This window comes from Salmo trutta, chromosome 30 (genome assembly GCF_901001165.1).
Source record: "Salmo trutta chromosome 30, fSalTru1.1, whole genome shotgun sequence".
Classification (NCBI taxonomy): domain Eukaryota; kingdom Metazoa; phylum Chordata; class Actinopteri; order Salmoniformes; family Salmonidae; genus Salmo; species Salmo trutta.
The window spans coordinates 33,297,117-33,423,601 of NC_042986.1; the positions used below are offsets into that span (position 1 = coordinate 33,297,117).

At 43.6% G+C, this 126,485-nt stretch overlaps 3 protein-coding genes and 4 non-coding genes across 9 annotated transcripts; 4 read left to right on the forward strand and 3 right to left on the reverse strand.

Annotated features, from left to right (window-relative positions):
- Window positions 1-7,539: 7,539 nt before the first annotated feature.
- LOC115168528 (deoxynucleoside triphosphate triphosphohydrolase SAMHD1) lies at window positions 7,540-31,146 on the reverse strand. 2 transcript variants are annotated; one of them, XM_029723903.1, is made up of 16 exons: window positions 30,883-31,146; window positions 26,165-26,231; window positions 25,878-25,950; window positions 24,490-24,650; window positions 20,350-20,465; window positions 20,183-20,253; window positions 19,924-20,079; window positions 18,034-18,134; window positions 14,883-14,991; window positions 14,521-14,612; window positions 14,242-14,357; window positions 13,833-13,972; window positions 13,580-13,675; window positions 12,551-12,655; window positions 12,323-12,460; window positions 7,540-9,419 (listed from the first exon to the last, which is right to left on the reverse strand). In XM_029723903.1, the coding sequence occupies exons 2-16, from the start codon at window positions 26,221-26,223 to the stop codon at window positions 9,267-9,269; spliced, it is 1,686 nt and encodes a 561-aa protein (XP_029579763.1). In that variant the 5' UTR covers window positions 26,224-26,231; window positions 30,883-31,146; the 3' UTR covers window positions 7,540-9,266. The 2 variants fall into 2 exon arrangements, with proteins under 2 accessions (XP_029579763.1, XP_029579762.1); XM_029723902.1 differs by lacking the exon at window positions 30,883-31,146 and adding an exon at window positions 26,580-26,896.
- A 6,830-nt stretch (window positions 31,147-37,976) lies between these two features.
- Window positions 37,977-111,256, reverse strand: LOC115168530 (NUAK family SNF1-like kinase 1). Its single transcript, XM_029723904.1, has 7 exons — window positions 110,590-111,256; window positions 84,698-84,818; window positions 84,398-84,549; window positions 71,654-71,719; window positions 40,504-40,623; window positions 40,233-40,365; window positions 37,977-40,115 (listed from the first exon to the last, which is right to left on the reverse strand). Exons 1-7 carry the CDS (start codon window positions 110,941-110,943, stop codon window positions 38,872-38,874), a joined length of 2,190 nt encoding a protein of 729 aa, XP_029579764.1. The 5' UTR covers window positions 110,944-111,256; the 3' UTR covers window positions 37,977-38,871.
- Window positions 63,141-63,211, forward strand: trnag-gcc (transfer RNA glycine (anticodon GCC)). Its single transcript has one exon. It is a non-coding gene; the product is annotated as a tRNA-Gly (tRNA).
- Window positions 63,593-63,663, forward strand: trnag-gcc (transfer RNA glycine (anticodon GCC)). Its single transcript has one exon. It is a non-coding gene; the product is annotated as a tRNA-Gly (tRNA).
- On the forward strand, window positions 64,645-64,715 carry trnag-gcc (transfer RNA glycine (anticodon GCC)). Its single transcript has one exon. It is a non-coding gene; the product is annotated as a tRNA-Gly (tRNA).
- trnag-gcc (transfer RNA glycine (anticodon GCC)) lies at window positions 71,395-71,465 on the forward strand. Its single transcript has one exon. It is a non-coding gene; the product is annotated as a tRNA-Gly (tRNA).
- Window positions 111,257-111,645: 389 nt separating the features above from the next.
- On the reverse strand, window positions 111,646-117,487 carry LOC115168531 (kelch repeat and BTB domain-containing protein 12). 2 transcript variants are annotated; one of them, XM_029723907.1, is made up of 10 exons: window positions 117,333-117,487; window positions 116,860-117,066; window positions 116,589-116,770; window positions 116,386-116,518; window positions 115,732-115,965; window positions 115,295-115,644; window positions 114,874-115,147; window positions 114,649-114,709; window positions 112,324-112,521; window positions 111,646-112,252 (listed from the first exon to the last, which is right to left on the reverse strand). In XM_029723907.1, exons 2-10 carry the CDS (start codon window positions 117,028-117,030, stop codon window positions 111,996-111,998), a joined length of 1,860 nt encoding a protein of 619 aa, XP_029579767.1. In that variant the 5' UTR covers window positions 117,031-117,066; window positions 117,333-117,487; the 3' UTR covers window positions 111,646-111,995. The 2 variants fall into 2 exon arrangements, with proteins under 2 accessions (XP_029579767.1, XP_029579765.1); XM_029723905.1 differs by having other exon boundaries at window positions 114,559-114,709.
- Window positions 117,488-126,485: the final 8,998 nt, after the last annotated feature.

A 126,485-nucleotide genomic window follows, 5' to 3' on the forward strand; every position in this document is an offset into this window, starting at 1 on the left:
TTTCTGGGTAAGTCTCTAAGAGCTTTGCACACCTGGATTGTACAATATTATTCTTTAAAATATTCTTCAAGCTCTGTCAAGTTGGTTGTTGACCATTCCTAGACAGCTAAGTCTTGCCACAGATTTTCAAGATGATTTAAGTCAAAACTGTAACTAGGCCACTCAGGAACAATGTTGTCTTGGTAAGCAACTCGAGTGTACATTTGGCCTTGTGAAATGAAAAGAAAAAGCCATATCTCTGTCCAGTGTCTGTGTTCTTTCGCCCATCTTAATCTTTTCTTTTTTTTGGCCAGTCTGAGAAATTGCTTTATCTTTGCAACTTTGCCGAGAAGGCCAGCATCCCGGAGTCACCTCTTCTCTGCTGATGTTGAGACTGGTGTTTTGCGGGTACTATTTAATGAAGCTGCCAGTTGAGGACTTGTGAGGCGTCTGTTTTTCAAACTAGACACTGTAATATACTTGTCCTCTTGCTCAGTTGTGCATCGGGGCCTCCCACTCCTCTTTCTATTCTGGTTAGAGACAGTTTGCGCTGTTCTGTGAAGGGAGTAGTACACAGCGTTGTACGAGTTCTTCAGTTTCTTGGCAATTTCTCGCATGGAATAGCCTTCATTTGTCAGAATAACAATAGACTGACGAGTTTCAGAAGAAAGGTCTTTGTTTCTGGCCTTTTTGAGCCTGTAATCGAACCCACAAATGCTGATGCTCCAGATACTCAACTAGTATAAAGAAGGCCAGTTTTATTGCTTCTTTAATCAGACAACAGTTTTCCGCTGCGCTAACATAATTGCAAAAGGGTTTTCTAATGATCAATTAGCCTTTTAAAATTATAAACTCGGATTAGCTAACACAATGTGCCATTGGAACACAGGAGTGATGGTTGCTGATAAAGGGCCTCTGTACACCTATGTAGATATTCCATAAAAAAACGGCAGTTTCCAGCTACAATAGTCATTTACAACATTAACTATGTCTACACTGTATTTCTGATCAATTTGATGTTATTTTAATGGACAAAAAAATGTGTTTTTCTTTCAAAAACAAGGACATTTCTAAGTGACCCCAAGCGTTTGACCGGTAGTGTATATCTTTCAACTATGCTGTGATGTTGAACGTACAATTTCAATCTATCTAATCGAATAGAATCCACAGATTGCAAGTTGAATATAAATAATTTTACTAAGAGTATTAGTATATTAGGAATTGACTGACCCGGTCTCTCCATATCTCCCAACAGTACTATTTCTAGGGTCAATATAAGATCAATGTTTTGTATTTTCAGCCATTCCTGAACCTGAGACTAGACATAGGCTACCTGAGGGCAATAACAAAATAAATGGTATATTGATTCTGTATCCTCACAACAAAATCTGCAGAGCTTCGATGATTTTATGCCCCAAATATTCAACATTTTGTTGGTGGCAATAATTCTATATAGGTGCCCTTTTGCGAGGCATTGGAAAACATCCCTGGTCTTTGTGATTGAGTCTGTGCTAAACTTTCACTGCTCGACTGAGGGACAGATAATGTGTGGGGTACAGAGATGAGGTAGTCATTCAGAAATCATATTAAACACTATTACTGCACACAGAGTGAGTCCATGCAGCTTATTATGTGACTTGTTAAGCACATTTTTACTCCTGAACTCATTTAGGCTTGCCATAACCAAATATTTATTGACACCAGACATTTCAGCTTTTCATTTCAAATTAATTTGTAAACATTCCGAAAAACATAATTCCACTTTCACATTATGGTGTGTGTGTGAAGTGTGTAGGCAAGTGACACAAAATCTTCATTGAATCAATTGAAAAATCAGGCTGTTCCACAACAAAATGTGAAAAAAGTCAAGGGGTGTGAATACTTTCTGAAGGTACTATAAGTATAGGTTAAGTTACCTGAAACGACTAGCTAGCTAATTAAGCTAATTCACTAGCTCGAAAAGATGTTTGTTGTCTACGAACTGTAAGTACGGTATTGATTAATATAGTAATGAAAAGTACTATTCTTGTGTGATATTTCACACAGTCGTTATTGAAAAGAGACTTACAACACCGTACAACTGGCGACTGAAGTCAGCATGCATGTACCCAGCCCGCCACAAGGAGTCGCTAGAGCGCGATGAGACAAGGACATCTCGGCCAGCCAAACCCTCCCCTAACCCGGACGATATTGGGCCAATTGTGTGCCACCTCATGGGTCTCCCAGTTGCGGCTGGCTGCGACACAGCCTGAGCTCGAACCCAGGTCTGTAGTAGTGCAGTGCCTTAGATCGCTACGCCACTCGGGAGGGCCCTAATAAACATATTTTTTACATAGAATTAAGCATAATAATTATGGCTCTAGATTGCAGGAAAAAGCTTTTTCAGGTGTTTGAAAAATGCAAAATTTTCGGGTATGGACCACCCCCCAGCCATCTTCAAATACTTTGTGCCCCTCACATTTCCACCATGGCTATATTTTCTATAAAATACTAAATTGCCAGTGTGATGAATTAATATGAGGAGCTATGGTCATTGTATTTCAATGCTTTCCTATTTTGAATACCTATTCCTTTTACATAATTATATGGCTTGTACTTAAGATTTAAATAGGATGAAATGAGTTAATCAGAGAGACACACACACACACACACCATAGTTCTGACTCCTCAGGACCAGCTGAGATAGAGTAATTTGCAGGTACGTATGCTTATCCCCCTTTCATCCCCTCCTCCTCCCCTCACTCCCCCTCTTCTCCCTCAGACGTTGAAGTCATTACTTGACAGGTTGTTTTCTTGAACCCAAAGGAAAACACCCCCCCCCCCCCCCCCCCCCCGGACAATGCTGAGAGGATTCCCACATGACTGCCTCGGCACGGTGCCACCGACCCCCGCAGACGCAGACACACACACACACACACACACACACACACACACACATACCAACCAAACAATTTAGCTCTGTGCAAAAGCTTTTCCAGATGTGCCCTCATCAGAGTATATCAGAGTGGAGCTGGAGCGGAGCGTGGAGTGGAGCATGAAGTGGAGCGCGGAGTGGAGCAGGAGCGGAGCAGGAGCGTGAAGTGGAACATGGGGTGGAGCATGGAGCGGAGCAGGAGTGTGAAGTGGAACATGGGGTGGAGCAGGAGCGTGGAGTATGGAGCGGAGCTGGAGTGTGCCCCATTTGACTGGCGCGTGGAGCAAGATTCCCAAAGGCTGGAGTGTCGGTCTTCTCACCCGCTTCATTTTCGTTCCAGTAGTGCTCCAATACCATTCACTTCACGAGTGCATGCATTTGTAGTCTACTTGTGTGCTGCTATAGCCCTTTGCTTTAGCTACTGTCATGGAGTTTGCAAAATATTTTCATAAAGAAACTGATAGAACACACAGGTGCTAAATCAAGGTGATTTACAAAAACGAGGACCAAGAGCAAGAGAGGGAGTGTGGTGATATAGTGTCCACAACTAAATAGTCATTGTGTAATCTGAAAAGACACATATCCTGAAGGCATGACAGTGTACTTCAGTGGAGGCTGCTCATAATAATGTCTGTAACGGAGCAAATGGAATGAACATCAAACACCTGCACACCATGTGTTTGATGTACTTGATACCATTCCACCAGTACCACTCGTCATTACCACGAGCCCGTTCTCCCCACCAACCTCCTGTGGTCTACTTCCTACCTGCACACGCTAACAAAAAGGAACAAGGTGGGAAGATAACTGTGTCACAGTAGCAAAGTATTTATAAACAAAAAATCTGATCTCTTAAACGTTTCCTTCATTTTTGTTCTATTATCTATAGATTAATTGATTTTGGCCCAATAGGCCTGGCATATTTCCATGGTCAAGAAGCTTTCTGTTTTGATTGGGTTATTTTGCCTAAAAACCTTTAGAGCTACCTATAGATTTTTTTTATTTAACAACTCTGCATCTCTGCCCAGCCTGGCAAGAGTGGCCAAAGGGTGTTTTGCATCCCCCATGGCTCTGCAAGTGTGGAGAGGGTATTCTCTGCTGCTGGCCTTCTCTCCAGGCACCATCACATGAGCCTGAAGCCACAGACTAGCCAAACTACTGTTTCTAAAAAGGGACTAATAAGTCATTTTTTGTTTAATTTGTATTTAATTGTAAGTAAGTCACAACCTATATGCACAATTTATATATATAATGATTTAACACAACAAAATGTTGTTTAAATGCTGAGCTCTTTATGTCCCTACCAGCCTATTGTGTCGCCTTCGCAAATGCTTCACAGTGTATTTCTTTGTAGGCTATAGCTTAAATAATTCATTTATGAGTGAATTTGGAGCGGCAGTTTTTTTCCTGTGAGCACGGAGCGGTTTTTAGCAGAGCGGTTGGAAAGGACGTGAGGCGCTGGAGCGGTGCTCCATGAGGGATGAGCGGGTTTCCAACAGCTCAACTCCGCTCACATGCTCTGGCCCTCATCCGTTCTATTACAGAGAGATGCCACCAAGGACAAACACACACACACACACACACACCGAAGACAGGATGTCATAAATGCTAGCCAAATGGGACATGATTACCAGAGGATCATCAGACAGGCCAGAGGGAGGGAGGTGTAAGCATCCCCTTTCTCTGGTTAATTTACTGTAAAACTCCTAATCCTCAATACACAACTCTAAAATTCATTTGATGACTATGGATCTCTCTCTCTCGTCCCCCCGTCCCCCCCTCTCCAGTGACAGACAAGATTCTACCCCAGTTATCCCAAACAGCTGTATAAATCTGGACCCACCACCCCACTACCCCCTGGGTCCTGGAGATCTAGAACCTGGATCAGTCACTCAGATTATAAAAGACTGTTCAAATTGTCTAAAGTGGCCCAGCTCCACCTCTCCTATTTTAAGGCCCCATCAACCTTGGAGATACAATGTACATGTTGGATTTGTTCCTAGCAACACACTCCTTGGCTTGCTCTTTTGAGAGTTTGGAGGGTTTTGTGTTGCTCTTGTGGTTGCTGTTTGTGTCAAATGCATTAGTGTTGCTCCATGAGTGTTGCTCCATGATTCATTGAGATAGAGTCATTGATACACAAGGCATGGTGGAGTTGCTCTTTCAGATCGGAGGACACAGGGCAGGAAAGGATGCTAGGAAGCCAGGAAACCGACACTTTAGCATATCAGGACATTTAGCCAACTTGTCTTTCATTTATCTTCTTTTTAAACAGAGGTGACTTAAGCGTTTCTCACTATCACTCTAACAGTCTCTCCATTAACAGGTTTTCACTCCTCTCCCCATTTCACTCCCTCTCTCCTTCCCTCCTCTCCCTCTCTCCTTCCCTCCTGCCTCTATCACTGGAGCGCTAAATGAGCAACAAATATCTAATCCACCTAGAATTGACACCTCACATCAAGGGAAAGAGGGGATAAGGAGGGAGGTAAAGAAAGGACTAATAAAGCATTTACTGCCCCCCCTAAGCTCAGCCTCCACCCTCGCTCCCCATCCTCCCTCTCCCTCCTCCTCTCCTCTCCCAGCAAAAGCCCTCACGCCTCAGCAGGTGTGGAGAGAGAAATGGAGAGAATGAGTGAAAAAAGAGTAAGATGAAAAGAAAGAGAAAGAAAGAGAGCACCTGTTTTGAGTCCCAGTCCTTTGCCATACATGCTGGCCTGGACTTGCACTGCCGCACTTTAAACAGAAACAACCTCCCACCACCATCAGTCTCTCAGCTTCTAGATGTCCATTTGAGTCATACAAGAGACGCTCTTATCTAGAGCAACTTAAAGTAGTAAGGGTATACATTATCATGCGGGAATCAAACCCACAACCCTGGCGTTGCAAGCGCCATGCTCTACCAACTGAGCTACAACGGACTACCAAGCAGCATTGGGGTCAATTCCATTTCAACGTCTATTCACTCAATTCAAAGTGTAATTTATGTTCAATTTTTTTTATTTATTTTTTCTAAATTGGAATTCAGTTCCAAAAGTCTATTAGGTCTCGTCTCCAAATCAATTGCGCTTTACCCTCATAGGTTGACAGATAGGGATGAGGTGTTTAACCAGATAAGGACTGAATGCTTTGTGGAGTTACTCTTATATTCTTCTCCTTCTTCTATATATATTATTCTCCACAACTATACTCCTATTTCTCTCTCTCTCTTTCTCTCTGTATCACATACACAACCATCACTGCTCCAGTCAGATCCCCCACCGCCCCTCATTAACGTCCTGGCAGGGGGTGGGGGCATCAAAGTAGCAGGGTCCCTGCAGACTCCCTGAGCAATCCTACCATGGGGGGTCTGGAGCCGCACCGTCTCACCCCCCAATGAGAGGCCATGACACACACACACACAGTAGCTATGACCCCATAGGACCAGCTGGGATAGAGTCATGTGCAGGAATACATAACCCCCATTCCTTCCAGTGTCGGCTGGGCTAGCTTTTTGCCAACATTGGCCCATTTGTGTCAGGTCTTGAGGAGATCAGCTCCCCATATCTTCACCCCCAGTGTGTGTTTGTGAGTGTAAATCACTAATGTCTAATATTGGTTTATGTGAGTTTCAGAATGTACAGGGGATCAATGACAAACACATAGAAAGCAGCCTCTCACACAAGTATGCAGGTAATACAATCACATTTTTAAATCCATCATCACAATTGATGGGTATTGACAAGCACAGTTAGAGGCCTATGGAATGGGAGGATTGTGTTTGTGTTGGAAAAGCAAGGAGGGGTCTACAAATACCAATCCAATCTGCCAGAGAGGCAAGTGCAGCAGGAGGGTAACAGAGGGGTAGAGGAGGAGGGGGTGGAGGGAAGGCACCTTGCAACAGCTGGTCTCAATTATCCATGGAGGGGCTGGGGGGGTGTGTGAGACAGGGGGATACGGGGGCCGAGTCCGTGTGTGAGACAGGGGGATGGGGGGGGCGCTGAGACCACTGGCGCCAGAAGGGGAGCAACAGGTCAGGGAGGATGAAGATTATAAAAATACTATAGCAGGCAGTTGGCCTTGTGGTGGTGTGAGGGAGGGAGGGGTGGGTATACCTCGGCTGGCTCTGAGAATCAGTGCCACAGGATGTGCAATGGAAGAGTATGTGCGTGTAGCAGGGCAGCTTTTTACTTCCACTTCCTGTAATATAACTTTCCTGTCCAAACAACAGAAGTTCATTCCTCTGTGACTACGACCAGAAATAGAATAGTAATTTCCACAGCAGACTCGGGCCAGGACAGTTTGACAATCCTTTCCTGCAAAATTCTTAGACTGACTGGTATTACTGTCTGTCTAAGTGTGTGTATGTTTCAGTGTGTGTATCCCTTTGTCAGTGAGCCATGTATTGTATACATACTTAGATATGTGGTTGTTGCCAGAGCCGTTTCTGCTTTACAGAAAATCCCCTCTATGGAAAGGGGACGTCTGTATCGCCCTCTAGTGGAGAAAGATGTGAAACACTGGATGACGTTCAAAGACACAGAACTGATCACGTCAGCTTTGAGTTCACCCCTCGAATGGTTAAATTGAGGATATAGTGAGGGAACGCTGATCTCAGACCTGTGCCAAAATACATCTACACAGAGCTCTAAGAAAACAGAAGTCAGATAGCCAGGCAGAGAAAAGAGTTGTATTTCACAGCTTTTGACAGTTGCACTCTGTATCATAAAATCCCTCAAACGGTGAGACTGTCTCTACAATTTGTCTTTCATTATATAATATATAAATATATTATATTAAAAAAAATTACACAAAGCACATAATTAAATGAACAAACATACCATCAATAACCAACACCTGTGGACTGATCTTGATGCAGACTGTACGGTAAACGTTGTGTTTATATTGTTTAAATGAACATAACCAGACTCACACATGATACCAGTCAGTAGACAGGTAGGTAGGTAACATGGATCTAAACGATGTGATAACGCAGCACTTAGAAAAACACCACACTAATCAGAAACAGTCCCTTTTCAAAATCAAAACCAATGTCAGAGAATCAAAACCAAAATCAAAAAAAGTTTCAGATCTGAATCACACACCGCATGCATTGTGTATATATAACTGACAACACTACCCACGCTGCACTGCACACTGTGACCCATCTCTGTTTGTCAGTTAAAGTGACCAACTTGTGGGAAAATAATCAAGCTATACGGTAGACAGATCTCTGATCTGTATGTGCTTTAGTCAAACCCTACCTCAGCAAACATACTGTACGTATGTCAACGACCAGGTTAACTATGGTGGGTGCCTATATATAAACTAAAACCTTGTAGAAACCATGCTTATAAGACAATGTCCTGAAAGACAAACAATGGTGAAACAATACCATGGAATAATTACACATTCAGCTACAATGTAAAACAAACATGATTGTCCAAAAAGGGTTTGAGAACAACTTTCATCAGGTTGGATGAATATGTAACAGTTGCTGCTAGGCTATCTGAAACATGCCTGTATGATAGTGGCACATCAAGATGCATAGCCAGGGAAAAGTGAGGAACCTGGCGCAACTACTTTCACACTCACATGCTCCCACACTTCTCGTACAATGTAATACCACAATGACTCCGATAATGGCACAAGGCAAAATAACCACACTTAAAAACCTATAACATATGCTTCAAATAAAAACGAGATAAAAAGCGAATAAAATAAAGACTATATGATATAATCCCTAACAGACCTGAGAGAACAGAACCCTGAGCCAAAGGACTTCTTCTGGATGTTGCCCAAGGACACTGATCTCCAACTCCCTAATTTTCTCTGGTTCATATAGAGTCAATGAACTAAGCAGACCAGACCCAGCTGCTATCCCAAAAACTATACTTTGGTATTTGTTTCATTAGACCATTGTTGATATACTCCCAAAATGTTTTGCATTTCAGCAATCAAGTTCTCAAGATATACTGCATAACTTTCAAAATACAGAAATACAGCAGGTATGATGCTTAGTTTTGAAAGTTAGATATCTTTAACTTGATTGCTGAAATGCAAAACAATTGGTGCTGTATCAACAATGGACTAATGACAAAAAAAATAGCATTTTGGGTGGAGTTTTCCTTTAAGACTAGAACAATGACACTTTTTCAACGGTAAATGGCCTGAGCAAGACATCATTTATCCACCATCTTTGGTCCCCAACCCCTAGCCCTAGGGAGCACCAGGGCATGCAACGGTTTGTTCCAACCCAGCATCAACACGACTGATTCAGCTACTCAATCATTATAACCTAGAATAGCTGAATCAGGTGTGTTAGTGCTGGGTTGGAACAAAACCATGCATACCCTGTAGCTCTCCAGAACCAGGATTGGTGACAACTGCCATCCTCCTAAAAGAGTCTGGCTTTTGCCTTCGCTTGTCCAATGTTGACTGCAGCACTGCTTCTTCCTCCCTGGATATCCGCTCCTTCATGGTTCTCATCATCATTGTGGGCCCAGCTTCGCTTCAGAGGGGTGAGCTCCGGTGCAATCGAATCTCCGTCCTAAACAAACGTGAAAACAAAACAGATACCAGAGTCAATTTTAAAATGTGGAAAAAAATATGATCATTAGAAAGCAAATGACGGATTCCTCTTTAAATCTCTATTTCTCCAAAGCTCAGTTGTCCTGAGTCTTCACAACACTGCCAGGAGAGGGAGGGACACACTCAAGTTTTTTAATACTATATCTCTTGACACATTGATGAAAATAGTCATGGCCTCTAAACCTTCAAGCTTCATATTGGACCCTATTCCAACTAAACTACTGAAAGGGCTGCTTCCTGTGCTTGGCCCTCCTATGTTGAACATAATAAACGGCTCTCTATCCACCGGATGTGTACCAAACTCACTAAAAGTGGCAGTAAAGCCTCTCTTGAAAAAGCCAAACCTTGACCCAGAAAATATGAAATACTAATCGGCCTATATCGAATCTCCAATTCCCCTCAATTAAATAAATAAATCTGTTGCGCAGCAACTCACTGCCTTCCTGAACACTAACAACGTATACGAAACGCTTCAGTCTGGTTTTAGACCCCATCATAACACTGACTGCACTCGAAGGTGGTAAATTACCTTTTAATGGCGTCAGACCAAGGCACTGCATATGTCCTCGTGCTCCTAGACCTTAGTGCTGCTTTTGATACCATCGATCACCACATACTTTTGTAGAGACTGGAAACCCAAATTGGTCTACACGGTCAAGTTCTGGCCTGGTTTAGATCTTATCTGTCGGAAAGATATCAGTTTGTCTCTGTGGATGGTTTGTCGTCAGACGAATCAACTAAGTTTCGGTGTTCCTCAAGGTTCCATTTTAGTGATGTCATTCGGAAACAATGTTAACTTTCACTGCTATGCGGACTTGACACAGCTGTACATTTTCGATAAAACATGGAGAAGCCCCAAAATTGCCCTCCATGGAAGCCTGTGTTTCAGACATTAGGAAGTTTTTTATTTTTACTTAATTTTTTACTTTTAAATTCAGACAAAAAAAAGAGATGTTAGTTCTATGTCCCAAGAAACAAAGAGATCTTCTGTTGGATCTGACAATTCATCTCAAATATAACTGTAAAGGACCTCGGCGTTACTCTGGACCCTGATCTCTTTTTTGATGAACATATCAAGACTGTTTCAAGGACAGCTTTTTTCCATCTAAGTAACATTGCAAAAATCAGAAACTTTATCCAAAAATGCAGACAAATGAACCCATGCTTTTGTCACTTCTAGATTAGACAACTGCAATGCTCTACTCTCCGGCTAAAGCACTAAACAAACTTTAGTTAGTGCTAAACACGGCTGCTAGAATCTTGACTAGAACCAAAAAATGTGATCACATTACTCTAGTACTAGCCTCTCTACACTGGCTTCCTGTTAAGGCTAGGGCTGATTTCAAGGTTTTACTGCTAACCTACAAAGCATTACATGGGCTTGCTCCTATCCATCGCTCCGATTTGGTCCTGCCGTACATACCTACACGTACGCTACGGTCACAAGACGCAGGCCTCCTAATTGTCCCTAGAATTTCTAAGCAAACAGCTGGAGGCAGGGCTTTCTCCTATAGAGCTCCATTTTTATGGAATGGTCTACCTATCCTTGTGAGAAACGCAGACTCAGTCTCAACCTTTAAGTCTTTATTGAAGACTCATCTCTTCAGTAGGTCCTATGATTGAGTGTAGTCTGGCCCAGGGGTGTGAAGGTGAACAGAAAGGCACTGGAGCGACGAACCACCCTTGCTGTTTCTGCCTGGCCGGTTCCCCTCTCTCCACTGGGATTCTCTGCCTCTAACCCTATTACGGGGCTGAGTCACTGGCTTACTGGCGCTCTTCCATGCCATCCCTTGAGTGGGTTGAGTCTCTAACGTGATCTTCCTGTCCGGTTTGGCTCCCCCCTCGGGTTCGTGCCGTGTGGGAGATCTTTGTGGGCTATACTTGGCCTTGTCTCAGGGTAGTAAGTTGGTGGTTGAAGACCTCTAGTGGTGTGGGGGCTGTGCTTTGGCAAAGTGGGTGGGGTTATATCCTGCCTGGTTGGCCCTGTCCGGGGGTATAATTGGACGGGGCCACAGGGTCTCCCAACCCCGCCTGTCTCAGCCTCCAGTAATTATGCTGCAATAGTGTGTGTCAGGGGGCTAGGGTCAATATGTTATATCTGGAGTATTTCTCCTGTCTTATCCGGTGTCCTGTATGCTACCTCTAATTCTCTCTGTCTGTCTCTTTCTCTTTTCTCGGAGGACCTGTGCCCTAGGACCATACCTCAGGACTACCTGGCCTGATGACTCCTTGCTGTCCGCAGTCCACCTGGTCGTGCTGCTGCTCCAGTTTCAACTGTTCTGCCTGCGGCTATGGAACCATGTCCTGTTCACCGGATATGCAACCTTGTCCCGGAACCTGCTGTTTTCGACTCTTTCTCTACCGCACCTGCTGTCTAACTCTGAATGATCGGCTCGGAAAAGCCAACTGACATTTACTCATGGAGGTGCTGACCTGTCGCACCCTCTACAACCACTGTGATTATTATTATTATTATTATTATTATTATTATTAGACCCTGCTGGTCATCTATGAATCCAGCACAGCCACAAGAGAACTGGCCACCCCTAGGAGCCTGGTTCCTCTCTAGGTTTCTTCCTAGGTTCATGCCTTTCTAGGGAGTTATTCCTAGCCACCGTGCTTCTATATCTGCGTTGCTTGCTGTTTGGGGTTTTAGGCTGGGTTTCTGTACAGCACTTTGTGACATAAAGTCCTTTTTACATCAGCCGATAAAAGCATTTTTTTAATTGATTATGTGTGGTGCAGGTAAGCTGGTCATAGCTAGCTGGCTTAGCCTTGCACTCGAATGCCATCTTCCCCACACAACGCTAACAGTTTGAGATAAAGAGATCCATACAGTAAATGAAAGACAGGCCTCCTGACCTGAGGCTTGGAGAATTTGTTGTCCATGCACCACTTGACAAAGTTCATCTTAGCTGCCTCCACAGTCTTCTCATCTCTCTTCTTAAAGTAGACCCTGATCAGCTGCTCATGAAACCGATCTGACAGCATCTGAGACACCTACAGGGGAGAATAATCATGTCAAATAATGTTTTCAAGATCCAAAAAGACTATTTCTAAAAAGATTTGAGTGTGCATTTTAGTATTGACCTGGTCCCTGCTGATCTGGGTGGTTTTGGTTGGGGTATTCTTACAGTAGAAACGCATGTTGTTGATGGGGTTCTTCTCCTTCATACCCCAGTCCATGTTGATGATCTGATGAAGAGAAAGAAAGAGGGACAGAAAGAGATAGATAAAGAGGCAAAGAGAGTAGTGCTGAGCGATTAGTGCTTTTCTAGGTCGGTTCGGTTATTAAAAAAAGTGTCACGGTTTTCGATATCAATCATTTTTATAAAACATTAAATGCATTATGAAATAATGACAAAAAATTCTCTCTCTCTCTCTCTCTCCCCCCCTCTCCCTCTCCCTCTCCCCCCCCCCTCTCCCTCTCCCTCTCCCCAACCCCCCCCCTCCACCTGGTACAGTCAGAAGAGGACTGGCCACCCCTCAGAGCCTGGTTCCTCTCTAGGTTTCTTCTTTTCTAGGGAGTTTTTCCTAGCCACTGTGCTTCTACATCAGCATTGCTTGCTCTTTAGAGTTTTAGGCTGGGTATCTGTAAAACACTTTGTGACAACTGCTGATGTCAAAAGGGCTTTATAAAAATAAATGTTATTGATTGACATACTTCCAATAAAGCAAACAGTAATAAAGGGTTATCTATAGACGGGCATGTTATGTGACATGTTTTGTCTTTGATCAGTTCCCTGATTGAGGTAAAAACACTGGACACTCACATTGACTACAAAGTCCCCTGGGGGGGCAGGGGAGAGAAGGAGGAGACGGAGAGAGAGACAAGGAGTGTGGGAAGAGAAGAGGTTAATCATGCAAACCAAACCCAGGCGGTGATTATGGACGTGACAGAGAACCGGTCTGACCAACCCAGCCTGTTAGGGCAGTCATGACACCGAGAATAAAAACCTGACAACCAAAGAGGTTTGAACCATATAATGAGAGAGTAGACAAGACCAGAGCCATTCTACATATTATATTTCTATGTGGTTGAACTGACCAGTGAGTTTAGTGTAGGCCTCCATGTCATATATTGCTGTGGAGATCCTGGAGGATCTTTCTGACACTCACATTGACTACAAAGTCCCCTGGCTCTAGAGTGACGCCCTGGAGGTCGCTCTCAGGCCTGCACGTCGCCAATTCACTTGCCCATTTCAGGAGCTGTTCCTGGGCGAGAGAAGAGGAGGATGAGAGGCACATAATATGGATCTTCTAAAAAAGCTCACCTAGAAAGCCATGGGAGGATATTCACCCTCCATCCCTCAGACATGCACACACACACACACACACACACACACACACACACACACACACACACACACACCTGTGAGACCTCCACACGTTTCTTGGCTTGGGTCTGTCCCACATTCTTGTAGAGGTTTCTGCAGGTGATGTCCTGGAGGATCTTTCTGGCCTCGGCCAGCTCAGAGGATGACGAGTACAGGATCTGCTCAAACACATGGTCTACATGGGGGGGGAGGGGGCAGGGGAGAGAAGGAGGAGACAGAGAGAGAGACAAGGAGTGTGGGAAGAGAAGAGGTTAATCATGCAAACCAAACCCAGGCGGTGATTATGGACGTGACAGAGAACCGGTCTGACCAACCCAGCCTGTTAGGGCAGTCATGACACCGAGAATAAAAACCTGACAACCAAAGAGGTTTGAACCATATAATGAGAGAGTAGACAAGACCAGAGCCATTCTACATATTATATTTCTATGTGGTTGAACTGACCAGTGAGTTTAGTGTAGGCCTCCATGTCATATATTGCTGTGGAGATGGTGAACATATTTCCCTCTGAACCTTGAATCTGGATGTAGGGTTCTGCCTTGATGAAGGCCTCTGTGATCCTGAATCAAGACAGACATCCACACACGCACTTAAATCAAACATGTCATTTTGAACCCATAACATACAGCAGAAAAACACCTGAATGTATGACTATATAAGAGATTGTAAGTCAGCTAGATATTTAACAGTAGAATGAATAGCTGTTGATGTGAGAGCACTTACATTGTCTCTATTATGTGTCCCACTTTGTGCTGGTAGGCTTTTCTGTGGAGGTAGTTGCGTGTGTGGAACATGTCGTACAGATTACCCACTTCCTGAATGCGGACAACACACATGGATATCACCGGTAACGTAAGTGACCTTGTCCGAGCCAGAGCGGCCCATAGGCTCCTGCCCCATCTCCTGATTCTGTAGCGTGAGGCAGCTTGATGTACAAGTACACCCCCTAGACAGGACACTAGTCTATAGCTGGGCCTAGTCTATATCACCACTAAACTAGGCTAATACCTCATTACTTCAAGTTGAATGAAAACATAACAATGAAAGGAATGAATGAGAGGTGAAATCTAGGGCCAAGCCTTCACCTTTTCTCTAGTGCAGATCTGCTTCTTCCCATCTACCTCACACACACGAGCAAACTTGAGGAAGCGATGGTAGTCAAAGTTATTTTGGATGCCCAGGTGGTAGCAGTCCCTATGGGGAGGGAAAGAGAGAGTGTTGGTTTGGTCTTCAGTCTGGGTTATCCTTTTCTTTATGTATCCATTTTGTTTAAATGTGTTTAAACTGCTGTCCTGTTGTAATACTCCTGACGTAATTGTTTGTATGTTCCTGTTGTCATTTAAGTAAAAAATAAAATAATAATAGCTCACTAAACAAAATGTACATTTTTATTAATTTCCTCTGCTCTAAAATAAAACATAATTGAAACAGAAAGAGAGGGAGAGAGAGATTGATGGAAAGTTGCCCAAAGTACACTTTCTTCCAATTATAAATTGGGTGGTTGGAGCCCTGAATGCGGACAATCTGGACCCTCTCTTTCTAAAATTATCCGCCAAAATGATTGCAATCCCTATTACTAGCCTGTTCAACCTCTCTTTCGTATCGTCTGAGATCCCCAAAGATTGGATAGCTGCTGCGCTTATCCCCCTCTTCAAAAGGGGAGACACTCTAGACCCAAACTGTTATAGACCTATATCCATCCTGCCCTGCCTTTCTAAAATCTTCAAAAACCTAGTTAACAAACAGATGAACGACCATTTCGAATCCCACCGTACCTTCTCTGCTATGCAATCTGGTTTCCGAGCTGGTCACAGGTGCACCTCAGCCACGCTCAAGGTCCTAAACGATATCATAACCGCCATCGATAAAAGACAGTACTGTGCAGTCGTCTTCATCGACCTGGACAAGGCTTTCGACTGTCAATCACCGCATTCTTATCGGCAGACTCAATAGACTTGGTTTCTCAAATGACTGCCTCCCCTGTTTCACCAGCTACTTCTCAGACAGAGTTCAGTGTGTCAAATCACAGGGCCTGTTGTCCGGACCTCAGGCAGTCTCTATGGGGGTGCCACAGGATTCAATTCTCAGGCCGACTCTTTTCTCTGTATATATCAATGAGATATATAAATAATCGCTCTTGCTGCAGGTGATTATTTTATCCACCTCTACGCAGACGACACCATTCTGTATACATCTGGACCTTCTTTGGACACTGTGTTAGCAAACCTCCAAACGGGTTTCAATGCCATACAACACTCCTTCCGTGGCCTACAACTGCTCTTAAATGCTAGTAAAACTAAATGCATGCTCTTCAACCGATTGCTGCCTGCACCCGCCCGCCCGACTAGCATCACTACTCTGAACGGTTCTGACTTAGAATATGTGGACAACTACAAATACCTAGGTGCGGGTTAGACTGTAAACTCTCTTCCCAGACTCACATTAAACATCTCCAATCTAAAATTAAATCTAGAATCGGCTTCCTATTCGCAACAAAGCCTCCTTCAAGCATGCTGCCAAACATACCCTCGTAAAACTGACTATCCTACCAATTCTTGACTTTGGTGATATCATTTACAAAATAGCCTCCAACACTCTACTCTGCAAACTGGATGTAGTCTATCACAGTGCCATTCGTTTTGTCACCAAAGCCCCATATACTACCCACCACTGCGACCTGAATGTTCTCGTTGGCTGGCCCTCGCTTCATATCCATCGCCAAACCCACTGGCTCCAGGTCATCTATAAGTCTTTGCTAGGTAAAGCCCCGCCTCATCTCAGCCCACTGGTCACCATTGCAACACCCACCCGTAGCACGCGCTCTAGCAGGTATATTTCACTGGTCACCCCCAAAGCCAACACTTCCTTTGACCGCCTTTCCTTCCAGTTTTCTGCTGCCAATGACTGGAACAAATTGCAAAAATCACTGAAGCTGGAGACTTATATCCTCTAACTTCAAGCATCAGCTGTCAGAGCAGCTTACCGATCACTGTACCTGTACACAGCCCATCTGTAAATAGCACACCCAACTACCTCATCCCCATATTGTTATTTATCTTCCTGCTCTTTCGCACCCCAGTATCTCTACTTGCACATCATCATCTGCACATCTATCACTCCAGTGTTAACGCTAAATTGTAATGATTTCACCTCTATGGACTATTTATTGCCTTACCTCCCTACTCTTCTACATTTGCACACACTGTACATAGAAAACATCTATTGTGTTATTGACTGTACGTTTGTTTATGTGCAACTCTGTTGTTTTTGTCGCACTGCTTTGCTTTATCTTGGCCAGGTCACAGTTGAGAACTTGTTAAACTGACCTACCTGGTTAAATAAAAGGTAAACACATTTTTTTTAGACATTGAGCCTGTAATCAAACCCACAAATGCTGATGCTCCAGAAACTCAACTAGTCTAAAAAAGCAATAAAACTGGCCTTCTTTAATCAGCACCACAGTTTTCAGCTGTGTTAACAATTGCAAAAGGGTTTTCTAATGATCAATTAGCCTTTTAAAATGATAAACTTGGATTAGCTAGCACAATGTCCAATGGAACACAGGAGTGATGGTTGCTGATAATGGGCCTCTGTACGCCTATGTAGATATTCCATTAAATATTAGCCGTTTCCAGCTACAATAGTCATTTACAACATTAACAATGTCTACACTGTATTTCTGATCAATTTGATATTATTTTAATGGACATTTTTATTTGCTTTTCTTTAAAAAAAATGACATTTCTAAGTGACCCCAAACTTTTGAACGGTAGTGTACACCAGTGGTCCTATGTATTGTTAGATCTCTAATAGAGCCCCACAGTGGAGGGGTCATATCACCCATAAAACCTAGTGGTCAAACAAGGAAATGGTTCCAATCATTTTTCCTCATAGGGGATTTTAGAAACACTTAAAATGAGGGCTGTGTTTCTTGTAGGCTTACCCTGGTGTGATGTTTTGATAACCATGTAAATCTCTTGGATGAGGTGACTTATCAACAGTTAGCTCTAAATACAGGCAAATATATTGATACAAGTCACCCTGTCCTAGAGAGATTTACAGTTATCAGAACGAAACACAGCCCTTATTTTAAGTGTTTATAAAATCCCCTATGGGAAAAATTATTGGCCGCTAGGTTTTATGGGTATTACGACACATACCGTGGTACTCTATATAGCTTACTCCAGTAACTGATGACGGTTTATAAGAGAGATCAACTCCAACTGGGGGACTCACCTAGCGAAGTAGTCCCACTTGTCCACATCGATGCCGCTGATTTTGTTGGCTACAATCTCATAGAGGAAAGACTTATCCTCCGGGCGACCCTTATAAGGCCACTGTGGAAAGACAACAGACTCAGAATTAGACTAATCCTTTGAAATCTGAGCATGTACAGTAACTCCAAATTAGTTCAAGGGATACTTAACCAGAGTTTTTATTGTATTTATTTAACCAAGTAGGCCAGTTGAGAACAAGTTCTCATTTACAGCTGCGACCTGGCCAAGATAAAGCAAAGCAGTGCGACAAAAAACAACAGAGTTACACATGGAATAAACAAACATACAGTCAATAATACAATAGAAAAATCTATATACAGTGTGTGCAAATGTAAGATTAGGGAGGTAAGGCAATAAATAGGCCATAGTGGCAAAATAATGACAATTTAGCATTAACACTGGAGTGATAGATGTGCAGATGATAAGGTGCAAGTAGAGATACTGGGGTGCAAAAATATATAACAATATGTGGACGAGGTAGTTGGTTGGGCTATTTACAGATGGGCTGTGTACAGGTGCAATGATCGGTTGATCAATGATCAGCTGCTCTGACAGCTGATGTTTAAAGTTAGTGAGAGAGATAAGTCCAGCTTCAGTGATTTTTGCAATTCGTTCCAGTCATTGATGTTTGGTCCAGTTTATTTGTGCGCCTTTTTCACATTTCGTTCCATATTCCTATTATATTTGTGTGTATGCGGTTGATATCTTTTTGCTTCCATCCTTTTGCTATTACTTAGGTGTTAGTTTGTGGGACTAATTAGTCCCAGAGAAGGGATTTATGTGGGAGTTAATGTAATGTAACTAGGTGCAGCGGATATGCTGAGGAAGTAATAAGGACAACACTTACATTGACCGGATGGAGAGGTGTGGGCACGCAGTTTATTTGTCATCTCTGAGTAGGATATCATGCCAAAGACTACATTCAGCTAATGTACACGAGTACATTAGCTGAGACCATAAATACATTTGTGCCATCTGACATACTAATGTCAGGAGGAAACAGGAAGGAGGATGGTAGCAAACTGACCAACATGTGAAACAGTTATGCAATAAACGTATTATTTTTTGTATGACACAAGGGGTCCCGTCACCATTATAATCTAAACCGGAGCGGATGTGGGCGTTATTGGGCGTGAACAAGCAAAGAACTCAGACTGAAAGATAATGGTGGCAGAAGGACTAAGGGGAGTAATTGCATTAACATAGGGGATGTACCTATATGCTGTATGTGTATAAAAGCAGAGCCGGCGCTGAGGGAAGTCAGTTGTTCCGCGGACCAGCTCGGCTTTGCTACTTTGTATTAAAGCCTATATTGAATTCACAAGTTCTTGTAAGAGTGTTATATTCTTGAGAAAATTTTCCACGACACTAACTAGCTATCTGACAGACTCAGGGTTCCTGACTCACCCCCTGTCTGAGAGGGGCAGGGTTCCTGACTCACCCCCTGTCTGAGAGGGGCAGGGTTCCTGACTCACCACCTGTCTGAGAGGGGCAGGGTTCCTGACTCACCACCTGTCTGAGAGGGGCAGGGTTCCTGACTCACCCCCTGTCTGAGAGGGGCAGGGTTCCTGACTCACCCCCTGTCTGAGAGGGGCAGGGTTCCTGACTCACCCCCTGTCTGAGAGGGGCAGGGTTCCTGACTCACCCCCTGTCTGAGAGGGGCAGGGTTCCTGACTCACCCCCTGTCTGAGAGGGGCAGGGTTCCTGACTCACCCCCTGTCTGAGAGGGGCAGGGTTCCTGACTCACCCCCTGTCTGAGAGGGGCAGGGTTCCTGACTCACCCCCTGTCTGAGAGGGGCATGGTTCCTGACTCACCCCCTGTCTGAGAGGGGCAGGGTTCTTGACTCACCCCCTGTCTGGGGGGGACAGTGTTCTGTGGTCCCGCGATCTGTTCCTTGATGAAGACCAGGTCATCAGGTAGGACCAGGCCATGATCCTTCATCACCGGCTCTAAGGCATTCACAGACACCAGGTGGTCAAACATCGCAAGGGACGCCTCCTCGTGCTGTAACACACACATAAATATACATGTGACACAGACATTCCCACACAGGAAGATGAGGAGAGAATGCTATGACAAGAGGAGGTTATTCAGACTGTAGTCTTACCTTCCACTTGGACTTTGGACACATTTTGGGGATGAACATCCTATCAAACATATGAGAGAAAGGACCATGACCTGGAAAGAAATCACATTGAACAGAATAAGATTGGAAACGAGGGAGGGAGGGAGGGAGGGAGGGAGGGAGGGAGGGAGGGAGGGAGGGAGACTCACCCAGGTCGTGACAGAGCCCAGCAATCTGGACACACAGGATGTCTCTACTGGAGATGAGGAGCTCAGGTTGTCTCTCATTCAACACCTGGACCAGCTGACCTGCTAGGTAGCCCACCCTGAAAACACCATAACCACAACACAACCAATTAATAATGAACTCCTGGACCAGCCGACCTGCTAGGTAGCCCACCCTGAAAACACCATAACCACAACACAACCAATTAATAATGAACTCCTGGACCAGCCGACCTGCTAGGTAGCCCACCCTGAAAACACCATAACCACAACACAACCAATTAATAATGAACTCCTGGACCAGCCGACCTGCTAGGTAGCCCACCCTGAAAACACAACCACAACACAACCAATGAATAATCATTGTACAACCCATTAAACCTGCCAGGCTACCACAGGGGTGGGAAGGGGCTCGGCTTAGGGAAGGGGCTCGGCTTAGGGAAGGGGCTCGGCTTAGGGAAGGGGCTCGGGTCTGAAAAGCAACTAGGCCAGTTTCTGTTGTCTTTTAAATGCAGGATAGGGCCTCTGAAACCACATAGGCTGAATCCCAATTCTCCACGCTTTTCCAGAAGTGTGCACTTGCACACTTCCCACTATGGATTTAAAAGCATATGATTGGTGTAAGCATAGGCTATACACTTTGGGAGAAGGGTGGAACCTAAGCTTCCCTTAAAGTAAATTGACTATATAAGTACTCCAGTGGCGGTCGGTGCCGTTTAAGATGAGGGAGGATGCAGTTTTTTAATGAGCATTACCTTATTTCTATTACAGCATATTGGATGACTATCATTCATATTTCATTCACCCAGCTCAGTGTAACATCGATAAGTTTAGGCTACTACATGATACTCAAATTGTCCCTGTACTGTTAGGGATTTCTGCCCTGTTCATACAAGAGACCACCGGAAACTTATTTGATCAGAGGTTAGTTTGTTTAATAAGGATTGCAACCCAGAGCATACACTAATAGTAATTTGCAAGTAACACACTCAGTTCAAAATATGGTGTTTCCCCTTTTTATCCCTTACTGAGTTTCACCCCGCCCAGGGTGATGTCCCTTAACTTTAATACCATATAAGCTCATAATTTGCAGTTAGTTTTCCAATCCTTCTACTTCCTATTGAGATCATGTGCTACCAGAAGAAAGACTAGAACAGAGTATGAACAGGAAATGAAAATATAGTTTCAACAAACAGGCATATGACTTGTGTACAGGTGACCTCTTCATGCACTTACAAAGTGTCTACCACTGATTCTTAATCTCAAGCAAAACATTCATCATTGTACTTTTGTAATTACAGGTGTTCCTATAATGTACAGATATTACAAAATCCTTTCAATACCCATCGTGGAGGTTGCTACAACCTAGCCTATGAATTAAAGTTTATATTGTAGATGCACAGGTCAAGAGAAACATTTGAGTGACAGACAGTGGCACAATCAATACCGCCTTGCACACTCTTGCCTCCATCAGTGTGTTAAATCGGAGGGCCTGTTGTCCGGACCACTGGCAGTCTATGGGGGTACCACAGGGTTCAATTCTCAGGCCGACTCTTTTCTCTGTATATATCAATGATGTCGCTCTTGCTGCTGGTGATTCCCTGATCCAGCTCTATGCAGACGACACCATTCTGTATACTTTTGGTCCTTCTTTGGACACTGTTAACTAAACTCCAAACGAGCTTCAATGCCATACAACACTCCTTCCGTGGCCTACAACTGCTCTTAAACGCTAGTAAAACCAAATGCATGCTTTTCAACCATTCGCTGCCTGCACCCGCCCGCCCGACCAGCATCACTACTCTGGACAGTTCTGACCTAGAATATGTGGACAACTACCTAGGTGTCTGGCTAGACTGTAAACTCTCCTTCCAGACTCATATTAAACATCGCCAATCCAAAATCAAATCGGCTTTCTATTTCGCAACAAAGCCTCCTTCACTCACACCGCCAAACTTACCCTAGTAAAACTGACTATCCTACTGATCCTCGACTTCGGCGGTGTCATCTACAAAATAGCTTCCAATACTCTACTCAGCAAACTGGATGCAGTCTATCACAGTGCCATACGTTTTGTTACCAAAGCCCCTTATACCACCCACCACTGCGACCTGTATGCTCTAGTCGGTTGGCCCTCGCTACATATTCATCGCCAGACCCACTGGCTCCAGGTCATCTATAAGTCTTTGCTAGGTAAAGCTCCGCCTTAGCTCACTGGTCACGATAACAACACCCACCCGCAGCACGCGCTCCAGCAGGTATATCTCACTGGTCATCCCCAAAGCCAACACCACTTGCCTTTCCTTCCAGTTCTCTGCTGCCAGTGACTGGAACTAATTGCTTTGTCATTATTGCGTATTGTGTGTAGATTGAAAAAAAGAACTATCCATTTTAGAATAAGGCTGTAATGTAACAAAATGTGGAAAAAGTCAACGGGTCTGAATACTTTCTGAATGCATGTATAAGGTCCCTCAGTCGAGCAGTGTATTTCAAAACAGATTCAACCACAAAGACCAGGGAGGTTTTCCAATGCCTCACCAAGGGCACCTACTTGTAGATGAGTAAAACAGTCACTACACCCAGTTACTACAAAGATACAGGCGTCCTTCCTAACTCAGTTGCCGGAGAGGAAGGAAAGTGCTAAGGGAATTCACCATGAGGTCAATGGTGACTTTAAAACAGTTAGAGTTTAATGGCTGTGATAGAAAACTGAGGATGGATCCACAATACTAACCTAATTGATGGAGTGAAAAGAAGGAAGCCTGAATACAAATACTACAAAGCATCCTGCTTGCAGTAAGGCACTAAAGTAAAACAGCCAAAAATGTGGCAAAGAAATGTACTTTGTCCTGAATACAAAGCATTATGTTTGGGGCAAATACATATTTTCAAGCATGGTGGTGGCTGCATCATGTTATGGGTATTTGTCATTGCAAGGACTAGGGAGGTTTTTTTAATGATAAAAATAAACTGAATATAGCTAAGCACAGGCAAATTCTAGAGGAAAACCTGGTTCAGTCTGCTTTCTACAGACACAAATTCACCTTTCAGCAGGACAATAACCTAAAACACAAGGCCAAATATACCTTACACTGGAGTTTCTTACCAAGACGACATTGAATGTCCCCGAGTGGCCTAGTTACAGTTCTGACTTAAAAATCAGCATGAAATTCTAATGGCAAGACTTGAAAATGGCTGTCCAGCAATGATCAATAACCAACTTGACAGAGTCCAAAGAATAAAAATAAATTCTGTGCAAATATTGTACAATCCAGGTGTGGAAAGCTCTTAGAAACAGAAAGACTCACAGCTGTAAATTGCCACCAAAGGTGATTAACATGTATTGAATCTAGGGATTGAATACTTGTGATCAAGATGTGTTCATTTTATTTTTTCCAAATGTTCACATTTTTCTTCCACTTTGACATTAGAGTATTTTGTGTAAAATATTCACAAAAAAATGACAATCCATTTGAATCCCACTTTGTAAACAACAAAATGTGGAAAAAGTGAATGGGTGTGAATACTTTCTGAAGCCACTGTATATTCTGAAATCTGGCCACGGACCACACTTTGAGAACTCCTGCCCTATGGAGTGCTCAAGCACACATAATACTACCCTATGGCAGGGGTGGGCAACATACAGCCCGCAGACCAGATCCCATTCAATCCAGCCCAGGGGAGGTTTGAGTTAAAAATACGTTTTCTTTTTGCTTAAGGGAGGGGTTATTAATTTTGGGTAAAAAAATAAATAAAAAAACCCAGGCCACTCTTGAACATCTAAAACGAGATAGAAAGCATGTATGGCCCGCAAATTGCCTTTGACTAAGAAATCGGTCCGGGAAATAAAATCTGTGCGGCCCAACGTGGCCCTCAAGACGAAATGATTGCCCAACCCTGCCCTATGGAGTACTCAAGCACCCACAATCATACCCCATGGAGTACTCAAGCACCCACAATCATACCCTATGGAGTACTCAAGCACCCACAATCATACCCTATGGAGTACTCAAGCACCCACAATCATACCCTATGGAGTACTCAAGCACCCACAATCATACCCTATGGAGTACTCAAGCACCCACAATCATACCCTATGGAGTACTCAAGCACCCACAATCATACCCTATGGAGTGTTCGAAGCGGTTGTGGGAGGCCCCAGGGAAGACAAAGTAGGCTCCTCCCAGCTGCTTGATGTGGCGGAGCCTCTGGAACTGAGGGGTGTCCATGATACGGACCAGCAGAGGATGCATCTCTACATGGCCATGGATGGGGTCATTAACCACCTACAGGAGACAATAAAACACGTTATTGCTGATACTCTTACTGACTATACTAATAGACTTCCTCTTTTTCTCTCTCTGGAATAGATGACGGTACATATCTTGAGAGCCTGACAATACAGGAAATGCTGATGTCTTATATAAGGGCAGCAGTAGCCTAGTGGTTAGAGCATTGGGCCAGTAACCAAAAGGTTGCTAAAAATCTGTCGTTCTGCCCCTGAACAAGGCAGTTAACCCACTGTTCCCCAGTAGGCCGTCATTGTAAATAAGAATTTGTTCTTAACTGACTTGCCTTGTTAAATTAAAAACTCTTAGTCATGGCTGGTCCCACCCCTCCCCGGCAGATCAGTACACTATCTTGTTTTCTTCCTGTGTCTATGTGTATCGGGTCATTGCGCACAAACAAGTGATAACATTATAACGTACTCCTCTCTGTTCAAGCCAGCCTCTGTTCATCTCATATCTCCACACAGCTGTGCCCTTGAAAGATATGAGAAGAACAGGATGACTGAGACACTGCGGTCACTCTCAGAGGGTATTTGTCTTATGCCGTGTGACCAAGTTGAACAGAAGCCCAGAAAGTTGGAAACAATAACAGGTTGTCCTTGACGATATAACAGGTGTCCTTGACGATATAACAGGTGTCCTTGACGATATAACAGGTTGTCCTTGACGATATAACAGGTTGTCCTTGACGATATAACAGGTTGTCCTTGACGATATAACAGGTTGTCCTTGACGATATAACAGGTTGTCCTTGACGATATAACAGGTTGTCCTTGACGATATAACAGGTTGTCCTTGACGATATAACAGGTTGTCCTTGACGATATAACAGGTTGTCCTTGACGATATAACAGGTTGTCCTTGACGATATAACAGGTTGTCCTTGACGATATAACAGGTTGTCCTTGACGATATAACAGGTTGTCCTTGACGATATAACAGGTTGTCCTTGACGATATAACAGGTTGTCCTTGACGATATAACAGGTGTCCTTGACGATATTCCCAGACCAGCTGCAGGAAGAAGAGAGGGGGGAACCCATCCTTTCTCAAGCACAGTTATGAAATTCTCTTGACCAATGTTAAGAATAATTGTTATCTATTAATATTAAACGAAGCAGGTAAATACGTAATTTCACACATCCGTCTCCCTCATTTTGTCTTTCTTTCCCTCTCTTTAGCCTTTGAGGAGGATAACAGAGGTTAGTTGTGCAGTCTGTGTTACCTTGATGGTCTCTGCTGCCAGCTGCCACAGCTTCCTCAGACTGTGCAGGATCTGCAGCCGGGTGCCTAGAGGCCTGAGGAGGAGAGAGAGAGAGAGAGAGAGAGAGAGAGAGTGTTCAACTTCATAATCAGAAAAGCACAAACAACAACACCACAACCCGAGGCATTGACTGAAAAACATGTCACAAATCAACCAAGGTTATTAGAGGGCACGGTGCACATTTGATTGCCATGCCACTGAAGATTTGCATACCACCACCACCACACCCAACATAATACCACACCTACCCTACACCCATTTTATCCAGAAGTGTCTCTGTGAGGTATCGTAACCCCACTCCTGTCATCTTTTGCTCTGTGTGGGGAAAAACAAAACAAAAATAACAGGTCATCTTTCCTGTGTGTGTCAGTCATTAACGATGTGTAAATATGCACAATGAGAATAAAATGTCACAGCTCAATTGCATGGCATTAAACCAGAACCGTGTGTGCTTAGTTAAAGCGATAAGAACTTGCTAGTCTAGTTAAGGTACTGTAGTTCAAAGGACAATGTAGTCTTTCTGGGTGCTCTTGACCCCCTCACGTTTACGGATCACAATTTAGTTTCAAGCTTTCAAGCCACGTTTCAAGCCAAGCTTGTTCAATGAAATATGTGTAGTTAGATAGCGAAGATATGCAAAAACGCTGATCAAAACAAACGCACCTCTGAATGTATCCTCCCATGTCCTGTGACCTTCTTGACGCAGGTATCTACAAACGTCCTCGACACCCCACTTCGCGAAGTCCTGCCACGCCGCCTCATCAACCCGCTTCTCCGGGGTTTTGAACTGATCACTACTACTAGTATTCGGCAAATCTTCTCTGGGACGCTTTCGAATATCCATAATGATCGGTGATTGAACCGTGCCGGTAACACCTTCGAGCCGGTACTGGGGGCTTCCTTCCGCGCTAACTATTTTTAAACTATGGCGCGTTCAACTAAATTGTCTACTAAACGGGATTTCTTTCCGAAACGAGTTCCCTTTTTTACTGGGCTGGCCGACCAGAAGGAGGGAGGAGCGATCAAAGATTGTATAAAGAGACGAAGATACAAAGTAATTTGACAGTCCCATGATACTACTGTATGCATGTCATGCGGACATAGAAAACAACATTGTCTTCTTTGCAAATAGCCATAGGAAGGAGAGCTGACAAAGTATGCAACATTTACTCTATGAAAATATAAACTGTGTACAATTATTTTTTTAATCATGTCATTGCGTTGATAAAACCCGGAAATGATTCACAGAGATAATCTCAGTTTTTTTTAAATCTTTGTAATAGTAATGAGGCTTGTGTACAGGACGCCATTGGTCAAAAATAATCTGGGCGGCTGTCTTCGTGCACGACTGCCTGTCCCTGAAAACACCCCCCAAATATGGACTGGAACAGGATGCCTGGACTGGAGAAAAGTTATTGTAGTTCGTTAAAAAAAGACAATATATTAGACTAATGCGATATTACACAACATTCTTTTACATTCTGTGCCCCAGCTCAGCAGTCCACTGCAGTCTTTTAGAGTTGTAATGAGTGTATTTCACCAGTAGACAGAGACATTTCTTCTCTTTTACGATCAGTGTACAGGTCCATAGGGAATGTAATGCTAGCTAGCTAGCGAGGGTATAACATGCTTCCAGATCTTAAGCCATTTTCTGTAATATGTAGGCTATGTTAAGGCAATGACAGCCAGAGGAGTTGGCTAAAACAGATATCGTTGGATCGTGGACCAGGCTAGAAGGCAGATGGACTTACATGATTTTTCTGAACCAAACTAAACCAAAGGAGGCCCATAGCTCAAATAGGAGTTTATAACATGGTGCTTACCTTGAGGGGTTGGAGCCCAAAGAGGCATTGTTTTTTACATCAATCTATGAGCCATTCATTTTAAAATGCTGACTGGACGTGAATAACAGAGAGTGAGGTGAGACTGCACTGTGGTTATTATTGTGAGTTATCTGGAAGGTATGGATGACTGGTCATCAACAAAGCCCATCATTTTACAGTTTGCCCAAATCAAATCCCCCATTCTTGCACAAAGAAGAATTAATGATGAATGGCTAGGGAATGTCCCAACAGCTTGAGCTGCCGGTGGTTAGGCTAAGACATACAGTGCATTCGGAAAGTATTCAGATCCCTTGACATTTTCCACATTTTGTCATGTTACAGCCTTATTCTGAAATTGATTAAATCATTTTTCCCTCTCATCAATCTACACACAATACCCCATAATGGGGATAACTGTCCAAGCTTCCTGCCATCCAGGACCTCTATACCATGCAGAGGAAGGCCCTACAAATTGCAAAGACTCCAGCTACCCTAGTCATAGATTGTTCTCTCTGCTACCACACAGCAAGCAGTACCGGAGCACCAAGTCTAGGTCCTAGTGTGGGAGAAAGGAAGACGTGCTGAAGGAAGGAAAGACATAGATACATTAACTAGGGGAAGAGGAGATTCATATCTAACCTTAAGTAAAGATAACAAGGACGTTGGGGACCACGTGAGGGCCAGGCAGCCTAACTACAGAGCCATGGCAAAGTGCAGTCAGGTGAATGAACCTATGTTAAGTACACACGGCCTAGGGTACACTTAGAAAAGTACATGAAAGTAGGTAACAAGTTAAGTACATATGGACTGGGTGCACTTAGAAAGAAACACATGTGAAAGGAAAATGGGACAAACACCAAGAGTAAGCATGCGATGCATGCATTATTTTTATATCCACGTGAGGAAAGTTTGGCCACCATTATGTTAGAAATAAGAGCAGATATGGGCGTTATCCTCAGATGTGGGCGTTATCCATAGGATTGAAAGATAATGGTGGCAGAAAGCACAAAGGGTTTTTCTTCATTTACATAAAGGATGGACCTATGTATTGTATGTGCATAAAAGCAGAGCTGGGGCCTGAGAAAGTCAGTTGTTCCGCGGACCGGCTCGGCTTTGATACTTTGTATTAAAGTCTATATTGAATTCACAAGTTCTTGTAAGAGTGTTACTTTTAAGACAATTTTCCACGACACTAGAGGCTTCTAAACAGCTTCTACCCCCAAGCCAGAAGACTCCTGAACACCTAATCAAATGGCTTCCCAGACTATTTGCATTGCCCCCCCCCCCCTTTACGCCGCTGCTACTCTGTTATTATCTGTGCATAGTGACTTTAATAACTACCAACATGTACATATTACCTCTATTACCTCGACTAACCGGTGGCCCCGCACATTGACTCTGTACCAATACCACCTGTATATCTATATATAGTCTCGCTATTGTTATTTTACTGCTGCTCTTTAATTACTTGTTACTTTTATTTCTTATTCGTTTTTTTTAAACTGCATTGTTGGTTAGGGGCTTGTTGCATTGTTGTATTCGGCGCATGTGACTAATAAAATGTGATTTGATTTGAATGACAAAGCAAAAACAGGTTTTTATAATTATTTGCAAATTTCTCTTAAAAAACGACTGAAATATCACATTTACATAAGTATTCAGACCCTTTACTCAGTACTTTGTTGAAGCACCTTTGGCAGCGATTACAGCCTCAAGTCTTCTTGGGTATGACGCTACAAGCTTGGCACACCTGTATTTGTTTCTCCCATTCTTCTCTGCAGATCCTCTCAGGCTCTGTCAGGTTGGATGGGGAGCGTTGCTGCACAGCTATTTTCAAGTCTCTCCAGAGATGTTCGATCAGGGTCCTCCAGACGTGACTCTTGGCATTCAGTCCTTTAGGTGCCTTTTGGCAAACTCCAAGTGGGCTGTCATGTGTCTTTTACTGAGGAGTGGCTTCCGTCTGGCTACTCTACCATAAACGCCTGATTGGTGGAGTGCTGCAGAGATGGTTATCCTTCTGGAAGGTTCTCCCATCTCCACAGAGGAACTCTGGAGCTCTGTCAGAGTGACCATCGGGTTCTTGGGCACCTCCCTGACCATTGCCCTTCTCCCCCGATTGCTCAGTTTGGCCGGGAGGCCAGCTCTAGGAAGAGTTTTGGTGGTTCCAAATTTCTTCCATTTAAGAATGATGGAGGCCACTGTGTTCTTGGGGACCTTCAATGCTTCATAAATGTTTTGTTACCCTTCCCCAGATCTGTGCCTCGACACAATCCCGTCTCGGAGCTCTACAGACAATTCCTTCGACTTCATGGCTTGGTTTTTGCTCTGATATGCACTGTCAACTGTGGGACCTTATATAGACAGGTGTCTGCCTTTCCAAATCATGTCCAATCAATTGAATTTACCACAGGTGGACTCCAAACAAGTTATAGAAACATTTCAAGGATGATCAATGAAAACAGGGTGCACCTAAGCTCAATTTAGAGACTCATAGCAAAGGGTCTGAATACTAATGTTAAAAGGTATTTCTGTTTTGTCTTTTTTGTAGATTTGCAAAAATGTCTAAAAACATGTTTTCGCTTTGTCATTATGAGGTATTGTGTGTAGACTGATGAAGATTTTTTTTTTAATACATTTTGAATAAGACTGTGACATAACAAAATGTGAAAATGGTCAAGGGGTCTGAATACTTTCCGAATGCACTGTAGGTACGGATGCATACACACACAACATATGTTTGTTGTTGTTGAAACCTGTTGAACGCTGAAACCTGAATTAAAGACCTCGGTTTAAAAGCTGACAGTGTTTTCATATACTTTTATTCTATTTTGGATCATGCGGCTCTGTTGGGCTAAATTGCTGTGAGCGCTGCTATCTGCCCCGGGAACCTGCCAGATTACGCATAGTGGGAGAGACACGAAAGCCCAGCTAGCCTCGCTGGCTCGGTGGTCTCAAATGGAGCCGCTATTGAATGTTTCCAGCGCTGCAGGAGCTGTGTTTACTTTGCTTTGTTCCTGGACTATGTGGACCGCGCTGACTTTCAATGTAGCAACTGCTTACTTGCGGAGGACTACAGGAGCGAAGTAGCTACTTGAAGCAAGTTGAAAACCTACACAACTACTGGGGAACCCACGCCCACCTACTTTTTCTTGTTCTTCCACTCCAGTAGCCGGACGCCACGCTGGTCTGGTGGAAGTTTCGCCGCCGTGTCGCTCTCCACAGCCGGCTGGCCGGTGGGGGATGTACTCGTTACATTTTGAATGCTTAGGACAGGAAAATTGTCAAATTCACACACTTATCAAGAGAACATGTCGTCATCCTTACTGCGTCTGACCTGGCGGACTCACTAAACACAAATGCATCTTTTGTAAATGATGTCTGAATGTTGGAGTGTGACCCTGGCTATCCATACATTTTAAAAACAAGAAAATGGTGCCGCCTGCTTGCTCAATATAAGGAATTTAAAATGATTTATACTTTTACTTTTGATACTTATGTAAGTATGTTTTAGCAATTACATTTACTTTTAATATTTAAGTATTTTACTGGGTGACTTTCACTTTTACTTGAGTAACTTTCTATTAAGTTATCTAAACTTTTACTGTCGTATGACATTTAGGTACTTTTTCCACCACTGGTTCTGTGCCAGTGGTACCAAATTGACACGTGTTATTACTTGGCACGTTCTGTTACTTACTAAATTCAGCAAAAAAAGAAACATCCCTTTTCAGGACCCTGTCGTTCAAAGATAATTAGTAAAAATCCAAATAACTTCACACATCTTCATTGTAAAGGGTTTAAACACTGATTCCCATGCTTGTTCAATGACCCATAAACAATTAATGAACTTGCACCTGTGGAACGGTCGTTAAGACACTAACAGCTTACAGAAGATAGGCAATTAAGGTCACAGTTATGAAAACTTAAATTGCAATGTCCGTACTGTAAGACGCCTAAGACAGCGCTACAGGGAGACAGGACGGACAGTTGATCATCCTCGCAGTGGCAGACCACGTGTAACAACACCTGCACAGGACCAGTACATCCGAACATCACACCTGCGGGACAGGTACAGGATGGCAACAACAACAGCCAGAGTTACACCAGGAACGCACAATCCCTCCATCAGTGCTCAGACTGTCCGCAATAGGCTGAGAGGACGTTTCTTTTTTGCTGAGTTTACTTTGGTTGTTAGTCTTTATCACATTTGTGTGAAATGCATTTAGCTGATGCTCATACATTAAAGACCTATGAAAAATGGACAAACGGATTGACTGATTAATAAACGGAAAATATATGATCATGTGACATTTCAGTTGCAGAGCAACACAAACAGAGTCAGGCTTCCACAAATATGATCTCCTCAGGCCTAGAAACCCACCTCTGCCTCCCACCATGGTTGCCAGATTGTGTTATGAAACCCATAACTAGCCTACTGGTTTTGCTGCACTCGTTAAGTCTAGGGGTCTTAGGTATATTTAACTGGTCTGTAACCTGACTCATTAAGTCTAGGGGTCTTAGGTCTATTTAACTGGTCTGGAACCTGACTCGCTAAGTCTAGGGGTCTAAGGTCTATTTAACTGGTCTGTAACCTGACTCGTTAAGTCTAGGGGTCTTAGGTCTATTTAACTGGTCTGTAACCTGACTCGTTAAGTCTAGGGGTCTTAGGTCTATTTAACTGGTCTGGAACCTGACTCGTTAAGTCTAGGGGTCTTAGGTCTATTTAACTGGTCTGTAACCTGACTCGTTAAGTCTAGGGGTCTTAGGTCTATTTAACTGGTCTGGAACCTGACCCGTTAAGTCTAGGGGTCTTAGGTCTATTTAACTGGTCTGTAACCTGGCTCGTTAAGTCTAGGGGTCTTAGGTCTATTTAACTGGTCTGGAACCTGACTCGTTAAGTCTAGGGGTCTAAGGTTTAGTTAACTGGTCTGTAACCTCAATGGATGTGTGCATTCATGTGAGAAATCAGCATATGCACATAGGTGTTGAATGTACATGTTCCCAGGGAGACAGCAACTTACTGAGTTCAGGGCCAGCTCCGTCTTGACCTCTTAGTCGGCCAGTCCAAGCGGAGTATTTTTTGTTCAGATGGTGATGAAAATAAACTTCCAAAACTGAAAAATACAGGCATGCCCCAAACTAAAGACTCAAAACTCCAAAAAAGGTCTCATGGCCACCAAACAAAACCTGCAGCCTTACGGCTTACCAGCTGGGACACTCACTAACAATCCCCCTAATTGGCTACACATGATGTGCTTATCAACCAGGCTCAGTATTTGGACAAGGTTGCTGCTGCCCCCTGGGGGATGGAGTGTGGAAGTGTATCCTGGATAGTGTGTTTGTCTATGTCTTAACACTAACCTAACAGTACCACTTCAGTCCAATACAATGATCTGACCTCAAGACTTGGCAATCTCTGAAGACAAAAGGGTTTAAACTATTTACCCTGACTCCATACACTGTCAAAGTTGCCAGTTTTAGGACTTTGGTCAGAAACTGTAAAATGGTGCAAAATCTGGCATTTGTCACTCAGCTTGAAAAGCCAGTTGAGACATGAATAGCCCTACCCCTGGAAATTAGACAATCTCTTCATGTTCCTCTGTATGTTCCTGAATTATTATCGTTTTTTCATTGCCCAAAGCCTAATTTCTCAAATTAAGCAGTTTGAATCCTTTTTAATGTTTGGAAAGGACAAACTGTGGCTATGCTTCTATGTTTTGTTTTGGGGCCAAAGGTTTTCCTAAATAATGATGTGTAATGGAAATATGGCCCTGGAGACCGGACCATTGAAGGACCATTGCATAGTTAGAGTGGCTGCTGATGCCACTGCTCATTGTAGCTGTCAGCTGAACATTAAGTCAACGTTTTAAAGGGGGATGTTACGTAAGGTTATGGCTCTGTCCTGATGTGAAGTCAAGAGCTGTTTTGAAAGGTTGTCAACAACAACCTACAGCCCTGGACTCCATCCTTCATTAAACACGTCAGTTGACGGAGTAGACTTCCACTCACAAACACTGCAAGCTGAGGTTGAGTTATGTATTCACGATATGTACACAAGTCAACCTCAGCCTGCAGTGTTTGTGAGTGGAAGTCTACTCCGTCAACTGGCGTCTCCTAACATGTCACTGATGTGTTTAGTGAAGGATGTTGGTATTCTGTTCAATCCAAAAATGGTCCAGTGTACAGTGAGGGGGAAAAAGTATTTGATCCCCTGCTGATTTTGTACGTTTGCCCCCTGACAAAGAAATGATCAGTCTATAATTTTAATGGTAGGTTTATTTGAACAGTGAGAGACAGAATAACAACAAAAAAATCCAGAAAAACGCATGTCAAAAATGTTATAAAATGATATGCATTTTAATGAGGGAAATAAGTATTTGACCCCTCTGCAAAACATGACTTAGTACTTTGTGGCAAAACCCTTGTTGGCAATCACAGAGGTCAGACGTTTCTTGTAGTTGGCCACCAGGTTTGCACACATCTCAGGAGGGATTTTGTCCCACTCCTCTTTGCAGATCTTCTCCAAGTCATTAAGGTTTCGAGGCTAACGTTTGGCAACTCGAACCTTCAGCTCCCTCCACAGATTTTCTATGGGATTAAGGTCTGGAGACTGGCTAGGCCACTCCAGGACCTTAATGTGCTTCTTCTTGAGCCACTCCTTTGCTACCTTGGCCGTGTGTTTTGGGTCATTGTCATGCTGGAATACCCATCCACGACCCATTTTCAATGCCCTGGCTGAGGGAAGGAGGTTCTCACCCAAGATATGACGGTACATGGCCCCGTCCATCGTCCCTTTGATGCGGTGAAGTTGTCCTGTCCCATTAGTAGAAAAACACCCCCAAAGCATAATGTTTCCACCTCCATGTTTGACGGTGGGGATGGTGTTCTTGGGGTCATAGGCAGCATTCCTCCTCCTCCAAACATGGCGAGTTGAGTTGATGCCAAAGAGCTCCATTTTGGTCTCATCTGACCACAACACTTTCCCCCAGTTGTCCTCTGAATCATTCAGATGTTTATTGGCAAACTTCAGACAGGCATGTATATGTGGTTTCTTGAGCAGGGGGACCTTGCGGGCACTGCAAGATTTCAGTCCTTCACGGCGTAGTGTGTTACCAATTGTTTTCTTGGTGACTATGGTCCCAGCCGAGTGCATACATTTCATACATTTTTTTTCTTTTTTTCCCCTGTACTGGTCCCCCGTGGGAATCGAACCCACAACCCTGGCATTGCAAACACCATGCTCTACCAACTGAGCCACACTAATCTCAGCTAGTTACCTGTTTAAAAGACACCTGGGAGCCAAAAATCTTTCTGATTGAGAGGGGGTGAAATACTTATTTCCCTCATTAAAATGCAAATCAATTTATAACATTTTTGACATGCGTTTTTCTGGATTTTTTTGTTGTTATTCTGTCTCTAACTGTTCAAATAAACCTACCATTAAAATTATAGACTTTTCATTTCTTTGTCAGTGGGCAAACATACAAAATCTGCAGGGGATCAAATACTTTTTTCCCCCACTGTACCTGCATCACACATCCTGTGATTCCTCACAGTATCACCCAAAGAGAGGGGTCAGAGAAAGCTATACAACTCTGGGTATTGGAGCATGAAGTCTGATAGAAACTGTCTTTGAGCCTGTTGGTATCTACAAGACATCAGACTGCTGAACACTTGAACTGGACTGACCACCTGCTCTGATTCATCCCCCCTTGCACACAGACACACACACACACACACACACACACACACACACACACACACACACACACACACACACACACACACACACACACACACACACACACACACACACACACACACACACACACATGCATGCTTCACACACATCACAACTGCTCCTACCAGACTCTTGTTATACTGCTCAGTTTAAACACTTGACCCCATCCCCCCCTTTCCCAATACATGTAACAATTAGATTCTAAATTGTGCCTTCCTGTATTATACTTGTGCTAAAATGTTTATTCTATTCTACTGCCATTTACTTTATATTCCTATTCTTATATTTGATTATTTCTTATTGTTGTTGCCTGCAAGTAAACCTGCAAGTAAGCATTTCATTGGACGATATATACATATATATATTTATATATACACAGTTGAAGTCGGAAGTTTACATAAACTTAGGTTGGAGTCATTAAAACTCATTTTTCAACCACTCCACAAATTTCTTGTTAACAAACTATAGTTTTGGCAAGTCGGTTAGGACATCTACTTTGTGCATGACACAAGTCATTTTTCCAACAATTGTTTACAGACAGATTATTTCACTGTATCACAATTCCAGTGGGTCAAAAGTTTACAAATACTAAGTTGACTGTGCCTTTAAACAGCTTGGAAAATTCCAGAAAATGATGTCATGGCTATAGAAGCTTCTGACAGGCTAATTGACATCATTTGAGTCAATTGGAGGTGTACCTGTGGATGTATTTCTGTGAATGTATATATACACTGAGATCATGTGACAGATCATGTGACACTGAGATTGCACACAGGTGGACTTTATTTAACTAATAATGTAACTTCTGAAGGTAATTGGTTGCACCAGATCTAATTTAGGGGCTTCATATCAAAGGGGGTGAATACGTATGCATGCACCACTATCAGGTTTTTATTTTTTATAATTCTTTGAAACAAGTAATTTTTTTCATTTCACTTCACCAATTATGACTATTTTGTGTATGTCCATTACATGAAATCCAAATAAAAAACAATTTAAATTACAGGTTGTAATGCATCAAAATAGGAAAAACGCCAAGGGGGTGAATACTTTTGCAAGCACTGTACGTATCAAGTAGATAAACACACTGCTCCAAAGTTAATGGGAAAGATTCTTGAAGCTGATACTAAAGAGAGGGATAAATTACTCTCACTGCATACAATCCATTATTCAAATGTTCTGTGTTGCTTAGCTGAATGTTATTCTTACCACCGTTCTTGGGTAAATGTTAGTTTAGTGTTGCCTGAGCCATGACATCATTAAGTCTCCCTGAAAAGAATAGGATTAGCCATTTAAGCAACACCATCCTTTTCTGATGCGGATGAAAAAAAACACTTTAGAGTCAACCTGAGATTACAATGGCTGCCTTTGTGTCAGTCTTTCTGATGGCATGAGGTGACATGGTGACGGTTTGGCTAGACTATGACCTAGACTCGCTCCATAGAGGGGATTGTGGTATGGACTGCATTTGCAACAGAGAGGCAAGGCATCAGTCATTTTGTGTTTGTGACTCCAGTCAGTAGAGTGCACTACTTCAGATGGTTTCTAATCGTAGCAAATGAACAGAACATGGAAATGGACTTTAGAGTAAATATGTCTTTGTGTAGAGGGACAGAATGGTTTCTGCTATCGATCAAAAACAACCACTACTGGCACATTATAAACACAGCGCTCTGTTCTCCCTCATGTTCCCCTACTTATGGTCAACCCAGGGAAAAGGCCTCTCGACTGCAGAGAACAGAGAAGTGTTGTCTAAAAATGGCTGTTCTGTTCGGTATTAGATAGGCGTTTTATAATCACTATCATGATTGTATTTTAAAAAGCTCCTATTTTTGTGTCCAGTAAATGCTTGTTTAATCTGTCATCTCCATTGGCTCAAAATGTTTTCTCAGCGTCTTATTTCTAGACCTCCAGTCATCTGTGAAAGTGCCAGGGACACAAATCAGTCAAGTTAATACCTCAAACACTTCCTGCAGTTTATGATAAGAAATGAATGTATTTTTTGGTCGTTGCCCATTCTGGATGAAGTGAGACAGCAGAAAGCATTAGGCCTATTTCCAGAAAAAAAGTATTCATTTTCATCATTCCATGTATTTATTTTTTCTTTCACAGTACCAAAACGGTTAAACCAATCCAAAAACCAAAGCAATAATACTTTATGTAACTACCTCCTTGCCTCCCAGTCAAATGTAATCACATACCCTTACACTTTTCCAGCGTACAGATCCCAGATTTAAAATCCTCAAAGTCTCATTCAATCTTCCAGTCTGTTTGACCATAAGATCACATTCCATGGTAACATGACATCACTCAGCCTCTTGTGACATCAGAGATAAATATATATATATATATATATATATATATAGGCTCATGCTGTCGGTAAAATCAGATTAAACATTTGAAATAAGAGTAATATTACATGTCTTGTGGCACAGATATAACACATCCACGTTTGCACCATTTGGTTTCACCCCAGTCAAAGACATACACTGTACAGACATTTAGATAATTTTTTTATCCAAAGTGACTTAGAATTAACACATAAAATCTGTATATTATACAGTATATTTGGCCCATGCAGGAATCAAACAACTCAAGTCTGATGCTGCAAACAGCATGCTTGAATTAAAGGAACAATTTTAACTATGTCTTATAATTGCACATTAGCTTCGTTTCCACAGGAGTCCATAGACATTTTATTTTTATTTAACCCTTATCTTACCAGGTAAGTTGACTGAAAACACATTGTCATTTACAACAACGACCTGGGGAATAGTTACATGGGAGAGAAGGTGGGATGAATGATCCAACTGCAAGTAGGGGATGATCAGATGGCCATGATGGTATGAGGGCCAGATTGGGAATGCCATGTGGTCTCCTGTACAGTGTTGAGTTAGTTCACATAGGAGTCCTTAAAGTCAGTGATGGCTTCATTCACACAGTTAAAGAGAACAAAGCTGTTTTATCCCATCACTAGGACAGCAGTCTCAATCCATTCCAATCAGTAACTGATCATGATGAAATGAACAATTTCTTGATGACTTTCCTTCAACATACGATCACTGCAGGTTGTATGACTAGGTGCTTCCGCCAAATTATTTATTGTTATTTGTCATTTGGTTAGCAAAGACAAAGTCAGTCAGTAATTTGGGCCTATCAGACAGCACCAGTAACTGATATAACAAGCGTCCAGTCATCTCTTGGGCGTATCATATTGTGGGCACATTGCTCTACCCAGGCGTTGCTGATGCATGCCAGATCTTACAACACCTGGATAGGTATTTTATGTATCAGCTACCCACATCATATGTTATAGCAATCTGGTGCCCGACGGGACAGTCGATGACGTGGCACGCAACCATTGGTTGAGCAGGGGAACGCAACCTTTATCTTAACTTAGCATCTCCCGTCTCTCCTCCAATGACATCTCATCTTCCTCCTCTCTGCCCCGCCCCCGCCCTCTTCCAAATCCAATCCCTTCTGCTGCCCTTGCGACCGGGTCCTCGAGTTCCTCCTCTGAGCTGCAAGCACTGCGTTGGGCGCCCCGGGAGAAGATCCTGCGGCGTGATTGGGCGCTGAGGTCCAGCAGGTCAAAAGAATCGGAGGAGAGGAGGCTGTCCTCACTCACCACGCTGGGGGGTCTGCTGCCCCCGGAGGCCTGATGGAGCTGGTGCAGGGCCTCAGGGAAATGGGCCAGAGCTGAGGATAAGGAGGGATGAAGGGCATCAGGGAGGTCCAGGCTGCGTGAGAACTTGCCGTTGCGCTTTAGAATGCCTTTCCTCCTTCTCACTGCTTCCGTCCGCATCGTTGGACTGTCCTCTGAGCTGGGGGAGCGGGAGTGGGGCTTGTAAGAGCAGCACATATCTCCATCAACCCCTCTACCTCCTACTCCTGTGCCCGCTCCAGACATCCCTCTCTCTGGGGATGAGCAGTACCCTGACTCACAACCGTACAGGTTCTTTAGGATCCCCTTTTTGGGCATCTTGGAGGAGGAATGGGTGAACATAGAGGGGGCAGGCAGGCTTGTGGACAGACCATCACTGTGTGAGTGAGTGTGTGTGTGAACTCTGTGGGATTGGGGAGGCAGGTTGCAGGGCTGGGAGGAGGAGTTCTCCCCCATCACCCTAGGAGGGGGCAGGAAGGCTGAATCAAAGCTCCGCTGGGGTTTCAGAATCCCCTTTGGTTTCTTCCTCTCGACCTGGCCTATGGAGGAAGAGGAAATGGAGGTGGCAGTGGTGGTGGTGTTGATGGCAGTTGTAGTACAAACTGGACTACATACTCCCAGTGCATTCTGGGGGATAGCGTTCTCCTTACGCGACTTCCTTATACTTGACCTCTCCCCCCTCGACCTCCCCCCTCCCCCGCGATCACCCTTCAGGGGGAAGCTGAAGTAGAACGGGTGAGGGTGAGCGGAAGGGTCAGAGCTCGGACAACTGGTTGCCGTGGCAACCCTGTTCTGCCAGTCGATGTAGCGGGCGAGCAGCGGGGAGGGGCAGTCCTGGTGCGGGGATGAGGGGCAGTCACATACACTGTCCTCATAGCCCCAGTTGACCCACCAGTGGTTGGCTATGTCCTCCACCGTGGCCCTCTCCTCTACACGCACCGTCAACAGCCAGTCAATCAGGGCACAGGCATCTGTGTGGAGGGGACAGACACAGGCAGGGCTCAGTACAAACACCACGGTTTACAGGACAGTCATGGACTAACAGGTTAACAGATCCTTGTGAGACTGCAGGTGATGTGTAGGCTTACCTGAGGGAGGATTTGGTCTGCGGTAGCGTCCCTGGCTGATCTGCTCTGTGAGCGCTCTGTAGCTGGCCCCGTCAAACGGCATACTGCCATACACCAGCGCATACAGCAAGACTCCCATAGCCCAGCAGTCCACCTGACACACACCCAGGAGAAACACAGGGAAACAGTGTAAGTGTGTGTGTGTGTGTGTGTGTGTGTGTGTGTGTGTGTGTGTGTGTGTGTGTGTGTGTGTGTGTGTGTGTGTGTGTGTGTGTGTGTGTTGTCCTCTCACCTCTGGGCCGTGATAGGGCAGTCCCTTGACTATCTCTGGGGAGGCGTATAGAGGACTCCCACAGTACGTCTGGAGCAAATTGCCCTTCTTAAAGTGGTTGGACAGGCCAAAGTCAGCCAGCTACAGACAGAGAGAGACAGAGAGAGAGAGACAGAGAGAGCGGAGAGAGGGGGAGAGGAGAGAGAAAGAGGGAGAGAGAGGCATTTTAGGTTAGCTATTGAACAAAGAAATTTAATTTTAATATTTCTCTAAAATAGTTTGACAGCTGAGCACCAGTCACACGATATACTGAATGGATACTTAATGTCATGAGAGAACATCAGGGACATATTTTACTGTAGACCCCAGGCCAGACTGCTGTCTGCTGTTACGTGGAGTCAAGAAGCACACATAATGATGATATAATGGGCTAATTAGTCCGTGATAAAGTAACACAGACACACACGTACGTTACAAATTCCATCCTGGTGACTGCTTTCCCTGTATTAACCTTGTGGTAGAACACAACAACCCACCACAACACTCCATTCAGTTATTTCCAAAGGGCCAGAAATAGACGTGCGGTCAGGTTTGGCCAACGCAAGCCAGAGGATATAGGAGAGAGCCAAGAACAGCATCCAACAAACACTCATGTATCAGGACAGGCCCTCAGAAGGGTGAGGGCCCAGGGGTGCCAGACTGTAGCCTGAGGACCAGGGTCGTCATTGCTATCTTGAGTGAATATTAACACACGCGCCCTAGTGGCACTGACAATAGAAAGACCTATTGCCTATCCTAGATCAAAAATGACCCTTGACCTTACACACAATTACCTCCTCATGTACCTTCTGTTGTGTGTGTATGTGCTGTTCAGATGTAGGATCTTCTGTTGTGTGTGTATGTGCTGTTCAGATGTAGGATCTTCTGTTGTGTGTGTATGTGCTGTTCAGATGTAGGATCTTCTGTTGTGTGTGTATGTGCTGTTCAGATGTAGGATCTTCTGTTGTGTGTATGTGCTGTTCAGATGTAGGATCTTCTGTTGTGTGTGTATGTGCTGTTCAGATGTAGGATCTTCTGTTATGTGTGTATGTGCTGTTCAGATGTAGGATTTTTTTAAATTCTTTTTATTAACCAATCCACCCTCTTCAGAGGACAAATATCTTAGTTTTTTTTACAGCTTTTTTACTACATTTACATACGTACATTTTACATTCATGGTACTTGTATATAAAGCAGTCACATAACAATAATACATTACCAAACATAAACTCTTTAATCCCGCCCCTCAGCCACTCTCAGACCATCCCACCTATCATCATAGACCATCCTCATTTGGTTTCCATGTGCCATATATTTTTCAATTGTGCTGTGATGTTTTACATACATTTTGAACCTTTGTAATAATAAATTATCCACAGCTTGTGAGATAAAGAAAACCTTTCCTACCAGTATTATTATATTATTTATTGACTGACTATGGCTTTCAAACTCGCACCAACACTGCTATTTGTAGTGTTCATTTGTTGTTTGTTTAGAGTTTTGTTTAATGTTGTGTTAGTGTATGTAAATTGTTTTGTCTGAAACGTTGTTCCCTCTGCTGCTATGGGACCAGGTCTCTCTTGGAAAAGAGATGTTATCTCAATGAGAAAATGCTGTATAAATAAAGGTCAAATAAATAAATACAATTGTAAGGTTCATTTTAAGTGAATGTTGGGATTTTTTAACCATTCCTGAACCTGTGACCAGAAACAAGCTGCATGGGGGCAATACCAGAATAAATGATCTATTGATTCTGTCTCTTCACAGCAAAATGTAGGATCTTAATGTAGGATCTTAATTGGAACTGTATTGTTGCAGCAAAATATTCCCGCTGTAACAGGATTTGAACATTTAGTCCATAATGTTGCTTGATCAGTGGTTAGGCTATAAGCTGGCCAAAAGTAGGTTACATGTGGGTTTTCAGTGAATTTATGTAAATCATGAAGCTCATCTATTTTTCCTGATCAAAATAAGATCCTACATCTCTGCATGTGTGTTTATAAAAATATATTACAGTGGATTTATATCATAATTGGGGAAGTGTGTGTACGTGGTGTAAATTGTACCTGGCTCCAGCACCAGTCAGCCGGACAGAGTTAAGCCTGCATGCCATTCCTGCTCTCATTTTGTTCCTCTAGTTCTTAGAAGAGGCATTCTTTTGCCCTGACACACAAACACACACAGCGCCTCTCTCCATAGCTCCTCTGCCCACACGTGCCTGAGGATTAGCTGAACTATTATCAGAGGCTTGGAAGGTATGCAAGCTACCTGCTGCATCTCCCCTCATACTGTACACCTATCACTATACAGAAACTGGGTCAGTAGAAAACTATTAGTGGTGTAAAGTACTTAAGTAAATATACTTTATAGTGCTACTTAAGTCATTTTTGGGGGTATCTGTACTTTACTATTACATTTTTTTTTTTTACAACTTTTACTCCACTACATTCCTTATGATAATAATGTACTTTTTACTCCATTAATGTTCCCTGACACCCAAAGTACTTGTTACATTTTGAATGCTTAACAGGACAGGAATATGGTTAAATTCACACAAGACAACATCCCTGGTTATCCCTATTGCCTCTGACGTGGCAGACTCACTAAACACAAATGCTTCATTTGTAAATTGTCTGAGTGTTGGAGTGTGCCCTTGACTATCCTTAATTTAAAAAACAAGAAAATTGTGCTGTTTGGATTGCCTAATAAAAGTAATTTGAAATGATTTATAATTTTACTTTTGATACATAAGTACAGTTTTGCAATTACATTTACTTTTGATGCTTAAGTATATTTAAAACCAAATACTTTGACTTTTACTCAAGTAATATTTTACTGGGTGACACCTTTACTTGAGTCATTTTCTATTAAGGCATCTTTACTTTTACTCAAGTATGACAATTGGGTACTTTTCCCACAACTGACTATTATAGGTGCTTACAGGTTGTCAAAACAGTATCATCATAATATTAGGCCCAACCAAAATCATCTGCAAGTCAGATACTATCTTTAGATAGAAATAATTCTCAAAATATTTTATGTTTTACAACCAGGTTGTCATGCCATCAGCGTACAACCCGGTTGTCATGCCATCAGCGTACAACCAGGTTGTCATGCCATCAGCGTACAACCAGGTTGTCATGCCATCAGCGTACAACCAGGTTGTCATGCCATCAGCGGAGGGATATAACATAACATTTCCAGAAATGTTCACTTTACCTACCCATAAAAGTATCTAGTTGGCATGGTGAAATTAAGTACAGTCAATCAATCAAAATGGTCAAAACTAATCCTAATGTTTTTACAAGAACAATTGTTCCCTGACATACTATGGAACGCCGTTTGGGTCTTTGCGTGTCAAAAAAGATACACGTCAAATAACACTATTTAATGCTTCAAATAACAATATGAAAATGATATGAAAGGGTTGGCGAATTAAGTGATAATGCCCGAGAAGCCGGTGTTTAAAGGATATATTGGCACGAGTGTTATTAGGCCCGAGACGAAGTCAATGAATTTATTCATACCATTTCATCCTTCCACAAGATATAGTCCTGACACCTGTGGAACGGTCATTAAGACACTAACAGCTTACAGACGGTAGGCAATTAAGGTCACAGTTATGAAAACTTAGGACACTAAAGAGGCCTTTCTACTGACTCTGAAAAACACCAAAAGAAAGATGCCCAGGGTCCCGACTCATCTGTGTGAACGTGCCTTAGGCATGCTGCAAGGAGGCATGATGACTGCAGATGTGGCCAGGGCAATAAATTGCAATGTCCGTACTGTGAGACTCCGAAGACAGCGCTACAGGGAGACAGGACGGACAGCTGATCATCATCGCAGTGGCAGACCACGTATAACAACACCTGCACAGGATCGGTACATCCGAACATCACACACAGGTACCTGTACACAGGTACAGGATGGCAACAACAACTGCCCAAGTTACACCAGGAACGCACAATCCCTCCATCAGTGCTCAGACTGTCCGCAATAGGCTGAGAGAGGCTGGACTGAGGGCTTGTAGGCCTGTTGTAAGGCAGGTCCTCACCAGACATCACCGGCAACGTCGCCTATGGGCACAAACCCACCGTCGCTGGACCAGACAGGACTGGCAAAAAGTGCTCTTCACTGACGAGTCGCAGTTTTGTCTCACCAGGGGTGATGGTCGGATTCGCGTTTATCGTCGAAGGAATGAGTGTTACACCGAGGCCTGTACTCTGGAGCGGGATCGATTTGGAGGTGGAGGGTCCGTCATGGTCTGGGGCGGTGTGTCACAGCATCATCGGACTGAGCTTGTTGTCATTGCAGGCAATCTCAACGCAGTGCGTTACAGGGAAGACATCCTCCTCCCTCATGTGGTACCCTTCCTGCAGGCTCATCCTGACATGACCCTCCAGCATGACAATGCCACCAGCCATACTGCTTGTTCTGTGGGTGATTTCCTGCAAGACAGGAATGTCAGTGTTCTGCCATGGCCAGCGAAAAGCCCGGATCTCAATCCCATTGAGCACGTCTGGGTGAGGGTGAGGGCTAGGGCACAGCTGGTGGCCACACCAGATACTGACTGTTACTTTTGATTTTGACCCCCCCTTTGTTCAGGGACACATTATTCAATTTCTGTTAGTCACATGTCTGTGGAACTTGTTCAGTTTATGTCTCAGTTCTTGAATATTATGTTCACACAAATATTTACACGGTAAGTTTGCTGAAAGTAAACGCTGTTGACAGTGAGAGGACGTTTCTTTTTTTGCTGAGTTTATTTGGAAACATCCATAACAATGAGCTAATGAGGCGCGATTTCGTGTGGCATAGAAAATGTGCTCACTCGTCAGGACACTGTTGTTCATAGGAGCTAGCCAACAACACAGCTAACACAATCACTTCAAACTGAAGCAGGAAAGACTGCAAACTAGCTGTACTTCGTTTAACTTTTTTTCGAATTGATATGTTCGTATATATCCTAAACAATTATGCCAGCTGATTCATGATTTCGACTGGCTGAGAAACGCTGCCTGCCTGCTTCGTCCCGACCCCTACACGTTCATTACTATGGGACAGCTGGAGATCGAATTTGAATATTTAAACAATGTTGCAAACGTCGGAGACAGACAGCAAGGTCTATACAAATCAAATCAAATTTATTTATATAGCCCTTCGTACATCAGCTGAAATCTCAAAGTGCTGTACAGAAACCCAGCCTAAAACCCCAAACAGCAAGCAATGCATGTGAAAGAAGCACGGTGGCTAGGAAAATCTCCCTAGGAAAAACTCCCTAGAAAGGCCAAAAACCTAGGAAGAAACCTAGAGAGGAACCAGGCTATGAGGGGTGGCCAGTCCTCTTCTGGCTGTGCCGGGTGGATATTATAACAGAACATGGTCAAGATGTTAAAATGTTCATAAATGACCATAATCATAGTAGTTGTCGAGGGTGCAACAAGCACGTCCGGTGAACAGGTCAGGGTTCCGTAGCCGCAGGCAGAACAGTTGAAACTGGAGCAGCAGCAAGGCCAGGTGGACTGGGGACAGCAAGGAGTCATCATGCCAGGTAGTCCTGAGGCATGGTCCTAGGGCTCAGGTCCTCCGAGAGAAAGAAAGAAAGAGAGAATTAGAGAGAGCAAATTTAAATTCACACAGGACACCGGATAAGACAAGAGAAATACTCCAGATGTAACAGACTGACCCTAGCCCCCCGACACATAAACTACTGCAGCATAAATAGTGGAGGCTGAGACAGGAGGGATCAGAAGACACTGTGGCCCCATCCGATGATACCCCCGGACAGGGCCAAACAGGCAGGATATAACCCCACCCACTTTGCCAAAGCACAGCCCCCACACCACTAGAGGGATGTCTACAACCACCAACTTACCGTCCTAAGACAAGGCCGAGTATAGCCCACAAAGATCTCCGCCATGGCACAACCCAAGGGGGGGGGGGGCGCCAACCCAGACAGGAAGACCACGTCAGTGACTCAACCCACTCAAGTGATGCACCCCTCCCATGGACGGCATGGAAGAACACCAGTAAGCCAGTGACTCAGCCCCTGTAATAGGGTTAGAGGCAGAGAATCCCAGTGGAAAGAGGGGAACCGGCAAGGCAGAGACAGCAAGGGCGGTTCGTTGCTCCAGCCTTTCCGTTCACCTTCACACTCCTGGGCCAGACTATACTTAATCATAGGACCTACTGAAGAGATAAGTCTTCAGTAAAGAGTTAAAGGTTGAGACTGAGTCTGCGTCTCTCACATGGGTAGGCAGACCATTCCATAAAAATGGAGCTCTATAGGAGAAAGCCCTACCTCCAGCCGTTTGCTTAGAAATTCTAGGGACAATTAGGCAGATTGGTAGCCTGCAGTGTCTAATTCTCTGCGTCTTGTGACCGTAGCGTACGTGTAGGTATGTACGGCAGGACCAAATTGGAAAGATAGGTAGGAGCAAGCCCATGTAATGCTTTGTAGGTTAGCAGTAAAACCTTGAAATCAGCCCTTGCCTTAACAGGAAGCCAGTGTAGAGAGGCTAGCACTGGAGTAATATGATCAAATTTTTTGGTTCTAGTCAGGATTCTAGCAGCCGTATTTAGCACTAACTGAAGTTTGTTTAGTGCTTTATCTGGGTAGCCGGAAAGTAGAGCATTGCAGTAGTCCAGCCTAGAAGTAACAAAAGCATGGATTAATTTTTCTGCGTCATTTTTGGACAGAAAGTTTCTGATTTTTGCAATGTTACGTAGATGGAAAAAAGCTGTCCTTGAAATAGTCTTGATATGTTCTTCAAAAGAGAGATCAGGGTCCAGAGTAACGCCGAGGTCCTTAACAGTTTTATTTGAGAGGACTGTACAACCATCCAGATTAATTGTCAGATTCAACAGAAGATCTCTTTTTTTCTTGGGACCTAGAACAAGCATCTCTGTTTTGTCCGAGTTTAAAAGTAGAAAGTTTGCAGCCATCCACTTCCTTATGTCTGAAACACAGGCTTCTATCGAGGGCAATTTTGTGGCTTCACCATGTTTCATTGAAATGTACAGCTGTTGAAAACTAAATGTTAGTCCAAAAGAAATGTGAGACAATGTCTAGGTGCTTTCTATAGTGGAGATCAAGTTTATAACTTGATGAGACAGTGGATTGCGCAGTCAGATGGAACAGAGTAAATAGACATTAACATCATAGATTTAGCAGGTGGTAACTTGTGGAATAGACGCTAGCTGGAATGCACTTTTAACCAATCAGCATTCAGAATTAAACCCACCCCTTGGATTTTTGGACACTGTTTTAACTAACCTCCAGACGAGCTTCAATGAAATACAACTCTCCTTCCGTGGCCTCCAACAACTCTTAAATGCAAGTAAAACTAAATGCATGCTCTTCAACCGATCGCTGCCCGCACCTGCTCGCCCGTCCAGCATCACTACTCTGGACGGTTCTGATTTAGAATATGCGGACAACAATAAATACAGTTGAAGTCGGAAGTTTACATACACCTTAGCCAAATACATTTAAACTCAGTTTTTCACAATTCCTGACATTTAATCCTAGTACAAATTCCCTGTCTTAGGTCAGTTAGGATCAACACTTTATTTTAAGGATGTGAAATGTTATAATAATAATAGTAGAGAGAATGATTTATTTCAGCTTTTATTTCTTTCATCACATTCCCAGTGAGTCAGAAGTTTACATACACTCAATTAGTATTTGGTAGCATTGCCTTTAAACTGTTTAACTTGGGTCAAACATTTCGGGTAGCCTTCCACAAGCTTCCCAGAATAAGTTGGGTGAATTTTGGCCCATTCCTCCTGACAGAGCTGGTGTAACTGAGTCAGGTTTGTAGGCCTCCTTGCTCGCACACGCTTTTTCAGTTCTGCCCACAAATTTTCTATAGGATTAAGGTCAAGGCTTTGTGATGGCCACTCCAATACCTTGACTTTGTTGTCCTTAGGCCATTTTGCCACAACTTTGGAAGTATGCTTGGGGTCATTGTCCATTTGGAAGACCCATTTGTGACCATGCTTTAACTTCCTGACTGATGTCTTGAGATGTTGCTTCAATATATCCACATAATGTTCCATCCTCATGATGCCATCTATTTTGTGAAGTGCACCAGTCCCTCCTCCAGCAAAGCACCCCCACAACATGATGCTGCCACCCCCGTGCTTCACGGTTGGGATGGTGTTCTTCGGCTTGCAAGCTTCCCCCTTTTTCCTCCAAACATAACAATGGTCATTATGGCCAAACAGTTCTATTTTTCTTTCATCAGACCAGAGGACATTTCTCCAAAAAGTACGATCTTTGTCCCCATGTGCAGTTGCAAACCGTAGTTGGCTTTTTTATGGCGGTTTTGGAGCAGTGGCTGCTTCCTTGCTAAGCGGCCTTTCAGGTTATGTCGATATAGGACTCATTTTACTGTGGATATAGATACTTTTGTACCTGTTTCCTCCAGCATCTTCACAAGGTCCTTTGCTGTTGTTCTGGAATTGATTTGCACTTTTCGCACCAAAGTATGTTCATCTCTAGGAGACAGAAGGTGTCTCCTGAGCGGTATGACGGCTGCGTGGTCCCATGGTGTTTATACTTGCGTACTATTGTTTGTACAGATGAACGTGGTACCTTCAGGCGTTTGGAAATTGCTCCCAATGATGAATCAGACTTGTGGAGGTCTACCATTTTTTTTCTGAGGTCTTGACTGATTTCTTTTCATTTTCCCATGATGTCAAGCAAAGAAACACTGCGTTTGAAGGTAGACCTTGAAATAAATCCACAGTACACCTCCAATTGACTCAAATTATGTCAATTAGCCTATCAGAAGCTTCTAAAGCCATGACATAATTTTCTGGAATTTTCCAAGCTGTTTAAAGGCACAGTCAACTTAATGTATGTAAACTTCTGACCCACTGGAATTGTGATACAGTGAATTTTAAGTGAAATAATCTGTCTGTAAACAATTGTTGGAGAAATTACTTGTGTCATGCACAAAGTAGATGTCCTACCCGACTTGCCAAAACTATAGTTTGTTAACAAGACATTTGTGGAGTGGTTGAAAAACGAGTTTTAATGACTCCAACCTAACTGTATGTAAACTTCTGACTTCAACTGTACCTAGGTGTCTGGTTAGACTGTAAACTCTCCTTTCAGACTCACATCAAGCATCTCCAATCCAAAATGAAATCTAGAATCGGCTTCCTATTCGCAACAAAGCATCCTTCACTCATGCTGCCAAACATACCCTCGTAAAACTGACTATCCTACCGATCCTCGACTTCGGCGATGTCATTTAAAAAATAGCCTCCAACACTCTACCCAACAAATTGGATGCAGTCTATCACAGTGCCATCCGTTTTGTCACCAAAGCCCCATATACTACCCAACACTGTGACCTGTACGCTCTCATTGGCTGGCCCTCGCTTCAAACTCGTCGCCAAACCCATTGGGTCCAGGTCATCTACAAGTCTTTGCTAGGTAAAGCCCTGCCTTATCTCAGCTCACTGGTCACTATAGCAGCACCCACCCATAGCACGAGCTCCAGCAGGTATATTTCACTGGTTACCCCCAAAGCCAATTCCTCCTTTGGCCGCCTTTCCTTCCAGTTCTCTGCTGCCGAAGACTGGAACAAACTGCAAAAATCACTGAAGCTGGAGACTTATTATCTCCCTCACTAACTTTAAGCACCAGCTGTCAGAGCAGCTCACAGATCACTGCACCTGTACATAGCCCATCTGTAAATAGCCCATCCAACTACCTCATCCCCATACTGTATTTATTTATTTATCTTGCTCCTTTGCACCCCAGTATCTCTATTTGCACATTTATCTTCTGCACATCGATCACTCCAGTGTTTAATTGCTATATAGTAATTACTTCGCCACCATGGCCTATTTATTGCCTTACTTCCCTTATCTTACCTCATTTTCACACAATGTATATAGACTTTTTTTCTACTGTATTATTGACTGTATGTTTGTTTATTCCATTTGTAACTGTGTTGTTGTATGTGTGAAACTGCTTTGCTTTATCTTGGCCAGGTCACAGTTGTAAATGAGAACTTGTTCTCAACTAGCCTTTCCTGGTTAAATAAAGGTGAAATAAAAAATGAAATACAAAAATTAGGCACTAAGGCCCGAGGAGGTGTGGTAAATGGACAATATCCCAGGGCTATGGGCTAATCTTATCCACAATGCAACGCGGAGTGCCTAAACACAGCCCTTAGCAGTGGTATATTGGCCATATATCACAAACCCCCGAGGTGGCTTACTGCTATTATAAACTGGTTACCAACATAATTAGAGCAGTACAAATAAATGTTTTATCATACTGATATAACACGGCTGATATATACACGAAAGCCGTGTTCGAACCACCCAGTTTATAATTGTGATTATAAACCTTGTGGAATGAGCGATAACCTACAGGGCAGTAGCTCTCTAGGAACAGGGTTGGAGAGCCCTGCACTAGTCCATCTTCAACCACATCGTTCGAGCTGCCACAATGTGTCAACAATGTTATGTTGTTAACTGTAATAGGTTGCTGTTAATCACAATTCTATAAAATTAAAATGTAATGGGGCCCGAACCACCGGTCCAGTAAAAAGCCAGTAGAATCCCTATCTTGAGGAGCAGACTGTAGGACCTTCCACACATTTTTTTTTTGTTTACGTTTCTAAAAGTCCCAATTGGGCATTCCAAAAGGTAAAGGTAAAGTTCTGTCCATTCAGAATGTTTTGTTTTCCTCCCACGGCAGGCACGCAGTGAAGGCTCCAATCCAGTGATTGCAGTAGGCCTCTCCTGGGTCCTGTTGTACCGAGTGGAAGACAAATATTCTGTCAGCAGATGGCGCTGCTGTGCTAAAGTGCCACAGAGCAAAATACAATAGACCTCAACCATAGGCCATATATCTTAAAAGTACCTTATTTTCTCCAAATATGGTCAAACAAAATCGTACTGGAATGGCCACATCTGTCTAAACTCTGGAAGGAGCTGAGGTGGTGGTTGAAGGAGCTGAGGTGGTGGTTGAAGGAGCTGAGGTGGTGGTTGAAGGAGCTGAGGTGGTGGTTGAAGGAGCTGAGATGGTGGTTGGAGGAGCTGAGGTGGTGGTGGTGGTTGAAGGAGCTGAGGTGGTGGTTGAAGGAGCTGAGGTGGTGGTTGAAGGAGCTGAGGTGGTGGTGGTTGGAGGAGTTGAGGTGGTGGTGGTTGGAGGAGTTGAGGTGGTGGTGGTTGGAGGAGTTGAGGTGGTGGTGGTTGGAGGAGTTGAGGTGGTGGTTGAAGGACCTGAGGTGGTGGTTGAAGTAGCTGAGGTGGTGGCTTGAGAGGTGATGGTGGTTGAAGGAGCTGAGGTGGTGGTTGAAGGAGCTGAGGTGGTGGTTGAAGGAGCTGAGGTGGTGGTTGAAGGACCTGAGGTGGTGGTGGTGGTTGGAGGAGTTGAGGTGGTGGTTGAAGTAGCTGAGGTGGTGGCTTGAGAGGTGATGGTGGTTGAAGGAGCTGAGGTGGTGGTTGAAGGAGCTGAGGTGGTGGTTGAAGGAGCTGAGGTGGTGGTTGAAGGACCTGAGGTGGTGGTGGTGGTTGGAGGAGTTGAGGTGGTGGTGGTTGAAGGAGCTGAGGTGGTGGTTGAGGGAGCGGAGGTGGTGGTTGAAGTAGCTGAGGTGGTGGTTGAAGGACCTGAGGTGGTGGTTGAAGTAGCTGTTGGTGGTGGTTGAAGGACCTGAGGTGGTGGTTGAAATAGCTGAGGTGGTGGCTTGAGAGGTGATGGTGGTTGAATTCAGGTTGTAACAAAACAAAATGTGGAAAAAGTCAAGCTGTGAATATTTTCTGAAGGCATTGTATACCCGGGAATAGGGCCACAATTCTTTCATGGCCATATAACAAGATAAATCATTACGTTTTTTACGATGCTAAGATTGAAAAAACGTGTAGTGGTCAGGAAGCCTAAGTCTATGCACTTACAGGATCAGCTTATGGTTGCCATCGATGTGCCACAAAGAATTTGGGCCTGCAACTCTGTACTGCCTCCGGTGTAGCCGCTGCTGCATGGCTCTCCTTGCAGCTCCCTGGGGATTGACACGGATCAGACTCTGTCTGACCCTCTCCCGCTGGACTCGAACGCCCCCTCACAGACTCTGCACCAAGTTCTTCATTCCGGCCTATCAGCTCTTTTGATCCTCTCATCCAGTTGAGAGTCTGACAACAGTGAGTAGGACCTGAAGAACTGAAATGAACTACCGTAAATTCCGGACTATAAGCCGCAACTTTTTTCCCAGGCTTTGAACCTCGTGGCTTAAACAATGACGCGGCTAATATATGGATTTTTCCCGCTTTCAATTTTTTTTCTCCAAAAAAACACATTCTGTGACGTGCTTAGTTTTTTGGCGGCATGAAGCTTTCATTAGACCAATTAAATTGCCGAACGGGTTAAGGTCAAACAACTTTTTAGTTTACTGTTTAGATTAAATCGAGCGCTCTCAAACTTCCCATCATTCTGATTACGGTAGTCATTTTGTCACCCTCATCATGGCAAAGACACGGAGAAATGCATATGATGCAGCTTTCAAGTTGAAGGCGATTGATCTGGCTGTTGGAAAAGGAAATAGAGCTGCTGCACGGGAGCTTGGTCTTAATGAGTCGATGATAAGACGTTGGAAACAGCAGCGTGAGGAATTGACTCAGTGCAAAAAGACAACTAAAGCTTACTGAATTTTTTGTATTTTTTGTTACAAGCTGTGTTTCGTTAAAGCCTATTTATTTTTGTTACAAGCCGTGTTTCGTTAAAGCCTGTGTAAAGTTAATTTGTTTCAATGTACCGGTAGGCACCTGCGGCTTATAGACATGTGCGGCTTATTTATGTTAAAAAAAACAAAATCAGTGGGTGTGGCTTATATTCAGGTGCGCTTAATAGTCCGGAAATTACGGTAAATACAAAAAGAACACAAAGATACATTAATCAGGAATGTGTTCAAATCTAGGGAGAATGTAGAGATCTCCCACTAGTGTTACAATTGCTTTATTCAATTATGATAACTTACCTCATGCGCCACTTGACACGGAGTGTGACACATTAAGAACAGCTGCCATTTATCTGATAGTCCATATGACAATCTATGAGGAACTCAAGCTGCTCATTGTTGATCTGATACCGCCTTCCCACCAAAGGGGCTTGATAGGCGACTAAAATAAAAAATACAATAAATTCTTAATTACAACATAAACCCTTTTTTAGGTTAAGACTGAGCAACATACAGAATTTAAGCACAGCATTAGAGATAGGCCAACCAAAATGTTTTTCCATTGATTGACTTTGCTAGATAAAGGCGCAGACTTGACACAGGACAAGTAAAATGATACAATCTCAGGCTTTGCCATGCATGCCATTCAAAAAAGTATACAATGTAACAACTTGCCATCTTGTTAAGGTTCCCGTTGTTGGATGTCCTTTATCTCTTGCAGGAACTCTGCAACAGCTGGCCATCTCTTCATCAATCAAATGACCGCTTGCCCACCAAAGACTCAGCAACATGGTCTCTAGCCTGAAAAATAGACAGCAGACCCGATTGGTCCAGGGGATTTTCTTTTTGTGTAGCTAAAAAAAATTGAAGTGTTTACCTGTCTAATCTGTGCCAACGCTCAGCGCCTCCGACCTATGATGACAATCGATCATTGACAGGCGATGCAGTTTTAACTACAAACTAGCTATAAAAAAGTTCTTCATACAGACATCAATATAGCTACTGTAGCTAGCTGGTTAACATTTTTATAGATTCTATAACTAGCTATATGATGGACAATTAACGTTAGCTAGCTATCTTGATTTACATTTAATGTCAATGCTGGGAGGCAGATCTAGCTAGCTAACGTTTATATTATCTAGCTGCTTTTTTTGCAGCTGTTACACCACTCCCTCAACACCTAGCTAGCTACTGTAGGTAACTAATATTAATTTAAGGTTACCTGGCTATTGATGGCTGAAGTCCTTCTCTTCTGTCGATGACCAGCAGTCTGGTGCAATCACAGATGGTAGATTTGAGATTTTCGAGAAAGTGTTAACTAGCTAGCTAATTTTATCTCAGAAGAACAGTTAGCTAACTTTACCTTAGCAGAACAGAAAGTTGAGTGAATGTGCCGTTGGAGAATTGGGCGGAGTCCTAACGACCTTTATACAAATGAGATAATTAGTGACTAAAAATATTACTCATTGTATATGTATAGGTGAATCGCTGTGACATGAAATATCAGTGATAGTGTAATCAATGTGTAATAACTAACTATTATGTGATGTGCAGTCATGTCCTGATTGGTCAACAAGCTTATGAAATAGTGTCATTGGACATGTATCATTTTTGACACGCAAAGACCCTAACAGCGTTCCATAGTTTGATGTAGTCTCCAAACAAAGCCTCCAGGTTACAGCTAGCATAAACAGACTGATTCCCAATTCAGAAACAGCCTAATGTATAAACACCATGACCCCTGCTGTCTCCTTGGTATTTAAACATGCATCTGATTTCCTCAGGGAGTGTGTGATTTCGATTCTGATGCAGTGTTAAAAAGGCCAGCCCTTATTATGCACTTTCGGCACCTCTGAACTATACGTTTAAGGTACTTGCCCAACACCCCTTACTTTCTCATTAGTGGTACCTACAAGTCACCCCACTTGTATCAGCCAATCACAGTTCGCCAATCCCCGTGCACCTCACTGAATCCCGCTCCCTCCTTCAGAGTGAGATCGCGGTCAGAAGAGAACGGGCTTGTTGGACTCTTCCTAATCAATCTGTTTTTGATCTGTGCTTAAGTAAGTGTAAATACTGTCCGACATGTCTTTGCGTATTTAGTTGGGTGTTGCTTCGACAGTCGAGATATTTACCATGTTTGTTATGTTTATAGTAGAGGTCGACCGATTAATCGGAATGGCCGATTAATTATGGCCGATTTCAAGTTTTCATAACAATCGGTAATTGGTATTTTTGGCCACCGATTTGCCGATTAAAAAAAAATATATATATATATATTTTTAAAACCTTTATTTAACTAGGCAAGTCAGTTAAAGAACACATTCTTATTTTCAATGACGGCCTAGGAACGGTGGGTTAACTGCCTTGTTCAGGGGCAGAACGACAGATTTTTACCTTGTCAGCTTGGGGATGCAACCTTATGTTAACTAGCCCAACGCTCTAACCACCTGCTTTACATTGCCAAGGTAAGTTGCTAGCTAGCATTAAACTTATCTTATAAAAAAACAATCAATCAATCATTAACACTAGTTAACTACACATGGTTGATGATATTACTAGTTTATCTAGCCTGTCCTGCTTTGCATATAATCGATGTGGTGCGCATTCGCAAAAAACGACTGTCTTTGCTCCGACGTGTACCTAACCATAAACATCAATGTCTTTCTTAAAATCAATACCGAAGTATATATTTTTAAACCTGCATATTTAGTTAATATTGCCTGCTAACATGAATTTCTTTTAACTAGGGAAAATGTGTCACTTCTCTTGCAAACAGAGTCAGGGTATATGCAGCAGTTTGGGCCGCCTGGCTTGTTGCGAACTGTGAAGACAATTTATTCCTAATGAAGACAGCAGACTTTGCCAAACGGGGATGATTTAACAAAAGCACATTTGCGGGAAAAAAGCACAATCGTTGCACGACTGTACCTAACCATAAACATCAATGCCTTTCTTAAAATCAATACACAGAAGTATATATTTTTAAACCTTTAGCTAAAAGAAATCCAGGTTAGCAGGCAATATTAACCAGGTGAAATTGTGTCAGTTCTCTTGCGTTCGTTGCACGTAGAATCAGGGTATACAGAATCTGGCTCGTTGCGAACTAATTTCCCAGAATTTTACGGAACTATGAAATAAATTGTAGGTTGTGCGATGTAACAGGAATATTTAGACTTATGGATGCCACCCGTTAGATAAAATACGGAACGGTTCCGTATGTCACTGAAAGAATAATGTTTTCGAGATGATAGTTTCCGGATTTGACCATATTAATGACCTAAGGTTTATTATATTATAGTTAAGTCTATGATTTGATATTTGATAGAGCAGTCTGACTGAGCGGTGGTAGGCAGCAGCAGGCTCGTAATAGTCAAAGGTATATGGTTTAGAGAGAAATAGTCGATGCGTCATAATTCCTGTAATAACTTGCGGCTGAACTTGAAAGGGGTTCCTTCGTTATTTTACCGTTCATGTTTTCCATAGAGAATGTCTTGACCTACTTCAAATAAGGTCTGTGTTTTGTGCTTAAACCGCCTCGGCGTTTTGATACCCGTGTAAATCTCACTAGGTAACGTTTGTCAACATATTTTCATAAATCCACTCTACAAAAAAAAATGTATTCGCTTATATTGATCAGAGTTATATCCTATGGATATCTACGCAGTTATAAAATTGGCAAGGTGGTGTAAGCCTAAACCAAACACAGACCTTATTTTAAGTTAATCTAAAAATATCCTATGGAATAAATGAAGGAACCACTTTTCAGATTTTGCTAGAAGGTGTCATGGGAATTATGACTCGCACTTTGGTAGTCAATTCTTACCATGCCCATTATTAAAATAGGATTTCCTGCATATCGAAATTACAGTTTTTGTTTTCAGCATTCATCACAGGTAACTTAAACTCTATTTTTATTATTCAAACATTTGAGAGTATTTGTCTCCTAAGCAGACTCTTCAGTATCGTTGTCACTTCAGAGCTGTGTGTGTGTGTATACATAAAAAAAATCATAATAATAATAATAATCGGCCGATTAATCGGCATCTTTGGCCCTCCAATAATCGGTATCGGTGTTGAAAAATCATAATTGGTCGACCTCTAGTTTATAGAGTCATTCCTTTTCCATGTGTGTCATGCTATTTCTAGCCAGCTAGCCTAGGTGCTAGCAAGACATGCTAGCTCATAATGCTGTGTACCACATGCCTTGTTTAGGATAGTAAATTCATATTATTCTGTTCATATTGTTAGGTTGTCATATTTTATTATATTGTCTGGTAAGTGAATAGCCGTGTTTATGAACATTTAAAGTGTTTTTAGTTAGCCCCGTGAACTGTTAGCATGTAGCTAATTTAGCCTGTGCCTTTCCTTATTCCACGATGGCGGTGGTCATATGCAGTTGCACCTGCGCAGACCGTAGTTACGTTGCAGTCACTTTCAGTTGCTTGTCAGTCTACTACTATGTCATTAGATAGACACCTTTCTGTGTTTGCAAACTTGCTGCACAAGTTTCTATCTATTTCTGATGCAGATCGCGCTGCAAGTCCTGCCTCTCCTATCTCCTCATTGGTTTATAGAAGCAGGTACCCACGTGCCATCTCCTCATTGGTTATACCCACGTGGGCGATTGAATGACGGACTGTTTTGCCGGTCGTCCTGGTAATACTATGAAAGTTTAGAGGACAATCACCATATAAGTTCAAAGATGAAAAGTCCTGGCAGGAGGAGAGATGACTAGAAACGATTCAGTTGACCGTTTTATGTGTGGATTAATTGTCGGAGTAGAGGACCTTGTGCATTTCAGGTAAAATAACAACTCAATGTTTATATCCCAGGACAAGTTAGCTAGCAACAGCAAGCTAGCTAAATAGGACAAATTAGCTAGCATGTGCAAGCTAGCTAGCTAAATTGCCATACATGTTTAATGCTTTTCGACCTGTCCCCAAATTAATGTAATTTGTTAAGAGTTTGTTTTGATATTTTAACCTGCGTGTCGTGATCGCGTTTGGTGTGGGGGGACAAAATACATTTATGCACGATGGTGCACGTGCGCAGCCGGTTTGGGTTCCGTGTCAGTCTAGCTGTTCATGTGTGCTAGTAACTTTATAGTGTGTATTTTATTCTCTATTATTCCCATCTCCCTCACTAGCTTTAAGCACCAGCTGTCAGAGCAGCTCACAGATCACTGCACCTGTTCATAGCCCATCTGTATACAGCCCATCTGTATACAGCCCATCTACCTACCTCATCCCCATACTGTATTTATTTATTTTGCTCCTTTTGCACCCCAGTATCTCTACTTGCACATCCATCTTTTGCATATCTACCATTCCAGTGTTTAATTGCCATATTGTAATTACTTCGCCACCATGGCGTATTTATTGCCTTAATTCCTTTATTTTACCTAATTTGCACTCACTGTATATAGACTTTTGTTTTCTTTTTTCTACTGTATTATTGACTGTATGTTTTGTTCATTCCATGTGTAACTCTGTGTTGTATGTGTCGAACTGCTATGCTTTATCTTGGCCAGGTTGCAGTTGCAAATGAGAACTTGTTCTCAACTAGCCTACCTGGTTAAATAAAGGTGAAATAAATAAAAATAAATACAAAAATGTGCCTTTTGCTAATAATTAGCTGCTATTATGTTTAGCTTCTTAAAAAGTCATTGCCTATTGCCAATGTGCTTTACTCCCATTTTAATTTTTCCTTTATTTAGCTAGGCAAGTCAGTTATGAACTAATACTGATTTACAATGACGGTCTACCCCAGCAAAACTCGGACGACGCTGGGCCAACTCTGCGCCGCCCTATGGGACTCCCAATCACGGCCGGATGTGATACAGTCTGGATTCAAACCAGGGACTGTAGTGACTCCTCTTGCATTGAGATGCAGTGCCTTAGACTGCTGCGCCACTCAGAAGCCCATTGCTACTATGCTGTTAGCCTTGCTGCTATTAATCCTATTATTACAGTGTATTAGCCTGTATAGTATTACTTCTGGTCTATTATTACCATTGATGGTATTACACTGCTATTGTTGTCTAGCCCATTAGCCTTAACCATTTTAGCAGGTAGCCTAGCTATAATTAGAGAAGCTGGCCAGCAACCCTCTGGTAACGGGGTGAATCCCAGCTCAGAGTGCCCTTGACAGAATGCCCAGTGCCCTTGAGCAAGGTACTTAACCCCCTACATTTACTCTGCACAGTGGCTGACCCATTGCTTCCAGCTCCTCGTGGTGTGTGTGTGTGTCTCTTGGGGTGTTGGGTTATGAGCATAAACACACATTTCCAATGTCTGTAATAGAGGTCGACCGATAATGATTTTTCAACGCCAATACCGATTATTGGAGGACCAAAAAGGCCGATACCGATTAATCTGCCGATTTGTTTTATTTATTTATTTGTAATAATGACAATTACAACAATACTGAATGAACACTTATTTTAACTTAATATAATACATCAATAAAATCAATTTAGCCTCAAATAAATAATGCAACATGTTCAATTTGGTTTAAATAATGCAAAACAAAGTGTTGGAGAAGAAAGTAAAAGTGTAATATGTGCCATGTAAGAAGGCTAACGTTTAAGTTCCTTGCTCAGAACATGAGAACATATGAAAGCTGGTGGTTCCTTTTAACACGAGTCTTCAATATTCCCAGGTAAGAAGTTTTAGGTTGTAGTTATTATAGGAATTATAGGTCTATTTCTCTCTATACGATTTGTATTTCATATACCTTTGACTATTGGATGTTCTTATAGGCACTTTAGTACTGCCAGTGTAACAGTATAGCTTCCGTCCCTCTCCTCGCTCCTACCTGGGCTCGAACCAGGAACACATTGACAACAGCCACCCTCGATGCAGCATTACCCATGTAAAGCAAGGGGGAAAACTACTCCAAGTCTCAGAGCGAGTGACGTTTGAAACGCTATTAGCGCGCACCCGGCTAACTAGCTAGCCATTTCACATCGGTTACACCAGCCTAATCTTGGGAGTTGACAGGCTTGAAGTCATAAACAGTGCAATGCATTGTGAAGGGCTGCTGGCAGATGCACGAAAGTGCTGTTTGAATAAACGCTTACGAGCCTGCTGCTGCCTACCATCGCTCAGTCAGACTGCTCTATCAAATCATAGACTTAATTATAACATAATAACACACAGAAATACGAGCCTTAGGTCATTAATATGGTCGAATCCGGAAACTATCATCTCGAAAACAAAACGTTTTTCCTGTCAGTGAAATACAGAACCGTTCTGTATTTTATCTAACGGGTGGCATCCCTAAGTATAAATATTCCTGTTACATTGCACAACCTTCAATGCTATGTCATAATTATGTAAAATTCTGGCAAATTAGTTCGCAACGAGCCAGATTCTGTTTACCCTGATTCTGCGTGCAACGAACGCAAGAGAACTGACACAATTTCACCTGGTTAATATTGCCTGCTAACCTGGATTTCTTTTAGCTAAATATGCAGGTTTAAAAATATATACTTCTGTGTATTGATTTTAAGAAAGGCATTGATGTTTATGGTTAGGTACAGTCGTGCAACGATTGTGCTTTTTTCGCAAATGCGCTTTTGTTAAACCATCCCCCGTTTGGCGAAGTCAGCTGTCTTTGTTAGGAAGAAATAGTCTTCACAGTTGCAACGAGCCAGGCGGCCCAAACTGCTACATATACCTTGACTCTGTTTGCAAGAGAAGTGACACATTTAAAAGATATTCATGTTAGCAGGCAATATTAACTAAATATGCAGGTTTAAAAATATATACTTGTGTATTGATTTTAAGAAAGGCATTGATGTTTATGGTTGGAGCAACGTGTACCTAAGCGATTATATGCAACGCAGGACAGGCTAGATAAACTAGTAATATCATCAACCATGTGTAGTTAACTAGTGATTATGATTGATTGATTGTTTTTTATAAGATAAGTTTAATGCTAGCTAGCAACTTACCTTGGCTTCTTACTGCATTCGCGTAACAGGCAGGCTCCTCGTGGAGTGCAATGTAAAGCAGGTGGTTAGAGCGTTTGACTAGTTAACCGTAAGGTTGCAAGATTGAATCCCCGAGCTGACAAGGTACAAATCTGTCGTTCTGCCCCTGAACAAGGCAGTTAACCCACCGTTCCTAGGCCGTCATTTAAAATAAGAACGTGTTCTTAACTGACTTGCCTAGTTAAATAAAGGTGTAAAAAAACAAAAAAATCAATCGGCGTCCAAAAATACCGATTTCCGATTGCTATGAAAACTTGAAATTTGTCCTAATTAATCAGCCATTCCGATTAATCGGTCGACCTCTAGTCTGTAAGGTAATGGACAATAAAGTACATCTAATCTTATAGGCCAATTTGTAGCCTATGTTTTTACACTGTTATTCCTTAGCTATTATCCTGCCACTGTAGCACTATTGTAATTGCTATTAGTAGGCCATCATTGTAAATAAGAATTTGTTCTTAACTGACTTGCCTAGTTAAATAAAGGTAAAATAAAAATATGAAGAAAGGAGCGTTCTACAGTGTAGGAACAAAATGTGCAGTGCATATTCTGCTGTCCTATTGCGCATGCAACTGTTTCCAGTAACTTCTTTGTTGTAATATCCAAAACAGACTTGGCAATTTCACCTATTAATGATTCCAGCTTCAACCATTAGAGGAGAATATGCTTAACTGGCCTTGAATCAGTGTCCAAGGGCAACTTCCTCCCTTATCTATCTCATGCATACCATACAGAATGGCATTTCCCGCATTGGTCTGAATAATACCCACTGTGGTGAAGAAGTATGGAAGCTGCGGAGAGAAAAGTACGTAGTCTGTTTTCTTTAACTCTTAGACGGTGTGTGTGACTTTTATTAAAACCCTCTGCTTTCCCAGATTTGCAGATTCCGTGTATTCCCTCGCGTCGTGCAACCATATAAGGGGAGTACCGGCCATAAAAGGAATGGAATGACTTCAGGGCTGGGTTATAGGAATTTACACCATGTCTTTAGGCTGGTTCTTAGCGCATGGCTTCACAATGCAGCACATTTCCCAGCTTTGGCTTTCAGTCAACACAGAGTTATTTTATTGCGTTTTCCAGCTTGACAGCTAAAACGAACAATGAAAACTCTGGTGCAGCATACAAAGAACATGGTCCTTGTCAAATCAATGACCAATAAGTATTTGTCTCAAACATTAATCTGTAGTGATGGGCACCGATATGCAAAGTCCATATCAGCTGCATTTTCCCATTTGATATCGATATAATATAGGAATATAGGAAACACTTTGTAGGCTACATATTGTTTACCCCAGTTGCAATAAAAAACAACAACATTGCAACTGTGTTCAGTTTTTTGTCAACTTCCATATCTCTGTGGAGTCCAGTCAACTGGACTTCCAACTTCCATATCTCTGTGGAGTCCAGTCAATTAGGCCAGGTGTGAATGTTCTTGGAGTATAAAACCTACCCAAACAGTTTGAATACAATGGGAAGCCCATCTGCTGTTTATGTCCGATCAGCAGGCAATTAACTATGCTATGTTAAGAGCAGATGACAATGTCTGTGAGGGGGTTTTGCACATGGAACAGTCATGTATGCTTGTTTACATAATTAATGTATATTAACAGGAAGGATTAGGAAGGATGAACCATTATTACTATATGCCTTGCAACTGCATTTTCTCCCTCATCCTCAATGGTTCAGAAAGAGGTCGAGGGAAGTGGAATTCAGTGTCTGACTAACTCTGTTCCGATCATCCAGTCTACATTTCTCCCTCCTCCCTCTCTTTCAATTCAATTCATAGCTTTATTGACATGGGAAACGTGGTTACATTGCCATAGCAAGTGAAATAGATAATAAACAAACACAAATCACTCCGACAGAGCCAAAGGCATGCTCCATTCAAAGTCAGCAGTCTAGTTAGTTGCATCACCAAGGCATTGGTGGTTCAGTGGTAGAATTCTCGCCTGCCACGCGGGAGGCCCGGGTTCGATTCCCGGCCAATGCAGGGACACTTTTTGAAGTGTTGTAAGATTTCTCATAGAAGTAATAAGTACATGTCATTATTTACATAGCAGCTACATTTTACATGCTTCCTCATAAATTATCATATGGATTACATTTGAAACTCAAGTTAATTATGGCTATAGCTCTAGAATCATTATTTTTAGATCCCTCCGGTATCTCAAATAAGTTTATTTTCAAATCCAGGTCGTAAACAGGCTGATGTCCACAATCAGACATAAATCATAATACCACCTTTCAAAACAACTACTTTACTATTTTCACAAATGCCATGTCCCATCTGCTCCCCCTCCAACTTGACCCTTCGTCCCCTTTCTGTTTTCCTATTATATGGTTATTGGGGAAAGAAAACTGCTCTATTAAAGCATTGGTGGTTCAGTGGTAGAATTCTCGCCTGCCACGCGGGAGGCCCGGGTTCGATTCCCGGCCAATGCATGTATATCTTTTTAAAAAGTATTTTAGGTTCTACTCACAAAATTCAAAAAGGCACTCGCACATCTGAGCAATCTTGTTGCAGGTGCATGGCAACAGTTGAAACAGGATGAAGGAAAAAAGGAAACCGCACACTGTTCTTGATAGTATCACTGATATTTAATAAGCTTACGTATTGGCCTCACGGCCTTCGTCAGAGCTTTTGTGAATTTTCTAAAACAGCACCTCTATGTAGACCTAGCCCCACCCACATCCGTTCCACGTATGGAAAGGAGTTGGAGGCAAAGGAAAAATAAATAAGTGCATTACTGAGTTGTCTCTGAATTTCTTCTTTCTACTCACAGAAATAAGTGCTGAAAATTTGTTCCAATATAAAAATAACTACCATGTATTTGCTTACATACAATACATGGCCAAATGTATGTGGACACCTGCATGTCAAACATCTCATTCCATAATCATAGGCATTAATATGGAGTTGGTCCCCCTTTGCTGATTTTAATTCAGATTGTTTACTAGTCACATGTTCACAGTTGCAGGTGTGATTGTAGGGTACAGTGAAAATCTTAGCCTTCGAGCTTCAACATGCAGGTAGATTGATGAGGGGGAAAAAAACGTTTAATCCTTTTTAGAATGAGGCTGTAACGTAACAAAATGTGGAAAAAGTAAAGCATTGTAGGATTTACTCAGATTTCAGTCCCACCTGATTAACCTTTCTTTTGGATTGCATTTGTCAACAAGTTAATTATTGCTAAACCTCTAGAATCATTCTCTTAGATCAGTCAGGTATCTCAAATAACTTTATTTGCATATCCTCGTTGCAAACAGGCTGTAAGTACTATGTAACAACACTCTAATTACATTGTACTGCCTCTCATTTAATGGTCCTTCGAGACGGATAGCTAAATACTAACTCATGTTTTAACTTCTTGTTCACTTCATCCAGACTGTTATACCACTCTAGGGGACAGCTTCTCTATCAAAGCATTGGTGGTTCAGTGGTAGAATTCTCGCCTGCCACGCGGGAGGCCCGGGTTCGATTCCCGGCCAATGCATGGTTCCTTTTTTTTTTAAGGTATTTTGGGATCTGCTTACATAAGTACATGCTGGAGATTTCAGTCCAACCATGTTCCAATATATAAGTATCAAATCAAAATCAAATCAAATTTATTTATATAGCCCTTCTTACATCAGCTGATATCAAAGTGCTGTACAGAAACCCAGTCTAAAACCCCAAGAGTAAGTGTCAGTTGGCTTTTTCATAGCCGATACAAGTACCATGTATTTGTTTACATACACTACATGTTCAAAAGTATGTGGACACCTACTCCTTGAAAATCTAATTCCAATATCAGGGTTGCAGGTGTAATTGAAGGGTACAGTGAAAATCTTAGGCTTCGAGCTTCAGCATGCAGGATTATTTTATTTCACTAATGACAATTGTAATAAAAACAATATAATAGAAGTAGCACTATATACAGTGATGAATAAATAAATGTCCCTTGGGGTGGAGGCAGAGTAAAGACTAGAGGTCAACCGATTATTGGAGGACCAAAAAAAGCCGATACCAATACTGAATGAACAATGAACATTTATTTTTTTGAGCAGTATATATATACACACACACTGCTCAAAAAAATAAAGGGAACACTTAAACAACACAATGTAACTCCAAGTCAATCACACTTCTGTAAAATCAAACTATCCACTTAGGAAGCAACACTGATTGACAATAAATTCCACATGCTGTTGTGCAAATGGAATAGACAACGGGTGGAAATTATAGGCAATTAGCAAGACACCCCCAATAAAGGAGTGGTTCTGCAGGTGGGGACCACAGACCACTTCTCAGTTCCTATACTTCCTGGCTGATGTTTTGGTCACTTTTGAATGCTGGAGGTGCTTTCACTCTAGTGGTCGCATGAGACGGAGTCTACAACCCACACAAGTGGCTCAGGTAGTGCAGCTCATCCAGGATGGCACATCAATGCGAGCTGTGGCAAGAAGGTTTGCTGTGTCTGTCAGCGTAGTGTCCAGAGCATGGAGGCGCTACCAGGAGACAGGCCAGTACATCAGGAGACGTGGAGGAGGCCGTAGGAGGGCAACAACACAGCAGCAGGACCGCTACCTCCGCCTTTGTGCAAGGAGGAGCAGGAGAAGCACTGCCAGAGCCCTGCAAAATGACCTCCAGCAGTGTCTGCTCAAACGGTCAGAAACAGACTCCATGAGGGTGGTATGAGGGCCCAACGTCCACAGGTGGGGGTTGTGCTTACAGCCCAACACCGTGCAGGACGTTTGGCATTTGCCAGAGAACACCAAGATTGGCAAATTCGCCACTGGCGCCCTGTGCTCTTCACAGATGAAAGCAGGTTCACACTGAGCACGTGACAGACGTGACAGAGTCTGGAGACGCCGTGGAGAACGTTCTGCTGCCTGCAACATCCTCCAGCATGACCGGTTTGGCGGTGGGTCAGTCATGGTGTGGGGTGGCATTTCTTTGGGGGGCCGCACAGCCCTCCATGTGCTCGCCAGAGGTAGCTTGACTGCCATTAGGTACCGAGATGAGATCCTCAGACCCCTTGTGAGACCATATGCTGGTGCGGTTGGCCCTGGGTTCCTCCTAATGCAAGACAATGCTAGACCTCATGTGGCTGGAGTGTGTCAGCAGTTCCTGCAAGAGGAAGGCATTGATGCTATGGACTGGCCTGCCAGTTCCCCAGACCTGAATCCAATTGAGCACATCTGGGACATCATGTCTCGCTCCATCCACCAACGCCACGTTGCACCACAGACTGTCCAGGAGTTGGCAGATGCTTTAGTCCAGGTCTGGGAGGAGATCCCTCAGGAGACCATCCGCCACCTCATCAGGAGCATGCCCAGGCGTTGTAGGGAGGTCATACAGGCACGTGGAGGCCACGCACACTGAGCCTCATTTTGACTTGTTTTAAGGACATTACATCAAAGTTGGATCAGCCTGTAGTGTGGTTTTCCACTTTAATTTTGAGTGTGACTCCAAATCCAGACCTCGATGGGTTGATAAATTGGATTTCCATTGATAATTCTTGTGTGATTTTGTTGTCAGCACATTCAACTATGTAAAGAAAAAAGTATTTAATAAGATTATTTCTTTCATTCAGATCTAGGATGTGTTGTTTAAGTGTTCCCTTTATTTTTTTGAGCAGTGTGTATATATATATATATATATATACACACACACATATACATATACACACATACATATACACACATATACATATACACACACATACATATACACACACATACATATACACACATACATATACACACATACACACACACACACATACATACACATACCACACACAACCAGTCAAAAGTTTGGACACACCTACTTATTCAAGGTTTACTATTTATTTTTGCAATTTTCTAATAATAGTGGAGACATCAAAACTAAGAAATAACACATATGGAATCATGTAGTAACCCAAAAAGTTTTCAACAAATCAAAATATACACATTCTTCAAAGTAGCCACCCTTTGCATTGATGACAGCTTTGACATTCTGTTCTCATTGGCGGAGTGGACACATTGTTTGCAGAGCGCACAACCTATAAAACACTTGAGAGAAACAAGTTTTGGTTTATTTCATTCCATTTACGAGTTTTGTCAATTCAATTTAGTAATTGTCTTTTGTTTGGAGCGCTCCTGTCAATGTTGAGTAAGGACGAACGCTTAGTAGGCCTGCGAGCAAATGTAGGCATACTAAAATGTGCCTACTTGCAGATCTGATAGTATATTTGATTGGCTTAATAACACACCACCACTAATGAGCTTTGGAGCTTCTCAAAGTAATGTTTTCTTCACCTCAAACAGTGAGAAAGCGAAGTCTGTTTTTACATCCATTGAGAATGACAATAGTTGAAAAATCTTTCCAGCTCTCTCCCTTTCGATAACCACAGCATGAAAGGGAAATTTTTTTCGCTCTGATCTAGTGGAAATGTCATAAAATAGGCCTACCAGATTACTTCTCATCAGTGCTTGACTTAGACTGAAATAGATTAAGTACTCATTTTGGGTGCTGGTACTGTTTATATTTAGGTGCAGGATCTCCACAATACTTTTGAGCTAGTATTCTATAAGAGGAACAGGAGCTCAAGCAGTAGAACATTTGAGGTGCCAGTACTCAGCTCTGGTGAGCTCCTGCCCAAGTCAAGCACTGCTTCTTATCCCTTGTGCAAATAGCCTACAGCTGTGTCTGTCCCGAGCTCAATGGCGGAGGATACTTTGGAGGGTGCAGAATATTTTATACAATGTTGAAAGTCTGCAAGTGCAAGCTTCGGGCTGGACCCAAATTAATAGTTGATACAATGTTTTAAGTTCGTTGCAGACAGGCCATGCATAGCCAATGTGATTTATTGTATATTTATTTTTATCAGGATATTTTCTACCTGCAGGCTGCAGTTTTTATTTGTTGGCTTTATGTAGGCTATTTTTACATAGTTGGCAATGGCAATAGAAGTTCCTTTTTTGGTTTGTATAATTTTCATTTAGATTTGCGATATAAATATGTTATTATACATGAAATGAAACTGTTCCACAAAACTGTGGATATGGAAACCATAACTGGCACGCATATTGGTAGAAATGGTTATATAAATGGTAATTCCAAATGAGAAAGGTTGCCGACTCCTCGTGTAGCCAATTACCGGTAACTTCAGGAGAGTAATGGCAGAATCGGGGGGGGGGGGGGGGCGTTGGTGAGCATGATGTGGCTGGCTTTCTTTTTGTAATCTGTGATCGTCAGGAGCCTATGCCACCTACACCTTGTGTCCGACCCGCTGAATTTCTCCTCCACTTTGGCTCTATACTTGTTTCGCCATCTTGATCGATCTGCGTAAGTCATATTTGTCCTGTTTAACCAAACTATTGTTCCCGGTCACCTATCCCTGTTTATAAGCAGCATCTTTCTCTTTCAGTTTTCCTACAAGGCTGCTATTAATCCACGGGGTTTGATTCAGGTATGTTTTGAAAGATACTAATCGGTATCATGTCATCTATGCATTTTTGTATGAATCCGGTGACTGAGGTGGCGTATTTATTGTGAATTCTGATTGGTCAGACCAACGCTGTACAGACCTGATCACCGGAACTTCCCTCGAGTCTTTATTTGTAGGCGGGAAGAAGCAAGATGGAGTCATGGTCAGATTTTCAGAAAGGAGGACGGGAGAGGGCCTTATACCCGTGTTGAAAAGGTGTGTAGCAGTGGTCAAGAGTAGAATTTACGCAAGTTGGACAGTTGATGTGTTGGTAATAATTTGGGAGCACGGTTCTCAAATTACTTTTGTTAAAGTCCCCCGCAGCAATGAACGCTGCCTCAGGGAATTCAGTCTCCAGTTTGTTCAGGGTCCAATGAAGATCTTTGAGAGCTTTTTTGGTATCAGCTTGGGGCGGGATGTACACAGCCATGGCGATAATCCCAGTAAACTCTCCCGGAAGGTAAAAGTCGGCGGAGCATAAAGTTCCTTGTATGTTTACCCCTTCGTACCATGAGTTAATGGTCATAAAGCAGAGCCCGCCACCCTTGCTCTTGCCAGAGAGCCCGCTTCCTATCCCGTCAAAAAACTGTAAAACCCCCTGGTTGTATATAATCTGGATGTCAGAGGAAAGCCAAGTTTCAGAAAAACAGAGTATGTTGTAGGATCTGATGGAAAAAGATCCTCTCTCTGACTTACTCAAGTTTGTTCATTTCTGATTGAACATTGGCGAGTAGTATGCTCAGTAATGGAGGATGGGTCGCCTGGCGTCTTAATCTCACTAAGACCCCGCCATGTACTCTCCGGTAGGACTCCCAAGCAGCTTGGCTCCTCGCAGAAGAAGTTAGTCCATTGCTCTGCTGTCTCAGGGAATTCGGCGAGGTCGGGTGGACGGTGAGTATCCAGCGTTTCGTATTCCAAAAGTTCTACCTGGGTGTATGTAGTAATGCACGAAACAAACGGATTGAGAAAATTAGATCTGCAATGTTTTATCGGCGCTCGAGGCGAGGCGCCCTCTGTCGGTGCCATAACAGCCTCCACTCTTCTGGGAAGGCATTCCTCTAGATGTGGGAACATTGGTGCAGGGACTTGCTTCCATTCATCCATAAGAGCATTAGTGATGTTGGGCGATTAGGCCTGGCTCGCATTTGGTGTTCCAATTCATCCCATAGGTATTCGATGGAGTTGAGATCAGGGCTCTGTGCAGGCCAGTCAAGTTCTTCCACTCCCATCTTGACAAACCATTTCTGTATGGACCTCGCTTTGTGCACGGGGCATTGTTATGCTGAAACAGGAAAGGGCCTGGTAAGGCACTGCATCGCAGTGCTAGAGGCATCACTACAGATCCGGGTTCGATCCCGGGCTGTGTCGCAGCCGGCCGCAACCTGGAGACCCATGAGGCGGCGCACAATTGGCCCAGCGTCGTCCAGGTTAGGGAAGGTTTTGGCCGGCCGGGATGTTTTTGTCCCATCGCGCTCTAGTGACTCCTTGTGGTGGCCGGGTGCATGCACACTGACTTTGGTCGCCATCTGTATGGTGTTTTCTCCGACACATTGGTATGGCTGGCTTTTTGGTTAAGCGAGCAGTGTCAAGAAGCTGTGTGGGGTCGTGTTTCGGAAGACGCATGGCTCTCGACCTTCACCTCTCCCGAGTTCATACGGGAGTTGCAGCGATGGGACAAGACGAACTACCAATTGGTGAGAAAAAGGGGTAAAAAAAAAAAAAATGTTTCCTTCACTGGAACTAAGGGGCCAAGCCCGAACCATGAAAAAGTGCCCTAGACCATTAATCCTCCTGCACCAAACTTTACATTTGGCACTATGCATTGGGGCAGGTAGCATTCTCCTGGCATCCGCCAAACCCAGATTGGTCCGTCAGACTGCCAGATGGTGATGCGTGATTCATCACTCCAGAGAATGCGTTTCCACTGCTCCAGAGTCCAATGGTGGCGAGCTTTACGCTGATGCTTGGCATTGCGCATGGTGGCCATGTAGTGTATTTTTACATGGTAGTCTACATGTTACATCATTTCTGATAACCTTTCATATGGATTACATTTGTAAACTCACTAATTATGGATAAACCTCTAGAATAATTATTTTAGATCACTTGGGTATCGCTCAAGTTTATTTTCAAATCCTTGTCGCAAACAGACTCTAGGTACTAGGCTATGTAAAAATACTACACATTGTACCTACCTAAAACTAGTCTACCATGCAAAAATACAAATGATTAAGAGACGGGCACTCTAAGTACATTGTACTACCTATAACTGGTCTATCATGCAACAACAACAACAAAAAACATATTAGAAGACGACGTCTGTTTTTAATGGTCCTTCGAGCTGAATAGTTAAATACTAATTCAACATTTGTTTCACTTCACCCTGACTGTTAGAGAAATACTCTGTCCCAGAGAATGATATATCAAAGCATTGGTGGTTCAGTGGTAAACTTCTCGTCTGCCATTCGCGAGGCCCGGGTTGATTCCCGGCCAATGTGTGGACTCTTTTGGGGTAAAGCAGGATCTCGCTACACACTTCAATTTAAACTCCTGAAAATACCCAGAAACACAAATCTAAGTGCATGAGCTATATCAACCTATTTTCAAACTACTTCTCTACAATTCTCTCCTTTCTGCTTTACTCCTCCCTTCTCCTTGTCCTTCACGCCACCCCCACTGTGTTGTGAGCCCTGGAGTAGACTAACAGAGCAGCTCAGCATTGGTGGTTCAGTGGTAGAATTCTCGCCTGCCACGCGGGAGGCCCGGGTTCGATTCCCGGCCAATGCAGGCATATCCTTTTAAGATAACTACCCTTTACACTCACTGGATGACAGGTCTTGGACAGGCACAAGGTCTGCACTATAAGCGGAAAATCTGTAGAATCACATTTTCAATAGACCAATAGGGGGGGGGGGGGGGGGGGGGGGGGGTCGATTTTAACCAATACATTTTTTAAATTTTTTGTGTGTTCTCACCTTGACGTTCAGGTCCTGGTCTAGTAGAATGTTCTCCAACTTCAGATCTCGATGGACCACACCATTCTGAAGGAGAGGGAAAGAGACAATCAAGTAAAGTACCACTATTACACACAGATCTTTACACACGCACAGATTCTTCACCCCCTTGATGTTTTTCTAGGAAGACACTGCTGTGTTGATTTAGGAACTAGAGAGCAGATGACATTTACACAAACATGGCCTGAATACATAAGTGGAGGTCCAGTGTGTGTTTGTGTTTTGTGTGTGATATCAATCATTTTGTAACACAGTTGCTGCATACAGATTCAAGAGAAATAGGGAACAGATGAAGAGAACAAAAGAACAGCTTGAGAGAGGAGAGATCAAAATGTTATTGTCTAATTGACATTGAAAGGTCATTCTCATGATATGAGTGTTTGTTTCAATGATTAATCCACGAGCATACAGTACTGGTGAATGGTCAACAGTATACAGTCTGAGTGTGTGTAAACCTTGTCTGTGTTTGTTAGTCTATTCCTAGCCAGGGCTTTGTTAAGTTATTGTTTCTGTTTGTCTTTCAATTAGCTTTCCTTCATTATTTTGGACTGTTCAGTTATCCCTCCTTCTGTCTTTCATTGTATTATCAAAATTAACAATCCAGCTCTATAACAAACCCAACATGGACAGATGATACCTCTAATGTAGTATAACGATATTAAAGAGAGAGGGAGAGAGAAAGAGGGGGTATAACAGTTTGCTACAGGAAAATATGAATAGCACAGCAGAGGTCAATTCAGGCGAAGAGTGAATGTGAGAGAGCGAATAAGATAAAGAAGCAAGGAGGGGGGGAGAGAGACAGACATGGATAGGGAAAGAGAGAGAGGTTTATGTGGCGTATCTTTTAAAAACGTTCCTTTTCCCCTGAAGCCTAAATACTTCCTGCTAAAACTGCATACCTCAGAAGCATTGTAAATAATTCACGCGTTCCGGAACATTCATGTCTATTTTAGAATACTATGAGGTCAGACACAACTAGAGGATGCAGCATCGAGCTCCAACGCTAAAATAGCGAGGGGTGTTTTTTGTTCTTCATTCTAATGTAATGGGTTGGGGGATAGATGGGGGTAAACATGCTTTGCAAACTCCAAATAAAATGACCAACATAATTTAGCCATCTGGTGTTAAGCAGTATCAGCTATGCGCTAGCTCTGGTGTGCACACATGTATATGGCGTATTCCACTGAAGAGTTTTATCCCAAAACTCTGCCAATAGGCGTTCACTATTTCCTAAGTCTCCTATTTCCTAAATTTCTGCACCAACTAGGAAATGTAGCTTTTACCACGACACAATTCTATAATCTATAAGAAAGCGTTTATAGATACTTCTGGTAGTGTGTGTCAGTGTGTGACTTTTAAAAAGCAATGTAGAAATACAGTTGAAGTGGGAAGTTTACATACACCTTAGCCAAATACATTTAAACTCAGTTTTTCACAATTCCTGACATCTAATCCTAGTACAAATTCCCTGTCTTAGGCTACTTTATTTTAAGAATGTGAAATGTCAGAATAATAGTAGAGAGAACGATTTATTTCAGCTTTTATTTCTTTAATCACATTCCCAGTGGGTCAGAAGTTTACATACACTCAATTAGTATTTGGTAGCATTGCCTTTAAATTGTTTAACTTGGGTCAAACGTTTTGGGTAGCCTTCCACAAGCTTCCCACAATAAGTTGGGTGAATTTTGGCCCATTCCTCCTGACAGAGCTGGTGTAACTGAGTCAGGTTTGTAGGCCTCCTTGCTCGCACACGCTTTTTCAGTTCTGCCCACAAATTTTCTATAGGATTGAGGTCAGGGCTTTGTGATGGCCACTCCAATACCTTGACTTTGTTGTCCTTAAGTCATTTTGCCACAACTTTGGAAGTATGCTTGGGGTCATTGTCCATTTGGATAACCATTTGCGACCAAGCTTTAACTTCCTGACTGATGTCTTGAGATGTTGCTTCAATATAGCCACATAATTTCTCTCTCATGATGCCATCTATTTTGTGAAGTGCACCAGTCTCTCCTGCAGCAAAGCACCCCCACAACATGATGCTACCACCCCGTGCTTCACGGTTGGGATGGTGTTCTTCGGCTTGCAAGCCTCCCCCTTTTTCCTCCAAACATAATGATGGTCATTATAGCCAAACAGTTCTATTTTTGTTTCATCAGACCAGAGGACATTTCTCCAAAAAGTACAATCTTTGTCCCAATGTGCAGTTGCAAACTGTAGTCTGGCTTTTTTTATGGCGGTTTTGGAGCAGTGGCTTCTTCCTTGCTGAGCGGCCTTTCAGGTTATGTCGATATAGGACTCATTTTACTGTGGATATAGATACTTTTGTACCCGTTTCCTCCAGCATCTTCACAAGGTCCTTTGCTGTTGTTCTGGGATTGATTTGCACTTTTCGCACCAAAGTACATTCATCTCTAGGAGACAGAAGGTGTCTCCCCCTGAGTGGTATGACGGCTGCGTGGTCCCATGGTGTTTATACTTGCGTACTATTGTTTGTACAGATGAACGCGGTACCTTCAAGTGTTTGGGAATTGCTCCCAAGGATGAACCAGACTTGTGGAGGTCTACCATTTTTTTTTCTGGGGTCTTGGCTGATTTCTTTTGATTTTCCCATGATGTCAAGCAAAGAAGCACTGTGTTTGAAGGTAGACCTTGAAATAAATCCACAGTACACCTCCAATTGACTCAAATTATGTCAATTAGCCTATCAGAAGCTTCTAAAGCCATGACATCATTTTTTGGAATTTTCCAAGCTGTTTAAAGGCACAGTCAATTTAGTGTATGTAAACTTCTGACCCACTGGAATTGTGATACAGTGAGTTATAAGTGAAATAATCTGTAAACAATTGTTGGAAAAATTACTTTTGTCATGCACAAAGTAGATGTCCTAACCGACTTGCCAAAACTATAGTTTGTTAACAAGAAATTTGTGGAGTGGTTGAAAATCAAGTTAATGACTCCAACCTAAGTGTATGTAAACTTCCGACTTCAACTGTAATTCTCCTTTGACCCACACATTTTTCCTCTGGTATTAGGAGTAGGATTTTGTGGGTTTAGCTGTGCAATGTTTGCCTGTTGCTTCATTTCACACCCTGAGAAGAGAAACTGCAGTGATTAGGATTTAGTGGGATTAGCTCACAGGTGACTGGTGTCACCTTAACTGGGGAGGACGAGCTCATTGTATTGGCTGGAACAGAGTTAATGGTATCAAACACATGGTTTACAAATGTTTTAATACCATTCCATTCACTCTATTCCAGCCATTATTGTGAGCCGTCCTCCCCTCAACAGCCTCCTGTGGCTTAGCAGTACCGTGTTTGCCTGTTGCTCTGTTTCACACTAAGTGGGTCAATTGCAACCAAAATTGAGCACTGCCTCAACATGAGGTGTACTCTCGTTAAACCATAAATATGCGCTAAGGTCACCCGCCCACACACCTGATCTCAATTGCAACCACTATTGGCCACCATATTACTGATCACTAAAGCTGATCTCGGTGTGTTAACGTTAAGTCCTGGATACTGCCAAAAGAAATGTACGACTATTTAGCCCTCTGGTGGGAATTATCTTGGGTATAAATTAAACATATTTGAGAAGACTATGCACAGATTTACTTATTTGACAATCATTCAATACAACTGAAATTAGGCATTTCCTCGTTTACCAGATAGAATCGACAATGTACTCTACACATTTTATTAATGTAAAGCTTGTTGGTATACTTACTTTTAATTTCCAATTTAGATAAAAACTTAATACAGTATGGTCATTTCTTATTAAAAGGGGAAAATAAAGTATTCCTAAACTGTCTACATCTAATATTGGTAGCTTCATCAAGCCAATCATGATTGAGTTAATATAATCTTTGTTGTCATTAAACGATAGTCTAATCAAGGTATGTCAATTGACAAATAATATTCTAATGTGGCCCAAACGCGGCAGGTAGCCTAGTGGTTAGAGTTTTAGGCCACTAACCGAAAGGTTGCTGGATCGAATCCCCGAGCTGACAAGGTAAAAATCTGTCCTTTTGCCCCTGAGCATGGCAGTTAACCATGCCACTGTTCCCCTGGTGCCGAAGACGTGGACGTCGATTAAGGCACCCCCCCACACCTCTCTGATTCAGATGGGTTGGGTTAAATGCGTTAGACACATTTCAGTTGAAGTCATTCAGTTGTACAATTGACTAGGTATCCCCCTTTCCCATGGACGTATGTCTATAATGTACTTTACTGCACAGTAAACTCAAGTGGAGTATAGTTCAGTACTACAAGTGAAGGGGGGGATCAATACAGTTACATAGCGGGATATTATTTTTGACTATATATTTTTGCGCTAGTTGGCTGTACCTGCACCAAAACTCCAGTATTGTTCCTTCATAGCTTGTTCTCCATCTTATTTTTAAATAGGGAACCAATTTGATTTCAGCACTTTTATTTCCATGATTGATGAAAACTAGTTTTATCATGGCTCTCTCTTGTCCCTCTGCAGCAGACATATTCAGTTTTCATTCAGACAGACAAGTATTTGATGATGAACGCCCAATCTGCAGAAAATACGGGAAACGTGTACCTCGCAAGCAATTTAATGAAGCACATGCAGACAACACACCCTGAACTGGCTACTGTACTGAAGAGAAAGGAGATTTGTAACGTTAGCTATGTTTTTGTACTTATTATAGCAAATGGTATATGCTAGCTAACGTTAGCTAGTTAGTTAACGTTAGGGCGGCTACTGTAACGTCAACATTAGCTAGCTAACGTAAGCTACTACTGTTTACTATCATACAAACTACAGCTAGAGCTGACGTTGTCTGTAAAAGTTAGCTTGCAGCTCTAGCTGGGATGGAGGTAGCTAGCTAGTGTGATAGTTAATGCTAGGCTTAATTAAGTTTATTTGCCAGGACTAGCCTGTGCTTGCAAACTACCGCTTCTCTCCTGACTTTTTGAGTGGCTGTGCGTTCTCCGTGAACAGCAGACGGTGCTGCAGCGCCGGAAACAAAATGCATTGCAACTAGGCTTCTAACTTAGTTTACATTGAGTGCCTATCCCTTTATAATCTGTAGGTAAAGACACCCGTGCAACAGAATATTTATTTGGGTAGTTTGAGTGAGTTTAATAGAAGTGTGTGTGTGTAAGAGCCTTTTTACACAACTATTTTGTGAGTTTGAGAGAGTGAGAGGTGTGCGTTTCAGAGTCTGTGTGACAGAGATAGAGAAAAGGGAGAAAGTAAGGGAGGGAATGGGGTGTGCGAGGGAGTGAGTGAGTCACAGAGAGAGGGCAGCAAGATTTGTGACCTGTTGCCACAACAAAAGTTCAACCAGTGAAGAACAAACACCATTGTAAATACAACTCATATTTATGTTTATTTATTTTCCCTTTTGTACTTGCACATGGTTACAACACTGTATATAGACATATGACATTTCAAATGTCTTTATTCTTTTGGAACTTCTGTGAGTGTAATGTTTACTGTTAATTTATTATCTACTTCACTTGCTTTGGCAATGTTAACATATTGTAGCGACCCGCACAGACAGTTGTGGGTTATGTGTTAGGCTATTAGTGGGTTGTGTCGTACTTACCAGTGTTCGCGGGGTCATGCCAATCAACTTGCTATCTGCCAATCACGGGAATGCCTGGAATGTTCGGATACCGGGCAGCCTGGTGGTTGGCGGAGTGGCGTGAAGGGGGGTTGGGCAGGGGGATGGAGCATTGGAAGTTAAGACCGGGTTTAGCCATTGTTCTCTCTCTTACGTCTGGGCTTCACAAGAGAAGGTCACGGTTCGTTTGTAGGGTACCTTTCATTTATTTGGCGTGGGCTACGGCCAAACAGTAGCCTGTGTTAAGTTGTGTTAATAAACCGTCCATTCGTTAACTCAATCCTCTGTCTGGACAATTGTTCCTTCATGATCTAGTCAGGTCATTACAATATGTTTCCCATGCCAATAAAGCCCTTGAATTGAATTGAGAAAAAAAGAGGAGCAAGTAAGAGTGTCTGTCAGTGTGACAGAGATTGAGATAAAAGGGAGAAAGCAAGTGTGTGTGTGTGTGTGTGTGTGTGTGTGTGTGTGTGTGTGTGTGTGTCTGGGAGACAATAGAAGAGAAAATGAAGACCTGTTTTTTTTCCCTCTTTACTTTCAGAATCAATGCAGGCCTACATGAATACAAACCCAGCCCACCCCGACCCTCCCAAAGCTGTTTGATAACCTGAAGCATTATGAACCACATTCAAGAGAGGACAAAAAGCTGTGTGGACCACATGCCAGTGCCAGAGAAGTGGGAATTTAAACAACTCGTGAGGAAGCTGAACCACAAATACTATATGTGCTACCGGAACTTGTTCATGAATACAGAGATACCAAAGCTCTACAGAGATACCAGGGAATCATAAAGGCTCAATTTGAAGACATCCACTGCTACTCATGCACCACTGATCTCTGGACCAGCAGAGCAATGAATGGATACATAGTTGTGACTGTTCAGTTTGTTGTTTCAGATACCTGGGACATGCAATCAATCATGGTGTTTGGGCTGAACAGCGACCACACAGCAGAGAGCCTAAGAGAAGCACTGGACAAGACACTGAAGGAGGACTGGGACTTGCTACTCACAGAAAATGCGTCCAATAACTGCAAGGCATTCTTAGATTACAATTGGATCCCATGTTTTGGGCACAACCTAGATCTGGCAATCAACAAGGCACTGAACATTGACCGTGTTGTGCAAGCTTATCCAAGCTACGGAAAATATTCAGGATTTACAAGGTCAGATCCTATGGATAGGCAGCAGGAAGCTAAACAGTATCTTCTGGGCTTACCAGACCACATGCTCATCCACGATGAACCAACAAGGTAGGGCTCAGCCTACGAGATCATAGAACGCTTTCTTACGCAAATTAAATCAAATGTCGAATACAACAGGTGTAGATTTTACTGTGAAATGCTTACTTACAAGCCCTTAACCAACAATGCAGTTCAAGAAATCGAGTCAAGAAAATATTTACTAAATAAAATACAGTAAAAAATACAAAGTAACACAATAAAATAAAAATAACAAGGTTATATTCTAGAGGTCGACCGGTTAATCGGAACGGCCGATTAATATATATATATTTTTTTTTTACACCTTTATTTAACTAGGCAAGTCAGTTAAAATCACATTCTTATTTTCAATGACGGCCTAGGAACGGTGGGTTAACTGCCTTGTTCAGGGGCAGAACGACAGATTTTTACCTTGTCAGCTCGGGGATTCAATCTTGCAACCTTACGGTTAACTAGTCCAACGCTCTAACCACCTGCTTTACATTGCACTCCACGAGGAGCCTGCCTGTTACGTGAATGCAGTAAGAAGCCAAGGTAAGTTGCTAGCTAGCATTAAACTTATCTTATAAAAAACAATCAATCATAATCACTAGTTAACTACACATGGTTGATGATATTACTAGTTTATATAGCCTGTCCTGCGTTGCATATATCGCTTAGGTACACGTTGCTCCAACCATAAACATCAATGCCTTTCTTAAAATCAATACACAAGTATATATTTTTAAACCTGCATATTTAGTTAATATTGCCTGCTAACATGAATTTCTTTTAACTAGGGAAAATGTGTGACTTCTCTTGCAAACAGAGTCAGGGTATATGCAGCAGTTTGGGCCGCCTGGCTCGTTGAACTGTGAAGACTATTTCTTCCAAACAAAGACAGCCGACTTCGCCAAACGGGGGATGATTTAACAAAAGCGCATTTGCGAAAAAAGCATAATCGTTGCACCACTATACTTAACCATAAACATCAATGCCTTTCTTAAAATCAATACACAGAAGTATATATTTTTAAACCTGCATATTTAGCTAAAAGAAATCCAGGTTAGCAGGCAATATTAACCAGGTGAAATTGTGTCATTTTGCGTTCATTGCACGCAATCAGGGTATATGCAACAGTTTGGGCCGCCTGGCTCGTTGCGAACTAATTTGCCCGAATTTTAGGTAATTATGACATAACATTGAAGGTTGTGCAATGTAACAGGAATAACGTTTTGTTTTCGAGATGATAGTTTCCGGATTCGACCATATTAATGACCTAAGGCTCGTATTTCTGTGTGTTATTATGTTATAATTAGGTCTATGATTTGATACAGCAGTCTGACTGAGCGATGGTAGGCAGCAGCAGGCTCGTAAGCATTCATTCAAACAGCCCTTCGCAATGCATTGCGCTGTTTATGACTTCAAGCCTGTCAACTCCCAAGATTAGGCTGGTGTAACCGATGTGAAATGGCTAGCTAGTTAGCCAGGTGCGCGCTAATAGCGTTTCAAACGTCACTCGCTCTGAGACTTGGAGTAGTTGTTTCCCTTGCTCTACATGGGTAACGCTGCTTCGAGGGTGGCTGTTGTCGATGTGTTCCTGGTTTGAGCCCAGGTAGGAGTGAGGAGAGGGACGGAAGCTATACTATTACACTGGCAATACTAAAGTGCCTATAAGAACATCCAATAGTCAAAGGTATATGAAATACAAATCGTATAGAGAGAAATAGTCCTATAATTCCTATAATAACTACAACCTAAAACTTCTTACCTGGGAATATTGAAGACTCGTGTTAAAAGGAACCACCAGCTTTCATATGTTCTCATGTTCTGAGCAAGGAACTTAAACGTTAGCTTTTTACATGGCACATAATGGACTTTTACTTTCTTCTCCAACACTTTGTTTTTGCATTATTTAAACCAAATTGAACATGTTTCATTATTTATTTGAGGCTAAATTGATTTTATTGATGTATTATATTAAGTTAAAATAAGTGTTCATTCAGTATTGTTGTAATTGTCATTATTACAAATAAATAAATACATTTTAATTTTTGCAAATTTGTTTTTCTATTTAAAATCGGCCGATTAATCGGCATCGGCTTTTTTTGGTCCCCCAATAATCGGTATCGCCGTTGAAAAATCATAATAGGTCGACCTCTACTCCAGGGTAATGGAAAGCTACGTGACTGTGACTGCTCACTACATCACAGAGGAGTGGACCTCCAGGGTAATGGAAAGCTACGTGACTGTGACTGATCACTACACCACAGAGGAGTGGACCTCCAGGGTAATGGAAAGCTACGTGACTGTGACTGCTCACTACACCACAGAGGAGTGGACCTCCAGGGTAATGGAAAGCTACGTGACTGTGACTGTTCACTACACCACAGAGGAGTGGACCTCCAGGGTAATGGAAAGCTACGTGACTGTGACTGCTCACTACACCACAGAGGAGTGGGAGATGTGAAGTCCAGTGCTACAGACACGTCCCCTCTATGAGAGTCACACAGGCACAAATCTGGCGCAGGTACTGCTGGGAGCAGCAGAGTGGAAGCTAGAGAGGCCCAATAGCAATATCCCAATCACCACAGATAATGCCAAGAACCAAGTAAATGCAGTGATAGAAGCTGGACTGGGGCCACAGATAGCTTGCTTTGCACATGTGATCAATTTCACATCCCAAAGGGGAATCTCAGTGAACCAGATGGACTGCCTCAGGAAGGTGGCTTCCTTTTTCCACCGAAGCACAACAGCCGCTCATGTGCTTAAGACCAAGCAAGAAATGCTACAGCTACTGACCCACGAGCTCATACACAATGTCACAACAACATGGACCTCCACTTATGACATGTTGGAGAGCTATCTTGAGCAGCAGGCAGCTGTATCCTCTGCACTGACAGACAAGACCCTGAAAAAACATAAAGACATCGTCACCTTGTCTGATGATGATGTGAAAGTGGCAGAGGAGGTCCTCCAAGTGCTCAAACCCCTCAAAAACGGTTACAACCCTACTGAAAACAAACTGCACCATCTGTGCCCACGATCCTACCTCTGAAAACAAGGATTCTACAATCCATGGCACCAAGTGAGGAAGACAGCACCATCACTAGAGATGTCAAGGCTGCCATTAGAGAGGACCTGAACCCCAGATACCCCTTAATGTACAGGACTACCTTCATAGATCTACTGCACTGGATCCAAGGTTCACGTCCCTGTCTCACCTAGACCCTGCCCTACACTGGAGGTCATACAGTGATCTCACCACTGAGATTGTGGCCACTGAAGAGGTAAAACATTTTAATAAAAGAGTGAATTACTTCAATAATAAATATAGTGCAGTCTAATCAGTCTATGCTATTGCTATTAGAATCATCCATTTTTGATTTGGAATAATAAAGGCTTTTATTAAATGTTCTTGACAATTATAGTTCTATGAAATCTGAAAATAAATAATTAGTGTTGTTGGATTCTGGGTAAACTTTGAACATTGTTATACGCATAAGCATAGTATATAAAGGAAGAGACTGTTTTTTATGACAGAAGTTAATGGTTCTCTGTAAAAAGACAGAGTGGCTGTGGAATGTGCTCAGTGGACAGCAGGGAGTCACGGGAGTACGATAGGTGATGCGATAGGTGATACGATAGGTGATGCGATAGGTGATACGATAGGTGATGCGATAGGTGATGCGATAGGTGATGCGATAGGTGATGCGATAGGTGATGCGATAGGTGATGCGATAGGTGATACGATAGGTGATGCGATAGGTGATACGATAGGTGATGCGATAGGTGATGCGATAGGTGATACGATAGGTGATGCGATAGGTGATGCGATAGGTGGTGATACGATAGGTGGTGATACGATAGGTGATGATACGATAGGTGATGCGATAGGTGATGCGATAGGTGATGCGATAGGTGATGCGATAGGTGATGCGATAGGTGATGCGATAGGTGATGCGATAAGTGATGCGATAGGTGATGCGATAGGTGATACGATAGGTGATGCGATAGGTGATGCGATAGGTGATGCGATAGATGATACGGGTGGACATCTGTGGATTAGGCGAAGGAGGGGTTGAGGTCAGGAGGTCAGATCCCCTGAAGGAAGTAATAAGGGTTTATTATCCTATAACCCTCTTCCTGTCGAACCATAAGATTTAAGGATTGGAGAGAAGGAGGAGTGCCTAAAGTAGAGTATATATACTTGTAGTAGTGGAAACATGTCTTTGTCTGAATTACAGCTGTAACGACCCTTTGGGAAGAATTAAACTCGGTTAAGCTTCTCTAGTGTCCGTGAGTTATTTACTGTGAAAAATTAGAACCTAACAGTTTAATAGATCAAGTAATTTTTTTCTGCAGGGTCAAGCCATAGAGCCGACAGGAGCAGACTCCTTCACAAACTAATTTGGCCATGAAGGAGCTTTTCGGGGAGACCTTTTCGAGCAAGGACACAGGCAAGACATTTGCCAACACCATCAAAGAGGAGGTGGCATCCTACAAGACAGCAAGCGGTATTCCAGTGGATGGTGATCCACTGGCATGGTGATCCACTGGCATGGTGGAAAAGCAATGTGTGTAAATACCCTCACATTGCCAAGATGGCAAGATTCTACCTGGCTGTGCCTGGCACTTCAATTCCTAGCGAGAGGGTGTTCTCCACAGCAGGGGACATAGTGACTGCAGAGGTCTCCCCTCTCCCCAGACAATGTAGACATCATCATCTTTTAGAAAAATGTGAAGTTATAAGCTCAGGTCTGCTTTGCTTTCTTTCTTTTTTTAACTTTGTTTCGATGATATGGACACAGGCTATTTTTTCATTCACTATTGTTCAAAGGAAAAAGGTATTATGCCTCATATTGTCATTTACAAAATAGCCTCCAATACCCTACTCAACAAACTTGATGCAGTCTATCACAGTGCCATCCGTTTTGTCACCAAAGCCCCATATACTACCCACCACTGCGACCTGTACGCTCTCGTTGGCTGGCCCTCGCTTCATACTCGTCGCCAAACCCACTGGCTCCAGGTCATCTATAAGACCCTGCTAAGTAAAGTCCCCCCTTATCTCCGCTCACTGGTCACCATAGCAGCACCCACCTGTAGCACGTGCTCCAGCAGGTATATCTCTCTGGTCACCCCCAAAGCCAATTCCTCCTTTGGCTGTCTCTCCTTCCAGTTCTCTGCTGCCAATGACTGGAACGGACTACAAAAATCTCTGAAACTGGAAACACTTATCTCCCTCACTAACTTTAAGCACCAGCTATCAGAGCAGCTCACAGATTACTGCACCTGTACATAGCCCATCTATAATTTAGCCCAAACAACTACCTCTTCCCCTACTGTATTTATTTTGCTCCTTTGCACCCCATTATTTCTACTTTGCACTTTCTTCTACTACAAATGTACCATTCCAGTGTTTTACTTGCTATACTGTATTTACTTTGCCACCATGGCCTTTTTGCCTTTACCTCCCTTATCTCACCACATTTGCTCACATTGTATATAGACTTATTTTACTACTGTATTATTGACTGTATGTTTGTTTTTACTCCATGTGTAACTCTGTGTTGTTGTATGTTGTCGAACTGCTTTGCTTTATCTTGGCCAGGTCGCAATTGTAAATGAGAACTTGCTCTCAACTTGTCTACCTGGTTAAATAAAGGTGAAATAAAATATATATATATATATATATATATTGCACTTTAATTTAACAATTGAGTATTGAATATTTCATTTTAAGATTTCATTAAACATTGAAAAGTTCCATGCTTTAAGTGTTCTTTAAGTAATAAATGGAAAGGAACGTTATATTTCTCCTTTTGTTTGGCTGATCCAAAAAAATGATCCGAACCGTTAGTTTTGTCATGCATTTCTGTGTGAGCCTGTGCAGCATGCGTGTTTACCGTGTGGCAGTAGTGCACGGCGGAGGTGATTTGTCTGAAGATGTCTCTGGCCTCTGTCTCCACCAGTCTCCTCCTCTCATGGATGTAGTCATACAACTCCCCTCTGCTGGCGTACTCCATCACTATCACTATCTTATCACGACTCTCAAACACTACACAGGACAGGGAGAGCACAGAGAAAGGTTACATTGTGTGTGTACATATGTGTGTTTTCCTTTCAGTGTGTGTGTGTGTGTGTGTGTGTGTGTGTGTGTGTGTGTGTGTGTGTGTGTGTGTGTGTGTGTGTGTGTGTATTCTCACCCTCGTGGAAGCGTATGATGTAGGGGTGTTTGAGGGCGGAGGTGATTTCTATCTCTCTCTGGATATGAATTCTGTCCAGATCATCAGTGATGCTCTCCTTACGAATCGACTTGATGGCCACCTGAGAACACACAACACCAGACACACACAGCGTTAGACTTCATTACGGTTACACACACCTCCGAGCTACAAACACACCACACAGACACACACTTAAGAATGTTAACGGCACAGGCACACACACAAACATACAATGCTAGGCGTTGCTAGGTGACGCACATCTGCACAAACATAGTTCATTCACAGTCAATATGATGATGCTCATAAATCCATGAACACAGTGTCACTGGGTAACGTTGGCAACCTCTTTTCTCTGGAAAACACAAGCTAAGTCCAGTATCTTCTGGTCTATAGAGTAGTCTTCTATCTATCTGGTCTATAGAGTAGTCTTCTATCTATCTGGTCTATAGAGTAGTCTTCCTTCTATCTGGTCTATAGAGTAGTCTTCCTTCTATCTGGTCTATAGAGTAGTCTTCTATCTATCTGGTCTATAGAGTAGTCTTCTATCTATCTGGTCTATAGAGTAGTCTTCTATCTATCTGGTCTATAGAGTAGTCTTCTATCTATCTGGTCTATAGAGTAGTCTTCTATCTATCTGGTCTATAGAGTAGTCTTCTATCTATCTGGTCTATAGAGTAGTCTTCCTTCTATCTGGTCTATAGAGTAGTCTTCCTTCTATCTGGTCTATAGAGTAGTCTTCCTTCTATCTGGTCTATAGAGTAGTCTTCTATCTATCTGGTCTATAGAGTAGTCTTCCATCTATCTGGTCTATAGAGTAGTCTTCCTTCTATCTGGTCTATAGAGTAGTCTTCCTTCTATCTGGTCTACAGAGTAGTCTTCCTTCTATCTGGTCTACAGAGTAGTCTTCTATCTATCTGGTCTATAGAGTAGTCTTCTATCTATCTGGTCTATAGAGTAGTCTTCCTTCTATCTGGTCTATAGAGTAGTCTTCTATCTGGTCTACAGAGTAGTCTTCTATCTGGTCTATAGAGTAGGCTAAAAATCACGTACCGTGAGCTAGTGATGGGTGAAAAAAATCGATACAGTTACATATCGGGATATTCTTTTTGACAATATATTGTATCATTTTGACAATATTGCAATATTATTTTTGCGCTAGTTGGCTATACATGCACCAAAACTCCAGTATCCAAAACTCATGCACCAAAACATAGCTTGTTCTCCATCTTCTTTTTAAATAGGGAGCCAATTTGTTTTCAGCACTTATTTCAATGACTGATCAAAACTAGTTTTCTCATGGCTCTCTCTTGTCCCTCTGCAACAGACATGGTGAGTGAGCAATATGTTTGAAACAGCGAATTGCAATAAAATCCCAGTATCAAATCGCAGTACATATAGCATCGTGAGAATTGCAATACATATTGTATCGGCACCTAAGTATGGTGATAATATCGTATCTTGAGGTCCCTGGAAATTCCCAGCCCTACCATGATCCAGGCGTAACCATGGTGATGCTTTATTTGTCCCTGTTTGTCTGTCCAGGGTTTGGTCCCAGCAACAAGAGATTCCTCACTAGTTAAATCCTCACCACTCCAGCCACCCGGGCCAACACTTAATTCATTCACTCTTCCTTATCTCTCTCAAACTTAAATCGCCTCGTTAAGGAAGACAGGCAAACACTGACAAACACACAATTCACGAGTTTCCAAACACACAGACACACACACACAAACGTAAAGTCCCTGGGTAGAGGTGATACTTGGGGTTTAGGGGTGGAGGGTGACAGCAGGCAGAGGCTGCAGTGTTCACACACTGTTCACTTAATCTCACACACACTCAACCCCCAAAACCCCTGGCACACACACACACACACACACACACACCCCTGAAAATGTTTTGTGTGAGGCTTCAACCTGATAGTATGAGTTATTCAACCCTGTGGCATTATTGCAAACACTAAGGTTCTCAAAGCTCTCTCTCTCTCTCTCTGAGGACCACTGTTCTTCCAGTTGGGTCACAGTTCTAGAATTCTCAGCTGCCGGAAAGAACTCTGGGACATCAGAAGATGGTATTCACACGCTCTCTGGGCCAACACAGTTACAACACACACACATATCCACACACACTCCTGGGACTCCCTGACTTAGATGCTCATGCTTGCTTGATCAGCCACCAGAGATCCATGTCTTGTAAACTGTGTGGACGTGCTAGCAGGGTAATGTCCCACTAGAGAGAACAGTGATGTAACCACACCTCGGAGTTTCCCTACAGACTCCACGTCTCATCTGATCATGTCGGGGATTGTATGTGTGTGTGTGTGTGTGTGTGTGTGTGTGTGTGTGTGTGTGTGTGTGTGTGTGTGTGTGAATGCACGTTTGTGAGCGCATGCCTGTGTTCATGGAACTATTAGTCCAAGTATCTGAATGACCTCTAAAAATATGTGGATCATTTCAATCACTTGTTTGTGTAAAATACTAAAGGCTGATGCAGGAGGACCATGAATAACAGGTATTACTAGATAGATACATGTGCCAGAGTATAGTTTCAGCCACCACAGGTATGGAACGCCATTTGGGTCTTTGCGTGTCAAGAAATATACACGTCTATTAACACTATCTGACGTGTAAAATAAGCTTGACCCGAATATGACTGTACGTCACATAATAATTTAACACGTTCATACATTTTTTACGTTGTTATTACACATTGATTACACTATAACTCGTATTCCATGTCACAACGATTCACCGATACGTATGCTATTATGCTGGTAAAGTTTTTGTCTGTACCCAAACTCTGGACAGTGCTGGTCGTAAAAAAAGCTAGTTAGCTGATGGATGCACACAATGTTCTTCCCCAAAAACAGCAAAACGACATACTCTAGCTAGCTAGCTACCTAGCTAAGTGTCATCATCTAAAATACCATACATTTATAAGACAGTTCTTATTTGATTAATGGTGATCGAACCCACCTATGTGAAGCTAGCCAAAATAAGGATTAGCCACAACAGTGGACTTTGCGTTTAGCCTTCAAAATAAAAGTCCCAATGAAAGTCATCCAAAAAAATACAAATAGTGGAATCATGCCATAATTTTTTTTATTTTGTATTTTTATTTCACCTTTATTTAACCAGGTAGGCAAGTTGAGAACAAGTTCTCATTTACAATTGCGACCTGGCCAAGATAAAGCAAAGCAGTTCGACAACATACAACAACACAGAGTTACACATGGAGTAAACAACATACAGTCAATAATACAGTAGTAAAATAAGACTATATACAATGTGAGCAAATGATGTGAGATAAGGGAGGTAAAGGCAAAAAAATGCCATGGTGGCAAAGTAAATAAAGTATAGCAAGAAAAACACTGGAATGGTAGATTTGTAGTTTGAAGAAAGTTCAAAGTTCAAATCTAAATAATATGGTGCAAAGGAGCAAAATAAATAAAATAAATAAATACAGTAGGGGAAGAGGTAGTAGTTTGGGCTAAATTATAGATGGGCTATGTACAGGTGCAGTGATCTGTGAGCTGCTCTGACAGCTGGTGCTTAAAGCTAGTGAGGGAGATAAGTGTTTCCAGTTTCAGAGATTTTTGTAGTTCGTTCCAGTCATTGGCAGCAGAGAACTGGAAGGAGAGACGACCAAAGGAGGAGTTGGCTTTAGGGGTGACCAGAGAGATATACCTGCTGGAGCGCGTGCTACAGGTGGGTGCTGCTATGGTGACCAGTGAGCGGAGATAAGGGGGGACTTTACCTAGCAGGGTCTTGTAGATGACCTGGAGCCAATGTGTTTGGCGACGATTATGAAGTGAAGGCCAGCCAACGAGAGCATACAGGTCGCAGTGGTGGGTTGTATATGGGGCTTTGGTGACAAAACAGATGGCACTGTGATAGACTGCATCCAGCTTGTTGAGTAGGGTATTGGAGGCTATTTTGTAAATGACATCGCCAAAGTCGAGGATTGGTAGGATGGTCAGTTTTACGAGGGTATGTTTGGCAGCATGAGTGAAGGATGCTTTGTTGCGAAATAGGAAGCCAATTCTAGATTTCACTTTGGATTGGAGATGATTGATGTGAGTCTGGAAGGAGAGTTTACAGTCTAACCAGACACCTAGGTATTTGTAGTTGTCCACAAATTCTAAGTTAGAACCGTCCAGAGAAGTTATGCTGGATGGGCGGGCAGGTGCAGGCAGCGATCGGTTGAAGAGCATGCATTTAGTTTTACTTGTGTTTAGGAGCAGTTGGAGACCACGGAAGGAGATTTGAATGGCATTGAAGCTCGTCTGGAGGGTTGTTAACACAGTGTCCAAAGAAGGGCCAGAAGTATACAGAATGGTGTCGTCTGCGTAGAGGTGGATCAGAGATTCACCAGCAGCAAGAGCGACATCATTTATGTATACAGAGAAAAGAGTTGGCCCAAGAATTGAACCCTGTGGTACCCCCATAGAGACTGCCAGAGGTCCAGACAGTAGGCCCTCCGATTTGACACACTGAACTCTGTCAGAGAAGTAGTTGGTGAACCAGGCGACGCAATCGTTTGAGAAACCAAGGCTACTAAGTCTGCCGATGAGGATGTGGTGATTAACAGAGTCAAAAGCTTTGGCCAGGTCAATGAATACGGCAGCACAGTATTGTTTCTTATCGATGGCGGTTACGATGTCGTTTAGGACCTTGAGCGTGGCTGAGGTGCACCCATGACCAGCTCTGAAACCAGATTGCATAGCGGAGAGGGTGCGGTGGGATTCGAAATAGTCGGTAATCTGTTTGTTGACTTGGCTTTCGAAGACCTTAGAAAGGCAGGGTAGGATGGATATAGGTGTGTAGCAATTTGGGTCAAGAGTGTCACCTCCTTTGAAGAGGGGGATGACAGCAGCTGCTTTCCAATCTATGGGAATCTCAGACGACACGAAAGAGAGGTTGAACAGGCTAGTAATAGGGGTTGCAATAATTTTGGCAGATAATTTTAGAAAGAAAGGGTCCAGATTGTCAAGCCCAGCTGATTTGTAGGGGTCCAGATTTTGCAGCTCTTTCAGAACATCAGCTGAATGGATTTGGGAGAAGGAGAAATGGGGGAGGCTTGGGCGAGTAGCTGTGGGGGGTGCAGTGCTGTTGAATGCAGTAGGGGTAGTTAGGTGGAAAGCATGGCCAGCCGTAGAAAAATGCTTTTTGAAATTCTCAATTATAGTGGGCTTATCGGTGGTGACACAGTTTCCTATCCTCAGTGCAGTGGGCAGTTGGGAAGAGGTGTTCTTATTCTCCATGGACTTTACAATGTCCCAGAACTTTTTAGAGTTGGAGTTGCACGAAGCAAATTTCTGTTTGAAAAAGCTAGCCTTGGCGTTTCTAACTGCCTGTGTGTATTGGTTTCTAACTTCCCTAAAAAGTTGCATATCGCGGGGGCAGTTCGATGCTAATGCAGAACGCCACAGGATATTTTTGTGTTGGTTAAGGGCAGTCAGGTCTGGGGAGAACCAAGGGCTGTATCTGTTCCTGGTTCTACATTTCTTGAAAGGGGCATGCTTATTTAAGATGGAGAGGAAGGCATTTTAAAAAAATAACCAGGCATCCTCTACTGACGGGATGAGGTCAATATCCTTCCAGGATACCAGGGCCAGGTCGATTAGAAAGGCTTGCTCGTTGAAATGTTTCAGGGAGCGTTTGACAGTGATGAGTGGAGGTCGTTTGACCGCTGACCCATTATGGAACAGATCATGCAAAACGAGGTTGGAATATTCTTATATAAAATTCAACAAAAGACAATTTGTTAATTTCACAAAGATCTGTTGAAATCACACTGGATGTATTAGAGACTTTAATATTGCATTGGGGGCATACTTATTTCCCTGTACAGCCTTACCTATAGATTGTGGATCAATGACATGGGGTATCAGTCTACTCAGTGACACCCAGAGAACATTAGCGTCGTAGCTCTTATTGCGGGACTCGGAAACCACTGTGAATTGAGCCACATTTATTGTACCAGTCAACCTACTATGAGTATTGAACATTATTCCAGAGGAAAAACCGTACAACGTGGATGTTTTGAAACCTGATAACTCTCGAGGACTTTGGGGGGAAAAGCACTTGGGTACTGAGTAGGCTGATATCCCATTTCATTGATCCCCAATCGTTAGGTAAGGCTGTACAGTGCAATATGAATGTCAATACGCACAATAGGCTGACTGGGGAGGTGATTTCCCACAGTCAAAGTCCCGCAATAAGAGCTACGACGCTAATATTTCCGTAAACTCTTCACAGTTGTGTTCTCTGGGTGTCACCGAGTAGACTGATACCCCATTTCATTGCTCCACATTCCAACACTCCAACCATGTTTAACATTATCATGTCTAAATATGGCATGATTTCAACAATTGTAACCTTCTGCATCACTTTCAAAGAGGGACTTTTATTTTAAAGGCGAACCGCAAAATCCACTTTTGTGGCTAATCCTTATTGTGACTAGCTTCACAACACATATGCTATGGCTTGACCAGACCAGACCAGGTTAAATCAGATGAAGCTGGCTGGCTGCTTATAATGTTGGTTTTGGGCAACAGGGTTAAGTAGTAGGCTAGCTAGTTATTTCAATAGAAGTACAACAAGTGGCTACCTAGCTAATACTTATTCACATGGATTCCTAAATCATTGCTAAGAATTTTGAAAATGACTAGTTTCTACTGTTCATTGTTTTCAGGCTGTTTGCATTGGTGCTAGCTCGGTACCGCAGAAGTTGCTGATAACATCTGTATCGAAGATATTTGCAAACATTGTTGATCCTGCTCGTTTGATCCTGATCTAATTGCAAATGCTCACTCAGACGTTTTCACATTCGGTCGAACAAATCATGCCTTATTAAGAACGCGGTGTTGTACAGCTTTGACAGTGATCGTAATAGTGGAGCTTGGTTTGCACACACATCATTCTATAATAGGATTGTGTTATTTGAAGTGTCAAATGAATAGCTTATTTGGCGCATCAAATAGTGTTATTTGACGTGTATCTTTTTTTACACGCAAAGACACAAAACGGCGTTCCATAGTCAGGCAAGGACAAGTCCAAGATATCTTAAGAACAGGTTTATTCAGATACTGGGTTCAACACACCACACTCCTATGTATTGACTGCTCACAGTGAACGTGCGAGTGTTAACGTGTTTCTATGGAGAGAACAGAAATAATAACCATGAGTATAGGCTTACATACAGGCTTACATACAGGCTTACATACAGGCTTACATACAGGCTTACATACAGGCTTACATACAGGCTTACATACAGGCTTACATACAGGCTTACATACAGGCTTACATACAGGCTTACATACAGGCCCATAGAATAGACTGTGGAGGTATACATGCTGCTATATAGAAGAGACAAAATGACTTGGTATACACAATCTCTGCCATGATATAACGTAAGTGGTTGGGTTAAATATTTTCCTGGTATTTTACAAATGTTCCATCCCGAGAATAAATCCATTTTCTCCCGGGTGACCCGGGATTTCCTGCCCAAACAGGAAGTGTCATTCTAAAGCATGGAAATATGTCTGGATTTGATTAGAGCTTTGATCAGCATGAAAAGTCTACCTTAGCCCGATGAGCATGACATTGAAGACATTTCTGAGCCAAAGCCCCCCCAAAAAACAAATGATTGTGCTGTTATCCAACACATAGCCTATGATATAGGCTACCACACGACAGAACAACATAAAAGCCCATAGATGTAGCTATGCTCTGACGAAAAACAAGCTCTGATAGGCTAATCTTTGAGTGTGGACTGTATTACTGTACTGTATATTATATGGACTGGAATTCCTCAAGTTAATGCACAAGCACGGTGAAATAACTTTCTTGCAGGCTCTAGACCCAACAATGCAGTAATCAATAACATAAAGGTTGAACAAAAACACACAAGTGCTCTGTACAGTGCATTCAGAAAGTATTCAGACTTTTCCACATTTTGTTACGTTACAGACTTATTCTAAAATGGATTACATAGTTTTAACCCCTCCTGAATCTACACACAATATCCCATAATGACAAAGCAAAAACAAGTTAAGACATTTTAGCAAAAAAATAAAAACTACAGAAATATTTCCATAAGTATTCAGACCCTTTACTCAGTACTTTGTTGAAGCACCTTCGGCAGTGATTACTGCCTCGAGTCTTCTTGGGTATGATGCTACAAGCTTGGCACACCTGCATTTGGGGAGTTTTTCCCATTCTTCTCTGCAGATCCTCTCAAGCTCTGTAAGGTTGGATGGAGATCGTCACTGTACAGCTATTTTCAGGTCTCCAGATATGTTTGATCGGGTTCAAGTCTGGGCTCTGGCTGGGCCACTCAAGGACATTTAGAGACTTGTCCCAAAGTCACTCCTGTGTTGTCTTGGCTGTGTGCTTAGGGTCGTTGTCCTGTTGGAAGGTGAACCTTTGCAAACAGTCTGAGGTCCTGAGTGCTCTGGAGCAGGTTTTCATCAAGGATCTCTGTACTTTGCTCCGTTCATCTTTGCCTCGATCCTGACTAGTCTCCCGGTCACTACCGCTGAAAAACATCCCCACAGCATTTCCTCCAGACGTGAAGCTTGGCATTCAGGGCAAAGAGTTTCATCTTGATTTCATCAGACCGGAGAATCTTATTTTTCATGGTATGAGAGTCCTTTAGGTGCCTTTTGGCAAACTCCAAGCAGGCTGTCATATGCCTTTTACTGAGGAGTGGCTTCCGTCTGGCCACTCTACCATAAAGGCCTGATTGGTGGAGTGCTGCAGAGATGGTTGTCCTTCTTGAAGGTCCTACCATCTCAACAGAGGAACTCTGGAGCTCTGACAGAGTGACCATCGGCTTCTTGGTCACCTCCCTGAACATGGCCCTTCTCCCCTGATTGCTCAGTTTGGTCGGGCGGCCAGCTCTAGGAAGTCTTGGTGGTTCCAAACATCTTCCCTTTAAGAATGATGGAGGCCACTGTGTTGTTGGGGACCTTCAATGCTGCAGACATTTTTTGGTACCCTTCCCCAGATCTGTGCCTCGACACAATCCTGTCGGAGTGTAACCGATGTGAAATGGCTAGTTAGTTAGCGGTGGTGCGCGCTAATAGCATTTCAATCGGTGACGTCACTCGCTCTGAGACTTGAAGTAGGGTTTCCCCTTGCGTTGCAAGGGCCGTGGCTCTTGTGGCGCGATGGGTAACGATGCTTCGGTGGGTGTCAGTTGTTGATGTGTGCAAGGGTCCCTGGTTCGAGCCCGGGTTGGGGTGAAGAGAGGGACGGAACCTACACTGTTACATTGATGCTGTTGACCCGGATCATTGGTTGCTGCGGAAAAGGAGGAGGTCAAAGGGGGGGTGAGTGTAACTGATGTGAAATGGCTAGTTAGTTAGCGGTGGTGCGCGCTAATAGCATTTCAATTGGTGACGTCACTCGCTCTGAGACTTGAAGTAGGGTTTCCCCTTGCGTTGCAAGGGCCGTGGCTTTTGTGGCGTGATGGGTAACGATGCTTCGTGGGGTGTCAGTTGTTGATGTGTGCAAGGATCCCTGGTTCGAGCCCGGGTTGGGGCGAAGAGAGGGACGGAACCTACACTGTTACAGGAGCTCTACGGACAATTCCTTTGACCTCATGGCTTGGTTTTTGCTCTGACATGCACTGTCAACTGTGGGACCTTATATAGACAGGTGTGTGCCTTACCAAATCATGTCCAATCAATTGAATTTACCACAGGTGGACTCCAATCAAGTTGTAGAAACATCTCAAGGATGATCGGAAACAGGATGCATCTGAGCTCAATTTCGAGTCTCATAGCTATGTGTCTGAATACTTATGTAAATAAGGTATTTCAGTTTTTCTAAATTAGCAACAATTCTGAAAACCTGTTTTCGCTTTGTCATTATGGGGTATTGTGTGTAGATTGACGAGGAAAATGTTTTATTTAATCCATTTTAGAATAAGACTAACGTAACAAAATGTGGAAAAAGTCCAGTGGTCTGAATACTTTCCGAATGCACTGTAAAGGAAGATATGTATAGGAGTGTGGTGATCAGGATATATGATAAACAGAGTAGCAGCAGCATAGGCTATATGATGAGTGTAAGTGAGTGGCTGTGCATGTGTATAGAGTCAATATGAATGTATGTGCATATGATGTGTGTGTGTGTTGGAGTGTCAGTGTGCGCGAGTGTGTAAGGCCCTGTGAGTGTCCTCGACACGCTGTACTGCAGCCCTGTTGATGTGGATGAGGGTCGTGCCCCCATATTTGTTTAGATAGAATTATACAAAACATGTCCTTTACTCTACAAAGTCCTAGTGAAAAAAGTAGGCCAAAAGCCAATTTCCGACACTTCCAGTCAATGAGGCATCAACATTCTAACAGTGTAATAAATCCATTTCATATTTGCTATGTGAAGAATAATAATTGTTGTGTTTCTAAAAGTTTTAAGTAACATTAGAAAACTAAAAAACAATTATTTCAAAGAACATGATAGCATGTTCATTAGTTTATGTTACTCTAGGACAGTGGTTCCCAAACTTTTTATAGTCCCTTTTGCACCAGGGTAAGCACACTCTCAAATGTTGTTTTTGCCATCATTGTAAGCCTGCCACACACACACACTATACGATACATTTATTAAACATAAGAATGAGTGTGAGTTGTCGTCACAACCCGGCTCGTGGGAAGTGACAGAGCTCTTATAGGACCAGGGCACAAATAATAATAAATTTTGCTCTTTATTTTACCATCTTACATATAAAACCTTATTTGTTAATCGAAAATTGTGAATAACTCACCACAGGTTAATGAGAAGGGTGTGCTCGAAAGGATGCACATAACTGCAATGTTGGGTTGTATTGGAGAGAGTCTGTCTTAAATTATTTCCCACACACAGTCTGTGCCTGTATTTAGTTTTCATGCTAGTGAGGGCTGAGAATCCACTCTCACATACACTACCGTTCAAAAGTTTGGGGTCACTTAGAAATGTCCTTGTTTTTTAAAGCACATTTTTTGTCCATTAAAATAATACCAAATTGATCAGAAATACAGTGTAGACATTCTTAATGTTGTAAATGACTATTGTAGCTGGAAACGGATGATTTTTAATGGAATATCTACATAGGTGTACAGAGACCCATTATCAGCAACCATCACTCCTGTGTTCCAATGGCACATTGTGTTAGCTAATCCAAGTTTATCATTTTAAAAAGGCTAATTGATCATTAGAAAACCCTTTTGCAATTATGTTAGCACAGCGGAAAACTGTTGTGCTAATTAAAGAAGCAATAAAACTGGCCTTTAGACTAGTTGAGTATCTGGAGCATCAGCATTTGTGGGTTCGATTACAGGCTCAAAATGGCCAGAAACAAAGACCTTTCTTCTGAAACTCATCAGTCTATTCTTGTTCTGAGAAATGAAAATTATTCCATGTGAGAAATTGCCAAGAAACTGAAGATCTCGTACAACGCTGTGTACTACTCCCTTCACAGAACAGCGCAAACTGGCTCTAACCAGAATAGAAAGAGGAGTGGGAGGCCCCGGTGCACAACTGAGCAAGAGGACAAGTACATTAGAGTGTCTAGTTTGAGAAACAGACGCCTCACAAGTCCTCAACTGGCAGCTTCATTAAATAGTACCCTCAAAACACCGGTCTCAACGTCAACAGTGAAGAGGCGACTCCGGGATGCTGGCCTTCTAGGGATAATGAATCCAGTTGTTTGCGTCACCCGTTTCGGGAAAGTACCTGCATAATTGTGCACCCAACTCACTCAGGTGCTTCGCTATATCACATTTGACATTGTCCGTAAGCTTGAGTTCATTTGCACACAAAAAAATCATACAATGATGGAAAGACCTGTGTGTTGTCCTTGTTAATGCAGACTGAGAAGAGCTTCAAATTCTTAATCATAGCCTCAATTTTGTCCCGCACATTGAATAAAGTTGTGGAGAGTCCCTGTAATCCTAGATTCAGATCATTCCGGCGAGAAAAAACGTCACCCAGATAGGCCAGTTGTGTGAGAAACTCGTCATCATGCAAGCGGTCAGACAAGTGAAAATTATGGTCAGTAAAGAAAACTTTAAGCTCGTCTCTCGATTCTAAACAATGTTTCAATTCTAACCAGCGCACTTCTGTATGTTTTTAGTGGATTCCCTACAAAGGTCAATACATTTTTAATGTTGTTGAATTCTATTTTAATGCCTGCATTCCGTGAGGGCCCTAATTATAAAATTTTGAACCCGAATGAGGCTCTCCACTCTACAAGCTCTCACAGTCTCACGTCAGAATTAGATGTTCATCCATGTTTCTCAAACGTCAAATTTCAAAGTTATTTAAAATTTAAAAGTATTTAAGGCATTAACTCCGAATTCTTAAGGTTAGGCATTCAATCCGAATGGTTAAGGTAAGGGTTACGGTTTGGGATAGGATTAAAACAAAAATATCAACCTTTGGAATCAGAGGCATATGCTTATGCCCATCCACCATCCCCAATGCCTGAGAAAAACTGAAACCTACTTGAAGGTAACAGCGCTCACTGTTGCCCCTAATGGCCGGTTTCCACGTCATCTCCCAACGTCCAATACTGACTTGTACCATTGGTGACCTGTCTGCTCCACTACCTATTGTTCACCATCTTCATCGAATGTTTTCATAATTTATCTGCAGATAATCGCCAAAAAGCCTAGGCCTACCAGTAGCCCATGCAAATTAAGGAGCCAAATGAATGACTCTCTCACCAATGCGATTCGGTAGGCTACACTGACTGACAATATGAGTCACTCACCATTTACCTAGCAAAGACTTATAGATGACCTGGAGTCAGTGGGTTTGGCGACGAATATGAAGCGAGGGCCAGCCAACGAGAGCATACAGGTCGCAGTGGTGGGTAGTATATGGGGCTTTGGTGACAAAACGGATGGCACTGTGATAGACTGCATCCAATTTGTTGAGTAGAGTGTTGGAGCCTATTTTGTAAATGACATCGCCGAAGTCAAGGATCGGTAGGATAGTCAGGTTTACGAGGGTATGTTTGGCAGCATGAGTGAAGGATGCTTTGTTGTGAAGCCGATTCTAGATTTAATTTTGGATTGGAGATGCTTGATGTGAGTCTGGAAGGAGAGTTTACAGTCTAACCAGACACCTAGGTATTTGTAGTTGTCCACATATTCTAAGTCAAAACCATCTAGAGTAGTGATGCTGGACGGGCGGGTAGGTGTGGGCAGCGATCGGTTGAAGAGCATGCACTTAGTTTTACTTGCACGTAAGAGCAGTTGGAGGCGACGGAAGGAGAGTTGTATGGCATTGAAACTCGTCTGGAGGTTAGTTAACACAGTGTCCAAAGAAGGGCCAGTAGTATACAGAATGGTGTCGTCTGCGTAGAGGTGGATCAGAGAATCACCAGCAGCAAGAGCGACATCAATGATCAAATCAAAGTTTATTTGTCACGTGCGCTGAATACAACAGGTGTAGACCTTACAGTGAAATGCTTACTTACAGGCTCTAACCAATAGTGCAAAAAAAGGTATTAGGTGAACAATAGGTAGGTAAAGAAATAAAACAACAGTAAAAAGGCAGGCTATATACAGTAGCGAGGCTATAACAGTAGCTAGGCGACATACAGACACCGGTTAGTCAGGCTGATTGAGGTAGTATGTACATGTAGATATGGTTAAAGTGACTCTGCATATATGATGAACAGAGAGTAGCAGTAGCGTAAAAGAGGGGTTGGCGGGTGGTGGGTGGGACACAATGGAGATAGCCCGGTTAGCCAATGTGCGGGAGCACTGGTTGGTCGGCCCAATTGAGGTAGTATGTACATGAATGTATAGTTAAAGTGACTATGCATATATGATAAACAGAGAGTAGCAGCAGCATAAAAAGAGGGGTTGGGGGGGGCACACAATGCAAATAGTCCGGGTTGCCATTTGATTACCTGTTCAGGACTCTTATGGCTTGGGGGTAAAAAGTGTTGAGAAGCCTTTTTGTCCTAGACTTGCCACTCCGGTACCGCTTGCCATGTGGTAGTAGAGAGAATGTATACAGAGAATTGAGCCCTGTGGCACACCCATAGAGACTGCCAGAGGTCTGTACAACAGGCCCTCCAATTTGACACACTGAACTCTGTCTGAGAAGTAGTTGGTGAACCAGGCGAGGCAGTCATTTGAGAAACCAAGGCTGTTGAGTCTGCCGATAAGAATGTGGTTATTGACAGAGTCGAAAGCCTTGGCCAGGTCGATGAATACAGCTGCACAGTATTGTCTCTTATCAATGGCGGTTATGATATCGTTTAGGACCTTGAGCGTGGCTGAGCTCGTGACCAGCTCGGAAACCAGATTGCATAGCAGAGAAGGTACGGTGGGATTCGAAATGGTCGGTGATCTGTTTGTTAACTTGGCTTTCGAAGACCTTAGAAAGGCAGGGTAGGATAGATATAGGTCTGTAGCAGTTTGGGTCTTGAGTGTCCACCCCCTTTGAAGAGGGGGATGAGCGCGGCAGCTTTCCAATCTTTGGGGATCTCAGACGATACGAAAGAGAGGTGGAACAGGCTAGTAATAGGGGTTGCAACAATATCGGCTGATCATTTTAGAAAGAGAGGGTCCAGATTGTCTAGCCCGGCTGATTTGTAGGGGTCCAGATTTTGCAGCTCTTTCTGAACATCAGCTATCTGGATGTGGGTGAAGGAGAAATGGGGGAGGCTTGGGCGAGTTGCTGTGGGGGGTGCAGGGGTGTGGACCGGGGTAGGGGTAGCCAGGTGGAAAGCATGGCCGTAGAAAAATGCTTATTGAAATTCTCAATTATCATGGATTTATCGTTGGAGACAGTGTTTCCTAGCCTCAGTGCAGTGGGCAGCTGGGAGGAGGTGCTCTTATTCTCCATGGACTTTACAGTGTCCCAGAACTTTTTGGAGTTTGTGCTACAGGATGCAAATTTCTGTTTGAAAAAGCTAGCCTTCGCTTTCCTAACTGACTGAGTATATTGGTTCCTGACTTCCCTGAAGAGTTGCATATCGTGAGGGCTATTCGATGCTAATGCAGAACGCCACAGGATGTTTTTGTGCTGGTCAAGGGCAGTCAGGTCTGGAGTGAACCAAGGGCTATATCTGTTCCTGGTTCTACATTTTTTGAATGGGGCATGCTTATTTAAAATGGAGAGGAAAGCACTTTTGAAGAGCAACCAGGCATCCTCTACTGACAGGATGAGGTCAATATCCTTCCAGGATACCCGGGCCAGGTCGATTAGAAAGGCCTGCTCGCTGAAGAATTTTAGGGAGCGTTTGACAGTGATGAGGGGTGGTCATTTGACCGCGGACCCATTACGCACGCAGGCAATGAGGCAGTGATCGCTGAGATCTTGGTTGAAGACAGTAGAGGTGTATTTAGAGGGCAAGTTGGTCAGGATGATATCTAAGAGGGTGGCCATGGTTACAAATTGTGGGTTGTACCTGGAACTCTGCAGGCTAACTCCGCCCCATTTGGCAGTTCTATCTTGTTGGAAAATGTTATAGTTAGGGATGGAAATTTCAGGATTTTTGGTGGCCTTCCTATGCCAGGATTCAGACACGGCTAGGGCTTCCGGGTTGGCGGGGTGTGCTAAAGCAGTGAATAAAACAAACTTAGGGAGGAGGCTTCTAATGTTAACATGCATGAAACCAAGGCTTTTACGGTTACAGAAGTCAACAAAAAAGCACCTGGGGAATGGGAGTGATGCTGGGGGCTGCAGGGCCTGGGTTAACCTCTACATCACCAGAGGAACAGAGGAGGAGTAGGATAAGAGTACGGTTAAAAAGGCTAAAAGAACTGGTCGACTAGTGCATTCGGAACAGAGAGTAAAGGGGGCAGGTTTCTGGGCACGGAAGGATAGATTCAAGGCATAATGTACAGACAAGGGTATGGTAGGATGTGAGTACAGTGCCTAGGCATTGAGTGACGATGAGAGAGGTTTTGTCTCTAGAAGCACCATTTAAACCAGGTGCGGTCACCGCATGTGTGGGGGGGTGGAGCAAGGCTGGAGGCTCTACAGTGAAATAAGACATAAATTACTAACCAAAACAGCAATAGACAAGGCATATTCACATTAGGGAGAGGCATGTGTAGCCGAGTAATCATAGGGTCCAGTGAGTAGCTAGGCGAGCTGGAGGCACGGAGATTCAGACAGCTAGCAGGCCGGGGCTAGCAGCAGGCTAGCAGATGGGCCTCAGGGGGACATGGCCTGTTGAAACCCCCTCGGACGGTTACATCGGCAGATCAGTCGTGATGGATCGGCGGGGCTCTGTGTTAGCAGAAAAGGGTCCAGGCATATTAGCAAAAGAGGTATTGAAGCCCAGGGATTATCTGATGGATTTCTTCATCGCAGTTAGCTAGCTGCTATCCTAGTGGCTACTGTCTCTATCCCGAAGCAAGCACCAGTTAGCCTGGAGCTATCCTCGAATCTAGGCCCATCTCCCGGCTAGCCGAATAGATCTATCAAGAATTCCTGGGCTTCAATTACCTCTTTTGCCAATTGGCCTGGGCCCTTTGCTGCCGACATGGAGTCCCGCCGATCCATCACGACTCTACCGACGTAACCGTCCGAGGGGGTTTCTGTCCCAAAGCAAGCACCAATTAGCCTCGCGCTAGGCCCATCTCCTGTTGTCAACACTGATTAAAATCAGTAGACCTACATCAATGTCTTTGAAAGTACCATACAAGTATCATTAGCTTTAAAAACAATTCAATCTGGGGTTTTTAAATAATATTTTAGACCAGAGTGAGGTTATTGCTCCACTAGCCTACCTATTGTTCCTGCAGTGTGGAGGATTCAGCATCTTTTTCAAATGTTTTCATAATTTATCTGCAGATAATGGGCAAAAAGCCTACCAGTATGCAAATTAGGGAGCCAAATGAACGGCTCTCTTACCGATGTGATTCGGGAGGCAATTGACAAGTCACTCACTTTAAAGGGATACTTCAGGATTTTGTCAATAAAGCCCTTTATCCATTTCCCCAGTCAGATGAATGTGTGGATACCATTTGTCTCTGCGTACAGTCTGAAGGAATTTGCTAACTAGCGTTAGCGCAATGACTGGAAGTCTATGGTAACTGCTACCATGCTAGTAGATACAGTATGTCATTTTCAGAAGTTTTAAAAATAGGACGCTGCCCTTTTAAAGACAAACATTCCAAAAGAGATATTGACATGGCTAGTACAGTAGGCTAGCTAAGACCAATGCTAAGTGTCGTTCTTTTTGCAGACTATCAACAGTAGCCAGCATATTGCTAGTGTGTGCACTATTGAATGTTTACTTTTGTAAATCACTTTTCCTAAAATAAATAAGCTCAGCGAGTAGATTGATGGGCCCTTCTTTTTGCTCTGGACAGCTTGCATGTGGAAAACACTGCTATAAGAACGCATTATGACTCTGTTTTTACTTGTAAATCATCCTTTCCATCCATACATACCTAGTGGGGGAGAAGGGGGCAGAGGATGGGGTTGAAGGATGGTGGGGGGAGAAGGGGGCAGTGGAGGGGGAGAAGTGGGCAGTGAGGGGGGAGAAGTGGGCAGAGGAGGGGGGTGAAGGATGGTGGGGGAAAAGGGGGCAGTGGGGGGGGGAGAAGTGGGCAGTGAGGGGGGAGAAGTGGGCAGAGAAGGGGGGTGAAGGGGGCAGTGGAGGGGGGAGAAGTGGGCAGAGAAGGGGGGAGAAGTGGGCAGTGAAGGGGGGAGAAGTGGGCAGAGGAGGGGGGAGAAGTGGGCAGTGAAGGGGGGAGAAGTGGGCAGAGGAGGGGGGGAGAAGTGGGCAGAAGTGGGCAGTGGAGGGGGAGAAGGGGGCAGAAGTGGGCAGTGGAGGGGGGAGAAGTGGCAGTGAAGGGGGGAGAAGTGGGCAGTGAAGGGGGGAGAAGTGGGCAGAGGAGGGGGGAGAAGTGGGCAGAGGAGGGGGGAGAAGTGGGCAGAGGAGGGGGGCGAAGGATGGGTGGGGGGGAAAGGGGGCAGAGGAGGGGGTGAAGGATGGTGGGCAAGAAGGGGGCAGAGGAGGGGGTGAACTACAACCTGAACACCACAATGGGACAGACAACACAGGACCCACCAACCCAACAGACCCCACTCCCCCTGTCATCTCCCCCAAAATCCCTCCTGACAACCCCCCAATTCCACTAACGGTCTGTATGTAGCCAAACGTAGCTGCTGCTCATGTTGGTATCTGTACTGATGGCGCAAAAGCCATGACAGGGAGACGTAGTGGAATGGTAAAGCGCGTGCAAGCAGTTGCTCCCGACACCACTTGGGGACACTGCAGCATCCACCGAGAGGCTCTTGCTGCCAAGGGAATGCCTGACAGCTTGAAAGACATTTTGGACACTACAGTGAAAATGGTTAACTTTGTTAAAGCAAGGACCCTGAGCTCTCCTGTATTTTCTACACTATGCAATGATATGGGCAGCGACCATGTAACGCTTTTACAACATACAGAAGTGCGCTGGTTATCAAAAAGTATTGACACGTTTTTTTTTAATTGAGAGACGAGCTTAAAGTTTTCTTTACTGACCATAATTTTCACTTGTCTGACCGCTTGCATGATGACGAGTTTCTCACACGACTGGCCTATCTGGGTGATGTTTCTCGCCGGAATGATCTGAATCTAGGATTACAGGGACTCTCCACAACTTTATTCAATGTGCGGGACAAAATTGAGGCTATGATTAAGAATTTGAAGCTCTTCTCAGTCTGCATTAACAAGGACAACACACAGGTCTTTCCATCATTGTATGATTTTTTTGTGTGCAAATGAACTCAAGCTTACGGACAATGTCAAATGTGATATAGCGAAGCACCTGAGTGAGTTGGGTGCACAATTACGCAGGTACTTTCCCTAAACAGATGACACAGACAACTGGATTCGTTATCCGTTTCAGGCCCTGCCTCCAGTCCACTTACCGATATCTGAACAAGAGAGCCTCATCGAAATTGGTTCTGTGAAAATTGTAATTTAATCAGAAGACACTGCCAGATTTCAGGATTGGGCTGTGCTCATAGTATCCTGCCTTGACAAATCGCAGTGTTAAGACACTGATGCCCTTTGCAACCACGTACCTATGTGAGAGTGGATTCTCAGCCCTCACTAGCATGAAAGTTAAATACAGGCATATACTGTGTGTGGAAAATTATTTAAGACAGACTCTCTCCAATACAATCCAACATTGCAGAGTTATGTTCATCCTTTCAAGCACACCCTTCTCATTAACCTGTGGTGAGTTATTCACAATTTTCGATGAACAAATAAGGTTTTATATGTAAGATGGTAAAATAAAGAGCAAAATTTATTATTATTTGTGCCCTGGTCCTATAAGAGCTCTTTGTCACTTCCCACGAGCCGGGTTGTGACAAAAGCTCACACTTATTCTTATGTTTAATAAATGTATCGTGTAATGTGTGTGTGGCAGGCTTACAATGATGGCAAAAAAACAACATTTGAGAGTGTGCTTACCCTGGTGCTAGAGGGGGTACGCAGATGGAGGTTGAATGTTTGAAGGGGTACGGGACTATAAAAATTTTGGGAACCACTATCCTAGAGCAAACAAAAAAACGATACATACCTCGGCCTAAACATCAGTGCCACAGGTAACTTCCAGATACAAGGCAAGAAGGACCTTCCATGCCATCAAAAGGAACATCAAATTCGACATACCAATTAGGATCTGGCTCAAAATACTTGAATCAGTTATTGAACCCATTGCCCTTCATCAAAGGAGATGATTGTGGACTACAGGAAAAAGAGGACTGAGCACACCCCATTCTCATCGATGGGGCTGTAGTGGAGCAGGTTGAGACCTTCAAATTCCTAAGTGTCCACATCACCAACAAACTAACATGGTCCAAGCACATCAAGACAGTCATGAAGAGGGCACGACAAAACCTGTTCCCCCTCAGGAGACTGAAAAGATTTGGCATGGGTCTTCAGATCCTCAAAAGGTTCTACAGCTGCACCATCAAAAGCATCCTGACTGGTTGCATCACTGCCTGGTATGGCAACTGCTCGGCCTCCGACTGTAAGGCACTACAGAGGGTAGTGCGTGCGGCCCAGTACATCACTGTGGCCAATCTTCCTTCCATCCAGGATCTATATACACGAGGCGGTGTCAGAGGAAGGCCCTAAATATTGCCAAAGACTCCAGCCACCCTAGTCATAGACTGTTCTCTCTGCTACCGCACGGCAAGCAGTACCGGAGTGCCAAGTCTAGGTCCAAGAGACTTCTAAACAGCTTCTACCCCCAAGCCATAAGACTCCTGAACATCTAATCAAATGGCTACCCAGACTATTTGCATTGCCCCCCCCCCCCTTTTACACCGCTACTACTCTCTGTTGTTATCATCTAAGCATAGTCACTTTAATAACTCTACCTACATGTACATATTACCTCAACTAACCGGTTCCCCCACACATTGACTCTGTACCGGTACCCCCCTGTATATATTCTCGCTATTGTTATTTTACTGCTGCTCTTTAATTACCTGTTACTTTTCTTTCTTATTCTTATCCGTATTCTTTTAAAAACTGCATTGTTGGTTAGGGGCTTGTAAGTAAGCATTTCACTGTAAGGTCTACACTGGTTGTATTCGGCGCATGTGACTTATACAATTGGATTTGATTTGTGAGGTCTGGGGTCCGCTCACCAACCAAGAATTCACAAAATGGGACAAACACCAAATTGAGACTCTGCATGCAGAATTCTGCAAAAATATCCTCCATGTACAACGTAAAACACCAACTAATGCATGAAGAGCAGAATTAGGTCGATACCCGCTAATAATCAAAATCCAGAAAAGAGCCGTTAAATTCTACCACCACCTAAATGGAAGCGATTCCCAAACCTTCCATAACAAAGCCATCACCTACAGAGACATGAACCTGGAGAAGTGTCCCCTAAGCAAGCTGGTCCTGGGGCTCTGTTCACAAACACAAAAAGACCCCACAGAGCCCCAGGACAGCAACACAATTAGACCCAACCAAATCATGAGAGAATAAAAAAGATAATTACTTGACACATTGGAAAGAATTTACAACAAAAAAACAGAGTAAACTAGAATGCTACTTCGCCCTGGCAGAATAGCTGACCACTGTGACTGACCCAAACTTAAGGAAAGCTTTGACTAGGTACAGACTCAGTGAGCATAGCCTTGCTATTGAGAAAGGCCTAGGCTATGTGCACACTACCCACAAAATGAGATGGAAACTGAGCTGCACTTCCTAACCTCCTGCCAACTGTATGACAATATTAGAGACACATATTTCCCTCAGATTACACAGATCCACAAAGAATTTGAAAACAAACCCAATTTTGATAAACTCCCATATCTACTGGGTGAAATACCACAGTGTGCCATCACAGCAGCAGTATGTGACTTGTTGCCACAAGAAAAGGGCAACCAGTGAAGAACAAACACCATTGTAAATACAACCCATGTTTATTTTCCCTTTTGAACCTTTTGAACTATTTGCACATCGTTACAACACTGTACACAGTTGAAGTCGGAAGTTTACATACACTTAGGTTGGAGTCATTAAAATTCATTTTTCAACCACTCCACAAATGTCTTGTTAAAAAAAACTATAGTTTTGGCAAGTCGGTTAGGACATCTACTTTGTGCATGACACAACTAATGTTTCCAACAATTGTTTACAGACAGATTATTTCACTTATAATTCACTGTATCACAATTCCAGTGGGTCAGAAGTTTACATACACTAAGTTAACTGTGCCTCTAAACAGCTTGGTAAATTCCAGAAAATGATGTTATGGCTTTAGAAGCTTCTAATAGGCTAATTGATATCATCTGAGTCAATTGGAGGTGTACCTGTGGATGTATTTCAAGGCCCATCTTCAAACTCAGTGCCTCTTTGCTTGACATCATGGGAAAATCAAAAGAAATCAGCCAAGACCTCAGAAAAAAACTGTAAACCTCCACAAGTCTGGTTCATCCTTGGGAGCAATTTCCAAACGCCTGAAGGTACCACGTTCATCTGTACAAACAATAGTACGCAAGTATAAACACCATGGGACCACGCAGCCGTCATACCGCTCAGGAAGGAGACGCGTTCTGTCTCCTAGAGATGAACGTACTTTGGTGCGAAAAGTGCAAATCAATCCCAGAACAACAGCAAAGGACCTTGTGAAGATGCTGGAGGAAACAGGCACAAAAGTATCTATATCCACAGTAAAATGAGTCCTATAATCGACGAAACCTGAAAGGCCGCTCAGCAAGGAAGAAGCCACTGCTCCAAAACCGCCATAAAAAAAGCCAGACTACAGATTGCAACTGCACATTGGGACAAAGATCGTACTTTTTGGAGAAATGTCCTCTGGTCTGATGAAACAAAAATAGAATTGTTTGGCCATAATGACCATCGTTATGTTTGGAAGAAAAAGGGGGAGGCTTGCAAGCCGAAGAACACAATCCCAAACGTGAAGGACAGGGGTGGCAGCATCATGTTGTGGGGGTGCTTTGCTGCAGGAGGGACTGGTGCACTTCACAAAATAGATGGCATCATGAGGCAGGGAAATTATGTGGATATATTGAAGCAGCATCTCAAGACATCAGTCAGGAAGTTAAAGCTTGGTTGTAAATGGGTCTTCCAAATGGACAATGACATTTACGTCATTTAGCAGACGCTCTTATCCAGAGCGACTTACAAATTACAATGACCCCAAGCATACTTCCAAAGTTGTGTCAAAATGGCTTAAGGACAACAAAGTCAAGGTATTGGAGTGGCCATCACAAAGCCCTGGCCTCAATCCTATAGAAAATTTGTGGGCAGAACTGAAAAAGCGTGTGCGAGCAAGGAGGCCTACAAACCCGACTCAGTTACAACAGCTCTGTCAGGAGGAATGGGCCACCCGAAACGTTTGACCCAAGTTAAATAATTTAAAGGCAGTGCTACCAAATACTAATTGTGTGTATGTAAACTTCCGACCCACTGAGAATGTGATGAAAGAAATAAAAGCTCCATTAACAGGCCGTCTGTAAGGATGCCAAAATGTTCCGACCCTAATCTGGAGTCAATGCCCCGGCCCTCTATATTCCTTCCTTCTCTTCTTTTCTATAGACCCCCTCCACATCTCTTCCCCCTCCCCACCACATCTCTTCCCCCTCCCCTCCACATCTCTTCCCCCTCCACATCTCTTCCCCTTCCACATCTCTTCCCCCCCCCTCCACATCTCTTCCCCCTCCCCTCCACATCTCTTCCCCCTCCCCTCCACATCTCTTCCCCCTCCACATCTCTTCCCCTTCCACATCTCTTCCCCCCCCTCCACATTTCTTCCCCCTCCCCTCCACATCTCTTCCCCCTCCCCTCCACATCTCTTCCCCCTCCACATCTCTTCCCCTTCCACATCTCTTCCCCATCCCCTCCACATCTCTTCCCCCTCCCCACCACATCTCTTCCCCCTCCACATCTCTTCCCTTCCACATCTCTTCCCCCTCCCCTCCACATCTCTTCCCCCTCCCCATCTTTCCCCTCCCCACCACATCTCTTCCCCCTCCCCATCTTCCCCCTCCCCACCACATCTCTTCCCCCTCCCCATCTTCCCCCTCCCCTCCACATCTCTTCCCCCTCCCCATCTTCCCCCTCCCCTCCACATCTCTTCTCCCTCCCCATCTTCCCCCTCCCCTCCACATCTCTTCCCCCTCCCCATCTTCCCCCTCCCCACCACATCTCTTCCCCCTCCCCATCTTCCCCCTCCACATCTCTTCCCCCTCCCCAGCTTCCCCCTCCCCTCCACATCTCTTCCCCCTCCCCATCTTCCCCCTCCCCACCACATCTCTTCCCCCTCCCCATCTTCCCCCTCCCCTCCACATCTCTTCCCCCTCCCCATCTTCCCCCTCCCCTCCACATCTCTTCCCCTCCCCATCTTCCCCCCCTCTCCACATCTCTTCCCCCTCCCCATCTTCCCCCTCCCATCCACATCTCTTCCCCCTCCCCATCTTCCCCATCCCCTCCACAGCTCTTCCCCCTCCTCATCTTCCCCCCCTCTCCACATCTCTTCCCCCTCCCCATCTTCCCCCCCTCTCCACATCTCTTCTCCCTCCCCATCTTCCCCATCTTCCCCATCTTCCCCCTCCCCATCTTCCCCCTCCCCACCACATCTCTTCCCCCTCCCCATCTTCCCCATCTTCCCCATCTTCCCCCTCCCCATCTTCCCCCTCCCCACCACATCTCTTCTCCCTCCCCATCTTCCCCATCTTCCCCCTCCCCATCTTCCCCCTCCCCTCCACATCTCTTCCCCCTCCCCATCTTCCCCCTCCCCACCACATCTCTTCCCCCTCCCCATCTTCCCCCTCCCCTCCACATCTCTTCCCCCTCCCCATCTTCCCCCTCCCCTCCACATCTCTTCCCCCTCCCCATCTTCCCCATCTTCCCCCTCCCCATCTTCCCCATCCCCTCCACATCTCTTCCCCCTCCCCATCTTCCCCCTCCCCTCCACATCTCTTCCCCCTCCCCATCTTCCCCCTCCCCTCCACATCTCTTCCCCCTCCCCATCTTCCCCCTCCCCTCCACATCTCTTCCCCCTCCCTATCTTCCCCCTCCCCTCCACATCTCTTCTCCCTCTGTCCTTCTTCACTCAGACAACAGCTCCTGATCCTGTTTCTAAATATATGGTCAATTTGTCTCAAGGAATTCTCAGTATGCACTGGCCACTGGCTCAAGGAATTCTACCACCAGCTCGCTCTCCCTCTCTTCTCTCTCTCTTTCATTCTCTATCCCCCGCTCTCCAGTAAATTTAGGAATGAGGGACTGGGTGTACAGTACAGTAGCAGACAGTGACAGGATTGAGCTAGTCCTAGTCTCCTAATCTGATATTCCATCAGATTATCTGTATAATAACATGTTTGTTTACTAAAAATCAGAAAGGGGTATCTCTCTCTTTGTCTTCAGCTCACAGTAGACTGAAGCATTAAATTCTGACCTACAGGCAACAGAACCATTCTCTCTCTCTCATAATGTATTATTTTTCTCAGCTTTATTAATAGATAGCCAATAGCCTTATTGCAAATCATATAATGCACATGTCATATGGTTCTTTTCCCCTTTAGAATAACCAATCCTTCATTATCACACCTAGAATGGAACTATGTCTGTTACATTTGGTCTGTGTTTGGAAGGGAAAACCTAGTCAGTTGCACAACTGAATGCATGTAACCGAAATGTGTCTTCCACATTTAACACGATGGCTGTCTTAATCCAAGTCTGGGGAGTAGTTGTTGCGGGGTTAACTACCTTGCTGAAGGGAAGTTACTGCAGATTTGTCCACCTTTCGGGTTACTGTCCCAACACTCTAACCGTTAGGCTGCCTGCCCTCCGTGTCTGTGTGTGGGCCTGGGTGCATGCCAGTGAGAGTGTGTGAGGGGTCAAGGGTAATGGGTCAGATAACGAGAAGGTGGCCTAGGCCCTCAGCAGGCCCCTGATCCCTGGCATAGCAGCGGGTATGAGCTAATCCACTACAGATGGCACGCAGGCACACACACACAAAGTATGCATACCTTCCCCATGCAATCTGTCCTCTATCACACATGAATAATTAATAACACACATACATCATTCTGCCTGCCTGAGACTTCCAGGCACGCCAAGGGCAAGAGCACACACACATCATCTGGGGTCCCTTTGTTCGACTGAAATAGCAAACGCACAATACAGGTAACAAACAAATGTCAATAACAGATGCATATTTTGCCTTGGTGGCCCTAACATAGAAGGCAGCACACATTCAGAAACATTTGGTTGCAATGATGAGTTGGTCTGTCTGTAAAGTGAACATTTAGGTTATAATATGACATAAAAGGCTAACACATGGAAAGGGAGGACAGTATAGGATCGAGATAGACAGAGACATATTTAATTGAAAAACAAACAAAAACACTTACTGTCTTCCTGGTCGTTCTCTCCACCGCCCTCTTCACTTTCCCGTAGGTGCCTTTTCCCAGCGTCTCCATTACCTCGTAGCGGTGTTTCCAGTTGTGTTTATGTTGGTGCTTCTTCACTTCCACCGGGCCTGCCAGCTGAAGCGGGCCGGGCATAGAGCCACTTTCCCCGGTGTGGCTGGGGCGCTTGTCCCCGCTGAGGAGACGACGGCTGTCCAGACTTGAGGTCTCGGAGCCATCATCGCCGGTTTCGGTATCTGCGGTGTCCTGCATGTTCTCCCTCCGTTCTGACCGGTCTTCAGTGCTCATCACGCTGCTGCTGCTGCGGTGGTCTCTGCGAACTTCCCGCCTGCCCATCCTGGTCTCGCTCAGTGCGCACCTGTCGCAACTAGTTGCCTACTTGGCAGCGGAAATATTTCATAAACTGACACAGGATTGGTTATTTTTCTTTATGCCTACAAAAAACTAAAGGACGCCTCAAATTGCCCAGTTTAATAGCAGATAGACGAAGCAACAAAACACCAGGCTACTATCAATTATTCACTCTGCTTGAGGAAATGAAATATCAAAAGGGTATTCGGTTAATAGTGCCAGACATCAGCCCATTAGGGACACCCCTGTTCCATTTGTCTCGCATCCCGTTCTAATGCTGCTGTTCATACTCGCTCTCTCTCTCCTCCTCTATCTGAAAACACAACACAACAAATCAGCAGTGAGAACCACATGGTCGCATGGGGTTGGTGAATCCGCCCCAGTCCATACTGATGCCAGCTGTCATAGCAACATGCAGCGTCACACTCATTTCGGATCGTTTTGGGCTTTCCGCCGACCTATTTTTGACCATGCGGAACAGTAGGAGAAGGAATGCTTGGCACGTAAGCAACGTCCTCGAGGAATGACCCATTCAATCAAACTTGTTTGTTTTCCGTTCGCTGGAAAAATAAACGCTTGAGATGGACATCAGTTAAAGATCCAGTAAATTGTTAAGCTGTGAATATGTATTGTGGAAGGAGAGAAATAGGCCTACAGGCCAGACATTTTATATTTGGAAGTCCTGAATGTCTTAATTTGTATTTTATTGAAACACAGAGTTCAGATGTTAGTACAGGCATCCCATCATGCAGACAGTGACGTCTGTGTGATAGGCTAGTAGTCTATAGCCCTCAAGCTCAACTGTCATGGACTGATTTAGACCTGGGACACCAATTCATTATCAGGTAGAACAGAAAACCAGCAGGGTCCGGACCTCATAGGGTAAGAGTTGAATACCCCTGGTCTAAAGCTTAGGCTGTCCTTACAGAGTGAGTTTACAAAGCAATTTATTTCCATACCTTATCCTTTCATCTGAGGGATACCACATACAGTACTTATAAGCTTATAAGCTATCATGTCTTGACGATGAAACAAAGTTATAGGGTAGGCCTATAGCAACATGAGTCCCTCTTTATGCAATATTGTCTCTGTGTTTTCTCTTCCTCTGAATAGGCCATTTTGGTCCTGTATCCATCAAGGGTCAGAGTTCGGGGTTGAGAGATCACGGGGTTGAGGTTGGCCACCAGACAGACGTCGTAGCTGTCATGCATGGCTGCTCGACGCGCCACCACCGTCCACACGTTGTCCTTGGGATCCAGCTCTAAGATCTCCTTGGTGATGATCTCATGGCGACCTGTCAAAATATGATTGATAATTGATTGATTCATTTATTGATTGATCAGTGTAAATGTGTTCGGTTCTCACCTGCCCCCTTGTAGTAGCCACAGAGGTACAGCTTGCCCTCCACCTCCCCAATGTTGGAGGCATTGGTTCGTAAAGAGAGGAGAGCGGTGGGGAGGGTTGGCCCTGACCTCCAGGTATCTTCTTCTGGGTTGTAGATCTCCACTGAGCTCAGGCAGCGACGAGATTGGCCACGGTCCTCCCCCTCACACCCTATACCCCCTGGAGAACACACATATGCACTGAAAATAAATATAAACGTAACATGTAAAGTGTTGGTCCCATGTTTCATGAGTTACAATACAAGGTCCCAGACATTTTCCATACGCACAAAAAGCTTATTTCTCTCAAATTTTATCCACAAATTTGTTTACATCCCTGTTAGTGAGCATTTCTCCTTTGCCATGATAATACATCCACCTGACAAGTGTGGCATATCAACAAGTTGATTAAACAGCATGATCATTACACAAGTGCACCTTGTGCTGGGGACAATAAAGGGCCACTCTAAAAATTTGCAGTTTTGACACACAACACAATGCCACAGATGTCTCAAGTTTTGAGGGAGCGTGTAATTGGCATGCTGACGTCAGGAATGTCCACCAGAGCTGTTTCCAGAGAATTTAATGTTAATTTCTCTACTGTAAGTTTCCTTCAACGTCGTTTTGAAATACTTTCCAAAGGCACTGTACATGTGGTGTGCGGTTGTGAGGCCGGTTGGACGTACTGCCAAATTCTCTGACTCCTTGACTTTTTCCACATTTTGTTACGTTAAAGCCTTATTCTAAAATGGATTAAATAGTTTTTTCCCCTCAAGAATCTACACACAATACCCGATAATGACAAAGCAAAAACAGGTTTTTAGATATTTTTGCTAATTTATAAAAAATAAAAATAAACTGAAATATCACATTTTCATAAGTATTCTGACCCTTTACTCAGTACTTTGTTGAAGCACCTTTGGCAGTGATTGCAGCATCGATTCTTCTTGGGTATGAAGCCACATGCTTGGCACACCTGTATTTGGGGAGTTTCTCCCATTCTTCTCTGCAGATCCTCTCAAGCTCTGTCAGGTTGGATGGGGAGCACTGCTGTAAGCTATTTTCAGATCTCCAGAGATGTTTGATTGGGTTCAAGTCCGGGCTCTGGCTGAGCCACTCAAGGACATTCAGAGACTTGTCCCGAAGCCACTCCTGCGTTGTCTTGGCCGTGTGCTTAGGGTTGTTGTCCTGTTGGAAGGTAAACCCCTTTCGCCCCAGTCTGAGGTCCTGAGCGCTCTGGAGCAGGTTTTCATCAAGGATCTCTCTGTACTTTGCTCCGTTCATCTTTGCCTCAATCCTAACTAGTCTCCCAGTCCCTGGCGCTGAAAAACATCCCTACAGCATGATGCTGCCACCACCATGCTTCACAGTAGGGATGGTGCCAGGTTTACTCCAGACGTGACGCTTGGCATTCAGGACAAAGAGTTCAATCTTGGTTTTATCAGACCAGAGAATCTTGTTTCTCATGGTCTGAGGGACATTAGGTGCCTTTTGGCAAACTCCAAGAGGGCTGTGATGTGCCTTTTACTTAGGAGTGGCTTCCGTCTGGCCACTCTATCATAAAGGCCTGATTGGTGGAGTGCTGCAGAGATGGTTGTCCTTTTTGAAGGTACTCCCATCTCCACAGAGGAACTCTGGAGCTCAGTCAGAGTGACCATCGGGTTCTTGGTCACCTCCCTGACCAAGGTCCTTATCCCCTGATTGCTCAGTTTGGCCAGGAGGTCACCTCTAGGAAGAGTCTTGGTGGTTCCAAACATCTTCCATTTAAGAATGATGGAGGCCACTGTGTTCTTGGGGACCTTCAATGCTGTAAAATAAGAATTTGTTCGTAACCGACTTGCCTAGTTATTAAATAAAAAATGTTCCGTTCACTATTATGTTCCAACTGTTTTGGCCCTCATGCCTCCATCTGGATGAAGTGAGAAAAGTAAAGACAAAAAACGTCCTAGCATGTAGATCTCTCCATTGAAAGACGTACTCTAACCTAGCATGTTGATCTCTCCATTGAAACACGTACTCTAACCTAGCATGTTGATCTCTCCATTGAAACACGTACTCTAACCTAGCATGTTGATCTCTCCATTGAAACACGTACTCTAACCTAGCATGTAGATCTCTCCATTGAAAGACGTACTCTAACCTAGCATGTAGATCTCTCCATTGAAAGACGTACTCTAACCTAGCATGTAGATCTCTCCATTGAAAGACGTACTCTAACCTAGCATGTAGATCTCTCCATTGAGTGTAGCGACCCCACAGCGGTAGCGTGAGTATCTCATGTTCTCACACTCTATCCACCGGTCCTTGCCTGGGTCAAACTGGAACACACGGCTACTCAGCCTGTCTGGCTCATCGTCTGGACGGTCCGACTGGAGGGGGACGGAGGAGGGGTGGAGAGAGAGGATGGGGGTGAGAAAGGGAGAAGGGAGGAGGATCAGAGTTTTTCCCAAGTTGCACTTTGTAACAAATGCATCACATAACCTATATGTGATTGATTGACTTGATTGGTTTATTGACTGACATCCCTGCTCACCTGTGGCGTCCAGCCCCCCAGCACGTAAAGGTGGTCCTTGAGGCTGACCACACAGTGACAGGCCAATGGGAGAGGCAGAGGAGCGAAGCTCAGCCAGGAACCGCCCCTTCTCAGCGACCACCTCTCAACACTGTTGGTGATGATGTAATGGTTCCTGACCTTCATCTGTCCCCCCAGCAGGTAGAGGGCATCGCCTAGTGCCGCCAGGGCATACATGTCCCTGTACCCCACCCAGCATAGCTCCTCCCAGCTGCCCTCACAAGACCGATCATACCTGGGCAGATAACAGAGGACAGGTATGTATTACACACACACACACACACACACACACACACACACACACACACACACACACACACACACACACACACACACACACACACACACACACACACACACACACACACACACACACACACACCTGTACATCCCCAGCCTCTTGGTCCTGTGTTCGTCCTCCTCTTCTACAGCCACCACTATGCTGTTATCCCTTGTCACCGCCCCTGCCGTGATCGTCCCTTTCCCCTTCACTGGAGAGGGGATGTAGTACGTCCTTCTGGCCTGGGGGGCGAAGCATAAGCTGAGGTCAGCCTGACCCCCCCGGCGGGCTGGGACGCCCCCTTCATCAGTCCCCCCCAGGCAGAGGAGCAGGTCTGTGGTCTCCATCCCGTAGCGCAGGGTGGGGCGAGGGGGGGCAGCCGCCACAGAGAGATAAGAAGTCTGGAGAGCCGCGTCGATCATCCCGAAGCATTCCGCATCCCGGAGCAATACCTGCAACCATACACTTACAATTAGTAGGGTGGACATAGCTTTAAATTCTCCTTCTCTCCATCCTCCTCTTTCTCTTTCCATCCTCACCGGGTTTCTCCTCCTGGCCCTCCTGAGGAAGTTGGGGTCTATCAGCTCCAGTCGTACCCGCCTGAGGAGCTCCACGGCCTGCGCCTCACTCTGCTCATCTCCCCTGCGCTTCTCCACCCAGCGCAGCACCAGTTCCAGGACGCTCTCCTCCTGGGTCACATTCAGGTCGTCTGAACCCAGCAGACCCCCCAGACTCTGGGCGTCCAACTCCAACACCTCCTCTTCCTGACACACCTGAAGAGAGAGGGAGAGGGGAGGAGGGGAGAGAGAGAAAGAGAAGAGAGGTGATACAAAGAGATGACGTTGTGAGAGAGAGGAGGTAATACATGTAATAAATGTTTAGTGTGGCTCAGTTGGTAGAGCATGGTGTTTGCAACGCCAGGGTTGTGGGTTTGATTCCCACGGGGGACCAGTACGGGAAAAAAAATGTATGAAATGTATTCACTACTGTAAGTTGCTCTGGATAAGAGCGTCTGCTAAATGACTAAAAATGTTTTAAAAAAAGTATTTTTTTTTATATGTGACAGCTCTGGTTGATTCTGCCTGTAGACAGATGCAGGGAACTACTGCTCTCTTGTGGTGAGAAGAAGAAATGGACATGACTGTGGCGGTTGGGCAGAATGTTGAGATTATACTGAATGATTACGGTCCTACCTGGGCAAAGTGACGACACAAGTATCTCAGGGCGAGGTCTGCCAGGTCAGCGGCCCCCAGGTCTCTGGCCCAGTGGTACAGTCCTACACAGTTGGAAGTATCCATGCTGTCCAACATGTAGCTCTGACACAACCTGTAATAGTGACCATAATGTAGTGATTGTATTAGTCGTGTCATGGCTAACAGTAGCCACCTGAACCCACCTGAATGCCCCGTCTATGTGCAGCAGGAAGGCAGCAGCGGCCACTCCCTGAGTGTTGTCGTGGGAGAGAGGCAGCTGGGCGCGGTACATGTACCCCAGGAGCAGCTCCAAGCTCTGGGCAGGAGTGTCCCTGAGAGGCACCTCACCTCCACGGGTCTCCCTCAGGCCACACGTAAACATGGCCTGGAGGGATGAAAGAAGTATGGTAAACACCATGGTAAAATGGTAAATATTTATTTTGGGGTTCATTGAAACAAGCACAATTATCTTACCTGGAAGTACGGGCTGAAGGCGGATAGCACCACCCGGTGGCAGGGGAAGGGAATGCCCTCGGCCAGAAGAACCACGTCAGTTAGTTCCCTGGCCCCCCACATCCTCTCCAGCTGCCCCAGCAGAAGAAGTCCATGTTCAGCCTGACCATGCACCATCACCTGGGGGTCCATCTCTCACCCTGGAGGGTCAAGATGGCTCTGCTAAACCTGGAGAGAGTGGAGAGAAAGAAAGAAAGAAAGAAAGAAAGAAAGAAAGAAAGAAAGAAAGAAAGAAAGAAAGAAAGAAAGAAAGAAAGAAAGAAAGAAAAGAGAGAGTGGGGACATCAGAAATAGACACAACGGTGTGTGTAACACTACACCAGGGCAGACATGCTCCTTGTACACCCCACACGGCAGACATTGAGCTGTAGCGGTAGAGTTAGATTAAGAAGCAAATCCATGACATTAGTTTACTCTGATCAGAGCTACTGTACCAGCAGTCTGCAGGACAACCTCTCCAGGGCTTGGTGCTTCTCTTTCAGGGCTGGAGTCACGTAAGTTGCATTGTATCCTAATGGAGAATGGAGTTGTGTCTCTGTCAATGGCCGTTGCTGTGTCTGTCCCTAATACTGTTTGGTTGCTGTTTGTGTGTGTGTGTGTGTGTGTGTGTGTGTGTGTGTGTGTGTGTGTGTGTGTGTGTGTGTGTGTGTGTGTGTGTGTGTGTGTGTGTGTGTGTAAACAGGTTTTAAATAGATCAGTGCAAGGGAGCCATGTGTCACTGCTGTAGTTCAGTCAGGGCTAAATGCTAACTGAAAATCTGTGCACTTCTCCCATTGACTCTGATGCATGGCTTACACTGAAGTCCAAGAGATCTAAATGGGACTTCCTGGTTTCAATCAACATTGAATACATTCAAATACACATTTGAATATAGGATTGCCTCCCTTGAAAACTTGATGCATCATCTACTGGGATTTCCTGGTTTCAATAAACAAGTTTAGGTCATAATCAACAAAATCCGCAACGATCAAACTATCTATGGCTCTGGCTCAACCCATTATATAAATGTACTAAACGTTTTGATAATAGTTGGTATTCACAGTGCTTAGTGCTACTGTTAAAATGTCATTTAAAACATTTCTCCAATTTGATGTATTATTTGACCTACAAACAAGAATTGCCATTGGCAAATAGGTCAGAATGAAATAGTATACAGTTGGAGGAGATTGGCATACTACTGTACGGAAGCCCAGAGAGGACATATGAATAAAAAAATGATTCCCACGTTAGGTCGTGATCACAACATATTTATCTCATGATCACTACATAATAAAAGTTGTTTTGTCGAGCCCATGACATAAACTCTATACATTTAAGTCATTTAGCAGACGCTATTATCCAGAGCGACTTACAGGAGCAATTAAGCTTAAGTACCTTGCTCAAGGGCACATTGGCAGATTTTATTTTCACCTAGTCAGCTCAGGGATTTGAACCTGCCGCTCACAGGAGTGGACATATTGACAATAGATTCCCAGCTGTGTCACAGTGCACCAGAGGCAGTAAGATCTAAATAACCATGTGCTAGTGTACAGGCCGGGGCCTTCTTATCAAAGCTCCAGCAATAAAAGGCAAACGATGGCAAACTGAGGAATTACAAATTCCAAACAAACTATGTGTAGTCCAGCGTTTCTCAAACTCGGTCCTGGGGACTCCAAGGGCTGCACCTTTTGGTTTTTGCCCTAGTATCACACAGCTTATTCAAATGATGAACTCATATTCAAGCGTTGATTATTTGAATCAGCTGTGTAGTGCTAGGGCAACAACCAATACATGCACCCCTTGGGGTCCCCAGGACCGAGTTTGGGAAACGCTGGTCTAGTAACTGAGATCATTTTTCTAACTGGATGAACGGCGGTGCTGTCCTTCAGCACGACAGCATTTAGCCCATCTTTTGTGACTATAATGACAAATAGACTGCAGCCTTCATGAAATGTTGTAGTATTTAGAAACCTCAACATGTGATTTCACATGTACAAGTAGTACATTTTTCTGTACTACTTGTTAATTGTTGTTTGTGACTGTGTTTTTGCTGCTATTGACAGGCTAACCTCCCTGTTACAATTATTGAAGAGATTAAAATAAACATTAATTGGTAGTCTGGTAATCTTTGTTAAACTTTCATTGGTAGTCTGTGACCACAGACCTCAATGTTAACTTTTCTTGCACTGAACATTACACATCCAATCCATTCAAAATAGTAGTGTAACCGTACTTATACGTCTTTAAAATGGGATTGTATTGGAGCCAAAACTGGAAGCCATCTATTACTGACAGACATAATGCAATTTCTGCCTGGGTTAATCCCTTACCAAAATAAAAGTGGATGCGCTGATCCACCGTGGACTCTGCCACCTCAGCCATACTGTCAATCTATCATCAATACTGATCCACCGTGGGCTCTGCCACCTCAGTCGTACTGTCAATCTATCATCAATACTGATCCACCGTGGGCTCTGCCACCTCAGTCGTACTGTCAATCTATCATCAATACTGATCCACCGTGGGCTCTGCCACCTCAGTCGTACTGTCAATCTATCATCAATACTGATCCACCGTGGACTCTGCCACCTCAGTCGTACTGTCAATCTATCATCAATACTGATCCACCGTGGGCTCTGCCACCTCAGTCGTACTGTCAATCTATCATCAATACTGATCCACCGTGGACTCTGCCACCTCCGTCGTACTGTCAATCTATCATCAATACTGATCCACCGTGGACTCTGTCTCCTCAGCCATACTGTCAATCTATCACCAATACTGATCCACTCTGTTTATAGAGCTTATCTTGTGATCTCGACAAGACAACTTTTGTTATGTTGTGATCTTGAGATAAATAAGTTGTGACTTCCGTACAACCCTTTTGTCACGTTCGTCATGGGAATTGGACCAAGGCGCAGCGGGAATGTGTATACTCATCTTCTTTATTGTGAAGAAAACCAAAATAAACACTTAAACAAAAACAATGATGAAAAAACAGTCCTGTGAGGCACATAGCTAAACACACGGAACAACTACCCACAAAAACCCATAGAAAAACACCCCTACTAAATAGGACCTTCAATTAGAGGCAACGAGGAACAGCTGCCTCCAATTGAAGGTCAACCCAATAAACTAAACATAGAAATAGAAAAACTAGAACGAACATAGAAATATACTAACATGAACCAAAAAACCCAGAAACACATAAAACAAACATCCCCTGCTACGTCCTGACCAAACTACAATAACAAATAACCCCTTTTACTAGTCAGGAGGTGTCTTACACGTTACATTTGACTGTTTTATGAGGATATTTTAATGTTTCATGACGTGACTGTTAGCCCAGTACACTGAAAAGCTCCTATTTATCTTTATGGTATTTTACGAGCTTCTGTCTTCGTGTCATTTCACAATGAGTCTCGTTTCTTCTATGATATTGTTCCTTGTAAATCCGTTGTCAAGTTCAGTTATTTTTTTCTTGGTTTACATAATACAGTGTATAAAAAAACCATGCCGTCTGAAAACATTATACAATGATTTTATTCCTGCGGTATATTGTGCTGTATATTTTATTGTGCTGTATATAACTGTGCTGTATTTGTCATTGCCCTACAATGTCTGTAAGGCACCGTTACATACTCAGTCATGCTCTGTAATAAACGGGTTTTATTGGTGCTTTCAGACGAGCCCCTCTCCATCTGTGTATTTGTAAACCATGATAAAGCAAAGAACAAGGACAAAAAGGCTAATGACCTGCCACTCCAAGAAGAACATGTGATATCTGTTTGACTTAGTGTTTTAATGTTTACCAACATACACCTGTGTTTATGTGCTTTTACATAGTTAACCCACAGGACAAACCTTCTGACAGTACAGATGACACTACAACAAAAACATCAGTAAAAATGCTCAAATAACAACTCTCATGGTAGGCACAATAATCAGGCTTCGCTCAACTACAGCACATCACCAATAGGACAGAGGGAATGTCAGTGTCTGTGTGTGAGTGTGAGTGTGAGTGTGTGTATGTGTGTGTGTGTGTGTGTGTGTGTGTGTGTGTGTGTGTGTGTGTGTGTGTGTGTGTGTGTGTGTAACATGTCAGTTATACCCAAGCTTGTCCCGTCCTATATCCTTGACATCCGTTGTTCATATTGTAGCTCATGTTCTTGCCTTCATACAGTACTTGAGCAGGGGTACCCAGGTTGCAGTGTTAAAGCTAATTTCCTGCTATTCTACACATGTAGCTATGGTTTATATGTGATCTCTATGTGACTCAAACATCTCAACAAAACCTAGCTAAAAAAACGTTAGCTGACATGGCTATTGATCTTTACCTAATACCTAATAAATAGGTATGCAATGACCGGAGGAAATCTGCTGATGCACTACTCAGTTTCAAAGTTGCACTTTGTGCATTCTACTATTACAACTTTCAAGAGTAAGTTGAAGGCCTGACTGACTTCTTTTTGTTTGGCATTTGTTCATCTCCCCCTATGTCTTTGCACCCCTGGATGGAAATGTGTGAATAACTGAATAGAGGTTGGAAAATAAGGGAAGCGCCACCTATTTGTGTTATAAAACCTATAGCAAGAGCCCAGAGTTGTTCCTGATCCACCACTGGATTAGGGACAAGAATGTTTCCTGATCATGTGACCAGGAAAAACTAGGAACAACTCTGGGCTCTTGCTATAGGTTTTATAACACACATAGGTGGCGCTTCCCTTATTTTCCAACCTCTATTCAGTTATTCACACATTTCATTTGAATGGAAAGGAACCAGCTGAATGGGATTTTATTTTGTTTCTAGATATACCCAACACTATTTTAGAGTAGATACAGTATTTAGCGAATATATTCACTGATAGAATTAAACCCACATTTGATCTGAAAGGACATGACTCGAAGGTAATTTAATTTGGAAACCAAATGTGCTGGCACACATTAACGTCTTGTCACACACACACACACACACACGTGGAAATGTGAGGTCAACGCACTGAAGTACACTGAGGCCCCAACACAGGTCCAGGGGTCAGGTCAGCCTGAAGATACATGATAAACACCAAGTGTGTGTGTGTGTGCGTGAGACACTGTGTTTTTGGACTTTAGAAATGCCTTTGGTACTGAAAGACACTAAATGTGCAGTGTTCTATGAAAGACACAGCAGAGGTAACCGCTGGTACAAGTCTAAAACTGACAAGCCCCCAACGAATAAACCAATCAGAGTTTACTCTCGTCACGAAACATATAGTTATCTTGGACATAAGTTTAAAAAAAAAGTACACTCTTTTTTCTCCCCAATTTCATGGTATCTAATTGGTAGTTACAGTCTTGTCTCAACACTGCAACTCCCGTACGGAGTCAGGAGAGGCGAAGGTCGAGAGCCGTACATCCTCCGAAACACAACCCAACCAAGCCGCACTGCTTCTTGACACAATGCCCACTTAACCCGGAAGTCAGCCTCACCAATGTGTGGGAGGAAACACCGTACACCTGCCGGCCGTGTCAGCATGCACTGCACCCAGCCCACCACAGGACTCCCTAGTGCGCAATGGGACAAGGACATCCCTGCCGGCCAAACCTTCCCCTAACCCGGACGACGTTGGGCCAATTGTGCGCCGCCCCATGGGTCTCCCGGTAGAGGCCGGCTGCGACAGAGCCTGGACTCGAACCCAGAATCTCTAGACCACTGAGCCACTCGGGAGGCCCTTCTTGAACATACGTTTAATGTTGCTGGCGAGAGGGGGGAACAAGTTGAGAAGCTTGTCCATGAGTATTCAACCAGGCTTTATATGATTGACATTTCCTCTCTGCCTGTGGTCATGAAGCTAGAAGCTGTGAGAGAGGTAGTCCTAGTAAAGATTCAACATCTGCTTACAAATGTGCCTCTCCCACAGAAGTTTCTGAGGGAAATGAATAACAAAACTGTTCAGGTGGTGAGAAAGTGGCCATGCTTAAACACACACCACACGTGACGTTGTCTTCCTGAGCCAAAAAGAGGGGGGTTTAGAAGTCCGGAATATTGAGTGGATTTACACTGCTACCAGACTGACTCACCTGTTGGACATGCTCAACAGTGAAAATGTGCGAGCCTCCGTCCTTCTGGACCCACGGAGGAAGGTTCCATTGGTCAGGGACACTGAGGACAACTTCCTGGGCTTCAGGAGGAAGGTTCCATTGGTCAGGGACACTGAGGACAACTTCCTGGGCTTCAGGAGGAAGGTTCCACTGGTCAGGGACACTGAGGACAACTTCCTGGGCTTCAGGAGGAAGGTTCCATTGGTCAGGGACACTGAGGTCAACTTCCTGGGCTTCAGGAGGAAGGTTCCACTGGTCAGGGACACTGAGGACAACTTCCTGGGCTTCAGGAGGAAGGCCAATGGAAAATTGGACACTCATGCTGTGGACTTCGGCGTCTGGTCAGACTGGCCGGACCTCAACGACCTGTGCAACAGGACTGGAGTGGAGCTCAGGTGGACACGGACTGATATGCAAACTGAGCCAGTGACTGCCTCTGATGCAGTTGCGGCAGATCGCTGTGTTGTTGTGGAGGCTTCTGTCACCTATGATTGAACATCTCATCCTACATCCATGACACTTCCTGGTATCAGACGGATGCAGCTACTGCAACACTGGACCGGCCTGAGGCTGCTGGGGAAACTTGCTGCTCTGGACTATGCTGACAACTCTGTCTCCCATTCCATGTACCAGAATGCTGCCATTGGTAAGGACATTCTCACCTTTACTGGTAACCTGTTAGGGATAGGGGGCAGTATTTTCATGGCGGATAAAAAATGTACCCGATTTAATCTGGTTATTACTCCTGCCCAGAAACTAGAATATGCATATAATTAGGAGATTTGGATAGAAAACACCCTAAAGTTTCTAAAACTGTTTGAATGGTGTCTGTGAGTATAACAGAACTCATATGGCAGGCCAAAACCTGAGAAGATTCTATATGGGAAGTGCCCTGTCTGACCATTTCTTGGCCTTCTGTAGCCTCTTTATCAAAAATACAGGATCTCTGCTGTAACGTGACATTTTCTAAGGCTTTCATTGGCTCTAGGAAGGCGCCAGAATGTGGAATGATAACTCTGCAGTCTCTGGGTGAAAAACAGCAGGGGTTTTGGAGAGTGGTACTTCTGAGAACAATGGCACTGGCGCGCGCGTGCATGTGACGACTCCATTTTCTTCTTTCAGTGTTTGAACAGATACAACGTCTCCCGGTTGGAATATTATCACTATTTTACGAGAAAAATTGCGTAAAAATTGATTTTAAACAGCGTTTGACATGCTTCGAAGTACGGTAATGGAATATTTTGCATTTTTTTGTCACGAAACGCGCCGGCGCGTCACCCTTCGGATAGTGACTTGAATGCACGAACAAAACGGAGCTATTTGGATATAACTATGGATTATTTGGAACCAAAACAACATTTGTTGTTGAAGTAGAAGTCCTGGGAGTGCATTCTGACAAAGAACAGCAAAGGTAATCCAATTTTTCTTATAGTAAATCTGAGTTTGGTGAGTGCCAAACTTGGTGGGTGTCAAAATAGCTAGCCGTGATGGCCGGGCTATATACTCAGAATATTGCAAAATGTGCTTTCACCGAAAAGCTATTTTAAAATCGGACACCGCGATTGCATAAAGGAGTTCTGTATCTATAATTCTTAAAATAATTGTTATGTTTTTGTCAACGTTTATCGTGAGTAATTTAGTAAATTCACCGGAAGTTTTCGGTGGGTATGCTAGTTCTGAACAAAACATGCTAATGTAAAAAGCTGGTTTTTGATATAAATATGAACTTGATTGAACAAAACATGCATGTATTGTATAACATAATGTCTTAGGAGTGTCATCTGATGAAGATCATCAAAGGTTAGTGCTGCATTTAGCTGTGGTTTTAGTTTTTGTGACATATATGCTAGCTTGAAAAATGGGTGTGTGATTATTTCTGGCTGGGTACTCTCCTGACATAATCTAATGTTTTGCTTTCGCTGTAAAGCCTTTTTGAAATCGGACAATGTGGTTAGATAAAGGAGAGTCTTATCTTTCAAATGGTGTAAAATAGTCATATGTTTGAGAAATTGAAATTATAGCATTTTTAAGGTTTTTCGTTTTTCGCGCCAGGCGCTACCATTGGATATTGGCGAGGCGTTCCGCTAGCGGAACGTCTGTCCCTATCAGGTGAGGCAGCAAATTCTACCAACAAAATATAATCTAGCACTCTGGTACCCTGTAATGATACATTTTGTATTCTACATGAGTCAAATGTAATGGAGTCCATTGCCCATGTTGTGAATGGCTGCTGTTCATACAATGATTTGTACATTGCTAGACATGACCGCCTTGTTGAACTGATAGCCAACGAGGTGAAACAAGTAGTCTCACCAACAGCACACATGCATAAACATTGTTGTGTAAGGTGATGCTGGTTTGATGTTGATGACTATGTTTCTTCCTGTGGGCCAAATACACCAGATATTGTTGTTGTGGGGGGAGACTGTAACGGTCGTCGTATGGAGTAGACCAAGGCGCAGCGGGTTGAGTGCTCATATTTAACTTTTATTGAACACATAAAAAAACAAGAAAACGAACGAACAACAAACAGTCTTGCAGGCTAAACACAGCAGTGCAAAAACAACTTCCCACAACGGACAGATGAAAACAGGGCTACCTAAGTATGACTCCCAATCAGCAACAACGATGTACAGCTGTTCCTGATTGAGAGCCATACCAGGCCAACACAAAGAAATACACAACATAGACAGAGCATAGAAATACAAAACATAGAACATAACCAAAAACCCCGGAATACTCTAAACAAACACCCCTCTACATAAACACATATCCCAACAAACCCCAAACCACATAAAACAAACACCCCCCTGCCACGTCCTGACCAAACTACAATAACAAATAACCCCTTTACTGGTCAGGACATGACAGAGGCCAGGGGGAGGTGCTCATTTTGGAGGTGCGCTGCTCATTGGACGGCTACATGGAGAAGACCTTTGCAGAGGAGCTTCTTAAATATCAGCTCCTTGTGGCACGCTTGGACAGCCTCGGGTGGTGGTGCTAGCTGGTGGCTCTGATATTTGGCAGTCTCGGCCACGTACACAGGCTTGCAGTGTGTGGCCTCCAGATTGCGGGCCTGACAAAAACTAGGGCAAAGCAATTGGCTATGTACTGCTTTGTTTCAGCTGTCATGGGCAGCCTAGCTGTTTGGAGAAGGAGGTGCTTTCTGTACCCTTGAGGGCCATGCTACAGGGACCTTTGAAATGTTTGGATCGTTTTTTTAGTAAATTTGATTGGTGGATTCAAATAAAGTATTTAAAATGTGTGTGTGTGTGTACACAACTATCTGGGGATAGAATAAAAGCAGAATGGAGGATGAAAGATGGTGGTCTAATGCAGTTCCACCATTGGCTGTAACTAGTTCATTCATATCTGGGGTGTGATCCTCCATCCATCATTAAGATATTTATAGCCTCAGTTACTCATATCCATCATTAAGGTATTTATAACCTCAGTTACTCATATCCATCATTACGGTATTTATAACCTCAGTTACTCATATCCATTATTAAGGTATTTATAACCTC

Coding starts and splice junctions, on each gene's coding strand:
- LOC115168530 (XM_029723904.1), bottom strand. CDS start 110,943: ATGGGCAGGCGGGAAGTTCGCAGAGACCACCGCAGCAGCAGCAGCGTG. Junction 84,819..110,589: donor AGAGAACGACCAGGAAGACA/GTAAGTGTTTTT, acceptor GTGTGTTCTCAG/GTGGCCATCAAGTCGATTCG. Junction 40,116..40,232: donor CAGACCAAATCCTCCCTCAG/GTAAGCCTACAC, acceptor CCCTCCACACAG/ATGCCTGTGCCCTGATTGAC.
- LOC115168528 (XM_029723902.1), bottom strand. CDS start 26,760: ATGGATATTCGAAAGCGTCCCAGAGAAGATTTGCCGAATACTAGTAGT. Junction 12,656..13,579: donor CAGGGGACTTTGTAGTCAAT/GTGAGTGTCAGA, acceptor TCTCTTCATCAG/ATCATCAACATGGACTGGGG. Junction 12,461..12,550: donor CCCAGATCAGCAGGGACCAG/GTCAATACTAAA, acceptor TCTCCCCTGTAG/GTGTCTCAGATGCTGTCAGA.
- LOC115168531 (XM_029723905.1), bottom strand. CDS start 117,030: ATGGACCCCCAGGTGATGGTGCATGGTCAGGCTGAACATGGACTTCTT. Junction 115,966..116,385: donor TGTGTCGTCACTTTGCCCAG/GTAGGACCGTAA, acceptor CTCTCTCTTCAG/GTGTGTCAGGAAGAGGAGGT. Junction 115,645..115,731: donor GGGCCAGGAGGAGAAACCCG/GTGAGGATGGAA, acceptor GTATGGTTGCAG/GTATTGCTCCGGGATGCGGA.